Source organism: Canis aureus, chromosome 28 (genome assembly GCF_053574225.1).
Source record: "Canis aureus isolate CA01 chromosome 28, VMU_Caureus_v.1.0, whole genome shotgun sequence".
NCBI classification, from domain to species: domain Eukaryota; kingdom Metazoa; phylum Chordata; class Mammalia; order Carnivora; family Canidae; genus Canis; species Canis aureus.
The window spans coordinates 35,593,429-35,737,607 of NC_135638.1; the positions used below are offsets into that span (position 1 = coordinate 35,593,429).

The window sequence follows — 144,179 nt, forward strand, 5'->3', positions numbered from 1 at the left end:
AATATTTGTCTCTTAATGAGAAAAACATCCACCCACCTTCCTTTCTAATAAACAAGAATTTTGAATACAGAAGACAGGTTTATTTTACCTATGATATCTAATCCCTCAACTATATATATCTTGCCCTATCCTGAAAGTAGACTGACAAACATAATCTCAGGAGCTAATTATTATTTTTGATATCTTTAAAAATACAAAATAATTTTTCTAAAGTATTTTTCAACTAACATATATTTTAATACGAATAGCTAATGTAACCCAAATCTATCTAGAATGACAGCCAAATTGCAATACCAAGGGGAAGGTACTTCTGACAAGAAACAACTTTCAACTACTAGAGATGTTTGAGAGGTAGAAGACAACTAAAGTCAGTCACGATCTAATTACTAATAAATGGGAATCTTCTAGGTAATATTCATATGTGAAGATATTTTTTCCCATCTAAAGTCATGGAAAAACCATTTCTACTACAGAGAAGCAACATTTAAACAAATCATGGAGATTTTGTAGATGGTATTTGTATTAGGGAAGCTTTATCATCTGAATTTCCAGGATTTCATGTCCAAGTCCAAAGTCTGTGTTACGTCAGTGACTTAAACAGCTCATTAACAAATTTAACTCAGTCTCCCTTTCCTCACTTCTTGTCCCAGTCTCCACTCCTACTATATTACCATTAACTACAACAAAGGACCTACAACTATTTAAACTATCCCCCTACCCACCTCCATTCTGGTAACATCAGTTTGTTCTCTATAGTCAAAAGTCTGTTTTTGGTTTTCCTCTCTCTCTTTTATCCCTTTATTCATTTGTTTTGTTTCTTAAATTCCACATATGGATGAAATCATATGGTATTTGTCTTTCTCTAACTAACTTACTTCGCTTAGCATAATACTCTCTAGATCCACCCATGTCATCACAAATGGCAAGGTATCATTCTTTTTGATGGCTGAGTAATATTCCATTATACACATAAACACACACATCTTTTTTAAATTTATTTATAATAAATTTATTTTTTATTGGTGCTCAATTTGCCAACATACAGAATAACACCCAGTGCTCATCCCGTCAAGTGCCCCCCTCAGTGCCCGTCACCCATTCACCCCCACCCCCCGCCCTCCTCCCCTTCCACCACCCCTAGTTCATTTCCCAGAGTTAGGAGTCTTTATGTTCTGTCTCCCTTTCTGATATTTCCCACACATTTCTTCTCCCTTCCTTTATATTCCCTTTCACTATTATTTATATTCCCCAAATGAATGAGAACATACACTGTTTGTCCTTCTCTGACTGAGTTACTTCACTCAGCATAATACCCTCCAGTTCCATCCACGGTGAAGCAAATCACACACCACATCTTTAACCATTCATCAGTCAATGGCTCTTCCCTTGGTTTAGCTATTGTTGATAATGATGTTATAAACACTGGGGTGCAAGTGCCCCTTCAAATCTGTATTTTTGAATTATCTTTTGAATAAATAACTAGCAGTGTAATTGCTGGATCACAGGGTAGTTCTATTTTTAACTTTTTGAGGAACTTCCATACTGTTTTCCAGAGTGGTTGCTCAAGTTTGCATTCCCACCAACAGTCCAAAAGCGTTCCCCTTTCTCCACATCCTTGCCAACACCTATTTTGTGTGTGTGTGTCTTTTAACCGTTCTGATAAGGTATAGGGTTATATCTCATTGTAGTTTGATTTGCATTTCCCTGATGATAAGTGATGCTGATCATCTCTTCATCTATTCATGTCATCTGCCCATTTTTTAATTTTATTATTCATTTTTGGGGTGTTGAGTTTTATATTTTGGATACTAAACCTTTATCAGAGAAGTGCACTTGTTGTGATGAGCACCAGGTGTCATATGGACATGCTGAGTCAATATATTGTATACCCCTGAACCTGATATCATTCTGTTAACTGGACTTTAAATGAAAACTCAGAAGAAGGGTTGCCTGGGTGGCTCAGCAGTTGAGCGTCTGTCTTTGGCTCAAGGCGTGATCCTCGAGTCCCGGGATCGAGTCCCACATTGGGATCCCTGCCTGGAGCCTGCTTCTCCCTCTGCCTGTGTTTCTCATGTGCCTGTGCCTCTCTTTCTGTGTTTCTCATGAATAAATAAATAAAATCTTTAAAAAAAATTAGAGCAAAAAACAAAGGATTTACAAGTCTTTTTATAATTAATTAAAAACTCAAATTTTATTTTGTGTCTAGCATGCCCTCAATGTTTCCCACATCTGTCAGTTTTTAACCTTATTTTTTTCGTGTGATTGATATTTATCTGGCTCACTAGAGTGTAAACTTCAAGAAGTCAGAGACCAAGTCTGTTTTGCCTATCACTGTATTTCCTTACATGACATTTAGTAGGTATGGAATGTATATCTGATAATTTACTATATGAAAGAATGTTTTGAAAAGATTTATATTTACCATGAGGCCTAATTTTATCATTTTCCTTTTCAGCCTCATTCTAAAACCTATACTTTCCAATTCTTAAAAATTTAACAATAATGTAAAAAATGGGGTTAGTATCCAAAACATATAAACAACGGATACAACTTAAGAACAGAAAAACAATCTGATTACAAAATGGAAAGAAGAATAAATAGACTTTTTTTCCTCAAAAAAGAAAATACCAAAATGGCCAACAGGTACATAAAAAGATGCTCAATATCATTAATCATCAGGGAAGCGCAAATCAAGACAAGATCACCTCATACTAGTGAGCATGGCTATCATCAAGAAGACAAGAGATAAATGTTAGTAAGAATATGGAGAAAAGGGAACCTGTGTGCATTACTGGTGAGAATGTTTAGATTGGTAGCACCCCTATGTCAAACAGTATGGAGATTTGTCAAAAAATTAAAAATAGAACTACGATATGACCCAGCAACTCCACTTCTGAGTATGTATCCAAAGGAAATGAAAACAGGATACTGAAGAGATGCACTTCCATGTTTATTGCAGCATTATTCATAGTAGCCAAGACATGGAAACAATCTAAGTGCCCATCAACAGATGAATAGATAAAGATGTGAAATACATGAGAAAGAAGGAAATCCTACCATTTGCAACAACATGGATGGACCTTGAGAATGTTATGCTAAGTGAGATAAGTCAGGCAAAGACAAATACTATATGATATCACTTATATGTGGAATCTAATAAAAGCTAAACTTATAAAAACAGAAAGCAAAATGGTGGTTACCAAGGGGTTAGCAGTGGTAACAGAAGAGATGTTTAAGGTACAAACTTACAACTAGTAGGTAAATAAGACCTAAAGATCTAATATACAGTATTGTGATTATAGGTGACAATATTGTATTATAAACATCAAACTTGCTAAGAGACTAGATCTCAATTATTCCCATTACAAAAAAGAAATATAATTATGTGATGTGATAGAGGTGCACTGATGCATAGTGCATATATTACATACATATTGCATAGCACAATATATAGATAAATCAGTATATGGTACACCTTAAATTTAAAAACATTTAACAATCGTTAACTTTTTAAAGATATTTTTACTAGAATAGACAAATATTCATAGCATATATAGAATATTTCATCTTCAGCATTTTGCTACTCATAAACAAAGTATCTATTTCTAGGAATTTCAGCTAGTATGTTATTTTTAACCAAGTCAAATTTTACTTGAGGTGGCCATCCCAGATTTAGGTGCCATTACTTCCTGACACAGGACTGAGTTTTCCTTCCATGAAAAATTTTAACTAAGCACATGTTTCTCATGAAGTGTGATTTGTCACACTCTTCCACGGAAATATAAAATTGGGCCTGATCCAATGTAGCAAGAATCAAAAGGCTAATTTCTCTTCCCTCTGGTTGATGTGATCGTATTATAAGGTTGTCAGCATGAGACATCTATTTTCTGTTACTATCTGAAAGAAAAGAGAGCACACCCAATTACTAATTTTCAAAAAGCACTTTTTAAAAAGTAACATTATAATTTTTCTCTCAAAATGTTTTTTTAAATGGTCCAGAGACAGTAGTCCACCGAAAGATCACTAGATTCTGATGTAAAGAATTTGTTAGATATCATTTATTATACTTCCCAGAGATAAAGTAATACATTTAAGAGCAAGAAAATGATCAGACTGAGATAGAAACTAAAAATTCAAACCTCGGAGGCCTACAGTATTTTATTCATGCCTCAGTTTCTATATCAGAGAAACAGATTATTTCATTACGTATACTTTAGTGAGAATTTGCTGTTATTCTTAAAAAATTATTCATAAAATATTTTGCACATGATAGTCCAATAAGGTATCATAATTTAATAATTTCTTCTTACTGAGTCATTGTTCTAGAGTGAACATTGAATTCAAGATAAAGAAATAAACACATTTTAATACATATGCATTCTTTTTTTAATATTTATTTATTTATTTGAGAGAGAGCGAGAGCAATCACATGAGCATGAGTGTGGGGTGGGGCAGAGGGGGAAGAAGAGAGAATCTCAAGCAGACTCCCTGCTGAGCACAGAGCCCCTCACCCAGCTGGATCTCATGACACTGAGATCATGACTTGAGCTGAAATCAAGAGTTGGATGCTCAACCAACTGAGCCACCCAGGTACCCTTATATATGTACCCTTATATATTCTTTGTGATATAAAACCAAAGCATAAAAAAGCAAGATAACAACTTAAAAGCAAATTCATGTGCGATAATATACCCTATATTTTAAAAATAACTTGATGTTCTTCCTGGGGTGGCCACAAAGAAGCAATACAGACAAACCAAAAGAAAGGGGGAAAAACTGTTGCTTACTTGCAACTGAAGATTCTAGTAGAGTTTCTTGCTGGTTTTTTGACTCATGGATTTTTTTTCCTCCTGTTGGCTGGGTGTTGCTGACATACCCATCGGGTTTTCTCTGCCAACTGAAATTAAGATTTTAAAAGATGCCATCCTCTCAAAATCATTCGTTTCTTCTCAGAAAATTCACCATATGTTCAGCTATGCAAGTTTAAGTTTTGCTATTGTCTTCATTTCAATGCCTAGTCAAATCTTTTCACTCTGCATTACACAGTTACCAGAAAATGACTTTTTATTCTTAGCAGCCGGCTGAGCATGAATGGTATTCCTATAAAATCTATTCACTGCTTTGTAAATCCAAGCAATAATTTAATACCACAGTATGAATCAAGTAACTTATTCAAGATGTTTTTCTTACAGATTCTAAACAGAAACTCCTTTGATAATCTGGTACTTTGCCTTCCTCAGAAGGGGAAATGGACTAAATCATCACTCAAACATTTTATGTTACCTTACTGAAATACAAAAATCAAAGAAATATACATATACATATAAATGAAGAAAGCATTAGCTATTTTACTGCCTTTTATTTAGAAGCAAGTGTTTTGGTATTTTGTTCAGGAATAGATTTCTCCAGCCTACCTATAATGTTTCCAATTTTACAGCATATGCTCACAAGTGCTATTTGTGTTTAGGATTTCAAAGTATAAGTTGTTTGTGTTTCATTCTTAGAGTTCAGCCATAGTTAGAAATCTCATCAGCAACAAAAAATTATATAGATGTCTGATTCCCCACAGTAAATAATATCAGCTACTTCTTAATACTGTAGTTGCAGTCAATAATTTAAGATGACTCATAAAATATACGTTAGCGTGAGAAGGCATAATGATCTCATCAGTATGTTAACAGAAAACAGCAACACTTAATCATATGGAGTGATGGCACTGACTATACAACACTGATGTCTAAAGAATTGCTCATGATCATATTGCCATATATATCCTTATAAGTATTTGATATTAATTTCAGACAATAATAATCTTTTAAATACCAAACTCTATAAAACGTAAGTTTTCCTATATGGTTTATTTATAAAGCAATGCTTAAGACACTGGAGATGATGTTAATAAAGAGACTTTAAAATGTTTTTTAAAAGATCATAAATAATTAGAAATATATCCACTGAGAGTATATGAAGACTTAAAGAGAAAAGAATAAAAAAAGATTCCTAAATATAATTCAGCATCCATTTTATTACAGTACATTAAGGGACACATAATTAAGGGACTAAATTATTTACAAATAATGTAGAAATCCAGGATTTACAAAAAGAAAATAAACTGTCTCCCAGTCACTGCCATAAGCATAAGAATAAATCAATGCATGACACATGGCTTTGACATTGATGAGGTTACAGCCCAGAGGGAGGACATATAAACAATGACCTCTGGTATATATTGATGAATTCTATAACATACGCATGCACAGGGTGCCTAGCACAGAAAGGACTGCACAACAGAGCCAGCCTAAGCGGTCTGTAAAATGGGAATAAGCATTTCTTATCTCTCTATCCTCCCACACTGGCTTTTCAAGATTTTACCTCATTCTGAAAAATGAATGTCAAATATTTTTATAAACATAATAGTTGTCTTAATAGTAGGAAATTTAGGACCTGGAAGACATTTTCTGGAAAGGTCATCCCAGATGTATCTGTTCTTCTGTAAAGGATATTGCCTATCTTGGCCTTTGAGCCATGTGGGTCACAGCTGGAGGTCCAAAATCTAAACACCAAATGGTCATCCAGTGGATTCACAGCCTACTCTGAATTGGAGTAACTCCTACCAGTGTGCTCTCTTCGTCTCAGTTTCACAATTTAAAAAGGAAAGTGAAAATTTATCAAACAGTATAAAATAAAACCTATGATAAAGGTGAACAGAATTGTCTAGCTGGTACTGAATGATTAATTGGTTCACTTCAGATAGCATCTCATTATATCCAAAAGCTTAGTAGTATCAAGATCAACCAGACAGAAAGGCTATATAACTACAAAAAGTTAACTTGTAAAAAACTTTTGGCTTATTGAATATGGGCTATTTAAAAGGTAAAATAAATTAAAACACAATAGTTATGTGCCATGCTGTTATGGCATATATATTTAAATCCATGAAATCTATTTTATTATCTAAAATATACTTTTGTCATATTTTTCTTTTTTTTTGTCATATTTTTCTACATAAGATCATAATGTACATATTCAGGATCTGATGAACTGGGTATATGACAGTATTTCATTTATATTCTAAAACTCAAATGATCTTAGCAGACTAGTATGAAGTGAAAAATTAATTTTCCAAACATACTTTAATAAAAACTTCCAAAGGACTTGAACCTGAAAGAAATTCCTCTTATTATAGTAAAAATGTAACATCTGACCTATTTTCAGTCCTGGATTATTTTCAGGTTACAGATACCTGAGCCTCATGGTTTGTATAAGAAGGTGACTAATGCCATGAAACTAGGAATTTGAGCAAAAGGAGGCAAACTTTAAGCACAATTTGAGCAAGAGGAGACAAACATTAAGTACAATTTAAGTCTCAGTTATGATATTTATAAAACTTGAATATGCTCACTGTTACCTCAATGCTCTAAAAAAGAGTACAATAAAATTAGTGGAAAGTCACAAGTTATATTGATCCAACATTATTTAAATAATATCAAGCACACTGTATTGTTATTATATGGAATTATAAGAGTGGGCTTATTCTCTGGAACAATGGGAACGAACAGAGCAGAGCTTCCAAATACCCATTGAGAACCTCCTCTATGGGCTCAGTATAATAACTGATCATGTATAACCACATGAAACCAGATCTCACACCTTCTCCTACATACAGGGTTCATAGTACTGTGAATGTAAGATTCATGAATAAGAGAATAAAGAAGTTTAAAGGATTTGCTACACAAGCAATTTCAGCTAAATAGTAGTAGGAACAATGACTTTTATTATAAATTTTTAAGACACTATTAATTAAAACAAATTATAAAGAAACCAAGTCACAGAGAAGTTAAATGATTTGTCCAACATGATTATAAGAGGGAATGAGAAGATTATCTCCTCCAGGAATCTAGCAATTCTATTTAAGTTATAAAAGATATACCATGATGAATTGGAGCAGAAATTAATGAAACTGAAAAGAGGAAAATAGAGAAAATCAATGTACCAGAAACTGATTCTTCAAAAAGATAAATAAAATTAATAAGTCTCTAGTCAAGCTAAGAAAAATAAGATGAAAGGACACAAATTACTAACATTAGAAATGAAAGAGAGGACATCACTACAGATCCTATGGACATTAAAAGGATATAAAGGAATACTATCAACAACTCTACGCTCTCAAATTTGATAACCTAGATAAAAATGGACCAATTCCTTGAAAGACACATTTGCCAAAACTCACACAAAGAAGAAATAGACAAAATGAATAGTCTTAAAAGGAAACTGAATCAACATTAAATAATCTTCTAAAACACACAGTACCTGGCCCAAATGGGTTCCCTGGTGAACTGCACACCAAAAAATTAAGGGATAAATTATACCAATTCTTTACAATCTCTTTCAGAGGATAGAAAAAGAGGGACTATTTCCTAATTCATTCTATGAGGTCAGTATTGCCCCTAATACCAAAAACCAAACAGACATCACAAGAAAAAACTATAGACCAATGATGAACATAGAACAATGATAAACATAGACTCACTGATCCTCAACAAAATATTAGCAAATTGAATCCAACAATCTGTAAAAAGATTAATATAACAAGACCCAGCAGGGTTTACCTCAGGTATGTGAGGCTAGTTCAACATTCAAAGATCAATTAATATAAGGATTGTTAGGTCAGTGAAAATATTCTTTAGATACCATATTTTTTATATTTTTTATTGGAGTTCAATTTGCCTACATATAGTATAACACCCAGTGTTCATCCCGTCAAGTGCCCCCCTCAGTGCCCATCACCCAGTCACCCCAACACCCTACCTACCTCCCCTTCCCCTACCCCTTGTTCATTTCCCAAAGTTAGGAGTCTCTCATGTTCTGTCACCCTCTCTATTTCCCACTCATTTTCTCTCCTTTACCCTTTAATCCCTTTCACTATTTTTCATATTCTCCAAATGAATGAAACTATATAATGTTTGTCCTTCTCCAATTGACTTACTTCACTTTAGATACCATACTGATGGATAAATTGCCATTATACATATGTCCAGACCCACAAAATATGCAATTCTAAGAATGAACCAAAATGTTAACTACAAACTCTGAATAATTATGTGTCAATGTAGGTTCATCAATTGTAAAAATATACCATCCAGTAGGGAATGTTGATGGGGAAGGCTATGCATGTGTGGGGCAGGAGATATATGGGAAATCTCTATACCTTCCCCTTAATTTTTCTGTGAACCTTAAACTGTTTTTTAAAGAAGTCTTTAAAACAATTGTGTTGAAAAAAAATTCACCATGAGGAACTCACTTTCTTTAATAATCATAAACACAAATACTTGTATAGTACTTACTGAGTACTATACTCAGTAAGTATATGAGGCACTATTATAAGTATCTTATATATTATATATTAACTCCTGTAATTCACACACCAGCACTGATTTAAGGAACCCTTCATTCTTATTTTACAGAGAATGGACATTTGATACAAGTGCTATCAGAGCACACAGCTAGCAAGAGGCCTAACCAGGATGTAAATAAGTGGTCTCAACCTATGAGTGAAATACCCTGCTGTACTTTCAAACCTCTAGCTGTTTGGTGGGTAAACCCAGTCAACAAGATTGTGTCATCACATGCAGGGCCTCCATGTGATTGTGAGCCTTGCCAGACCAATCAGTGTGTAAAGAAACTTATATCAAGCTCAGGTGCTTCTAAGGAGGCCAGGGCCATACACTCAGAGGTACGTGCTTGGGGACAAAGGTAACTTCCCCACAGAAAGATCTCTGCTGAAGTCTTCTGAAGTGCAACTTTACTGTGCTCTTCCTACAATCATCTCTTCCCCTATCCAAGTCCCTTTATTTTTTTTTAATTTTTATTTATTTATGATAGTCACACACGAAGAGAGAGAGAGAGAGAGAGAGAGGCAGAGACATAGGCAGAGGGAGAAGCAGGCTCCATGCACCGGGAGCCCGACATGGGATTCGATCCCAGGTCTCCAGGACTGCGCCCTGAGCCAAAGGCAGGCGCCAAACCGCTGTGCCAATCAGAGATCCCCCAAGTCCCTTTATTCATATGGATGCCTAACAATTTCCATTCTACCTTCCTGAAAACTATGAAGAAAAGTTAATGTTGTTTAAAAAAAACAAAAAACAAAACAAAACAAAAAAACCTATGAAGCCGGGCTGCTCTATATCTGTAATGAAATACAAACAACTGAAAACTCTCAACAGTTTTAAGGGATATTTGTTTTTATTCTTGGTATAGGGTAGGCTCAACCCATCATATATAATATTTAGACCAGATTCTAAAAACAATGAAGTGATCTGGGGAACTATTATAAACTTTAAAGTAAATATTCTGCTGTTCTTCACAAAACTCTAAGATAGAGAGTTCTTAACACTTTCTAAGTCATTGTTCCCTTGAAAACTAAAGGTCATGAGCTTCCCACTTCAACTGCACACTTGTGTATATTTGCCCACAATTTACTCAAAATATGTTTACTCAATTTCAAAAGGCTTGCTGATTCACACTAAAAGTTCTTACTGTAATGCAATGCTTTTACTCTCATTTACAGATGACAAAACAGAGATTCAGATGTTAATTAATTTAATTTGAAACATACTACTAGCACATGAAAATAAAACCCAAACATTCCTGACATGTACTCTCATTCATTTTATGCTACACAATTCATTGGTTCAAAAACCTATCCTGAGCCAGGTACTATACTGTATCCAGGGGATATAATGGGAATCAACATTACTGTTTGGTACTCAATGATCAGGAAAGCTTCAACAAATTACACAAGATAACTTCTAACTCAGTTGACAGGAGGGAACTTAGGGGAGTATTTCAAGTCCATGCTAGTCATTAGAAGGCCAATGTTAACAGACAAAGCTTCAAAAATGTTTGGGTTATATTTTCTCAACTTAACATCACATAGAATGTTAAGTGCTTATAGACATCATACAAGACCATAAGAACTCCAAACTTACTGAAAAATCCATTTTGTGGCTTTTTTTCACTGTTATGAGAAATAACAGGACCCAATAATCTATTAGTTTTCTGATCAATATCTGGCTCAAGAGTTTCACATACCTTAAATGGAAAGATGTGGAAGCAAAGTGTCAACACGTTTAGATAGCTCAAAGAAGCCCTACTTTTTGGCAAGACATTTTCATATGTTTGAGTAAGAGAGACCTATTCTTTCTTTCCTCCTGTGTTTCCTTTGCTTTCATACAGAACATTTCATTTCCAACACTTCTGGTCACCAAATGTGTAGGAGCTTTAGCCACAACAAACAGTTCTGCAACACCAGCTGAGTGTCCTAAAATTTAATTCAATTCTGACACTATCTACCTAGAGATAGCATCAGATCCCACAGGTTAAGGACTCAGTTCCAAAAGACCATCTCCCTCTTCAGATGCTAATCCCAAGTCCAGGTAGTTAACTGCACTTCTGATCAATCAGCTATAAATTGAAGATTGCCACAACCCCCTCCTCAAGTTCAGTTAATTTGCTGGAGTGGCTCACAGAACTCAAGAAAACACTTATTTATGTTTGCCAGTTTATTAAAGGATATGACAGGGCACCTGAGTGTCTCAGTGGTTGAACATCTGCCTTTAGCTCAGGTCATGATCCTGGTGTCCCCACAGGGAGTCTGCTTCTCCCTCTACCTAGGTGTCTGCCTCTCTCTGTGTGTCTCTCATGAATAAATAAAATCTTAAAAAAAAAATAAGGGATATGACAAAGCATATCAATAATTGTCAGATGAAAAGATACACAGGGTGAGGTCTAGAAGGGCCCTGAGTGCGGGCACTTCTGTCCCCATTGAGCTGGGTACCTCATCCTCCCAGTATGTAAATGTGTTCCCAAATCCCATACTATGGGGATTTTACAGAGGCTTCCTCACATAGGTATGATCAAATTTTAACTCCACATCCAGCTTCTCTCCTGTCTTTGAAGGCTGTAGAGATGGAGTTAAAAATACCAAGCTTTGAATCATAGCTGGGTCTTTCTGGTGACTAGCTTGCATCCAGGAGCCTTTCAGGGCCCACCCAGAGTCACTGCATTAGGGGGGAAAAAAAAGATGCTTCTTGGTCAACCTGGGTGTCTACAGCAGCAGGGAGAGAGAACTACTAGGCAAAACTTCAGGATCAACTTTTTCCAAGATTCTAAGAATACTAACAGGTAACATATAGAACATACTTCCTCAAGATAACCTGAACCCTGAAAATGTCAGCCAAAGCCACAAAAGGTCAGCTGACTTGCAGTAATGTTCCAAGGATTCTTGCTTGAAAGCCATATCAGCAAGTATCTTCATACATATTATTACCACTTCCTACAAAATGGGTTCTCTGCCTTTAATTCTATTAATTGCTTCTTCCTGCAGAATCCATGAGTGACAGAATCTTACCCCTCACTTGTCCATGTCACTATCCAGGTACTTGAATTCTCATACAATGACAAGATATATAATGAGCCATACATAATGTACTGAGCTAAAATATCACATCAAGCAAAGTGGTGTTGTAGTCATTTTTACAGATTGAAAATAGTCAGTGAGCAGGTACAGAGCTAAGAATTTTAAGTTTCCTTTTAATTTGAAAGTCTGTAGTCCCTTGGAATAAGCCTTTAAGGAGTAGCAATCTCTACAGAGCTGAGGCCTATAGCTTTAGAGTATGTTCGAAAATCGCCAAATGTGCCAATGTGGACAACTGGTAAGAGCAGGGAATAATAAACTTATTTACTTATTTATTCATTCATGAGAGAGAGAGTGAGAGAGAGAATGATCAGAGAAAGCAGCTGAGGGAGAGGGAGAAGCAGACCCTCTGCTGAGTAGGGAGCCTGTCTCAGGGCTCAATCTCAGGACCCTAAGATTGTGACCTGAACTGAAGGCAGACACTTAAATGACATGGGTACATGTATCCCTGAAATAAATAAATCAATCCTTAAAAAAAAAAAAAAAAAAAAAAAAAAAAAAAAAAAAAAAGAAAATCGTCCCATTCATTGTTTTTAAGTGAAAGAGATATTTACAATGAGTATCTAGTATTCACTTGGAACTTACTTCCATAATCTAACAAACAAAAATCCATGAGTATCTTCATGGTTTAATCCAGATGGGAACACTCATTCATCACAGGAATTTGCATCTAACAAGGACAATTTACAAGACCTCATATTGACAAATGATAGCCCAAAGTCAGGGCAAGAGGTAAGAAGTCTATTGTTATTGAAATTGAGGGAACATTTTCACTTCTGGTAATTTATGCTATGAAAAAATTTCAGATCAGTGCAAAAATATGTATGTACATGAATGATCATCCCAACACTGTTTATAATAACAAAAAAACAATAAAATAGCCAACATTAAGGGATTAGTTAAATAATTTGTAGTAAATGCATTAATAAAACTCACTTGAAAATATGATGTAAATCTATGAGAGCTGATGAAAACCATTTAAGTAAAAAAGCATATAAGACTTGTATTTTGTTGTTGCTGTTTTTAATTTTTTGTTGTTGTTGTATTTTTTTTAAAGATTTTATTCATTTATTCATGAGAAATGCAGAAAGGGAGAGACAGAGACCTAGGCAGAGGGAGAAGCAGGCTCCCTGCAGGGAGCCTGATGTGGGACTGGATCCCAGGACTCCAGGATCACACCCTGGGCAGAAGCCAGACGCTAAACCGCTGAGTCACCCAGGCGTCCCTAATATTGTTTTTTATATGTATCTAGGCCTGAAGCCCTATTTTTTTTTGCTAAAAATATACTTTTAGTATACTTAAAGGTGGATAAATATATACAACACACTTTCATAGAAAAAAAATCATGCGGGAATCCCTGGATGGCTCAGCGGTTTAGTGCCTGCCTTCGGCCCACAGTGTGGTCCTGGAGTCCAGGGATCGAGTCCCACATCAGGCTCTCTGCATGGAGCCTCTTTCTCTGCCTATGTCTCTGCTTCTCTCATGAATAATAAAAATCTTTAAAAAAAAGAAAAGAAAAAAATCAAACATTTTTTTTTGTATAATATAAATGATAAAGGGGAAAAAAGTTACATGAACAGATTACAGACATCTATCAATCTAGCAATGGGCGACTTAGTCTCAGCCCTACTGGCTGTAAGCTTTTAAAGTTAATTCACAATCACTGAAGATACTCAATTCTTTTTTCAAACACATTATCAAATAATAAAAGTGAAGTTTAAAAAGACCATAAGAAATAATTTATCTACTTTCCAAAGTGAGATCAGATGATAGAATCCATGTTTGTCAGTGTCTGGCATAAAATAACTGCCTACAAATGTCAGATATTAGTACTGAAACAAGAACTTTCATATACACTTACTTGCTTGATCCCTATCAACTCTACTGGGGAGATAAGGAAGGCATTACTGTTACACCCAGTTATACAGACACAGAAACCAAAGCTCTCTGATGTTAGTTGCTTAACTAACATCATATAGCTAATAAATAGAGAAGAAAACTCAAATCATCTACACTCTAGTAACAGAACTACACTGTAACGCCTGTAAAAGAAGAATGGAAGTGTCCATTGGTACTAATACCTTAGGTTGATAAACACGGCCTTTTATTATTTCTTTTTTATGTATTGCCACAAATTATTTTCTCTCCTACTCTTCTTTTTTTCTAGTTATTGTTATCTCTGCTTTCTCATCTTTTCTCCACTGCTCCTTCCTTTGTATTCTCCTTTCTTCCTGTGCTTTTCCAGCATGGCTGCTGTCCCCTGACAGCTATTTCTCACTGCTTTTTCTTCTACTCCACCCTGTATCTTCCTTTCTCTCAAGTCATCTGTTTCCCTGTAGTGCGCCGGAGACAGATGGCATGCCCATTTTGTTGAGTAGGAGTGCCACTCTGTGCCAGTCTGTGGAAAAACAGAGGGTGGAGGGAGTGGTGGTATGGATGGCAGTAAGATAAGGTGTGCTAGTCCAACAATTTGCAAAATTTTAAATATAGCAACTAAAGGCTGAGTAGGGATTGAGACAGATAGCACAGAGAACAGGGCCAGATATATCATCATGTTAAATCAAGCTCTTATTTAAACTATCTTCAGTAGGAGTATATATATGTAGGACAATGTATATATGAATATATGTAATGATATATATATGTACTATATATATACATATACATATAGTACAGGTAGACTTTGATAAGCAAAGAAAAGTTAAGTAACAGATATATCATCATGTTAAATCAAGCTCTTATTTAAACTATCTTCAGTAGGAGTATATATATGTAGGACAATGTATATATGAATATATGTAATGATATATATATGTACTATATATATACATATACATATAGTACAGGTAGACTTTGATAAGCAAAGAGAAGTTAAGTAAGAGTCAGACTGACTAAGAAAGTCATCTAGATTTTAATTAAGCTAAAGTTCATGGGATTACATCAGGCAAAAATTAGATAGCAAACTAAATTTGCAGATAATTTAAGAACACAATGGAGTTACCTCATTAAGCTTTGTATTCAAGCAAGTACATTCCAAGCTTAAATTGTTTAAATAAAGTCTTAAAATCTTCACTGCAATTTGCTAGAGGATCTGATCTTAAATATGAAAGAAACCAGTTTCAAAATATTCATATTTCTATCCTATGCTTACACTTTTTTTTTCCAAATCCTATTTTTAATTCTAATCCCATCTGTAATGATCTTTTTTCTATCTCACTTTATATTGTGAGCATTAAAAATTAATAGCAATTAAACAAAATATTTCTAATAATCCCACCACACTACATAGGGAGATATCATTAAGTAACAAAATACAAACTTGTAACACACACAGATACAAATGTACAAACTTCAAAACTATCAAGGAGCTTAATATAGTAAAAATTCTATACCTAACATAAACATTCGAAAATTTGAGATAAATGATCTTCATAATCTTTTTCACTGCTTCTTGAATAACAAAAACAACAAAGGCTAGTAGCAGAGATTTGCTAAGTAAAAACATGATGAAATTATCAGACATAAAGGCATCCAAAGCAAACCAAAATGGAAGTATTTCAAAGTAAACATACATTTGATGACTTGTGGATAGAAGAAAACATTCCCATTCTTAGTATAAATAATTGGTTTTGTCTGTCCATCTGGCTGAAGTCCAACAAACAGTCCAGGGCTTTTTATGGATTCCAGGCTTATAGATGCATTTTCCAAGTTCTTCTTAATTTTAAAATGACAGTCAGTATCTCCTATACCCTGTGATCAATATAATATGATTTCATAAATATAAGCAAACACCAAAGGGCAGAATTTAAAACCAGTCACTTCACAAGAATATAATTTTGTTTCATTTTCAAATTTTCATGACAAATACAGAACCTTTTTACATGTATTGTACCATGTGCTTCACTCTGTTCCATAAGATTCAGAAATACAAACCATGTATTTGGCTGAGGCAAGGGTGTATGCCCTGGACAAAAGGCACTGAGTAACAAAGAAGCTTCAACTGAGGAGAGTGAAGTGTATTATTTCATTTCAGAGTTACTAACCTCTGGTGAAAAGAATACTAAAATGTGAAATTTTCCTTTTGAAAAATACTCTTATATAATGAAAAAGAGGGTAATTCTCATTCTAAATCCATTTACATTTAAACATAAACCAATTTTCTGTGCTATTCTGCATTTTTCTGAATTGAGGGTTTTTTTTAAAGATTTATTTATTTATTTATTTGAGAGAGAAAGTGTGTGTGTACAAGAGAGTGGGAGGCAGAGAAAGAGGGAGAAGCTGACTTCCTGGTGACCAGGGAGCCAGACACACAGGGCTCATCTCAGGACCCAGAGATTATGACCTAAGCTGAAGGCAGATGCTTAACTAATTGAGCCACCAAGGCACCCCTCTGAATTGAATTTTTACCGGTAAAAATTTCACATAATTCACATAAATTACTCAAAGACTGTAACAAAACATGCAAGAATTGGTGCCTATGCATAATCTACATACCCTTCAGATCATCAGAACCCTCTCTGCTTTTAAAGGTCTGTATCATCTAATATTAGAAAATAATTCACCTTTTTCACCGTTTAGTGCTTTAAAAAGTTTTCTTATAAGATTGGGTTCTAAAAAATAAGTTTGTGAAAATGAATTAAAATTTTCAATGCAATTTTTTTGTTAAAAGATAGTTACATTCTGATCTCTAACCTCAAATGTGAGCTTCTTTTAGGCGAGAACCGAGTGTCTGTTATCTGTTTCTCTCTCAGAGTATCAATATGAATTTTCTGTTCTTGTTATGGGTAAAAAATAAAACTCTGGCTTTGATTTGTTCATAGCAAAGTAGAGCATATAACCATACAACAACAACAATAATAATAAAATAATAATAATAATAATAATAATAATAATAATAATAAAGGTCAATAGGATAGAGAGGGACTCCTCGGGTTTAGAGAGAAAAAAAGGACTATACTCAGGAGAATCAGGAAGGGCTTCTTGGAAAAGGTGAAGTTAAGTGTTAAATACGAACTAGGCTAAGTAAAGAGGGGTGGGAGGTAAGAAATCTTAAGCACAGGGCAGCATGAACAAAGGGTAAGAGGCAATAAGTAGTATAGTATATATATAAACAAGCTTGATGTTCTTGAGCAACAGAGAGAGGAAGGTGAATCCAGAAAGGTAGTATCAGTTTGCATGCAACATAGAAAGTCTAGTCTTACTTTAGACCATGGGAGCCACTGAAAGATTTTAATCAGAGGAGTGAGAGAGATAGATCTTAAATTATCTTCAGATAATTTTTCATGCCCCTCTAACATTATCTGCCCAGTTACATAATTCTCTGCAATTTTCTAGCCATGATTAATAGAATCTTAATTCTCACCTGTCTCCAAGTGTGCACCCTGGGGCTCCCTTTAATTATTATTTCTTAGAATTTTTATTTTCCAACAGTTTTAGATTGACAGAAAAATTGAGAAGACAGTACAGAGTTCCCCATACATCTCCACCTATTTTTTCTATTAACATATTGCATTATTATGGCATATTTGTTATAATTAATGAACCAATGCTGACATATTATTAACTAATACTTTGATATTTCCTGAATTTTTAGCTAAATCATTTTTTTGTCAAAAACTCAACCAGGATACATTATATATAGTCACCATGTCTCTAGGCTCCTCCTGGTTGTGGAAGTTTCTAATATTCTCCTTGTTTTGATGACCTTGACAGTTTTGAAGAGTACTGGTCAGGTATTTTGTAGGATGCCTCACTATTGGAAATGTCTGATACCTTCCTAATGACCAGATTAGGGGTATGAGATATTGGGAAGAAGGTTACAGAAAAAAGGTGCCATTTCCATCATATCATATCAAGGGTGCATGCTTCCAACATGACTTATCACTGTTGATGTTGACCTTGATCACATGACCAAGGTGGTGTCTGTCAGGTATTTCTACTGCAAAGTCACTATTTTTACCTATTTCCCCTTTCATACTGTACTCTAAAGAACTCACTATGTGCAAACCATACTTACGGGCAGGAGTTATGCTTCACCTCCTTGGAGGCAGAGTATTTTACATAATTTATCTGGAATTCTATACAGGAGATTCATCTCTTTTCCCCCATTTATTTATTCCATGATTTATGTATATTATTATGGGCTCATGAATATTTACTTTCTACTTCAGGTTATATGGGATGCTTGGATGGCTCAGCAGTTAAGCGCCTGCCGTTGGCTCAAGGTGTGATCCTGGGGTCCTGGGATTGAGTCCCACATCGGGCTCTCTGCATGGAGCCTGCTTCTCCTGCCTCTGTCTCTGCCTCTCTCTCTCTCTCTCTGTCTATCTCTAATGAACAAATAAAATCTTTTAAAAAATTGTTTTTATACTTTAGGCTATTAACTCCTACTACTTTATTCTGTTGCTCAAATTGTTTCAAGTTTGGCCACTGAGATCTTTCCGTTATTCCTAAGTGAAATGTCTCATAAATCAATGTCTGTGTGGGTGTGTATGTGTGTTGGCTATTTTGAACACTTTCTTACTTTCTGGAACTACAAGATGCTTCAGGTTAATTCTGCATATTCCCTGCCTCAGTCCTAGAATCAGCCATTTTTCTAAAGGGCCCTGGATCCTTTTATTAGAGAACGTTATTAGAAACAAAGATCTAAGTACCAGATCTTCTTGTTGCTACTGGGGTTTTGTGGTTTCTAGGCCTTCTCATCTAACAGAGAAACAAATATATACATTTATACTAACTTATGAATATGTATACATTGGTAAATATTCCTATATGCAGTCATTCACATTTATATTAAGCTAAACATGAGCTCATACTGATACCTCCAATTCTAATGGATTATAAATGGATCTTTCTAGCTTCTTCCCCCTGCTTATCTGTAAACTCCCACTTCAACAGTGAGAAAATTGGTTCCCGTAATCTTTCATTTGTATAACTGTTCCATTTCAAAACACATTTATAGTAGTATTAGATTAATAACCAAACTCCCAGGGTGAGCAACTTTATCAGTTAGAATTCAGTGCTTATGTGCAGTTCCCATTTGTTTTTAGTTCTACATACTACACTCATTTCCAAAGATTCTTAGCTCAGTAACTTTTCCCCCATCATCTTCATAAAGGTTGTTTTATACATTTGTTTTGTTTTTTGTTTTATACATTTTTAATAGTTAGATTCTTTTGTCATAGACTATATTCTTTTCTGGGACTCCCAAACCTCCTAAATGATTTTTTTAATTTGCACACATTAAGGTTTACTCATTGTGTTATACAGTTGTATGCGTTTTGCTAAATGTATAAAGTATCTACCATTATAGTAGCATACACAGGAATTTTATTGCCTTAAAGATCCCTATGCTTTACATATTCAACCCTTCCACCCTCCCCTCAAGCCCCTCACAACCACTGATCATTTTACTACCTTTATAGCTTTACATTTTCCAAAATGTCATATAATTAGAATCATATGTACTCTTTTCATACTGGCATCTTAAACTTAACAATATGCATATACGTTTCTCAATGTCTTTTCATGGCTTGATAGTTTATTTTTATTACTGAATAATATCCATAGTACAGAAAGCTGGTATAAACATTCATGTGCAGGTTCAATTTTATGAAAGGTAGAAGGCCAGTGTCTAGATTTGTTTTTCATATGGACATCCAATTGTTCCAGCACCATTTATTGAAAAGCCTGTCCTTTCTCCATTGAAATGCCTTTGTTCCTTTATCAAAGATAAATTGACTGTATTTATGTGGGTCTATTGTTGAGCTGTTTATTCTGTTCCATCGATCTATTCTTCAACAATAATACACTGTCTTGAGTACTGCAGGTTTACAGTAAGTCTTGAAGTTGAGTAGTGCCAGTCCTCCAATTTTGTTCTTCTTCAGTATTTTGTTAGCTATTCTAGGTCTTTTGCCTTGCCATATAAACTTTAGAATCAGTTTGTTGATACCTACAAATAGATTACTAGTATTTTGATTGAGCTTTTGTTGAATCTATAGACCAAGCTGGGAAAGACAAACAACACTCAGTCTTCCAATCCATGAATAAGAAATATTTGTCCACTAATTTAAAATCTCCTTTATGGGACATCTGGATGGCTCAGTGGTTGAGCATCTGCCTTTGGCTCAGGGTGTGGTTCTGGAGTCCTGGGATCGAGTCCCACACTGGGCTCCCCTCAAGGAGTCTGCTTCTAAATGTGTGGGAAATATCAGAAAGGGCGACAGAACATAAAGACTCCTAACTCTGGGAAACGAACTAGGGGTGGTGGAAGGGGAGGAGGGCGGGGGGTGGGGGTGAATGGGTGACGGGCACTGAGGGGGACACTTGATGGGATGAGCACTGGGTGTTATTCTGTATGTTGGTAAATTGAACACCAATAAAAAATAAATTTATTATAAAAAAAGGATTCTGCTTCTCCTTCTGCCTATGTCTCTGCCTGTTTCTCATGAATAAATAAATAAAATCTTAAAATAACAACAACAACAATAATAATAATATCTTCTGAGTTTTAATATTTTTTATATTTTTTCATACATAGACCTCATATATATTTTGTTAGATTTACCTTTAAGCATTTATTCTTTTGGTGCTAATGTGACTGATGTTGTGTTTTTAATTTTAATTGTTATTGCTATTATTTAAGAAATCAATTGACTTTGTATATAACCTTGTATATGGCAGGCTTGTCTTATCACATTAGCCAGGACTTCCAACACAGTGTCAAATAGGAATGGTGAAAATTTAGTTTCATAGTTATTTCCCAAACTTGAGACCCATATCACCTCATGCCTGGATCATAACTACAACCACTAAATGAAGCGAGGATATTTGTGGATTATTAAACCAGTAGGTTTTCATTGATAATTGTTAAAGACTCTCCCACCTATTGGATCAATATGCTCATTGTGTCACTGGTAAGTAGAATCCAGCCCAGAACAAATAAATCTTTGCTCAACTCTGAGTTTCCAAATGGAAGAGTTTTAAAAAATTTATACCAAATAAAAAATCAGAAGTTTGCAAAACTAAGTTTCATTGAGAGATAAAATAGTTGCTAAAAGAAATTCCAAAATTGGATTTTATATATCTAGAACCAAGACTGAAGACTGGACACCACAGAGTTTAAATGATGAAGCTACTTGAAAAGGTAGATATCATATGTGACATAGCAGAAATTTTTACTTAACAAGAACAAGAAAAGCCTATCTGGCACTAGAAAAAGGAGCCTGGGATAAATAGGCTAAAGAGAGACTGGATGTCCTTATTCAAACCCCATTTGTGGTTAATTCTTGGTATAGCAAAGAAATAAGGGGCAGCAAAACATTCATATTTAGGGGAGAATCTCAAAAACTGAGGGACTATCTCAGGAAATTTACAAATTTCCCAGTATTCAGTACCAGAGTAACATGGCACCATCCAGAAAATGAATTAGATATGTCTGAGGGAGGAGTTTTAGAGGACACTGATACAGATTATTACCTTATCCATAGCTCACATGAAGATATCAGGGATCCAGAAGTTATCTCATGCCCCAATGAACTTCTCAGTTCAAGTACTGAGAAGACTAATGACGTGGGAGAGGAATGAACTTCGAACAAGTTGGCAACAGGGTTGGAAACCTTGAGACCAAACCAGATAGGTATCTCAAGCCCATGATATTGCCCAAAATGTTCAGACAACAATATGAGCCTCATATAATATATATATTATATAATATTGTGATGTCCAGGATAAACCAAATCAGCAACACTACAGCAGAGAGCAGTATGGGATTGAAGAAGAGTATATGTCCAGTGGCCCTTCTCCCTGACTTTTTTTCTAAAGCTTTGCATCTAGGTACCATCCAAAGATGAAGGAAAAGAGAAAGAAAAAGAAAAGAAAGAAAGAAACTCTGACTTATTATTGAACTATAAAAGAACTAATCTTTGCACTGGACAGAAACCAAGAGATATAATAGCATTATTTTGGCTCAAAAAAATCAATTAACTAAGCTAAGCATACTGGAACTGTTAGAACTACTAATGTACTTTAGAGCAAACTGTGGACTTTTTGAATCAAACTATTTCATATATTCCAATATTAGAAATATTTCATATTTCTCATCGTTATTCCTGTAGACTTTAGGTTCTCCATAAACTAGCCCATCTTTTATATAGAGGCCAGATTTATGAACTTCAATATTACTACCAACCGACCATAAATATCCTATTAAAAATGGATGATATTTTACATTAAAGATCTCAAGCAACTACTCAGGACTCACACAATTGAAAACCCTTTCCCAGATATGTCTCTTTAAACATGATCTTGATACTTAACCTCCATTAACGTCCTTTCACAGTTGTGTAATTATCTGTTTATATTCTTCTTTCCCCATTCTAGATTGCAAGTTCTCTGAGGGCAGGTGGCATGTCTTATTATAGCTACTGTAGCATTAGCAATGGATATATCTTCTGCCTTTCAGTAGGAACTCAACAAATGTTTGTTAATTCTTCAAAAAAAGATTCTTTTTTACCAATTTCTAACCTTGTAATTTGTTCATATAATGTCTTCCCCTCTTTTTTTATAATGAAAAATGGGATTATTTCCTGTAAATTCACCATTCCCAGTGATGGGTTTCAAGATACACTGGCCCAAAATATGGCACATTAGAATACTGAAATTTCAAGCTGAAAGAATCTGTAAAATGGCAGGGGCAGGAAAGATTTTTTGACCTTTCCCCGAAGCAGGTTGTAAGATTCTAATGTGAGGGATGCTCCGGTATACTGATATATACCAGTAGGAAAGGAGCATCCTTATCTCCAAAGATAGAGGGATGCTGAGAGAAACTTAAATAAACAGGCCTTGTGGTTTCCCCAGGTTTACTACACTTAGCTCCTATTTGGTCTTACTTTATTTTTCTACAGCTCTCCCCTCTTCATCAAAAGTAGCACTAAAACATCCTGGCTTAACTATTCCATCCAGTCTTCATTTCCTTTAAAGTGCTCCTGTGTCGTGTACAACTTATATTAAATAAATACGCTTTTCTCATTCATCACTCCTTTGTTATAGGGGTCCCAATTGAGAACTTAGAAAAGAAAGGTATTAGAAAAAGATATTTCTCCTCTCCTATACAGGAAATTTCTCCTCTCATATAAACCTTACCTTGAACTGGATTACTTTCTGTGACTGTAATCTAGATCACTGATTGTACTTATTTGTTCCCTCCAATAGACTGTAAACATCTGAAGAATATCCCTTTTTCAACTCTTCTATTAAATATAATTAGAGAAAAGAATGAAAATTTAATATAACTAAATTTCAAAACGATACATCTTTAGAGATTCTTTTATTCCTTCTTTTCTTCTTTCATTTAAAAATCTGTTTTAGACTCTTAATTAGAAAGAAGAGACTAAGGATTACAGGTTACCAGAGGAGTTACCAGAGAGGACATGGTGGGTGGATGGGTTAAATAGCTGATTGTAATTAAGTCATGCACTTTTCATGATGAGCATCAGGTGATATATGGAATAGTTGAATTGTATACCTGTAACTAATACAACACTGTTTTAACTAAATGGAATGAAAATTAAAATTTTTTTAAAATTTTTAAGAAATTAAAATCTAACTCCAATACAAACTGATTAATGAAATGGAGATGGGAAATAAAAGAAAATATGTGGGTTCTGAATATAAAAGGGCCATGTTGTACATTGTGTGTCTTCCTACATATCAATAACAAATACCATGGGTGCTTGGGTGGTTCAATAGATCTGGTGTCTGCCTTGGGCTCAGGTCATGATCTTAGGGTCCTGGGATTGAGCCCGATCCTGGGCTTAGCTAAGAGCCTGCTTCTCCCTCTGCCTCTCCCCCTGCTCATGCTCTCTCTCTTGCTCTCTCTCTCAAATAAATAAATAAAATCTTAAAAGAAAAAAAATACCAACTGGACAAAGCCATGTTGGAATACTGATGTGTGCTCATACAACTGCAAGTTAAAACATCTAATGCACCTTTCCCTTATCAGAAGGGAAGAAGAAAAGGACACTTCCTACTCATACACCAATGATATTTTAACTTCTTATTCATTATTTGTTGAGCACCTATCAAATGTCAGGCCTAACTGAAGAGTTTGGGATATTTTATTTTATTTAAAGATGTATTTATTCTAGAGAGAGAAAAACCAGCGCACAAGCACTGGGGTGGACGGGGGCGGGGGGATTCTAAAGCTGACTCCCCACTGAGCATGGAGCCTGGCATGGTGCTCCATCTCAGGACCCTAAGATCATGGCCTGAGCCAAAATCAAGAGTCAGCTGCTCAAGCTACCCCAGAACCCCTAGGATACTTTACAAACAAAGCAAATGAGAATCTCTCCCCTATGTTACTCATATTCTAGTAATCAATACACATTCTATTATACACTATACTATTATTAATGATTTTCATCAGCTTTCTCTTTTCCAGGATGACTCTCTCAATAATTTATTCTTATCTTAAAGTCTGTTTACTCCCAAGGAACAGAAAATCTTTGTTGCTGCCTCAAGCCTCTCTGTATATTCTTCAAATCTCTTTCATAAAGACCAAAACTAATGCACAGATTGTGGTTTACAATAAACAGCACACTGTGAGATCATTTTCTAGAAAACTCAAACAAAATAATTTATCTTACAACTTTATTAAAAGTCTCTTCAAAAAATTTTGATTAAGTAAAACAAGATTTCTACCCCCAATTTCCGGTTCTACATGTAAGAAGCTTAGAAGTCACTATAACATCTTAATAAATAAAAAGCTAAACAGATAGAAAAATCAACAGCTCCTTTTAGAATTGTAAGAGAAGTGAGGATACAGGTAAACTGTCTTCCCCCAAGAATGGAAAGACAGGCAAATACAGGACATCACAGCTTACCGGAGCAAAGACCCACAAACAGAAACTAATGCGAGAACAATGCCTTCATATGAAAACTTGAACTATAATTAATGAATTGTTTAACTGAGCCTCAGTGAGGACAAGTTTGAGAGTTAATACTCAAGGGGGTTTCAGGCATAGACAGGTGCCTATACTTTGATGACTGTATCTCCAAGAGCTCAACGAGGGTCCCACAGTGAATATCAGAGAAGAATTTCCTTGTGCTTCTGGCAGGAGGAGGGGAAATGAACCATTTTGAAATATACCATAGCACTTTGTTCTTCTTAACAAGAATTGCCCACAGGAAAAACTAGTTAATTATATATAAAACTTTGGGGTTTATCTGAGCCTAAATGACATGGGGGAAGGGAAATATCCAATTCTAGCCCATTCTACCCATCCCAGAACTGAGAAGCACTGGTGAAGTTCACAGACCAGAGATCATAGGCTCACTAAAAACATGATTTATCATTATTTACATACAACTAAGTTTTTACTGAATTTTATACTTTTCAGTCCACTTATCTAGCTTAGTGTACATAGTCCATCTTATAACTTCCTAAAAATATGAATTATCTTGAACTTTTTAGTTATGTATACGTGTAGACAAGAGGAAAAATTAAATAAATTTGTAATGAGAGAATCTTTCCTAGTTTCTGCAAACTAAACTCTTGCTGATGAATAAGGATCCTGCTAATGTGGGGTATGTCAATGTGTGTATATCTTTCTTTCATACTCTCATCACTTTTTAGCTTGTTTTTCCTACAATTCTTACATTTCGTTTTCCTTCACATTGATTCTTAGTGATGAGTTCCACCCAAGTTTTTCTTCTTTAAATTAACAACTTTTCAACTGTCCCTAGTGAACTGCAATAATGTCTGTTGCAACTTGAATCTTAACTACATCAAAATCTATTAAAGTGATTTCTCCTACAGCATAACAATTTCATAGTAACAGAAACATTTGTTGTTACAGGATGAGCATCACTTGATTTAAAGATGTCTGCCTAGAAATATTTTCAAATATACAATACATTGGAAACATTAATGCTTTTAATCAATTCAATCTTTATCATGAACATTTGTGGAGTAGCTACATGGACTGAGGCACTGTTAGGTTTTTAAGGTATAATCATATTGTCTGACTTACCTTTGAATGCACCTTTATTCTCTTTGGAAATTATAAACATGTCTTACCATACCCTCTAAATATATGCAAAGGTGGGCAGCCCGGGTGGCTTAGCGATTTAGCACCACCTTCAGCCCAGGGCGTGATCCTGGAGTCTGTGGATCGAGTCCCACATCAGGCTCCCTGCATGGAGCCTGCTTCTCCCTCTGCCTGTGTCTCTGCCCCTCTCTCTCTCTCTCTCTCTCTCTCTCTCTCTCTGTCTCTCATGAATAAATAAATATTTTTAAAAATAAAAATAAAATAAATATATGCAAAGGAGAATAACTAAGACCAATATTACCATTCTGTTTTCAAGAGTAATGTAATTCCAGCCTAATGATTTCTGGTCAGATGCAGGGAAAATGAAAAAAATATATGCCTGATTTTTATGTTTTAACACAGTATATTTAGAGCAAAAAATCTAAGTCAGACAATCATGTCAATGATTCACTAAACAAATTATAAAGAAAACACTACAATAAATATCGAGGTAAAGTACAAATAATCAAAGTTCTGTTGGAGGCTCTTCTCTGCAAAAGTACCAAAGTAAAGGCTAAACATCAATGCTGTTTAAATGGTAAATATCATTTAGTGGTAGCCTCAGAGTCCTCCAATCCTCAGTTAATTACATGGGTCTGGTATACACAAAACACAGGAGGAGCCCTATCTGACTTCAGTGTCCTCTGACAGTGTGTGGGGGAGACCACAGCCAAGGGGCCAATCCCAATGAAAAGCTAGAATAGAAACTTTTCAACCCTGGCCAACCTTTTATTAACTACATAAAAGGAGTGACTGATTAGTTCATTTACATGGATCATTTTGGGGTAAGACATGCTATTGTTGTTTTCTTAGCTTATTATTTGTTTTGCTGTATGAGCTTAGGGGTTAAAGGATGTCACTACAAATATAAGAGGGCTAGTCCAGCCTTTGCTACACAATAGATAGTCAAAAATAATAGTTTTTCTCCTGTTTTCTTTGCTGATCTTATTAAAATTATCAGAAAACTCACCTTTGGCAAGAATAGTCGCACATTTTTATAGGCTTTAGCAGTATTTAGGAGTACCTGGCTTTGTGGAAAGACTCTTCAAACTTTCAAATCTTTTAACAATAATTTTCCAAGGCAACAGTTTTTCTAAGAACAAGCTTGGAATTTCTAATAGAAACACCAGAAAGCTGAAGATCTCTACAGAATGTGCAAGCTTTGATTTTAGGAGGCAAGTTAACAAACATAACAGATATGTAAATATGTCATAGGCTAGGAAGACCTCCAAAATCCTACCTTAATTGGAAATTTTTACCAATATTTGGGGGGAGGGTACAGAGGGAGAAGGAGAGAGAATCTTTAGGAGGCCCCATGGCCAGTGCAGAGCTTGATGTGAGGCTCGATCTCAAACCCTGAATCATGACCTGAGCCAAAATCAACACAAACAGGATATTAACTGACTGAGCCACTCAGGTGCGCCAATTTTTACCAATGTTTAAAAAAAAAAAAAAAAACAGGAACAAGATTTCTTCTGCAGCGTTCACGGATTACACACACCTCACCCTTTGTATGTTGGTGGCAGGGGGAGAGGGAGGTGTCTGATGTTAAACACATTGTTAGATCCATGCCCATTTTTTTAAGCACTGAAATATTTCTATTTAAGATGGTAAATAGCTTTGGTCTGAGCTCCTAGTTTCCCCTGGTTCTCTGGCTATTCTAGCATGAGAGACCCTCTAGAAGTCATGGCCCACTACTGGGGTGGGAGGACAGGGACTGAATCGCCACAGAAGAAATGGCACCCTGATAACATGGCCAGCAATGCCTCATCTCCATCACAGATTCCCAAGGATCCTTTACTCTTTTTTCTTCCTCCTCTCCCTTACTAGTCTCTTTTCCATTCACCTCCTGCCTCATACACATGTGTTGTTCTACAGGGGATGACCTAAAAGGAATGTCCTTAACCCTCTGGTCAGTGACATGCAATCAAGATATGGCATGCCAAAAGGCCTACAGAAACTCTGTGTTATGTTATACTCTGAAATGACCTGAATTTCTTCTTTTAATGTTCTAAATATCAAATCCCAAGTAATTATACCTTTATGTTCCTTGACCATTGTCAATCTCAATTAGTTCTACATTTTGGCTATCTCCATCCTCAAACAAACCAAATAATGCCTCTGGGTTTTTTTTTTTTTTCAAATTATCAAATATCTTTAAGAAGTGATACTTGGGTTTGAAACTCAAATACATGATTGACTGCCTCAGGTACAAAGTGCACAGGAAATTCTGAACTAAGTTTTTCATCCCAAGAAGACCATCCTGGAGGGAAAAGAAAGGAGGTTCCTACTGTTGATGCACAATACAGTCTGAGAGGACACAATTTCAGACCCAGTCACTCATCTAACGAGCTGTCAACAAGATGGGTTCTAGGAAAACTGCTGAAGAAAAAAAGTTTGGTTTTGGTTGGGAATGACCTCCCTACTGTGTATATGGACCCTGGTTCCCTCATGGAAGTCAACCAAGCTTTTTGATCTTGGTATCATGAATCCTCCAAAACAGGGGCTTAGAAGGTATACTGATTTAGACTGACTCATTGCTCTGATACTGGCTGGTAGGCTCTGAGACATCCTGCAGCCAGACTCACATTTAGCTGCTTCATCTGAAGAACGAGCGTGTCAGTAGTTTCTCTGGCAGAATACTACTTCTACATATTAATCTATAAGTTTCCTCCCATCTTCCTGTGCTCACCAAATTCTTTCAATTGAATACCAAGAACTTCTTCTATTCCCTTAGCCTAATCATACAGAGATGAGTTACTCATACTACAAACAAGAAGAAAAAATGAAGAAGAAAAGCATGAGTACTTACTGTAGGGCAGAAAGATTCAAGATCCCACTATATACTTGAAGAGAAAATGTGCTCACTTGGAGGAACACGATAAACAGCCCACTGGGAAAGAGATAGAAGATAAAGGGCTCACACAGACTGGAAAAAGAAGATAGAAAGGCCATGAAAATCACCATCCAATTTGAGTATAAGGCAGCATAAAAGAAGATGATTGAGCATTGAGCTTGGCTGATATCTAGAGAAGATACAAATTTCCAACGCTGGCTCATCTTCTCCTTCGAAGTGGCATTTATCTTCACTGCCAAAAACTCTCCCTAGCAACTTCGAGACACACATACCCCAAACATGTGTCATGCAGTGATATACTATTACTCTCAGGAGTTCCAGAAGAGAAAGGCATGTTTACTTTGTGGATGCTGGTGATATGAAGGGAAAGCTACTTCCTGTGACACTCCTCCTATAGGTTGACAAAGCATTAGATGAAACTCTACTCTCAGTTAATCTGGACATAGTAGGGATGTTACCTGTTTCTTATCTTAGTTCACTTACCAGTTTAAAGACCATAAGGATGACACTCTGTTAAGGATGGACTTCTGTGAAATGAGATATAACCCATTTCACAATGCTCTTGTGAGTCAATCAAGAATGCTAATTAAATTTGTGTGTGTGCATGTGCTTTTTACTTTTGAACTCTGAACATCAGTACAGCTCACCAGACACAGAGTTGCCAGTCTGTAGAAAAGACAGGGGCCCAAAGAATGATGAATGGTCTAAGCCTTCCCTCTGCTCACCCCCAGAAGTTCAGGTAAACTTTCCCATATAACCAGATGTCATCCTGGTAAGGAAAAATGGGAGAGGAAGCAGCCCCGAGTTTATCTAAAAGATACAGTCTGAAAAAAAAATAAATAAATAAAATAAATAAAAGATACAGTTTGAAACATTGTTTCAAACAAGAATCGAAGAATAGAGCATTAACAATCTAGTTAAATATGTAATCTTATATGCTCCTCAATCCATAGAAGAATTATGATATTTAAAAGGTGCTATGTTAGTTGCTTTTCATGTCCCATCTTAAGTCAAGATGTTGAAGAAGAAGCCCTAATATTTAGAAACTAAAATTACTTCCTTACTCAAAATATAGGGTTTCCACTGGTAGAAATTCAGGCACCAAAAGCAGCAGTAAGGAAATATTGTTGAGTGGGGTCTTTCTAGTGCCTTGGGTCTCAAAGTGTGGTTTGCAGACCAACATCATCAACAGCTGAAAGCTTATTAGAAGCATATACACAGGTCCCACCATAGTCTATCTGAATTAGAAATCTATGTTATAAGACAATTCCCAGGTGATTTGTGTGTACGTAACATTCCAGAAGTAATGTCTAAAGGGTCAGAATTCCTCTCTAATCGTACCAAGCATAGGGCTGCCCTCCCCACTCTTTAGTAAGTGAAAGGGGACCACCATATATAACATCCAATTTCCAAAATGTTTATAAGTTAAAACTAAAAAACAAAACACTCAGAAAGTGCCATTCTCATATCTATCATTGGCAAATGTCTTAAAACATTTGCTGAGAAAAATACAAGCAGATGCTTACTGTTCCATCACACTGGCCATCCTTAATCCTCAGATACATTCCTGCGTTTTTCACACTTTCGAACATGCAAATACCAGAGCTGATTTTATGCACTTTCCAGTAGGATTTTTCAGACTGGCTTCCCACTCCAGTGCAGCTCCCATCAGGCTGGAGACACAGAGCTTGGCACAGGCTCGTAGCAAGTAGAATCTCGGCACTGTTGAGGAACACACCCTTCAGAACAACCAACAGAACAGAAGGCAGTAAGTAACAAGCTTATGTTTTGCTAAAAGAAGATGGCAGTAGGGTTCATTCTCTTATGGAAGTTGTAGTCATCAGATTCTTATCAGAAACTTGTTGGCTAAAAGTAAGCAAAATAAGGAAGTAATTAATTTAACTGCTGTGCAAAACTAAACAATTAAAGGAGGTTTTCTGGCTGACTCATTATAATTTACATCAATTATTATTTATTGAGAGTGTAAGAGTCACCATCAGATGCTACAGAGATTTTAAAAAGATACAGGGATTCCTGGGTGGCTCAATGGTTGAGCTTCTGCCTTTGGCTCAGGCCATGATCCCAGGGTCCTGGGACTGAGTCCCACATCAGGCTCCCCAGAGGGAGGCTGCTTCTACCTCTGCCTATGTCTCCGCCTCTCTCTGTGTGTCTCTCATGAATAAACAAACAAAATCTTTAAATAAGATAAATAAGATACAAAACACAAATACTTCTTACAAATTTTATAATCAATATAAACAAATAATTAAAATATTAATACAAAGCAGAATAAAAACAGTGTACTACAAGTGTACCTGAATTATGAGATGAACCATATGGATATTAGTTCAATGTATATATGTTGGAATGAATGAATGAGCAGAGTTGTCAAATATAATTAAGGTATATTTAAGTAAAACCCAAGCAATCAATAACTTAAGAAGATGTAAAAAATTCTTGAAAGTTTATTAGAATACACTAACACTGTAGAGAAAAAGATAAAAGGCATAAATATACAAGTTGCAGAAGACAAACACATGGCAAATAAACACTTAAAAAGGTAATTCACATTAGTTTATTACTCTAAAAATTGTCATATGTTTTTAAAGACTGTGCTCGACACTAAGGTTAACAAGGTGGATAATCTCCTAAAGGAATTGGGCAGTAAAAAAATTAAGGAAAAAAAGAGACAAACAAAAAAACAGATGCTTAAATCAGAGAACAAACTTGTACTTGCCAGAGGAGAGGTGGGTAGGAAGATGGGTGAAATAAAGAGAATTAATAGCATACTTATTTTGATGAGCACAAAGCAATGTATAGAATTGTTGAACCATATTGCATACCTGAAACTAATGTAACACTGTATGTCCATTAAACTTCATATTAAAAAAAGAAATGAACTTTACCCACAGAGGTCTGGCTTTTGTCTTCAGCTATTCAAAGGTAATTTCTAAATCTTTAGACTGTCAGGTTTGATAATTTTTTGTTTACTTGATGGCCTTGAGCCAGCCAAAGAGTAAAAATGTGATATAGGGTGGCACCTTTGAGTCACATGGTGTCAGCTGACCCCCTAAGAGGCTGGATACTGAGATCAGCCAAATGGACTCTTTGTACGATTGTATCCCAATAAAGACTGGGCACCAAGGCTCAGGTGAGCTTCCTGGTTGACAATGCTCCATGCATACTGTCACATATCAATGCTGAGAAACTAATGCTGTCCTGACTCTATGGGGAGAAGACAACTAGAATTTGCACCATCTGGTATTTTTTTGGAGTCTGTCCTATGCGTCTCCTCCCTTAGCTGATTTTAACCTGTATCCTTTCTCTGTAATAAACCATAACCATGAGTATGACAACTTTCAGTGAATTCTGTGTTGTTCTACTAAATTATCAAAACATAACAGTGGTCTCAAAGACCCTGGAACTCGGAAGTTTGTGTCAGAAGTGAGGATAACCATGTAAACTGTCCCCTCTAACTTCACAGTTGGTTTAACTTTCACAGGATTAAAATTGGTACATTCTGGAAAGAAAGTTGGCAGTATGTTCCCATAGTCTTAAAGGCTTCATATTCTGACCTTTAGATTCAATTTCAAATCATCTAGCCAAGAAAATGATAAAATATTGGCCAAAGACCTATGTCAAAGCATATTTTACAGTAACATCTATAGAGGTGGACAACCGAAGAGATTAATAATCCAGTGACTGGCTAAATAAATAAAACTATATACATAATCAAATACCTTATGTTTCAATATTATACAACTATTAAAAATTATGTTGTTTTGGGAAAAATAATAATGTAATGAAGTGCTTATTATATAGTGAATATAAAAGTTCTGAAAACAAACTGACTTTGATTTGAATCATGATCCACCATTTACTAGTTAGGCTATACTAGTCAGATTTTTAACTCCTCTGAAAATCTTTCTTCAATGTTTAAAATAAAGATAATATCTGTTAGTATTTTTAGGATGATTAAATACGGTTTGTTTGTTTTTTATTTTTTTGTTTGTTTGTTTTTTAAATATGATTTTGCATGTGATAAAGCTCTCAATAAAGCGCTTGGCACAAAACAGGCAATCTTTTAAATTATGTTATATTATGATTACAATAATACTTTTAAGGTAAATTCAGAAACACTATAAAGAAAGAAACAAAATGATAACACATAGACAACACTCAAATAGTGTAAAAATTCTACTTGTTAGAAAAGTTAAATATATACATAAATATATACATCCCAAATTTAAGAGTCTCTAAATTTTTATTAAGAATTCCCACATTTAGAGTTTTAACTTCCAAATGCAATTGAATATAAGATGTTACTCCCATCAGTTTCAGTGCTGCAAAAGCTAAAACCCTATTGCTTTCCAAAGTTCGGGTAAATAGAATGGCAATAGGCATCAATGCCACCTAGTGGGAAGAGATCTGATTACTCCTAATGACTCAAGAGTCCCTCAATAGAACAAAAGAAAGTAGATATTTAGCAATATACACTTTAATGATTTTCTATCATTTTACCTTGACAAAAACCACAAATTCTTTTGAAAGGTCTGCATAGCCTGCTGATGATTCATCAGCTACTTTGCCATGACGATCAAAAGTAACTATGTGACCAGGAACCAGTGCGGACTCAAGAAGTGCACAGCGGTTAGGCTGATAAAGCACCCGCAGTTCAGTGCAGTCTCCACCACTAGCCTGTCAAGAAAAATAAAAACAAAACAGCTCTGAATTAGCAATAGAAAATAATTAAATTTAGAATGTTTGGGCATTATATGTATGTACAGGTCTACTTCCCTCTATAGAAGCCTTGTATTATCTATCCTATGCTTTTGTAATTTAATTGTTTTGATTCTTCAGCCTGATTTCCAGTGTCTTATTTCAAGAACTCTCTTCTCTTGATTTCTCAGAACCCATGCTAGAGCACTGGGTAACACTAAAAACTTTAGTGGCAGGATAATTTAATAAGTTATTAATATGTATTTTATTCTTGTTTATTTTTCATTTCATTTATATATCCTAACCCACAACTACTTTGTTTTTTTTGTTTTCTTTCTATAAATTTATTTTTTATTAGTGTTCAATTTGCCAACATATAGAATAACACCCAGTGCTCATCCCTTCAAGTGCCCACCTCAGTGCACCACCCCCTGCCCACCTCCCCTTCTACCACCTCTAGTTCGTTTCCCAGAGCTAGGAGTCTTTCATGTTCTGTCTCCCTTTCTGATATTTCCCATTCATTTTTTCTCCTTTCCCCTTTATTCCCTTTCACTATTTTTTATATTCCCCAAATGAATGAGACCATACAATGTTTGTCCTTCTCCGATTGACTTACTTCACTCAGCATAATACCCTCCAGTTCCATCCACGTTGAAGCAAATGGTGGGTATTTGTCATTTCTAATGGCTGAGTAATATTCCATTGTATACACAAACCACATCTTCTTTATCCATTCATCTTTCGATGGACACCGAGGCTCCTTCCACAGTTTGGCTATTGTGGACATTGCTGCTAGAAACATCGGGGTGCAGGTGTCCCGGCATTTCATTGCATCTGTATCTTTGGGGTAAATCCCCAACAGTGCAATTGCTGGGTCGTAGAGCAGGTCTATTTTTAACTCTTTGAGGAACCTCCACACAGTTTTCCAGAGTGGCTGCACCAGTTCACATTCCCACCAACAGTGCAGGAGGGTTCCCTTTTCTCCGCATCCTCTCCAACATTTGTGGTTTCCTGCCTTGTTAATGTTCCCCATTCTCACTGGTGTGAGGTGGTATCTCATTGTGGTTTTGATTTGTATTTCCCTGATGGCAAGTGATGCAGAGCATTTTCTCATGTGCATGTTGGCCATGTCTATGTCTTCCTCTGTGAGATTTCTGTTCATGTCTTTTGCCCATTTCACGATTGGATTGTTTGTTTCTTTGGTGTTGAGTTTAATAAATTCTTTACAGATCTTGGAAACTAGCCCTTTATCTGATATTTCATTTGCAAATATCTTCTCCCATTCTGTAGGTTGTCTTTGAGTTTTGTTGACGGTATCTTTTGCTTTGCAAAAGCTTCTTATCTTGTTGAAGTCCCAATAGTTCATTTTTGCTTTTGTTTCTCTTGCCTTCATGGATGAATCTTGCAAGAAGTTACCTCACAACTACTTTGGACTAAAAGCTGAAATTGACATGCACTACTAGGCTTTACCTCCAAAAAACTAAACAAATCAAGGAGGTTATGCTACAAGGAAACATTCCAGGTTCAAGGTACTATTTGAAATTTTACTCCAATTTCCCCTCATTACCTCGGTATTGTATTTGAGTATTTGTATTTGAGTCTGAAAAGGAAGGACTCATTAATAGCCTTGAATAGCTTGACCCATGATACTAAGGCCACCAAACTCAGCAAAATGCTCTTTTATAAGTATGGCAGGTAAGCAACAGGGCCATTCATCTTCAAGAAGCTATCTGATATTTGATGAGTACATTAGCAGTGACTGGTGTGAACTGAAGCTGAAGCTAAGAGGACTGTTACCAGATATGCTGATACCCCTATACCAGGAGAAATCTTCTGTGTTAACAAGATGAGTCTCATTCTAACATGGAAACTCTCACCAAACCGATAGGCTTGGAAGTAGATTTAATTTTATTTTAGAAAATAAAATAGTGGGACATTTCTCAAGCCCTTGACTTAATTGAATAGATTCCATATCTACTACATTCATATTTATAAGCACTTACTATGACTAGGACCTATAATAACTAAGCAGAATATGCTACAAAGTACAGCACAGGACAACTTGCTAATAAATCCAGAGCAGAGGAGAAAAGACTATGAAGAAAATGTGACTATCAATTACTTAGCCTGTATTTCAGGTCTACAAATTACATAAGGTTTTTTTTCAGTAATTATTATTTTCTTTTAAGTTAAATAACATGCTGAGTCAAATTCACGTAATACTGGGGTGCCTGGGTGACTCAGCTGGTTGAGTGGGCAACTTTTGGGTTGGTTCAAGCCACAATCTCAGGGTCAGGGGATAGTGTGCTTATCCTTACCCCTCTGCTCCCCACTCAGGCTTTCTCTCTCTCTTTCTCTCTCTCTCAAATAAATAAATAAATAAATAAATAAATAAATATATTTTTAAATCATGTAATATTATATAATATTACATGAGGAAGCTGTAGCATGAATGCTAGAATTAGAATGCTTGTATTCAATTCCTGCTTTCAGATTTACTACCTTTGTGACCTTGGGGAACTCAATCTATCTACATGTCAGGTTCTTCTGTTAAATAGGTATAATAGGACTAAATGTTATTAACACATATTAGGCATTTACAACAGTGCATGCAGTCTCATTTTGCAAAATAAAGAGCTGGAATATATATATTTTAAAACAGCTTTATATTTTAAATGCTACTTTTCAAACCTAAACTAAGCAATACAAAGTGTACTCAAGTGAAATTATTATTATTTTTCCCTAATAATATGCTCCCTGAAAGGGCCTTTGAGAAATCAGATCAACTCCTTTTAGATGCTTATGTAATATTTTGAATGATATCAGAAAAGTGGTTTACTTTGTCTTGTCTACATTTCAGTTGCTGAAATTTAGGACCATTTATGCATCAGAATCTCAAATTTAGTGAGACAAAACAGAATAATGAAAATGGTGAAAGTAAAAGCCAAAAGAAATACAATTTGATCTTATAAAAATATATTATATATGGATATAATACTATTAATATATGACAAAAAGGAAAATTACTACATACCATTCCACTGACAGTGCTATTGTCAACAGCAAGAGAAAGATGTCTCATTTCACGACTTTGGAAAATGCATATATTTCCTTTGTTGAAAATAACATCAAAGAGCCCTGGAAAATTAGCAAATAATTCATGCTTTTAAAGTATTTTTTCTTATTCAACTATACATTGAAATCTCTTAATAATACATGTTATAATACAGCTCAGTTAAATGTTTTGAATTAGTCAAAAGGTAGATGCCAATAACCTTTGATTATCTACAAGTTGCTCTGCAATTTGTTGGAATTTCCATGGAAAATCCCTCATGCCTTTCCAAGCTAATCAGTAAGCACCTGAGACAACCCCCCCCCCCAAAAAAAAAACACCTGATGGAACTGATTCCAGGATGATAAATTATCATGGTATAAGAAACCATTTCCATTCTACAAATATTAGGGACTTGAGGTAAAATAACACATTATAATAATGCATTATAAATAAAAGGATTTGAGCATCAGTGACTAATTTATATGATGATTATGTCATCATATATTTGATTGTTTTCAATTTACTTCTACATAACTTTTTACCTTATAATGTATGCTTCTTGAATACATGAATTTTTGTCTACTCTGTATATAGCTATATAACTATACTTAGAGCAGGGCCTAGAACATAGTAACTGCTCAGAAAATATTCTTTAAATAAGCTAATTAGATCCCCATAGCCTATGCAATAAGTACTACACACACACACACACACACACACACACACACACTCACACCCCTATCCTCATTTTGCAAATAAGGAAATCAATTCTCAGAGAGTTAAGGTACTATCCAAAATCCCTGCCTCATCACAGAATGGAAATTGAACCTAGGACTTCAGATCTTACCCTACTGCTCTTTCCATTACCAATAATCCTTCTGTTAGTACTTACAAACAACAGATTTTCAGGAATCCACTCTTGCAACAATAATAAATAAAGACCATTCTTCCTTTTACAAATAGGTGATTCTCAAAAAATAGTGAGTCAAACAAGCCAGATATAAAAGAATACATATTGCATGTTTTATTTTACAGAAAGCACAAAATATAGGCAATACACTGGACTCACCGAAGCACCAATATATAAAAAATATATAAAAGCAAGTATTAACAGATCTAAGGGGAGAAACTGACAGACTACAGTAATAGTAAAGAACTTTAACACTTGACTTATATCAATGGATAGATTTAAATAAAAAACCATTAAGGAAACACTGGCTTTAAACAATAAATTAAACCGATGGGCATAATAGACATATACAGAACATTCTATTCAAAATCAACAGAATACACATTCTTCTTAAGTGTACATGAAAGGGACACCAGAGTGGCTCAGTGGTTGAGCTTCTGCCTTTGGCTTGGGTCATGATCTTGGCATCCTGGGATCGAGTTCCGCATCAGGTTCCCTGCAGGGAGCTTGCTTCTCCCTCTATGTCTCTGCCTCTCTCTCTGTGTGTCTCATGAATAAATAAATAAATCTCAAAAAAAAAGTAAAAAGGTAAAACTAGTTGCAGTAATATTTCTATGTAGCCAAATATATACTTCTGAGTATATATCTAAAGAGTATGAAATCGTTCTCTCAAAGAGGTATCTATACTCATAAGTTCATTCACTTATGTAGCCAGGAAATGGAAAAAATCTAAGTATCCTTCAATGGATGAATGGATAAGGAAATATGATTTAAGATATATGGATATATATGAAAGATTTTCAACCATAAAGAAGAATTGAATTCTGCCATTTGTGACAACATGGACAGACCTTGAGGGCATTATGCTTGCTAAGTGAAGTAAGTCAGAGAAAGTGTAATACTACGTGATCTCACTTACATGTAGAATTTTAATTTTTTTAAACTGACTTAACTACAAAGTACAGACTAACAGTTACTGGAGGGGAGGTGGGCAAGGGGGAGGGTTAAATGGGTGATGGTGTTAAGGAAGGCACTTATGATGAGCACTGGGTATCATATGAAAGTGATGAAACACTAAATTCTACACTGAAACTACTATTACACTGTATTTTAACTAACTGGAATTCAAATAAAGGCTTAAAACTACAAAAAAAGCTGGACTCCTAGAAACAAAGAATAGAATGGAGGTTGCTGTTCAAAGTATACAAACTTCCAGTTATAAGACAAATGAATTCTGAAGCTCAAATTTATAGCACAGTGAATATAATTAACAATATTGTATTATATATTTGGAAGTTGCTAAGAGATTAGATCTTGAATTTTCTTGTAATAACAAAAATTGCAATTACATGAAGTGACAGATGCGTTAACTAACCTTATTATGGTAATAATTGTGCAATATATATTTATCAAATTGTCATGTTGTATACCCAAACTTGGATGTTTTGTCAATTGTCAATTGTCCCGATAAATCTAAAGAGTAAAAAGAATAAAATCAAGTTGCAAAGATTCCCCACTCCCCAAAGTAGACACACCAATCTCTTGGAATGTAAACTCTAAGTGGGCACAGATTTTATGATTTTATGTTTTATTCCTCTAGTATCTCCAGTATTTAAACTAGTACCAGTATTTAAATAAGTGTATGTATATGTGTGTCTCTGTGTGTGACTGCATCTAATGAATCTCTCCTTGAACAGAATTATAATTTCTAAAACAGAAAAAAAAAGGGAAATCTCATTTATATTACAAAGTTAAGAGTTATCCACCATAAGTTTGATATAATAGAAATATTTTTTAAAATATATTTATTCAAGTAACACAAATTAACTCTAATATGAAAAACTGTACCACAAATCCAGTAGATGCCAAAAAAATGTAATAATATTTAACATTCACTTTCAAACCATTTTAATAGGGTTCTTAGTAAACTTAGAAATATGTTACTTTCCTATCACTCTAAAGGAAAAGTATTTAAAAATCAGTAACCACATCATATATAAGGGGGAACCTACTTTCCCCATGACTCTCACACTCTCTTATACCCCATACCATGGAATATAGTGCAACCATTGGATTGGTGCTTTGAAAGGAACTAAGTATTGCAGCTTAGGTGCTTTCTATCCCCAAATGGACCACCTTCACAGAAGGAAGATCCTTTCTGCTGTGCTCATGTGTAAAGGGCAGCCTCCATAGGTGAGCCTGTGGTTGTCCAACACTGTCTATGCTTGGGTAGATAATCTTGTCTCATTTGGGGAGAGTTAGTAAGTCCTTTGAGCTCAGATATAGAGCCAATATCCTCACTTGACCCATCAGTAATAATGTCGATATCTTGATTTCCACTTATCTGTGTTCTCTATCTTATTTTGTAATTGATTCCCTATACAGGAGGAGAAGTGAGTGGTATTATTTATTGACTTCTCTTCAAATACCCAATTCTTAATAAACATTAAAGACAATCCATTAATATTAATCACAAAACGAGAATGCCAATATTACTAACATTATTTTAACTTCTTAAGGATGTTCTTGCCAATGGAAAAGTGCTTGAAATCAAAACAATAAACTTAACTACCATGAATTAGTAAATTTATATCTGCAATGTCTGAAAAAACTCTTTAAATTAATTAGAGTGAAGTAAAGTGATAAGATTCAAAATAAATATATATCTAGACCAGTGCCTAACAAATAGCAGGCACTTATTAAATACTGAATAAATAAAACATAAAAACTGTATATTTCAAAAAAACCTGTACATTTCTACATATATTTGTATGTTATTTATAATGGAAAGGGTATTTATAATAGCAACTAAAACCCTCATAACACTAAAAAGACAATATAGTACCTATGTGAAGAGAGAAAAATTTTTTAATTTATGTATCATGTTCTGAATGAATAAATATAGGAAAAATTCCTAAAGGAAAAATCTGAATACTATGAAGTCATCAATTCTTTCCAAGTTTATATATTTAATGTAATTTTAACAAATTTTCCTTCAGGATTTCTTTTGGAGTGATTAATTTAATTTGAAAGAAAAACCATAAATAGCAATTCTGATAAATATTTTGTGCTATACTTTGCATATTACAACCTCAAGTCACTGGAATTTCAAAGCTCCTCCCACTCTCTGCTCAGGTGCAGCTGTTAGAAGCTACTCAGAAGGAACAGGAACATTGTTCTCTCTCTTCTGATTTTCCTCTTTCACCTTCATTCACCAGGTGAAGTTAGTACATGATTTATTGCTCATGTAAGTTGCCATGGAGGCCCTTCCTCTGTTTGGTCATTGCCATTTCTCTATCTAACCATGCAGGAATTAAAATAGTTGCTCTACTGTCCATTACACTAGATTAGCATCCTTGTAATACCATCAACAGCCTACTGCTACTGGAGAATCCTACCAAGGCAAGGCCTTTTTGCACTGGGCGGCCATTTGGGGTGGCCAGATGGCACCTGTTTACATGTTCTATCTGTGCCTAGTCTAAAATCCCTGAAAACCCAGTAATCTGTGCCTCAGATTCAAGAAAAATTAGGGGCTCAAGTTAATCTCTGACCTTGCTATGGTCCTTCCCTATAATCTAGTACTTTCCAGGTCCCCTGTCTTGCCACCCAACAAACAGCTAGCCTGGAGGAAGACACTAGTATATCACATAGACAAGCAGTCCCTAAGCAGCAGGCAGCCATTAGGTCAGCCAGCCATATTTCCATGAATTCAGTCGGTGAGAACAAAGCAAGCATAGCCGAGTTTAAACAATTTATTAGACCTAGCACAGCAGACAGCAGAAACTGCAGGTTCATACTGGTTTCCCTGGGTCCTGAGTCCCATCAGGGCAATACAGAGTGGGGCTAGATAAATGCTACCACACACACGGTGACTCTGGATCACACCTGAGAACTCCAAGTTTTGGAAAGCCCAAACATTAATAGGGGCTGCTGGCAAACCTGCTCAGTCTTTGCCCACAGAGAGATATTATCTTAATTAGAAAACAAATGTTCTCTGAGAAAAGGAGGGAGATTTTACTCTCCCTGAAGAGATATGTTCTTACCTTGCAGTATCTTCTTATACAGACATTCTTAAAGTAGCTATACATAGCTTTCCACAGGAAAACCAGATCATATAGAAACGTGAGCTGTGATACAAGGAGAAACAGTCTCCTGACAAAATGTTCTCTGCATATACACACCTCCAAACTTCCCAGAGAATGCCACATCTTCCATTTCGGTAGGGAACAGCAAAAAGACAAAGTGCTAGGAAAAGGTGCTAGAACTCTACTCCTCAAAACTTACCCCAGTCCTAATTCTCTTTATAGAAAGATACTTCAAGTCATAGTACATTAGAAAAATGCAAATCAAAACTACGAGATAGTACTTCACATCCTCTAAGAAGGCTATAATGGAAATAACAGAAAATAAAGACCTACATATAATATTTGAAACCACAAAATTCCTAGAAGAAAATATAAGCAATAATTTCTTTGACATCAGCCATAGGAGCATTTTTTAGATATGTCTCCTCAGGCAAAGTAAAGAAAAGCAAAATTAAACTACTGGGACTGCACCAAAATAAAAAGCTTTTGCAGAGCGAAAGAAATCATCAATAAAACAAAAAGGCAACCTTCTGAATGGAAGAAGATATTTACAAATGATATATCTGATAAGGGGTTAATACCCAAAATACAGAACTTCTACAACTTCAAAATAAAAAAAAAATAACCTGATTAAAAATGGGCAGAGGACCTGAAAAGACATTTTTCCACAGAAGATATACAGATGGCCAACACATATAATGAAAAGATGCCCAACATCACTAATCATTAGGAAAATGCAAATTAAAACTATGATAAGATATTACATCTGTCAGAATGGCTAAAATAAAAAACACAAGAAGTAACAACTGTTGGTGAGGATGTAGAGAAAAAAGAACCCTTGTGCATTGCTGGTGGGAATGAAAATTGTGGCAGCTATCCTCTAAATAAGACATAAAATCAGTTGGATTTTTCTCTATGATATAAAACACAAACTTAAGTCTCACTGACCACTGATGATACTGAATTGAATCCAAACTACAATGTATAACTTTAGTTCATAAATTACCAGAACAGCTCAAATTATACCCTGAATGAGTGTACATGCCCGTTCTCTCTTGATTTATTCTGTGATTCTAAGGAAAATTGCCTAGGAGGCACTGGTTGATAATAAAATGTGATATGGGGGCACCTGGATAGCTCAGCCAGTTAAGTGGCTGACTTTGGCTCAGGTCATGAACTCAAGGTCCTGGGAGAGAGCCTGACATGAGGCTCCCTCCTCAGCAGGGAGTCTACTTCGCCCTCTCCCTCTGTCCCTCCCCAGCCCATGTGCTGTCTCTCAAATAAAACCTTTAAATAAATGTGATATGGTACAGGAGATAGGTTTGTGTAGCAGAATGCTCAAAGATGAGAAAAACTGGTCTTCAATCCTTTAAATTCAAGGAGTATGTAACTCTCAACTGCCAATCACCAGAGATGCATTTTCAGCTAAGCCTATGTGGTATATGGTTGTGTGTGATGATGACACTGGTCCTTGACACACCCAAATATGTGTGTGTGTAATACTAAATATCTTTTTCATGTACTTCTTAGCCATTTGTATATCTTCTTTGGATAAATGTCTATTCAGGTTCTTTGTTCATTTTTTAATTAGGTTGTTCATTTTATTGTTGAATTTTAAGAGCTTTTTATATATTCTAGATACTAGATCCTTATCAGACATAGGATTTGCAAGTATTTTCCCCAATTTTGGGGTTACCTTTCCATCTTGATAGTATCCTTTGATGCACAAGAGTTTTTTTTTCACAAGGGTTTTTAATTTGAAGATATCCAACCTATTTTTTCTTTGTTGCCTGTGCTTTTGATATCGTATCTAAAAAACCCACTGACTATTCCAAGGATGTGCAGATTTTCATCTATGTTTTAAGAGTTTTATAGTTTTAGATCCTACTTTGGTCCATTTGAGTTAAATTTTATATATGGTATGAGATAAGTGTCCAGCTCCATTCTTTTGTATTTGGATATCCAGTTGTCCCAGCACCATTTATTGAACAGACTATTCACTTATAACCTCTAGGTCCAGCCTTTCCTCATTAGAAGACAGGGGAAAAGAAAAAAATTTTCCCCACTGAAGGTCTTGGCACCCTTGTCAAAAATCAATTGACCATGGATTACAGGTTTATTTCTATATTGCCAATTATATTTGCATTGTATAATTTTTCTGTATATTATGATGATTTGACATCTTAAGAAATTTTTCTGGCTAGGAGACTTGCCTCATACTGGCCTAAATTCTTAGAGATAGTAAAAGACCCAGACAAAAGCATACCTTTAATGTGCAAACTAACCAATCCAGACCCATACCACTTCTTTCTGGCCCATGTGCCCCAGGAGGCACCACTTCTCTCTCTTAATCATCACAGAGCCAAGTACCAGGCAACTAGAGATCACCTCTACAGTCCAAAACTCACTGATATTATTCAAACTAGCCAATCTTAAACTGTTTACTCTGCCCTGCCTTGCTTTCCTGTATAAATCCTAGTAAAGTTCATGGTCTAAGTGCTCTCTCCCTCCTGTCTTCTGTCTCCTGACCTCCCTAGTGTTTTTCTATGTGGTCCTGCTTGATATATCATGCTTCTTGTCTTTAGGACCCATGAATATAATAAACTTTGTTTTTCTGAGTCTCTCCTGTACCTCCTTTTGTACCTGACTGATCATCTCACAAAAAACACAAAGCTCTATTCCACTGATCTAAATGTCAATATATATGCTAGTACCACACCATTTTGACTACTGTAGCTTTATAGTAATTTGTCAGATCAGGAGATGTAAGTCCTCCAACTTTATTCTTTTTCAATATTGTTTTAGCTATTCAGGGTTCCTTGTAATTCCATATAAAACTTAGGATTCATTTTTCATTTCTGTAGAAAAGGCATTTTGATAGGAATTGAATAAAATCTAAATCATTTTGGGAAGTGCTGTCATCTTATTATTAAGTTTTCAATCCATAAACACAGGATGTCTTTCTACCTAGTTAGGTCTTCTTTAATTTCTTTCAAAAATGTTTTATAGTTTTCGGTATAGAAAAATGGCACTGAATATACAGGACTACCCAGTGCACCAGTACAAAATGCAGAAATCAGCATGCAAGAAAGAAGATGAGGATTCAGATTAGAGACAGGACAGATGCTGCTCTTTCCATTCCTGGCCATTACTTAATGTGAAGAGAAGATGGAATCCATCATAGCATCCAGAGTGAGAAACTATAGAAGCATCTTTCTTGCAGAACAGTGACTGAACTGATATATTAGCGATCCATTGCTATGTAAAATATTATTCCAAAGCTTTTGCAGGTTAAAACAAATGTTTATTACCTTTCAATTTCTGTAGGTCAAAAATTTGGGAGCAATTTATCTGGATAACTCTGGGTCAAGATCTCCCATGAGATTACACTCAAGTTGTTGGTTGGGGCTGTCATCTGAAGGTTCGACTGCGGCTGGAGGATACTCTCCCAAGGTGGATCATTCACATTGGCTGTTGTTAAGAGGCTTCTGTTCCTTTCCAAGCTGGCCTCACTATAGTGCTGCTTGGATATCCTTATGACATGGCAATTAGCTTCCTCCAGAGTCAGTGACCCAAGAAGAGTACCAGGAAAAATCTGTAAGGCCTTTTATGACCTAGTCTCAAAAGTCACACACACTCACTTCAACCATATTCTATTTGTTAGAAGTCTCTTGATCCAGCCTGATAGGATGTTCTTTGAAGGAAGAACAATAGGCTTCACCTCTTAAAGAGGGCAGTGTCACATAATTTGTGAACATATTTTAAAACTCTCACACTGAAGAATGTGACACCTCTTCCATACGCACTAGTATGACATGGCACCAAATAAATAGTTCAAAAACAATACCCAAAAATCCATCTCAAAACCTGGTAGTTTCTTCTTATGCACAGAAGATACACTGCAAGACCTCCAGTGGATGCCTGAACCCACAGATGGTAACAAACCCTATATATACTATGTTTTTTCTATGTATAAATACCTATAAAAAGTTTATGAATTAGACACAGAAAGAGATCAATAACTAGTAATAAAGAAGAACAATTATAATAATATATTCTAATAAAAGTTATCTTAATGTGGTCTCTTCTTTCTCTTTCTCAAAATATGGTACTGTACTCTTCTTCTGGTGATGATATTAGATGATAAAATGCTTATATGATGAAATGAAGTGAGGTGAATGACATAGGCATTGTGATGTAGTGTTAGGCTACTAGCGACCCTCTGAAAATATGTCAGAAGAAGGATCTCTGATTCCACAACACATTTGACTACAAGTAATTGAAACTGTGGACGGTGAAATCAAGAATAAGGGGAAACTGGGATCCCTGGGTGGCGCAGCGGTTTGGCGCCTGCCTTTGGCTCAGGGCGCGATCCTGGAGACCCGGGATCGAATCCCACGTCGGGCTCCCGGTGCATGGAGCCTGCTTCTCTCTCTGCCTGTGTCTCTGCCTCTCTCTCTCTCTCTCTCTCTCTCTCTGTGTGTGTGACTATCGTAAATAAAAAAAAAAAAAAAAAAAGAATAAGGGGAAACTGTGTATCTATTGACCTAGATCCTTAGCAACAATACAGAGGACAATGACACATTAGAAACTGCAGTAATGTATCATACATTTTTTAAATGGATGCTTAATGCTGTCAGAATATAAATCAAATAAACTGAATTTAGATTATGAATATTTATCTTGAAAAACTACTGTAAAATTAGAAAATTTTGAGAATCCATGTTTTATGGTAAATCTTTGAAAATTCTGGAGGATGGTAAGTTTTTGAAAATGGCCCTGACATAAAGTAACTATCAAAGGTTTAGAATTAAAAATTGAGTTGCTTTGGCTGTCTCCTCTTTCTTTTTAGTTCTAAGATCCCACACTAGAGACTAGAAGACCTGTTTATGATTGTTATTATCGATGACATTAACATTATCAGAGTTAGTATAGTATTGTTTTTAATACCTAAGAGCTTATGATCATAAAACGAAGCTCCCTGTGGTATTTCAAAGATCTTTTCATGCTGTGTGGTGTTTTTAGGTCTAGTATTGCCAGTAAATAGGTCAGTAGCTCTCAGAGAAATGAGCATTCAAACTCTCTATGTATGGAAATAGCTAAATTTACAACCAGCTTATAACTAAATAGAGGTATTGTCTCATAGTGATAAAAACAACATTGTTTTGCAGAGTGAAAATTATAAGCAAACAAATCTCAGAGACATGTTCTTAAAATATTTTCCTGAAGAGATGTCCATGGGTCAGCACTGTTCATCACAACACTTTCCAGGCAAGAAAACTGATTTATGAGTGTGAATTTATCGGACACTGAGCATAACATTAGGAAATAATGCTTCAAGTAATTATCACACATAAAAGACCTCCTGCTGCAAAAATGTCAGTTATGCTAAGGAAAATTATTCATATTATCCTGCACTTCCCTTTTAAGGACTGCTCATTCTATTTTATATATTAAAGGACTAGCATATTAAGATGCTAGAAATACTTAAGGGAAAAAGTTTCTCTTTCCGTATCTACCAGTTAGTTTGGTCTCTATTCAGAACTCGTATGTTTAGCTATAGGGTAAGAATTCACTTGTGGCTGTCAAAGCATCAGTTCTTTCCCTGGAATCCTCTGTATGGCTGTCTGGGCTTCCATGTAGCATGAGGGCTGGCTTCCAAGAAGGATTAATCCAAGATATAACAGTAGAAGATACAGATGTTTGTATAAGGAAACAATCTATCATAATAAAGCATAGACACCTCTCTCCACCATCTCCCTCCATCCCTCCTTCCCTTGCTTTCCCTCTTTCTCTCCCACCCTCCCTTCTCTCTCCTCCCTCTCTCCTTCTCTCTCCTCTTTCTTTCTTTCTCTCTTTCTCTCTCTCTCTCTCTCTCTCTCTCTCTCACACACACACACACACACACACACACAGGGGAATAAAGGTAAAGGCTTTTCCTTCCCTTCCCTGGGAGAAGATTTGCTTATATTCCAGAAAAAAGATAAGTGCTCTCTGTCTCTTCTCTTTCTGTATCTGTTTGTCTGTCTGTCTGTCTGTCTGTCTCTCTCTTTCTGTAAAGAAGGATGGGTAATCCTATATAAAACCAGAGTTTCCTGCTTTGGAGATTTCTCCCCGTTCATGCACTCATCCACATATGCAAGTACCATCAGGCCCTTGCCTCAGGATATGGTGGGATTGGGACGTGGGGAACCAAGCAAGATGTTGCTCTGGCTGCTGCATTCGCTGTGGGAAATGAATGGTCTTGGTCTTTGACTGGGCTCTCTTGTTTTTCTGAACACATTTGGAAATACAATCCACTATATCCAGTGAGGAAAAAGAGAACCAGCCCAAGGCAATAGGTTATATAGGGTCATTTTGACTGATCTAAGTAGGTAAATCATCCCAAATGGGAAGCAACAGGTTAAAAAAAAAATTCTAAGGAATACATTAATTTTGGGGGGAAAAAAGTTACTAGGAAGTATTCTTAACTCCTACATGCTTTCATAGAGGAGAAAACTGGATTATTCTTTGGGATCTGTAACATAAGGTAGAGGAGGTTACATTTTTTTTTTAATTTATTTATGAGAGAGACAGAGAAGAGAGAGAGAGACATAGGCAGAGGGAGAAACAGGCTTCCCGCAGGAGCCCGATGTGGGACTTGTTCCCCGATCCCGGGATCACACCCTGAGCTGAAGGCAGAACCTCAACTGCTGAGCCACCCAGGCATCCCAGGCGGTTACATTTTTAAAATGCTTACAGGTTAAATATCTCCAGCACATCTTACAGGCTATTCGAACAAAAGTTTCTAACAAAATACAGCAAGTTACATTCACAGATGTAGCTGACAAATTTTGTTTAAATACTAAATCTGTTTCAAAAAGAGTTAGTGGTTTGGGTTTATAGTCAAAGATCTACCATTATCAGTTTACCCCTTCTTCATGAATTCTTATGGTTATGCCTTCACTGAACATCAAATCTAGATTTTCTTTGCCTAGTTTTTCCTCTATACCTTTATTATGACACTAGCTACATTTAGAATTGCATGTGTTTGTCTTCCTTATTAGCTTGTGACTCTCTGGAATTCAGAATAATGTCTTAGTTACTCCTATGGCCCTCAAATTATTTAACACAACGTTTTAAACAGAATAGGCACTTAATATTTAGTAAAACCAACTTAATGCCTTAAATGGCCAATTCAAGAGCTACAACTGCTGATTTTTATGAACAATTAATGTTAATTGCCTACAGTTTATTCTTCAGTTAATAGCAAATTCAAGTTTTCTCACGGTGTACTGTTCTGTATAATGACAGTGTTGGCCTCGATTTAAAGCCTGTCATCTATTGATTATTTATTTCATTAATGCAGATAGTGAATCATTTAAATGACTTAATATTGGACCATGTGAAAAGAAGAAATAAAACTGCAAATTAAACTAGGTCTAGAAACCGGCCTTCCTCCAGTTCCCAAAACTGCCACAGCACCACTTGCTTGCTAAATAATTTTACCATATTTGTCTGTCTTATCTCCAACTGCATCAACTGTGCCATCTGGATGTAGACGGACAAACCCTCCAGTGACCCTGTTGTAGAACTGAAGAGTATTTCCTTTCATAAACTTCCATCTTTCTGCAGCCCACTAAATACAAAAACAAAACAAAAAACAACAATATAAGAAGACAAATTACCAAGAAACACTGCTTACTAAATTATATACTGATTTGACACACAAAATACTTATTTGAACACTATTTGTACCAAACAATTTAAAACCAAAAGTAAAATCTTACTGTTTCTTTTCTATTAAGTTCTAGCTTCTGCTCTGAAGGTATAAAGGAAAGAGAGAATTATTAATTTCAGCAGAGTCATGCTTTCCTCAATCATCATAATACAGAATTTTCTAAGAAATGTGTATACATGACACTCACTTGCAAAGACGATACTGTTATCCCTGGCATACAGTTCTCTTACAATCTTACCATCATCTTCCCCTTGATCCAGCCATCTGTAGAAAGAAAGGTGTATCAAAAATATTGTGGCTTTATACTTACACTAACCACTAGGAATTATGGAGCCAAGTCAGAAATAATGGATAAGAGGAACTAGAAAAAAATCATAGGTATCTTGTTGGTAAGAGCAGAAAATGGAAAAGGAAATGCTTAAAATGACTAAGAGAGCACAAAGGAGGTAGGAGAAGCTGCTATCAGGTTCCAGATGAAACATGCCTTTCCCTAATCCACAAGTAACCAGGTAGCCTACCCAGGTCATAGATCTTACATCCACTGGACCAATGATGTTAACCTGTTTGTTAGCCATCAACAACAGTTCAAACTACAGTCAGTTATTTCATAAATGGCTATTATTGGTTCCATGAGGAAAGAGACAGGTAAGTGTTGAAAGAAAAAGCAAACTATCAGTACTATCAGAAAAATAACCCAAAACTCAATGTCTAGTGACAGTGGGTTAGCAATGTTATCACCATATAAAAAGCCACATGCAAATTTTATTTTGTACATTTCTTATATTTGAACTTAATTTGGGACCTACTCCAAAAGGAATCAATTTTCTTGCCAGAGACTTTTGTTCTCCTTACTGATATATAAAGAAAAATAATATTTTTAAAATCTTTCTTGGTAAATTAAGGTAGGTTCTACTTACATCATCAAGAATGATGATAAAATAATGTATATCTTTCTAAATAGAAGCACAAGCCCCTAAAATTATTTTTCAAAAAAATTACCCAACAAAGCATCAGTGACAAAGAATAATTGAATAAGCTATCCATTTCTCCAAAATACATGAATTTGGAACCAATATGAAATGAATTTGTTCAACATAAAAGCACACCTACAAACCTGTGACAGAAGAAGTTATATTCATGATTTGTTGTGGGATCCTTGATTACAACATCATCAAGAAACCAGCCATTTCCTAAACACAAATTAAAGAAAGAAAAATGCTGTGTGAATATGTATGGTCCAGGTATTACCTGAAGTTTTGAAAAGAGGTCATAGCTTTCAAATATACATAAAGGCTTTGTGCACCATAAAACTTTAATACATCAAATAAAGCAAAATATGAGAAGTAAGCTATAAGAAGCATTAAAAATATTTTTTATACAGGTACCAAAAGTACAACATGTTTAAGGCTTCATGTTTTATGGTATCTACTTCAACATGATTTTCCAAGCACCTGAAAACAGAACAATTCTGCAATTTCTCTTGATTTCATAAATTGCATTTATATTCCTGGACCTATCTTCCAAAAAATATATATCTAATGAGTTAACAATACTCCTACTTCCAAAACATACACATAAAGTTCATATATGAAGCAAGAATATATTTTGAGAAGCTAGAAAATAAACATTCAGAACCTCTGTCGAAGAACACAGACTGAGCTAGTATACATGAAGACAGTAATCTTTTAAATATTTTATTTTATATTAATTTGCAAACTGGAGCTTGTTAAAATATAATTTAATTTTATTTATAGATAAAATATTTTAACTAGACATACTAGTTTAATCTGTATAAAGACTTAGCACAAAATCTATACTTCTCTAATTAAAAATCCTTCAGTTTATGAGTTAATACCAGCTACAGGATGAAATTCTTGAACAAAGCATACAAGGGTCTTCACTGCCTAGCCTCTGTTTACTTTTTAATTTCATCCCTTATTACATACTCCCATCATGGAACCATGCCAAACTCTTCATAGCTCCCTAGATCAATGATCCTCCAACTTTAGCACGCATCAGAACTACCAAGAGGGATTATAAGAACACATATTGCTGGGCCCCACAATTTCTGATGTAGTAGGCCCAGGATAAGGAACCTAAGTGACTGTCCCAGTTTTTCTGAGAAACGGATTTCCCAAGATGCAGGATTTTCAGTGCTAAAACCAGGACAACTACAGGCAAGCCAGAATGACTGGTCATCCTACAAAAGAAACCAAGAATGGAAATTTTTTTTTAAGATTTTTTATTTGTGTATTCATGACAGAGACAGAGAGAGAGACAGAGAGATAGAGACAGAGACACAGGCAGAGGGAGAAGCAGGCTTCAGGCAGGGAGCCCGACGCGGGACTCGATCCCAGGTCTCCAGGATCACACCCCAGGCTGAAGGCAGCACTAAACCGCTGGGCCACTGGGGCTGCCCCAAGAATGGAATTTTTAATGAGATTTCAGGCAATGCTGATGATCCAGGAGCCACACTTTGAAATCCAAAACCACATTTTGAAAACCACTGCCGGGATCCCTGGGTGGTGCAGCGGTTTGGCGCCTGCCTTTGGCCCAGGGCGTGATCCTGGAGACCCAGGATCGAATCCCACATCAGGCTCCCGGTGCATGGAGCCTGCTTCTCCCTCTGCCTATGTCTCTGCCTCTCTCTCTCTCTCTCTCTCTCTGTGACTATCATAAATAAATAAAAATTTAAAAAAAAAACTTTAAAAAAAAATAAAAAAAAGAAAACCACTGCCATAGATAATAATCATAATTTACACATCATTTCTCTACACATGACATTCCCTATGCCTAAAATGTCATTCCCAAAATGCATTATTTCATTTTTAAATTTTACCAAAAGGCAAAAAATAGGAATAGAATTGTCTCCTTTAAGGAAAATTAAAATGTTACTAAAATTCTGAAATGGGTTTTAAGAGCTACTGAGAGGAGATGTGTGAAATGGCGGAAGAGTAGGGTCCCCAAGTCACCTGTCCCCAACCAAATTAACTAGATAACCTTCAAATAATCCTGAAAATCTTTGAATTCGGCCTGAGATTTAAAGAGAGAACAGCTGGAATGCTACAGTGAGAAGAGTTCACGCGTCTATCAAGGTAGGAAGACAGGGGGGAGGGGGGGGGAGAAATAAAGAAACAGAAGGCATCCAAGGGGGAGAGGTCCCAGGAGGAGCCGGGCTAAGGCCAGCAAGTGGCCACAGGACAGGAAAGCCCCGCCTGGAGAAGCAGGAGCTGCACCAACTTTCTTCCCGGGCGGAAAGGGGCTCGCAGGGAGTTAGTGCAAGACCCCAGGAGGGCGGGGATGCCCTCAGGCTCCCTGGGACACTAACAGTCACCTGCACCCCAGGGAGAGTGCGCCGAGCTCCCTAAATGGCTGCAGCGGGCACCGCTTGACCTAGGAGCAGCTCAGAGCAGCTCAGAGGAGCTCGGGTGGCACGCAGCTGGGAGCGCGAATCCAACAGTGCAGGCCCAGGAGTACAGGGCACCGGGGACACAACCCAGGATCCGACCTCCCCCTGGACAGGAAGAGGCCAGGAGGGCCCAGGACAGGAAGGACGCTCCTGCCCCAAGCTGAGCAGATCAGCAGACCCACACCGGAGCCTCCAGGCCCTGCAGACTGAGAGCTCTGTAGTTACTGCAGGAGCTGACTCCAGGGCTCCAGAGCTGGCCGCTGCCATTGTGGTTGTTCCTCCTGGGGCCTCACGGGTTAAACAACCCCCACTGAGCCCTGCACCAGGCAGGGCGCAGAGCAGCTCCCCCAAGTGCTAATACCTGAAAGTCAGCACAACAGGCCCCTCCCCCAGAAGACCACCTAGATGGACAAGTTCCAGGGGAAGTCAATGGACTTAAAATATAGAGAATCAGAAGATACTCCCCCGTTGTTTTTTTTTAATTTCTGTTTACTTCCCCCGCCCTTTCTTTCTTTCTCTTTTTCTTCTCTCTTTTTCTCTTTTTTTCTTCCTCTTTTCTTTTTTCTTTTCCTCTTTTCTTTTTTCTTCCTCTTTCTTTTTCTTTTTCTCTTTTCCTTATTTCTCTCCTCTCTTTTTCTCTTTTTCCCATACAACTTGTTTTTGGCCACTCTGCACTGAGCAAGATGACTAGAAGGAAAACCTCACCTCAAAAGAAAGAATCAGAAACAGTCCTCTCTCCCACAGAGTTACAAAATCTGGATTACAATTCAATGTCAGAAAGCCAATTCAGAAGCACTATTATACAGCTACTGGTGGCTCTAGAAAAAAGCATAAAGGACTCAAGAGACTTCATGACTGCAGAATTTAGAGCTAATCAGGCAGAAATTAAAAATCAATTGAATGAGATGCAATCCAAACTAGAAGTCCTAACGATGAGGGTTAACGAGGTGGAAGAACGAGTAACATAGAAGACAAGTTGATGGCAAAGAGGGAAACTGAGGAAAAAAGAGACAAACAATTAAAAGACCATGAGGATAGATTAAGGGAAATAAATGACAGCCCGAGGAAGAAAAATGTACGTTTAATTGGGGATCCTGAGGGTGCCAAAAGGGACAGAGATCCAGAATATGAATATGAACAAATCATAGCTGAAAACTTTCCTAATCTGGGAAGGGAAACAGGCATTCAGATCCAGGAAATGGAGAGATCCCCCTCTAAAATCAATAAAAAACGTTCAACACCTCGACATTTAATAGTTAAGCTTGCAAATTCGAAAGATAAAGAGAAGATCCTTAAAGCAGCAAGAGACAAGAAATCCCTGACTTTTCTGGGGAGGAGTATTAGGATAACAGCAGACCTATGCACAGAGACGTGGCAGGCCAGAAAGGGCTGGCAGGATATATTCAGGGTCCTAAATGAGAAAAACATGCAACCAAGAATACTCTATCCAGCAAGACTCTAATTCAGAATGGAAGGAGAGATAAAGAGCTTCCAAGACAGGCAGCAACTAAAAGAATATGTGACCTCCAAACCAGCTCTGCAAGAAATTTTAAGGGGGACTCTTAAAATTTCCCTTTAAGAAGAAGTCCAGAGGAACAATCCACAAAAACAAGGACTGAATAGATATCGTGATGACACTAAACTCGTATCTCTCAATAGTAACTCTAAACTTGAACGGGCATAATGACCCCATCAAAAGGCGCAGGGTTTTAGACTGGATAAAAAATCAGGACCCATCTATTTGCTATCGACAAGAGACTCATTTTAGACAGAAGGACACCTACAGCCTGAAAATAAAAGGTTGGAGAACCATTTACCATTCAAATGGTCCTCAAAAGAAAGCAGGGGTAGCCATCCTCATATCAGATAAACTAAAATTTACCCCGAAGACTGTAGTGAGAGATGAAGAGGAACACTATATCATACTTAAAGGATCTATCCAACAAGAAGACTTAACAATCCTCAATATATATGCCCCGAATGTGGGAGCTGCCAAATATATTAATCAATTAATAACCAAAGTTAAGATATACTTAGATAACAATACACTTATACTTGGTGACTTCAATCTAGCGCTTTCTACACTCGATAGGTCTTCTAAACACAACATCTCCAAAGAAACGAGAGCTTTAAATGATACACTGGACCAGATGGATTTCACTAATATCTACAGAACTTTACATCCAAACTCAACTGAATACACATTCTTCTCAAGTGCACATGGAACTTTCTCCAGAATAGACCACATACTGGGTCACAAATCGGGTCTGAACTGATATCAAAAGATTGGGATCGTCCCCTGCATATTCTCAGACCATAATGCCTTGAAATTAGAACTAAATCACAACAAGAAATTTGGAAGGACCTCAAACACGTGGAGGTTAAGGACCATCCTGCTAAAAGATGAAAGGGTCAACCAGGAAATTAAGGAAGAATTAAAAAGATTCATACAAACTAATGAGAATGAAGATACAACTGTTCAAAATCTTTGGGATACAGCAAAAGCAGTCCTGAGGGGGAAATACATCGCAATACAAGCATCCATCCAAAAACTGGAAAGAACTCAAATACAAAAGCTAACCTTACACATAAAGGAGCTAGAGAAAAAAAGGAGCTAGAGAAAAAACAGCATATAGATCCTACAGCCAGCAGAAGAGAGTTAATAAAGATTCGAGCAGAACTCAATGAAATCGAGACCAGAAGAACCGTGGAACAGATCTACCGAACCAGGAGTTGGTTCTTTGAAAGAATTAATAAGATAGATAAACCATTAGCCAGCCTTATTAAAAAGAAGAGAGAGAAGACTCAAATTAATATCATGACTGAGAAAGGAGAGATCACTACCAACACCAAGGAAATACAAAAGATTCTAAAAACATATTATGAACTGCTATACGCCAATAAATTATGCAATCTAGAAGAAATGGACGCATTCCTGGAAAGCCACAAACTACCAAAACTGGAACAGGAAGAAATAGAAAACCTGAACAGGCCAATAACCAGGGAGGAAATTGAAGCAGTCATCAAAAACCTCCCAAGACACAAAAGTCCAGGGCCAGATGGCTTCCCAGGGGGATTCTATCAAACGTTTAAAGAAGAAACCATACCTATTCTACTAAAGCTGTTTGGAAAGATAGAAAGAGATGGAGTACTTCCAAATTCATTCTATGAGGCCAGCATCACCTTAATTCCAAAACCAAAGACCCCACCAAAAAGGAGAATTACAGACCAATATCCCTGATGAACATGGATGCAAAAATTCTCAACAAGATACTAGCCAATAGGATCCAACAGTACATTAAGAAAATTATTCACCATGACCAAGTAGGATTTATCCCCAGGACACAAGGCTGGTTCAATACTCAAAAAACAGTCAGTGTGATTCATCATATCAGCAAGAGAAAAATCAAGAACCATATGATCCTCTCATTAGATGCAGAGAAAGCATTTGACAAAATACAGCATCCATTCCTAATCAAAACTCTTCAGAGTGTAGGGATAGAGGGAACATTCCTCAACATCTTAAAAGCCATCTATGAAAAGCCCACAGCAAATATCATTCTCAATGGGGAAGCACTAGGAGCCTTTCCCCTAAGATCAGGAACAAGACAGGGATGTCCACTCTCACCACTGCTATTCAACATAGTACTGGAATCCCTAGCCTCAGCAATCAGACAACAAAAAGACATTAAAGGCATTCAAATTGGCAAAGAAGAAGTCAAACTCTCCCTCTTCGCCGATGACATGATACTCTACATAGAAAACCCAAAAGTCTGCACCCCAAGATTGCTAGAACTCATACAGCAATTTGGCAGCGTGGCAGGATACAAAATCAATGCCCAGAAATCAGTGGCATTTCTATACACTAACAATGAGACTGAAGAAAGAGAAATTAAGGAGTCAATCCCATTTACAATTGCACCCAAAAGCATAAGATCCCTAGGAATAAACCTAACCAAAGAGGTAAAGGATCTAAAAACTATAGAACACTTCTGAAAGAAATTGAGGAAGACACAAAGAGATGGAAAAATATTCCATGCTCATGGATTGGCAGGATTAATACCGTGAAAATGTCAATGTTACCCAGGGCAATATACACGTTTAATGCAATCCCTATCAAAATACCATGGACTTTCTTCAGAGAGTTAGAACAAATTATTTTAAGATTTGTGTGGAATCACTAAAGACCCCAAATAGCCAGGAGAATTTTAAAAAAGAAAAACATATCTGAGGGCATCACAATGCCAGATTTTAGGTTGTACTACAAAGCTGTGGTCATCAAGACAGTGTGGTACTGGCACAAAAACAGACACATAGATCAGTGGAACAGAATAGAGAACCCAGAAGTAGACCCTCAACTTTATGGTCAACTAATATTCGATAAAGGAGGAAACACTATCCATTGGAAGAAAGACAGTCTCTTCAATAAATGGAGCTGGGAAGACTGGACATGCACATGCAGAAGAACGAAACTAGACCACTCTCTTTCACCATACACAAAGATAAACTCAAAATGGATGAAAGATCTAAATGTGAGACAAGATTCCATCAAAATCCTAGAGGAGGACACAGGCAACATCCTTTTTGAACTCGGCTACAGTAACTTCTTGCAAGATACATCCACAAAGGGAAAAGAAACAAAAGCAAAAATGAACTATTGGGACTTCATCAAGATAAGAAGGTTTTGCACAGCAAAGGATACAGTCAACAAAACTAAAAGACAACCTACAGAATGGGAGAAGATATTTGCAAATGACGTATCAGATAAAGGGCTAGTTTCCAAGATCTATAAAGAACTTATTAAACTGAACACCAAAGAAACAAACAATCCAATCATGAAATGGGCAACAGACATGAACAGAAATCTCACAGAGGAAGACATAGACATGGCCAACAAAATGTGGTCTATATATACAATGGAATATTCTCAGACATCAGAAAGGATGAATACCTACCATTTGCTTTGACATGGATGGAACTGGAGGATATTATACTGAGTGAAATAAGTCAATCAGAGAAAGGCAATCATCATATGGTTTCACTCATATGTGGAATATAAGAAATAGTGAAAGGGGGGATCCCTGGGTGGCGCAGCGGTTTGGTGCCTGCCTTTGGCCCAGGGCGTGATCCTGGAGACCCGGGATCGAATCCCACATCAGGCTCCCGGTGCATGGAGCCTGATTCTCCCTCTGCCTGTGTCTCTGCCTCTCTCTCTCTCTGTGACTATCATAAAAAATAAATAAATATAAAAAAAAGAAATAGTGAAAGGGACTATAAGGGATAGGAGGGAAACTGAGTGGGGAACAACAGGAAGACAAACTATGAGAAACTCCTAACTCTGGGAAACACACAAAGGGTTGCAGAAGGGGAGTTGGGTGGCGGGTAACTGGGTGACGGGCACTAAGGAGGGCACTTGATGGGATGAGCAGTGGGTGTTATACTATATGTTGCCAAATTGAACTTTAAAAATAAAATAAATAGGTTAAATTTTAAATATTATATTTCTTTGTATAATACTAAAGATTTATTTTTTGGCCATTTTTCCAAGTTCTTTATATGACTGGTGATTTTTTTAAGGTATCCTAGATATCTTGGATATAATTTTATGAGACTCTGAGTCCTAATTAATCTTTTTAGCAGCAGTACCTCCTGTTGGTGTGTAGCATAAGCTGTGTGTGTGTGTGTGTGTGTGTGCTCACACGCATTCAACTTCTGACACCATTCAGGTGGAAATGGGGCATTGACTCCCTGTAGACAACCGGACAGCTCACCCCCTCCTCCTGCCCACTGATACCTTCCTACAAAAATAAGTAAGGCATACTCACTGCCTCACTGCCTCTGAGGAGAGTAATATCCCTGGTGTGACCCTCTGTTCCCATAAGGAGGGGGAGAGCGGAGTTGAGTCACATCCTTTACTGCTGTGGGGTAGGGACCGAAACTCAGCTCCACACTGGGCCCCAAGGAAGGGAGAGGGAGTCTGAAGAGTACTAACTAGTCCCAATTCCACTACCTCACTATGCCTTGTTGGTGTTACCCATGAGTAGAAGCTCAGGTCACTGGGCTTCACTGATGGGGAAGAGGAAATCAAGTGTCAACTACTCCATATTGTCCTGCCTCAACCCACCTCATGATGCTAGATAGGGGGTGGACACTGAGCCCCCACTAGAACTCATTAACACCAGGGATGGGAGTTAGTAGAGTGCTGACTAGCTAGCCCCAGCTTGCTCTGCTTTTTCCTATTTGCAAATGACATGAATGTCTATAGATAAAATTCCAAACAATCTACAAAAAATAATAATAAATTCCAGAACTATAAAGTGAGTTGAATAAGGTTTTGGATACAAATCACCATACAAAATCAATCACATTTCTACATACTAACAATGAACATATGGAAACTCAAATTTAGACCACAATGTCACTTAAAATCACTCTGGAGATTATTTAGATACAAACTTAACAAAACATGTCCAGAATCTGTGTGCTGAAAATTTTAAAATGCTGAGTAAAGAAATCAAATAATGCTTAAACAAATGATGAGCCATATCCATACTATATTCATGGATTAGAAATCCCAACATAGTAAAGGCATCAATTCTCAAGAAATTAATCTCTAGGTTTGATGTAATTCCCATCAAAATCCCAGAAAGTTTTACTGTAGATATGGACAAGCTTTTCTAAAAGTTAATTAGAAAAGGACAAGCCTTTAAAAATATTAAAATAGAAAGGAGGCAAGATGGTGGAAGAGTAGGGGTCCTTGTTTCATCTGGTCTATCATATTTAGCAAGACAACTTTCAAACCATCCTGAATACCTGTGAATTCAACCTGAGATATAAAGAAAGAATAGCTGGAACACTACAGAGAGAAAAGTGATCACTTCTTACAAGGTTGGAGTCCGAGAAGAGAAGTGGAGGGGATATATTGGAAGATAGACGGCAGGAGGGAGGGAGTCTTCGTAAGCTGGCTACAGGATAGCGATACCGTGTACAATCAGTACCTTTAGAAATCTGCTCCTGACAGAGTCTTCCCTGCCTGAAAAGCACTCAGTGGTGAAATAGGGCAGAATCTCAGGATGAGCAGTGAAGTGTCAATATTCCCAGAGACACAGAAAGAATAGGGGCACCCAGGAGAAAGCTCAACTTATGACACAAACTGTGGTCAGATTGGGGGACCAATGCTGTCCTAGGTCCCAGTAAAGGACTGGAATGCAGCAACTCTCCCTGGGCACCTAGGAGAGAGTGGGTGCACACTTGGGAGTGGGTGAAAGCCCAGGGCCCAGGCAGCAGCCTGAAGTGGGCTATCTTCCATTCCCTCTGGGAGAGGCAGAGCCGGTGAGCAGACAAGATGGCAAAAGTTCTCCCACCACCTGGTACCCTTCAAATTGTACAAATCAGTATCCCCCCGCCTGTCCCCCAGGAAATCTGAGCCAGTGTGCACTGAGAGACTGCAGTTCAGTACACACTGGGAGCTCTTGGCTCTGGGGCTGGAGACCGGGCTACCATTTTTTTTTCTTTTACTCCTTTCACCCTGGAGAGATTCAGCCTCCAGGGAAAAAAGGCCTCACAGAGCAAACAGCTTACACTGAGCCCAGCCACCCAGCAATAGGCAGGGCATCTCTGTCCAGGCACAGACACCTGAGAATCAGCACATTGGGCCCCTTCCCCAGAAGACCAGCTGGAAGAACAGGGGAACAGCAAGTTTATTGACCAAGCAGCAGTGGATAGCTCCATTACTGAGGGATAATAGTATACAGAACTCGAGGTTTTTTTTCCTTATGATTTATCTTTCAGGTGAAAAATTTCCAATATTCTTTCTTTTTATCCTGCCTTAACTACAATATTTTATCAATTCTTCATATTTAAGTTGTTTTCCTTTTTGACTTTTATATTTTTACAATTGCATGTCATAGATATATTCTTCATTTTTGGCTTCAACATACTGAATTTTTGTGGATATATAAGTTTCGGGGTCTTTTGGTCTTTGCTTTATAATTTTGGAATTTAGTACCTTCTAACATATGGCCCAAAATACATACTCAGAACCAATTTGGAGCACCATGTTGGTCCACTCTGTGAGATTATATTCTCCTTTCCTTCCCATTCTGCCCCCTTCTTTTGTCGTCTTGTTTTTGTTTTTTGTTGCTGTTGTCTCTCTATATGTTTTCCTTCTTTATATCAATTGGAACTTAGCACCTTCTAACATAAAGACCAAAATACACTCATTACCAAGAGGATCACCATCTTGGTTCTATATTCTTTCTCCCCCACAACATCCCCCCCCACACCTTTTTTTAAATTTTTACTATTTTTTATTTGTTTTTTCACTTTAGTGGTCTTTTTCTTTTATGTCATGGTTGATATTTTTTACTCTGTTTACTCATACAGCCATTCTGCACTGGACAAAATGACTAAAAGGAAAAATTCACCACAAAAGAACCAGAAATAATACTCTGTGCCACAGATCTAATGGATATGGATTTAAATAAAATGTCAGAGATAGAAATCAGGATTACAATTATAAAATTACTGGTGGCTCTTGAGTAAAGCCCTTTATGTATATACTCTATAGAGATTCTCTTATTGCAGAATTGAGATCTAGGCAGGCAGAAATTAAAAATACTTTAACTGAGATGCAGTCTAAACTGGATGCTCTAACAGCTAGGGTTAATGAGGCAGAAGAGAGATTGAGTGATATAGAGGACAAGTTGATGGAAAGGAAGAAAGTTGAAGGAAAGAGAGAAAAACAACTAAGAGCCTCCAAGGAGAGACTCCGGGAATTAAGCGATAGTTTGAGAAAATAATATTTGTCTTATTGGGATTCCAGAGGGTGTGGAGAGAGAACCAGAAAAAAAAGAATGTTTGAACAAATCATAGCTGAGAACTTCTCTAATTTCGGGAAGGAAACAAGCATGCATACTCAAGAGATAGAAAGGACCCCCCTCAAAATCAACAAAACTAATCAACACCCCAACGTATAATAGTGAAGCTTGCAAATTTCAGAGATAAAGAGAAAATCCTAAAAGCAGCTTGAGACAAGAGATTTCTAATTTATACGGGGAGAAATATCAGATTAACAGCAGACCTATCCACAGAGATCTGGCAGGCCAGAAAGGGCTGGCATGATATATTCAGGGTACTAAATGAGAAAAACATGCAGCCAAGAATACTTTAACCAGCAAGGCTGTTATTCATAACAGAAGGAGAAATAAAGATCTTCCAGGATAGGCAGAAACTGAAAGAATATGTGACCACCAAACAAGCTCTGCAAGAAATATTAACAAGTACCCTATAAGTGAAGAGAGAGCTGTATTGCGTATACAGCCCAGAAACAGGAACCGTATACGCAATACTATGACATTAAATTTGTATCTTTCAATAGTCTGAATGTGAATGGGCTAAATGATCCAATCAAAAGACACAGGGTATCAGACTGGATAAAGAACAAGCAAGACCCATCTATGTGCTGTCTACAAGAGACTCATTTTAGACCTAAAGACACCTTCAAGCTGAGAATGAGGGGGTGGAGAACCATTTACCATGCAAATGGTCCTCAAAAGAAAGCTGAGTGGCAATCCTCATATCAGATAAATTAGATTTTAAACCAAAGAGATGGAGACACTATATCATACTTAATGGGTCTATCCAACAAGAACACCTAACAATTATGAATATCTATGTCCCTAATGTGGAAGCATCCAATTATGTCAATCAATTAATAACTAAAATAGAGAGACACATAGATAATAATACATTAATAGTAGCAGACTTCAACATGGCACTCTTAGCAAAGGACAACTTTTCTAAACAAAAGATCACCAAACAAGGGCTTTGAGTGACACACTGGATGAAATGGATTTCACAGATATATACAGAACAGTCCATCCTAATGCAACAGAATACACATTCCTTCTCCATAACAGACCACATACTGAGTGACAAATGGAGTCTCAGCTGATACCAAAATATTGGGATTATTTCTTGCATATTTACAAACCACAATGCTTTGAAACTAGAATTCAAAAAAAAAAGAAAAAAGAAACTAGAATTCAATCACAAGAAGAAATTTGGAAGGAACTCAAACACATGGAGGTTAAAGAGCATCCTGCTAAAAGATGAATGGGTCAACCAGGAAATTAGAGAAGAATTTAAAATATTCATGGAAACTAACGAAAATGAAAGCACAACTGTACAAAATCTTTGGGATACATCAAAGGCAGTCTTAAGAGAGAAATACACCTCAATACAAGCCTCCTTCAAAAAACTGGAAAAATCTCAAATACACAAGCTAACCTTACACCTAAAGGAACTGGAGAAAGAACAGCAAACAAAGCCTAAAGCAAGCAGAGGAAGAGAAACAGAGATTAGAGCAGAACTCAATGAAATAGAGACCAGAAGAACTGTAGAACAGATAAAGGAAACCAGGACCTGGTTCTTTGAAAGAATTAATAAGATAGATAAACCCCTATCCAGACTTATTAAAAAGAAAACAGACTTAAATTAATAAAATCATAAATGAAAGAGGAGAGATCACAATCAGTACCAAGGAAATACAAATTATTTTAAAAATGAATTATGAGGAATTATATGCCAACAAATTAGACAATCTGGAAGAAATGAATGCATTCCTCAAAACCTACAATTTACCAAAACTGAAATAGGAATAAATAGAAAACCTGAACAGACTAACAGCCAGAGAGGAAATTGAAGCAGTTATCAAAAACCTCCCAAGAAACAAAAGTCCATGGCCAGATCCCTTCCAAGGGTAATTCTACCAAGCATTTAAAGAAGAAATAATAATTATTCTACTAAAGCTGTTTCAAAGGTTAGGAACGTAAGGAATACTTCCAAATTCATTCTATGAGGCCAGCATTACCTTGATCCCAAAACCAAAGATTCCACCAGAAAGGAGAAATACATAACAATATCCCTGATGAACATGGATGAAAAATTCTCAACAAGATACTAGCCAATAGGACCCAACAGTATGTTAAGAGGATTATTCACTACATTCAAGTGGGATTTATCCCTGGGATGCAAGGGTGATTCAATATTTGTAAAATAATCAATGTGACAGATCACATCAATAAAAGAAAAGACAAGAACCATATGATCATCTCAATAAATGCAGAGAAAGCATTTGACAAAATACACCATCCATTCTTGATCAAAATTCTTCAGAGTGTAGGGATAGTGGGAACATTCCTCAATATCTTAAAAGCCATCTATGAGAATCCCACAAAGAATATCATTCTCAATGGGGAAAAACTACATGCTTTTCCCTGAAGGTCAGGAACATGACAGGGATGTCCACTCTCACCACTTTCATTCAACATAGTACTAGAATACCTAGCCTGAGCAATCAGACAACCTAAAGAAATAAAAGGCATTCAAATTGGCAAAGAAGTCAAACTCTCCCTCTTAGCCGATGACAGGATATTGTACATACAAAACACAAAAGACCCTACCCCAGGTTTGCTAGAGCTCATACAGTAATTCAGCCAATTGGCAGGATACAAAATCAATGCCCAGAAATCAGTGGCATTTCTATACACTAACAATGAGACTGAAGAAAGAGAAATTAAGGAATCAATCCCATTTGCAATTGCACCCAAAGGCATAAGACACCTAGGAATAAACCTAACCAAAAGGTAATGGATCTATACCCTGAACACTACAGAATACTTCTGAAAGAAACTGAGGAAGACACAAAGAAATGGAAAAACATCCCATGCTCACAGATTGGAAAAATAAATGCTGTGAAAATATCTATGCTACCCAGGGCAATTTACACGTTCAATGCAATCCCTATCAAAATACCATGGACTTTCTTCAGAGTTGGAACAAATAATCCTAAGATCTGTATGGAACCAGAAAAGACCCTGAAGAGCCAGAGGAATATTGAAAAAGAAAATCAAAGCTGGGGGCATCACAATGCCTGACTTCAAGCTATATTACAGAGCTGTGATCAAGTCAGTATGGTACTGGCACAAAAACAGACACATAGATCAATGAAACAGAGTAGAGAACCCAGAAATGGACCTTCAATTCTTTGTTCAACTCATCTTTGACAAAGCAGGAAAGAATATCCACTGGAAAAGGCACAGTCTCTTCAATAAATGGTATTAGGAAAACTGGACAGCCACATGCAGAAGAATGAAACTGGACCATTCTCTTACACTACACAGAGATAAAACTAAAAATGGGAGGAGGAGCAAGATGGCGGAAGAGTAGGGTCTTCAAATCACCTGTCTCCACCAAACTACCTAGAAAACCTTCAAATTATCCTGAAAATCTATGAATTCGGCCTGAGATTTAAAGAGAGACCAGCTGGAATGCAACAGTGAGAAGAGTTCGCGCTTCTATCCAGGTAGGAAGACGGGGAAAAAGAAATAAAGAAACAAAGGCCTCCAAGGGGGAGGGGCCCCGCGAGGAGCCGGGCTGAGGCCGGGGCGAGTGTCCCCAGGACAGGAGAGCCCCGTCCCGGAGGAGCAGGAGCTGCACCGACCTTCCCGGGGGAAAGGGGCTCGCGGGGAGTTGGAGCAGGACCCAGGAGGGAGGGGATGCCCTCGGGCTCCCCAGGGGAGTAACAGCAACTGCGCGCCCAGGAGAGTGCGCCGAGCTCCCTAAGGGCTGCAGCGCGCACGGCGGGACCCGGCGGGACCCGGAGCAGCCAGGAGGGGCTCGGGCGGCGGCTCCGCGGAGGGGGCTGCGCGGCCCCGGGAGCAGCTCAGGGGGGCTCGGGCAGAGGAAGAGGCTCCGTGCGGAGGGGCCTGCGCGGTTCCAGGAGCAGCTCGGAGGGGCTCGGGCGGCGGCTCCGCGGAGGGGGCTGCGCGGCCCCGGGAGCGCGAATCCACCAGCGCAGGCTCCGGAGCACAGGGCGCCGGGACAGAGCCCAGGATCCCGCCTCCCCCGGGACAGGCAGAGGCCGGGAGGGCCCAGGACAGCGAGGACGCCCCTGCCCCGAGCTGAGCAGATCAGCGGCCCCGCCCGGAGCCTCCAGGCCCTGCAGACGGAGTTCCTGCCGGAGCTGAATCCAGGTTTCCAGAGCTGCCCCGCCACTGGGGCTGTTCCTCCTGCGGCCTCACGGGGTAAACAACCCCCACTGAGCCCTGCACCAGGCAGGGGCACAGCAGCTCCCCCAATGCTAACACCTGAAAATCAGCACAACAGGCCCCTCCCCCAGAACACCAGCTAGACTGACAACTTCCAGGAGAAGCCAAGGGACTTAAAGTACACAGAATCAGAAGATACTCCCCTGTGGTTCTTTTTTTTTTTTTTTTTTTTTTGCTTTTTTGTTTTGTTTCCTCCCCCACCCCCCCTTTTTTTCTCCTTTCTTTTTCTTTCTCTTTTTCTTCTTTTTTTTTCTTTCGTTTTTTTTTCTCTTCCCTTTTTTTCTCTTTCTCTTTTCTTTCCTTCTTTCTCTCCTCTCTTTTTCTCTTTTTCCCAATACAACTTGCCTTTGGCCACTCTGCACTGAGCAAAATGACTAGAAGGAAAACCTCACCTCAAAAGAAAGAATCAGAAACAGTCCTCTCTCCCACAGAGTTACAAAATCTGGATTACAATTCAATGTCAGAAAGCCAATTCAGAAGCACTATTATACAGCTACTGGTGGCTCTAGAAAAAAGTATAAAGGACTCAAGAGACTTCATGACTGCAGAATTTAGAGCTAATCAGGCAGAAATTAAAAATCAATTGAATGAGATGCAATCCAAACTAGAAGTCCTAACGACGAGGGTTAACGAGGTGGAAGAACGAGTGAGTGACATAGAAGACAAGTTGATAGCAAAGAGGGAAACTGAGGAAAAAAGAGACAAACAATTAAAAGACCATGAGGATAGATTAAGGGAAATAAACGACAGCCTGAGGAAGAAAAACGTACGTTTAATTGGGGTTCCCAAGGGCGCCGAAAGGGACAGAGGGCCAGAATATGTATTTGAACAAATTCTAGCTGAAAACCTTCCTAATCTGGGAAGGGAAACAGGCATTCAGATCCAGGAAATAGAGAGATCCCCCCCTAAAATCAATAAAAACCGTTCAACACCTCGACATTTAATTGTGAAGCTTGCAAATTCCAAAGATAAAGAGAAGATCCTTAAAGCAGCAAGAGACAAGAAATCCCTGACTTTTATGGGGAGGAGTATTAGGGTAACAGCAGACCTCTCCACAGAGACCTGGCAGGCCAGAAAGGGCTGGCAGGATATATTCAGGGTCCTAAATGAGAAGAACATGCAACCAAGAATACTTTATCCAGCAAGGCTCTCATTCAAAATGGAAGGAGAGATAAAGAGCTTCCAAGACAGGCAGCAACTAAAAGAATATGTGACCTCCAAACCAGCTCTGCAAGAAATTTTAAGGGGGCCTCTTAAAATTCCCCTTTAAGAAGAAGTTCAGTGGAACAGTCCACAAAAACAAAGACTGAATAGATATCATGATGACACTAAACTCATATCTCTCAATAGTAACTCTGAATGTGAACGGGCTTAATGACCCCATCAAAAGGCGCAGGGTTTCAGACTGGATAAAAAAGCAGGACCCATCTATTTGCTGTCTATAAGAGACTCATTTTAGACAGAAGGACACCTACAGCCTGAAAATAAAAGGTTGGAGAACCATTTACCATTCGAATGGTCCTCAAAAGAAAGCAGGGGTAGCCATCCTTATATCAGATAAACTAAAATTTACCCCAAAGACTGTAGTGAGAGATGAAGAGGGACACTATATCATACTTAAAGGATCTATTCAACAAGAGGACTTAACAATCCTCAATATATATGCTCCGAATGTGGGAGCTGCCAAATATATAAATCAATTATTAACCAAAGTGAAGAAATACTTAGATAATAATACACTTATACTTGGTGACTTCAATCTAGCTCTTTCTATACTCGATAGGTCTTCTAAGCACAACATCTCCAAAGAAACGAGAGCTTTAAATGATACACTGGACCAGATGGATTTCACAGATATCTACAGAACTTTACATCCAAACTCAACTGAATACACATTCTTCTCAAGCGCACATGGAACTTTCTCCAGAATAGACCACATATTGGGACACAAATCGGGTCTGAACCGATACCAAAAGATTGGGATTGTCCCCTGCATATTCTCGGACCATAATGCCTTGAAATTAGAACTAAATCACAACAAGAAGTTTGGAAGGACCTCAAACACGTGGAGGTTAAGGACCATCCTGCTAAAAGATAAAAGGGTCAACCAGGAAATTAAGGAAGAATTAGAAAGATTCATGGAAACTAATGAGAATGAAGATACAACCGTTCAAAATCTTTGGGATGCAGCAAAAGCAGTCCTAAGGGGGAAATACATCGCAATACAAGCATCCATTCAAAAACTGGAAAGAACTCAAATACAAAAGCTAACCTTACACATAAAGGAGCTAGAGAAAAAACAGCAAATAGATCCTACACCCAAGAGAAGAAGGGAGTTAATAAAGATTCGAGCAGAACTCAACGAAATCGAGACCAGAAGAACTGTGGAACAGATCAACAGAACCAGGAGTTGGTTCTTTGAAAGAATTAATAAGATAGATAAACCATTAGCCAGCCTTATTAAAAAGAAGAGAGAGAAGACTCAAATTCATAAAATCATGAATGAGAAAGGAGAGATCACTACCAACACCAAGGAAATACAAACGATTTTAAAAACATATTATGAACAGCTATACGCCAATAAATTATGCAATCTAGAAGAAATGGACGCATTCCTGGAAAGCCACAAACTACCAAAACTGGAACAGGAAGAAATAGAAAACCTGAACAGGCCAATAACCAGGGAGGAAATTGAAGCAGTCATCAAAAACCTCCCAAGACACAAGAGTCCAGGGCCAGATGGCTTCCCAGGGGAATTTTATCAAACGTTTAAAGAAGAAATCATACCTATTCTCCTAAAGCTGTTTGGAAAGATAGAAAGAGATGGAGTACTTCCAAATTCGTTCTATGAAGCCAGCATCACCTTAATTCCAAAGCCAGACAAAGACCCCACCAAAAAGGAGAATTACAGACCAATATCCCTGATGAACATGGATGCAAAAATTCTCAACAAGATACTGGCCAATAGGATCCAACAGTACATTAAGAAAATTATTCACCGTGACCAAGTAGGATTTATCCCTGGGACACAAGGCTGGTTCAACACCCGTAAAACAATCAATGTGATTCATCATATCAGCAAGAGAAAAACCAAGAACCATATGATCCTCTCATTGGATGCAGAGAAAGCATTTGACAAAATACAGCATCCATTCCTGATCAAAACTCTTCAGAGTGTAGGGATAGAGGGAACATTCCTCGACATCTTAAAAGCCATCTATGAAAAGCCCACAGCAAATATCATTCTCAGTGGGGAAGCACTAGGAGCCTTTCCCCTAAGATCAGGAACAAGACAGGGATGTCCACTCTCACCACTGCTGTTCAACATAGTACTGGAAGTCCTAGCCTCAGCAATCAGACAACAAAAAGACATTAAAGGCATTCAAATTGGCAAAGAAGAAGTCAAACTCTCCCTCTTCGCCGATGACATGATACTCTACATAGAAACCCCAAAAGTCTCCACCCCAAGATTGCTAGAACTCATACAGCAATTCGGTAGCGTGGCAGGATACAAAATCAATGCCCAGAAGTCGGTGGCATTTCTATACACTAACAATGAGACTGAAGAAAGAGAAATTAAGGAGTCAATCCCATTTACAATTGCACCCAAAAGCATAAGATACCTAGGAATAAACCTCACCAACGAGGTAAAGGATCTATACACTCAAAACTATAGAACACTTCTGAAAGAAATTGAGGAAGACACAAAGAGATGGAAAAATATTCCATGCTCATGGATTGGCAGAATTAATATTGTGAAAATGTCAATGTTACCCAGGGCAATATACCCGTTTAATGCAATCCCTATCAAAATACCATGGACTTTCTTCAGAGAGTTAGAACAAATTATTTTAAGATTTGTGTGGAATCAGAAAAGACCCCGAATAGCCAGGGGAATTTTAAAAAAGAAAACCATATCTGGGGGCATCACAATGCCAGATTTCAGGTTGTACTACAAAGCTGTGGTCATCAAGACAGTGTGATACTGGCACAAAAACAGACACATAGATCAGTGGAACAGAATAGAGAATCCAGAAGTGGACCCTGAACTTTATGGGCAACTAATATTCGATAAAGGAGGAAAGACTATCCATTGGAAGAAAGACAGTCTCTTCAATAAATGGTGCTGGGAAAATTGGACATCCACATGCAGAAGAATGAAACTAGACCACTCTCTTTCACCATACACCAAGATAAACTCAAAATGGATGAAAGATCTAAATGTGAGACAAGATTCCATCAAAATCCTAGAGAAGAACACAGGCAACACCCTTTTTGAACTCGGCCATAGTAACTTCTTGCAAGATACATCCACGAAGGCAAAAGAAACAAAAGCAAAAATGAACTATTGGGACTTCATCAAGATAAGAAGCTTTTGCACAGCAAAGGATACAGTCAACAAAACTCAAAGACAACCTACAGAATGGGAGAAGATATTTGCAAATGACATATCAGATAAAGGGCTAGTTTCCAAGATCTATAAAGAACTTATTAAACTCAACACCAAAGAAACAAACAATCCAATCATGAAATGGGCAAAAGACATGAACAGAAATCTCACAGAGGAAGACATAGACATGGCCAACATGCATATGAGAAAATGTTCTGCATCACTTGCCATCAGGGAAATACAAATCAAAACTACAATGAGATACCACCTCACACCAGTGAGAATGGGGAAAATTAACAAGGCAGGAAACAACAAATGTTGGAGAGGATGCGGAGAAAAGGGAACCCTCTTACACTGTTGGTGGGAATGTGAACTGGTGCAGCCACTCTGGAAAACTGTGTGGAGGTTCCTCAAACAGTTAAAAATATACCTGCCCTACGACCCAGCAATTGCACTGTTGGGGATTTACCCCAAAGATACAAATGCAATGAAACGCCGGGACACCTGCACCCCGATGTTTCTAGCAGCAATGGCCACGATAGCCAAACTGTGGAAGGAGCCTCGGTGTCCAACGAAAGATGAATGGATAAAGAAGATGTGGTTTATGTATACAATGGAATATTACTCAGCTATTAGAAATGACAAATACCCACCATTTGCTTCAACGTGGATGGAACTGGAGGGTATTATGCTGAGTGAAGTAAGTCAGTCGGAGAAGGACAAACATTATATGTTCTCATTCATTTGGGGAATATAAATAATAGTGAAAGGGAATATAAGGGAAGGGAGAAGAAATGTGTGGGAAATATCAGAAAGGGAGACAGAACGTAAAGACTGCTAACTCTGGGAAACGAACTAGGGGTGGTAGAAGGGGAGGAGGGCGGGGGGTGGGAGTGAATGGGTGACGGGCACTGGGTGTTATTCTGTATGTTAGTAAATTGAACACCAATAAAAAATAAATTAAAAAAAAAAAAAAAACTAAAAATGGTTGAAAGATTTAAATGTGAGACAAGAATCCATCCAAATCCTAGAGGAGAACACAGGCAACACCCTTTTTGAACTTGGCCAAAGCAACTTCTTGTCAAACACATCTATGAAGGCAAGTGAAACAGAAACAAAAATGAACTACTGGGACTTCATCAAGATAAAAAGGTTCTGCACAGCAAAGGAAATGGTCAACAAAACTGAAAGACAACCTACAGAATGGGAGAAGATATTTGCAAATGACATATCAGATAAAGGCCTAGTATCCAAGATCTATAAAGAACTTACCAAACTCAAAACCCAAGAAACAAACATTCCAGTCATAAAATAGGCATAAGACATGAACAGATATTTCTCTGAAGAAGACCTACACAAGGCCAATAAGCACATGAAAAAAAGTGCTCCACATCACTTGCCATCAGGGAAATACAAATCAAAATCACAATGAGATACCACCTCACACCAGTGAGAATGGCTAAAATTAACAAGACAGGAAACAACAAATGTTGGAGAGGATTTGGAGAAAGGGGAACCCTCTCACACTGTTGGTGGGAATGAAAGCTGGTGTAGCCACTCTGGAAAACAGTATGGAGGTTCCTCCAGAAGTTATGACCCAGAAATTGCACTACTGGGTATTTACCCTAAAGATACAGATGTAGTAAAACGCCGGTACACCCGCACCCTAGTGTTCATAGCTGCAATGTCCACAAGAGCCAAATGTGCAAGAAGCCACAATGTACTTCGACAGATGTATGGTTAAAGATGCAGTGTGTGTGTGTGTGTGTGTGTGTGTGTGTGTATATATATATATATATATATATATATATATATATATATATATATATATAATGGAATATTCCCACACATCAGAAAGGATGAAAACCTACCATTTACTTTGACTTGGATGGAACTGGTAGGTGGTATGTTGACTGAAATAAGTCAGGCAGAGAAAGACAACTATCATATGGTTTCACTTATATGTGGAATATAAGAAATAGTGAAAGGGACCATAAGGGAAAGGAGGGAAACTGAGTGGGAGGAAAAATTAGAGAGGAAAACAAACCATGAGAGACTCCTAACTCTGGGAAACAAATGGTTGCAGAAGGGGAGGTGGGTGGGGGGAATGGGGTAACTGGGTGACGGGCACTAAGGAGGGCACAAGAAGAAATGAGCACTGTTATACTATATATTGGCAAATTGAATTTAAATAAAATATTAATAATTAATTAAAATAGGAATCAGTGTACCTGATATTAAGGTCTATTAAATAGCTCTAAAGACAGTGTGATACTGGCAAAATAGACACATAGCTCAATGGAACAGAATAGAGAATCCAGAAATAATCCCATATCAATATGCCTACCTGCTTTAAGACAAAGTTATAAAAACAATTCAGTGGAGGTAGGTTAGGCTTTCCAACAATTGGTGTTGGAGTGATTAGACATTCATAAGTAAAAATAAATTAATTTCAACCTATAGCTCATACTTTATACAAAATCTCAAATCACAAAATTATATGTGAAATGTAAAATTATAAAACTTCTTAGAAAGTTAGAAAAAAAATTGTGATCTAGGATTAGCCAGAGTCCAACTTCACCCCAAAACTACAATCCATAAAAAAAAAAAAAGAAAAATGGATAAACTGGATCTCATCAAGACTAAAAATTTGTTCTGCAAATGACCTTAGTAAGAGGGTGGAATGACAAGCTACAAACTAAGGAAAAATATTTGCAAACCACATATCCAACAAAGGACTGGTATCTACAACCTATTTTTAAAAACTCTTAAAGTTTAACACTAAAAAAATCCATTACAAAATACACAACATAATTTTGCCAAAGAGCACATAAAAATACGTTCAACATTATCTTTATAAATACAAATTAAAAATGATAAATCACTACACACCCAACAGGATGGCCAAAAAAAAAAAAGGCAGCAAAACACCAAATACAGGGGATCCCTGGGTTGCTCAGCAGTTTAGCGCCTGCCTTTGGCCCAGGGTGCGATCCTGGAGTTCCGGAATCGAATCCCGCATCGGGCTCCCGGCACGGAGCCTGTCCTGTGTCTCTGCCTCTCTGCCTCTCTCTCTCTCTCTCTCTCTCTGTCTATCATAAATAAATAAATCTTAAAAAAAACACCAAATGCAGACAAGGATGCTGCAAAAATGGATCACATATGTTGCTGGTGAGAATATAGAATAGTATTGGCACTGTGAAAAAGTTTGGCTATTTCTTAAAAAATTAAACATACAATTCTATATGACCCAATCAATTGCATTCTTGGCAACTGATCACAGAGAAATGAATACTTATGTTCACATAAAAATCTGTACAGGGATGCCTGGGTGGCTCAGTGGTTGAGCATCTGCCTTTGGCTTAGGGCGTGATCCCGGGGTCCCAGGATGGAGTCCTACATCCAGCTTCCTGCATGGAGCCTGCTTCTCCCTCTGCCTGTGTCTCTGCCTCTGTGTGTGTGTGTGTGTGTCTCATGAATAAATAAATAAAATATTTAAAAATCTGTACAAATGTGTACATGGAAGTTTTATTCATCATAGCCCAAAATTATAAGTGAAGAGTTATACATTCTTCAATAAGTGAATAGTTAAACAAACTGAGGGAAGTCCATTCCATGGAACACTACTCAGCAATAAAAAAAAAACAAAGTGCTGACATATACAACTTGAATGAATCACTAGGAAATACAGAGTTAAAAAGCCAATCCCAATTGAGTGTATAATGTATGATTTCATCAATATAACTGTATTGAAATAAGAACTAATAGGTATGTGGTACAGATTAATGGTTGCTAGGAGTTAAGAATTAGGAATTTGAGGAAGAAATAGGGGAAGGAAGTAGATGTGGCTATAACAAGGAGACATGACAGATCACTGGAGCGATGGTTCTCTTCTTCTGTCTTGACAGTGTCAATATCAATAGCCTCATAATGATGCTGTACTATGCGTTTGCAAGATGCCACCATTGAGGAACTGGGTGAAGGATACAGAGAATTCCTCTGTGTTATTTTGTATAGTTGCATGTCAATCTATAATTACCTGAAAATAAAAAGCTTAACCACAATGATATATCACCTTACATGAGTGAGAATGGCCAAAATAAAAAACACCACTGTTGGTAAGGATGTGGACAAAAAGGAACCTTTGTACACTGCTAATGAGAATGTAAATTGGTACAGCCACTATGAAAAACAGTATAGAGGGTCCTTTAAAAATTAAAAGTAGAAATACCATATGACCCAGTAATTCCACTACTAGTATTTACCAAAAGAAAATGAAAACACCAATTTAAAAATGTTTACTGCAACATTATTTAACATAGCCAAGATACAGAAGTAGACATCAGCCAACAAATGGATAAGGAAGATGTGGTATGTTTGTGTAAATACACACACATAGGAATATTACACAGCCATAAAGAAGTATGCAACTGTGCCATTTGAGACAACATGGATAGACCTGGAGGCTATTATGCTAAGTAAAATAAGTCAGACTGAGAAAAACCAATATAGTAAACAAACAAAAAGATTAATCAGACCTATACATACAGAGAATAAACTAGTGGTTGCCAGAAGGGAGGGGAGCAGAGAGTTGGGCAAAATGAGTGAAGAGGAGAGTGAAGTACAGGTTTCCAGCTACGGAGTGAATACATCCCAGGAATAAAAGGCACAGCATAAGGAATACAGTAAATGATATTATTATAGTGATGTAATGGGACAGATGGTAGCTAATACCTCTGGTGAACATAAATCACAATATAAACTTGTCAAGTCACTATGTTGTACACCTGAAATTAACGTAACAATTTTGTGTCAACTATACTTAAATTAAAAATATAGCTTTTTTTTTTAAATTTTTAGTTCTGAATAATACAAATTTATTTTAGGTCATTTTGAATCGCTTTTTTAACATTCATGATCATTTTTCTATTAAATACACTTAAAATCTAGTTCAGGTCTTATTCTGTCACTTATTTATCTGTCTGCCTATTATTGTGACATCCACTAAAATATATTTAAAAATTGTCAACTTTGGGACGCCTGGGTGGCTCAGAGGTTAAGCGTCTGCCTTCAGCTCAAGGCATGATTCCAGGATCCGGGACTGAGTCCCACATCGGGCTCCTAGCAGGGAGCCTGCTTTTCCCTCTGCCTGTGTCTCTGCCTCTCTCATGAATAAATAAATAAGATCTTTAAAATAAATAAAAAATAAAATAAAAATTGTCATCTTTAATGCATTTTAATGCTAAATCTTCCTTGTGAATCTTTTTCAAAATGCTAGTCTTATTCTTTTAATTTTTCCAGATTAGTAACATTAAAATTTTAACAGATTAAAAAATAATTTACATACATAAGTTCACCTGTTTAAATGGGTTCAGTGGTTTGTAACTTATCTATAGTTGTACAACCACAACTCAAATTCAGTACAATTACATTATCCCCAAAAGAAACTTTGTACTCATTCACTGTTACTGCCAACCATCACCCCCCCTCCTCTCTCGTCGACTTAGGCAACCACTAATCTTTCTTGTTTTGATAGATTTGCCTATTGTGCTGATTTCACACAAACGGAATCATATAATATGTGGTCTTTTGTGACTAGCTTATTTCAGTTAGGAATAGAAAAAGGAAGTCAGCTAAGAACTTACTTTAGGTTAATTATACTACCCAGTATTTCAGATTTTATCTACTCTGAGCCTATGATAACTTTTGATCAAAATTAGTAGGTATATCTGTATTATTACCCCCTTCTTTCCTCAACTCTCTTATTTACTCACTTGTGATGCTCCACTTGATTTGGGAGTAAGCAATAGTCTTTCTGTAAGAAGCCACTGAAGCAGATTCCATTGCAGTCTGAGATCTTCCATAGACTCAATCTCACAGCATATTGTTTTTGACTAACCAAATAGACAGATCTGGTGCACTTTGGTTCGTCAAAATTCTAAAGTCCTTTTACTGCCAACACATCACAGACACAGCCAGCTAGGACCTGAACTAAGTATGTGGAAACACAAAACCTTCACCTCTCTCACCAAAAACAAAAAAACAAAACAAAAAAACCCAAAAACAAACAAAACAAAAACACCCCACACACAAAATGCTATTGGAGTACCACCACCAATAAATGGATTACACAGATCATTGGTAAACAATTTGTTAAGGAATAAATAGGTTCACTTAATCTGAAACAGGCACATGACCTATAATTTGAACTTTCTTGGCTAGAACTTCCTATTACCTTTCAGTATGGCTTTCAGACAAGGCCAGTCTAATAAGTCAGATGGACATGTGCTTTGTATTGTTGATGCTAATTATTACACATATTGTTAATATTTATTTTTTGCTGCCACTCTGAGATCTTTCATATCTTATGTTTTCTATATAAGAAAATCAGATTCAAGTTACTGTATATTGACTTAATTTCTAGTCACTCTATAAATTCTATTTTTCATTTTCTTTTTTTCAATTGATATTCCTTGTGATTTAATAGACATTTCTGTCGCTTGCAAGCAATAATTTTGTCTTCTCCTTTCCAAAATTATAAAAATTGTTTTAGGAAACATATTATAATGCTTTCCAGAGAATTACTATATTCATAATGAGGAAGTCTTTGTTGTATTTCAAATTTTAATGAATTTCATTGCTTATTAAGTAGTTGTCTTGAGTAACATTATTTTAAAATATTTTTTCTGGGGATCCCTGGCTGGCGCAGCGGTTTGGCGCCTGCCTTTGGCCCAGGGCGCGATCCTGGAGACCCGGGATCGAATCCCACATCGGGCTCCCGGTGCATGGAGCCTGCTTCTCCTTCTGCCTATGTCTCTGCCTCTCTCTCTCTCTGTGTGTGACTATCATAAATAAATAAATAAATTTAAAAAAATAAATAAATAAAATATTTTTTCTGTTACAAATTTTCAAAGAACTTTTAATAATAATATTATTGGACTGTTAACCATTTTTCTACTTCAACTTTCTGAGGTGATATATTTTAACAGATTTTCTAATACTAAACTATCCTTCAATTTCTTGGTATGAACCCTACTTAGCTGTTATATACTATTCCTTTATTATGTCTTGATTCATTTTGTACACATTTAGCTTAGGATATCTGTGCATATATTTATCAGGCTAATTTACAACTGTTCTTGGGGACAATACAAACACTAATGGGACACATGATATGAAACTGCAAAAACCCTCAGGATTGTCAATTTTATTAGAATATCTGGAGGAAAGGGAAATGAGAAATTTAACTATCAAATTAAAATACTGTCTTAGTCTGACTGGACTGCATATAACAAAATAGCACAAACTTGCCAGCTTATAAACAACAGAAATTCATTTCTCATAGTTCTGGAAGCTGGGTAGTCCAAGATCAAGATACCAGCATAATCACCTGGTGAGGGCTCTCTTCATGGTTTATAGCCAGCACCTTCTTGCTGTGTCCTCACAAGGCGAAAGGCACTAGGGTTCTCTCTCTGGAGCCACTTCTATAAAAGCATTCCTCAAGGTTCTACTTTCCACAGGCCCCACCTACTAATACCATTGCATAGAGCCTTAAGATTTCAACATATTAATTTGGGAGGGACACAAACATTCAGACTATACCAAATGTGGAAAAATTATCAATAGTTGCTTGCATTTTCATTATAAAACACGAATATGGTAAAAAAGATAATTCCTTTAGAATAGGTCCTCTGAGGTTTGTTGGCATTCTTATTCATACTAGGATCATGATAAAAGACAATACAAGAAGCACTAAATCATAGTTCTCTATTTTGTACATTTTCAAGTTTCAGTATCATTAAGTCTATTTAGAAGTTTCCAATTCAATAACTGGAACATTTCATATAGCACTGAAAATGTCTGCTACGTGGATACTTTAGAGAAAGCGCTGATAAATCCAAATAGAAATAGAGCTTTTGGGGATCCCTGGGTGGCGCAGCGGTTTAGCGCCTGCCTTTGGCCCAGGGCGTGATCCTGGAGACCCGGGATCAAATCCCACGTCGGGCTCCCGGTGCATGGAGCCTGCTTCTGTCTCTGCCTCTCTCTCTCTCTCTCTCTCTCTCTCTGTGACTATCATAAATAAATAAATAAAAATTTAAAAAAATTAAAAAAAAAGAGATAGAGCTTTTGGAAAGAGAGTAGGCATCTAACAAAATTTATTATTGATTACTGTTATTTCCTACTTTATCTTTGATCAATATTGAGTCAAATTTACCTTCTTGAGTCATTCATAATTTCTTACGCTAAATTTCTTTGAATTTGTCTTAATCATCCAATTAATCGAGAGCTTAAATTTATTTATCCAAAACTATATATAGTAGTCTCAAAACTTTTATCTGATATGTATTTGTATTATATTCACTGTATCTCATCTGGCATTTATTTTCTTCTCATTTTTATTGGATTTTTCAATGTTGGTTTACTATGTAAGGGTTTATACTTTTTCCTTAGGAATCCATTCATATAAGTGACATCAATTCTTTTTTTTATTGTCAGTCTTTGATTTCTGTTTTTGTCATTTTCTCTCATTTTTCCCAATCTATATTTCTGACATAACTTATTTTTTCCCAACTTTATTGAGATATAATTGACATACAATATTGTATAAGTTTAAGGCATATAATATATACCTATTGGTTTGAAAAATGTATATATTGCTATATAAGTACCAAAATAAGGTTGGTTAACACATCCTTCATATCACATAATTTTTGCTGTTGTTGTTATGGTGAGAATATTTACAATTTGTCTCATAGAAACTTTCAATTATATAATATGGTATTATTAACTAGAGTTACCACGCTACACATTAAATCCCCAGAACTTACTTATTCCTTTTATAACTGGAAAGTTTGTACCCTTTGATCAATATCTCCTCTTTTCCCCCCACCACCAGCCCCCAGTGACTACCGATCTATGGTTTCTAGGAATTCAGCTTTTTTATATTCCACATATAAGTTAGATCATACAGTATTTGTCTTTGTCTTTTTTCACTCAGCTTAATGTCCTCCAAGTTCATTCACATTGTTACAAATGGAAGGATCTTCTCTTTTGGAGCAGAATAATATTCATTCTATACAAAGACCACAATTCTTTACCTATTCATCTACTGATGGACACATAGGTGGTATCAACATATTAGCTACTGTGAACAATGCTGCAATGAATATGGAATTGCATCCAGATTTATGAGATAGTCAATTAATTTCCTTTGTATATATATGCAGAAGTGGGATTGTAGGATCATATGGTAGCTCTATTTTCATTTTGTGAGGAATTTCTATACTGCTCTCCACAGTACCTTACCAATTTACATTCTCATAAGAGTGCATAAATGTTCCCTATACATCCCTTCCAGCATTTGTTATCTCTTGTCTTTTTGATGACAGCCACTCTAACAGGTGTAAGGAAATATCTCAGTGTGGTTTTGATTTGCATTACCTTGATGATTACTGATCTTGAGTACCTTTTTATATACCTGTTAGCCATCTGGATAATTTCTCTGGAAAAATGTCTTTTCAGATCCTCTGCCCATTTTTTAACTGCATTGTTTGAGGTTTTTGGTTTTTTGTTTTGGTCATTAAGTTGTACAAGTTCTTTTTTTTTAAAGATTTCATTTATTTATTCATGGGTGACACAGAGAGAGGAGCAGAGACATAGGCAGAGGGAGAAGCAGGTTCCATGCAAGAAGCCCGACACGGGACACAATCCTGGGACTCTGAGATCCTGCCCTGAGCCAAAGGCAGACGCTCAACCACTGAGCCACCCAGGTGTCCCCAAGTTCCTTATATGTTTTGGATATTAACCATGTATCAGATATATGATTTACAAATTTTTTCCACACTATAGGTTGCCTTTTCACTTTTTTGATAATTTCCTTTGCTGTGCAGAAGCTTTTTAGTTTGATGTGGTCCTACTTGTTTATTTTTGTTTTGGATGCCTCTGCTTTTGGGGTAAAATCCAAAAAATCTTTGCCAAGAATGATGTCAAGAAGCTTACCACCTATGTTTTCTGCTAGGAATTTTATAGTTTCAGGTCTTACATTTAAGTCTTTAATACATTTTGAGTTAATTTTTGTGTGGGGGGTATAACATAGTGGTACAGTTTTATTCTTTTGCATGTGGCTATCCACTTTTCCCAACACCATTTATTGAAGAGACTATCCAATATGCAAATTAGTTGGCCATATAAGTGTGGGTCTATTGCTGGACTCTATCCTGCTTCATTTATGTCAACATCATAATTTTTTGATTACTATCGTTTTGTATTATTAGTTTAAAATCAGGAAGTGTGATGTTCACCTGGTTCTTTATTTTCTCTCAAGATTACCTTGGCTATTCAGGGTCCTTCATGGATCCCTACAAATTTTAGGATTCTTTGTTCTATTTTCATTAAAAATGCCATTGGAATTTTCATAGATATTGCACTGAATCTGTAGATTGCTTTGAATAGTATGGACATTTTTGTTTTGTTTTGTTTTTACATGTGTAAACTTTATTAACATTATGCATTCTCTGATGATTTGTAAGGCTTAAATGTTTACTGAAGCTTTGCCACACTCTTTACATTTATAAGATTTCTCTCCAATATGCATTTCCTTTTTTTTATTTCAATTATTTTATTTTTTAATATATTTATTTTTTATTGGTGTTCAATTTGTCAACATACAGAATAACACCCAGTGCTCATCCCTTCAAGTGCCCACCTCAGTGCCCGCCACCCAGTCACCCCCACCCCCTCCCTCCTCCCCTTCTACCACCCCTAGTTCGTTTCCCAGAGTTAGGAGTCTTCCATGTTCTGTCTCCCTTTCTGATATTTCCCACTCATTTTTTCTCCCTTCCCCTTTATTCCCTTTCACTATTTTTTATATTCCCCAAATGAACGAGACCATATAATGTTTGTCCTTCTCCGATTGACTTATTTCACTCAGCATAATACCCTCCGGTTCCATCCACGTCGAAGCAAATGGTGGGTATTTGTCATTTCTAATGTCTGAGTAATATTCCATTGTATACATAAACCACATCTTCTTTATCCATTCATCTTTCGATGGATTTCTGAGGATCCTTCCACTAGCCAAGATAATACAACAGGACATTAAGAAGATTATCCACCATAACCAAGTAGGATTTATCCCCAGGATGCAAAGCTGGTTCAACACTAGTATGGACATTTTGACAATATTAATTCTTCCACTCCATGAGCATAAAATATCTTCCCATTTATTTGTGTCTTCTTCAATTTCTTTTATCAATGTCTTAACGATTTTCATTGCATAGGTCTTTGACCTCCTTGGTTAAATTAATTCCTGGGTATTTTATTTTTTTTGATGCAAATGTAAATGGGATTGTTTTCTTAATTTCTCTTTCTGGAAGTTTATTCTTGGTATACAGAAATGCAAAAGAATTTTATATATGGATTTTATATCCTGCAACTTCACGGAATTTATTAATTCTAACAATTTTTTGGGTGGAGTCTGTAAGAGTTCCTATATAAAGCACTATGTCATCTGCAAATAGTGACAGTTTTATTTCTTCCTCTCCAATTTGGATGCCTTTTATTTATGTTCTTGACTAACTGATCTGGCTGGCACTTCCTACATTACTTGAATAAAAATGGTGAAAGTGGGCTTTTAGGGTATCTCTACTAATTTAATAAAGTATTAACTGGTAGATCTTCACATTAACTGAAAATACTTTCTATACTAAGCATTATAGGCATACTTCATTTTATTGTGCTTCACCTTTAATATGTTTCACAGATACTACATTTTTTTTTTACAAATTAAAGTAAACCCCCACTGTTGAAATCTGCTCAGAAAAAAAGATTCCTTTCAAAATATTACTGCAATATATTACACTCCTGTAAAATGTACAATATAATATACCTGGTCACTCAAGAGCCCTGATGGAGAAGTACAATGAGATTAAGGTTGTTTTCATGCAAGCTAATACAACATCCATTCTGCAGGCCATGGATCAAGGAGTAATTTCAACTTCTAAGTGTTGTTATTTTAAAAATACATGTCATAAGGCTATAGCTTCCATAGTTAGTGATTCATCTGAAAATCTGGGCAAAGTAAACTGGAAATATGGAAAGGAGTCACCATTCTAGATACCATTAAGAACATTTGCAATTCATGGAAAAAGGGCAAAACATCAACATTCACAGCAACTTTGAAGAAGTTGATTCCTCATAGATGACTTTGAGGGGTTTGAAACTTCAGTGTACAGAGTAACTGCAGATGTGGTGGAAACTGCAAGAGAACTAGGATTAGAAGGGGAGCCTGAAGATGTGACTAAATTGCTGCAATCTCATGAAAAAATTTAACGGATAAGGCATTACTTCTTGTGGAGGAACAAAGCAAGTGGTTTCTTGCGATGGAATCTACTCCCCAGATATTCTGAAGACTGTTGAAATGACAACAAAGGATTTAGAATATGACATAAAATTAGTTGATAAAGCAGCAACAGGATTTGAACGGATTGGATTCACTTTTGAAAGAAGTTCTACTGTGGGTAAAATACTATCTGAGAGCATTGCGTCCTACAGAGAAATCATTGGTGAAATAGTCAACTTACGTGGTAAACTTCATTTTTTTTTTAATTGCCATAGCCGCCCCAGCCTTCAGCAAACGCTACCCTGATCAGTCAGCAGCCATCAACAATGAGGCAAGACCCTCCGCCAGCAAAAAGATTACAACTTACTGAAAGCTCAGATGATGCCTAGTATTTTTTTAACAATAAAGCATTTTTTAATTAAGGTACCTACATTTTTTAGACATAATGCTATCATACCCTTAAAATACTAGTTTGGTTTAAACATAATTTTTATATGCACTGGGAAATCAAAAATTCATTTGACTCACTTTATTGCAATATCTACTTTATTAAAGTGGTCTAGAGATTGAAATATCTCCAAAACACACCTGAATTTCCAACCAAAAAATTCACGGATACATTTTTTATAATTCTGCAACTTCCTCAAAAATATTGTATCATCTCCATTAAACAGAGATTATTAAGTTAGAAAAGCAAATCTACTACCACATACCCAAAGGAATGTAATATGATTTCAAAATGCTTTGTGGTAAGTTAAGTCTCACATATAAAGAGGAAGCAGTTTGTAAACATGCAATACACATATTTATACAGTATATAGTCTTAACAGAAGGGGGAATTATATTCACCTAATGTAGGGTACTTAAACAAATATGTCTTTGTTTTTGTACATTACCCCCCCCTCAAAATTTTTTCCTGTGTTAAAATCTCTGCTACAAAATGCTACCACGTTTCTGAAATTTTTTATCATTTTTGATCAAATAATATCCTGTTTATTCTATAGAGTCTCCCTCTGAGATGTTATCAAAAGGACTGGAAGTTAAGAGAAATTGAGACCACTTGATTACAAGTAAATTTTAACCTTGGTTATTAAAAGAAACAGTAATTTACCCAGTTACCCAACAAGTGTTGCCAAACTTCTCAGCAACACAGCAACATAGATCTGCTAGAATTTCTTCAATAACTTCAATATTCTTCATCTCTTAAAAAAATACTGTTATTTTTAACTTATGTCCATTTTATAATTCAAGAAGCAATAACATGCTAAGAATACTTTCTGAAATAATCTCAAACTACTTCACTATTACAAATTTTTCTTTCAGAAAGTGTTATTTCAGATCTCCTCAAAGAATCATGATTTGTTTAATCATTATTTGTTTGGTTAAAAAACTAACCAAACAATAACAACTACAGCTTAATCACCTTTTTGGTCAGGTACCTGGTAGATAGTGAAGTTCTACTTCCCTACAGATTTAGCACCATTGTATAAAGCCAAATATCCAAGGTGGTGGAAGAGAAGTGGACATATGGAGGAGACATTTTTCCACTCCTAAAACAAGGAGTATAAGTTGCATGTGGCAAAGATTCAATGAATGCTGGCTGAATGAACCCAAGGGAAGTAGCACTATGAGGTAAAGAAGTAAATGCTGGCTACCTCCACCCTCTTCCTTTTTAACCAGTTGGTAAACACAACCTGCTTGCCCTGTCCATTTCCATTACCACCAACTCCTAAAAGTGTTCTTAAATATCTGCCGATTTTAAAAATAAAGAGGGGGAAAGGAGTTAAAGAAGGAAAGATTATAAAAGGAATTTTTAGTTTCCTTCTTAAAATATACTTAGGGAAGATGTGGAAATGAAAGAAAATAGATTAATTTTACAACATATTGAATTGATATTTAAAATGTAATTTGGGCAGCCCAGGTGGCTCAGTGGTTTAGCGCTGCCTTGAGCCCAGGGCCTGATCCTGGAGACCCAGGATCGAGTCCCATGTCAGGCTCCCTGCATAAAGCCAGCTTCTCCCTCTGCCTGTGTCTCTGCCTCTCCCTCTCTCTCTCTCTCTCTCTCTCTCTCTCTCTGTCTCTCATGAATAAATAAAATCTTAAAAAAATAATAAAAATAAAAAATAAAATGTAATTTAAAAATTCTAATGACTATCTATTGATAATTTACTGTCAAATGTAGACTGCTTTGCCATTTTTTTAAGGTTTTATTCTTAAGTAATCTCTATACCAGTGCAGGGCTCGAACTCACAACTTCAAGATCAAGAGTCACATGATCTATTTAGGCAGCCAGGTGCCCTCTGTTTTGCCATTCATAAACAACTTCACATAATCCTCACAATAACTGTATGAGGTATTCATCTCATTTTACAGAATATGAACTGACGGGATGAGCACTGGGTGTTGTCTGTATGTTGGCAAATTGAACACGAATAAAAAATAAATTTATTATTTAAAAAAAGAATATGAACTGAAACTCAGAGAGTTTAAGTGATTTGCTCAAGATCAAAAAGTCAACAAGTGACAGGATCTGAATTCAAATTTGTGTTGCTGGCTAAGATTCTAGTATTCTCTTCATGTCATTGCAATGATATATCATTTACTGAGATTCTATTTAGATAAACTAGGAAAATCAGAATTTGGAGGAAAAAAGACAGGACTTTCAACTAGAATCAGGAAGCAGAATGTCGTCCCTAACTTAGTTAGGATTTAAAATCATCTTGTTATCTCTTGGCAGACTAAAGGGCAGGCATTCTTAGTCATCCTTGTATTTACTACAGAAAGTACTCAGTAGAGCACTTTCTACATAGTAGATCCACCAAAAATACTTACAAAATTGAATTAGTTGGCATGTAAGTGTTAGCTTGCATATATAAACATGTTTTATCAATGCTGTACTAGAGCATATAGTCTAATACACCCACCTGAGAGTCATCTGACTTAGGAGCATAATGCTATTTAACATAGTATTTACTATGGATTAGAGCCCAGACTATAGAATTAGCCATCAACTGACAGAAAATAAACTGCAAAATATTTGAGTCTGGTCAAAATATAAACAAATTACATCCAAGAGAGAAGACAACATCACAGGTATGTTTTTACTGTATTAGGGCATTGGCCATATTTTTAATTTATCAATCTCACTCTTCATTTTTTTTGTTTTCACTTATTAGAAGAATATATTTTTCAGTTTCATGTAACTTCCTTTGAACCAGCTTTCTTAACTTGCTAATTCATTAATTATTTAAACACATTTTCAGTATATATTGGTAAGAAAACTTGGTTCCTAACACTTTGATAATTATGCATTGATACTTTTTAGTGAAAGAGTTTATCCTCTTGTTTGATGCTTTTTAGTTTCTTATCCTTTTTGTGGTATGTACACTTTAGTGCTCTTTTGTTGAGGAATTTTGCTTATCTCATGGTTTGTTTTACACAGTAGCAGAAAATGAACTTATTGGGAAGATGTAGGTCATCTCACTGAACAAATTGGAAAACTAAGGAAGAAGCATAAAAAAAATAGCAGCAGAAAACACAGCTGAGAAGTTGCTGCCAAGACAGTTTCCTTAACATGCCACTGTTGGCACTACTGCTAGTACTTCATGGAGTGTAACTGCCAGCAGATACTGCTGCTATCTCCACAAGTAGCATGTTAGAATGCTGCCACATGCCATAGCATATAAATCCCAAATTCATCCAATTTTTATACATCACTGACTCTAGCATTCTAGGCAGAGCATCTACTTGGATAAGACTACGTCTTAAGTTACCTAAAATTATTATCTAAATTTGTACAGGGTTTTATGTTAGAGTGGAATCAAACCTTGAATATCTACTTACGTAAGTCCCTTACCTGGGCCAATCCCATCATGACCTACGACAATCTTATACAAATCCCCAAGGTGCACAGCTTCTAGAGTGAAGGTGTCAGTCTATAACAAATCAAAAGAGTATAGTTAGATCTGACTATGAGTCTGATTTCTAACAAGATTACATATTAAAATACACTAAAAATTAATTGTGAAAAGAATCAGGGTCATTCAATAAATCTAAAAAAAGAATGTAAAGGTGGAACAATGTTAATTTGTAGAACATAATAATATTTCTAATATACTGCACTCCTTTTTGTTGCCAATATGTCATTATGAAAATATAAATTTGGGGATTCTATGAATATATATTTCAAATGATAATAACTAAATAATAATTATAAGATATACTAAAATTTTTCATTCCTTTGAATACAATCAACTCTTATCTGCCTTAGGATGAAATTTTTTAAGCAATGTTTATGGGCCATTGACAAATATAACATTTCTAAAGAAATTTTAAGATACTGATGCAAAAATTACTGTAAATCTATAACATGTATGTGAAGTCCAAATGTGCTGCTACAATAAAAATTATTCATGTTTGTGCTCTAAAGGTTTATGTATTCAGAACATGGATAAAAGTAAAGAGCACAGAATTCTTTTGATAAAATTTAGATAATGATATGGGTTAAAACACAAGAAAAATATATGATGTAGCATATCAATTGAAAAATTATCCAAAAACAAAAAATAACATTTTCATTTATGTACTTACACATTTTTAAATATTTTTAAATATTTTATTTTTATTTTATCCTTAGTAGTCACTCAGTGAGAAAATAATTCATTCCATAAAAAAGAAGAGTGAGGCACAGAAGCAGGATCAGATCAGTTCCTCTGATATACCCTAATACTACTTTTCTTTGCAACCACTCTGCCCCTATATAAGTGAACTATAAAGAACATAAATAACAGATAAAGCCATTTACATTCATTTACAAAAAAAAATATTATCTGTGTCTGGTACAGATTAATGGATAACATTGTCCTCCCTTTTTTTTTTAAGATTTTATTTATTTATTCATGAGAAACACACACGGGAGGCGGACAGAGACACAGGCAGAGGGAGAAGCAGGCTCCATGCAGGGAGCCCAGTGAGGGACTCGATCCCAGGACTCCAGGACCACACTCTGGGCCGAAGGCGGGCGCTAAACTGCTGAGCCACTCAGGCGTCCCCATTGTTTCCCTTTATGAAACACATCTGCTAAAAAAAGGAGGGCTTTCTGTGCAAACAAAATAATAGCTGAGAAAATTATGAGTTATGTTTATTATCACTGATATAGAGAATGCTAAGAAAAAGAAAGGAAACATATAATGAAAATATCCTGATATACTCACTTAAAAATTATTTGGGTCATCAAAAAAAATTGAGAAAATTAAAATATAATGAGCCTTTTATGCTTTACTAAGTTAAACATAATATTAGCAATAATAAAAATAATGTTACACATTCAGTTTCCACATTTGGCAATAAAGTTGTTATATACAGTCAACGTTACTTAACAATATAAAAGTAGATTAAAATAAACAAAAAAATATATATAAAGGTAGATTTAAAAATCAGACAATAGAGAATGACTTCAGAAAGATGGTGGACTAAGGAAAACCAAGCCCTCACTCCCCAATGGAGATACCATTTTAACAATACTATATGGGCCAGAATATTTCTCTGCAAATTCTGGACACCAGATGAGAAGTTGCAGTACCTAGTCCAATGTATAATAAAAAAGGAACTCCATCAAAAGAGGTAGGGAAGTGTGTGACTTTTTGCATGCCCTACTTTGCATAGTGCATTGTAATGGGAAGGAAACCTTCCATACCCTGGATCCTCTCTTGGGACAAAAGCAAAAGAGTAGACAATGCATACAAAAATTCTGACTTCTCTGGGAGCTGCCCAAAAAATTGATTTCTCTCTCACTTAATTCAAGTACTAGTGGCAGCAGAGTTTGGAAGCCAATGAAAACAGAGGAGAATACTGCAGCAAGTCAGAGCTACAGAGATCATAAAGGAAGGCATGGGATGGAGTACAAGGACATATACACACAGGATAAGAAACAGGAGCAAGTCACTTAGGGAAATTAACACAGTTAAAAGCACATATACAAGCCCAGAGAAGATACATAATCAAAAAAAGTATGAGAGGCCCTAAGAACTCTAACCAGGTTCACTGGTGAGAGTTTTCCCATCACAATGAAGTCCTTTTAAGAGTATGCAAGATAGCTATTTTTTCAAATGCCAAATTTCAATAAAGGGTCACAAGACATATAAAGAGGAAACCATAGCCCAATCAAGGGAACAAAAGAAATTACAGAAACCAACCCTAAAGAAATTAAGGTCCCTGAACTTTCTGAGAAATAAATTAAGACTGTCTTAAATATGTTCAGTAAGCTAAAAAATAACACAGAAAATCAATTGAACAAAATCAGGAAACTGATGAACAAACAACCAAAAATAACAAACTCATGAACAAAATGATAATATCTACAAAAGACAAATAAGAAAGCATCAAATACACTGTATGTTAACTAACAAAATTTAAATTTTAAAAATGTACCCCCACAAATAGAAATTCTGGAGTTCATACATATAATAACTGAATCCACAAATTCATTAAACAATTTGGATAACTGACTTGATCAGGCAGAAGGAAAAGAGCAACCTTGAAGACAGATCATTTGAAACCATCAAAATGGGGAAAAAAAGGAAAAACAATGAAGAAAAGTGAAAACATCTTAAATAGGATTACCACATGATCTAACAATTCCACTTCTGGATATTTATCTGAAGAAAATGAAAACACCAATTCAAAAAGATACATGCAACCCTATGTTCATTACAGCATTATTTACAGTGGCCAAGATATGAAAGCAACCTAAGTGTCCACTGATAGATGACTAGATAAAGAAAATGCTATATATATATATATATATATATATATATATATATATATATATAATATATATACATACACACACACACACACACACACCTACACACACACATATATTACACACACATAATGGAATAATAGTGAGCCATAAAAAGATTAAAATCTTGTCATTTGCAACAACATTAATACAACTAGAGTGTATTATGCAAAATGAAATAAGTCAGACAGAGAAAGACAACTATGATAATGATTTATCTTATTTGTAGAACCTAAAAAACAAAACAAATGAACATACAAAACAGACTCATGGATACTGGAAACAAACTAGTAGTTACCAAAGGGTAAGGGATTGGGGTGCGGAGGTGAAATATTTGAAGAGGATTAAGAGGTACAAACTCCCAGTTATGAAATAAGTCAGTCATTGAAATGTAATGTATAGCTTAGGGAATATAATCAATAATATAATAACTTTGTATAGTGACAGATTTATCATGGGGATTATTTCATAATGTATAAAAATATTGAGTCTCATTATATATACCTGAAATTAATAGGATACTGTATAGTAATTATACTACAATTTAAAAAATTATTGCTTAAATAAATAAAAGCAGGCAAAATAAATGGAAAGACATTATATGTTCATGGATTGGTAGATTTAATTTTGTCAGTTGTCAATACTACCAAAGCAATCTACAGATTCAACACAATCCCTATCAAAATCCCAATGGCAATTCATAGAATTGTCAAATCATTATGTTGCACACCAGAAGCTGTTATAACACTATATTTCAACTATTCTTCAATTAAAAAATTTATTTTTTCAAAATCCAAATGGTATTTTTGCATAAATAGAAAAATGCAACCTATAATTCACATGGAATTTTAAGGGATGCTGAACAGTAAAACAACTTTTAAAAAAGAAGAACAAACTTAGAGATTTCACACTTACTAATCTCAATACACATTGCAAAGCTATAATAATTAAAGCATAGTACTAACATAAAGACAGAGATATATACAAACAGCATAGAACAGGGAGTCCAGAAATAAACCCATATATATGTATGGTCAAATTATCTTTGACAAGGGTGTCAAAGACACTTAATGGAGAAAAGAATATTTCTTCAATATACTATTGATGAATCTAGATATCCACATGCAAAAGTATGGAGTTGGATCCTTACTTTATAGCATATACAAAAATTAACTCAAAATGGATTAAAAATCTAAACAGAATAATCCAAACTAAAAACTCCTAGAAAAAAAAAAAAAAACAGAGAGAAAGCTTGGGAACACTGGATTTGGCAATGATTTTTTGGATATGACACCAAAAGCAGAGAAAAAGAAAAAGGCTAAATAGACAAAGGAGACTGTATCAATTAAAGCTTTTGAGCATCAAAGGATACAATTAAGAGAATGAAAAGGAAACTTCCAGAATGGAAGAAAATATTTACAAATCGTATCTGTAATAAGAGATTAATATTCAGAGTACATAAAGAACTCCCACAACTCAACAAGAAATAAGCAAATGTCTAAATTTTAAAACAGCAAAAGACTTGAATAAATATTTCTCTAAAGATGATACACAAATGGCCAACAATTGAGATGTGAAAATAGCATTTAACAATAGAGAGATCCAAATCAAACCATGATGAGATATCACATCACATCCATTAAGATGGTTACTATAAAAATTTTTTTTAATTTAAAAACAGGGACTCCTGGGTGGCTCAGAAGTTGAGCATCTGCCTTCGGTTCAGGATGTGATCCCCGAGTGCTGGGATTGAGTCTCACCCACATCGGGCTCCTGTGGGGAGCCTGCTTTTCCCTCTGCCTGTGTCTCTGCTTCTCTCTATGTATTTCTCATGAATAAATAAATAAATAAAATCTTTTAAAAATAAAAAATAAAAACAAATAAAAATTTAAAAACAGAAAATAAGTGTTGGCAAGGAAGTAAAGAAATTAGAACCCTTGTACATTGTTGGTGAGACTGCAAAATGGCCCATTTGCTAATGAAAACACTATACCAATTCTTCAAAAAAAAAATAAAAATAGAAGTTTCATATGATCCAGCAGTCCTATTTCTAAGCATATATTCAGAAGAATTGGATGAAGGGTACTGAAGAGATATCTGCACATCTATTATATTATTCACAATAGGCAAGAGTTTGAAACAACTAAAATTTCTATCAGTGGATGAATGGATTAAAAAATGTGGTATGGGCCCTGGGATATATCAGTCAATTAAGCATCTGCCCTCAGCTCAGGTCATGATCTCAGGATCCTGGGATCGAGCCCCACATCAGGATTCCTGCTTAGCAAGGAGCCCTCTTCCTCTTTCCCCACTTATGCTCTCTCTCTCCCTCTCTCTCAAATAAATAAACTCTCCTGAAAAAAATGTGATACAGATGTACAATAAAATATTATCCAGCCTTAAAAGGTAAGGAAATTTTATCATACCATACAGCATGAATGAATCTTGAGGACATTATGCTAATGGAATAAGCCAGTCATGAAGACAATTATTGTAGGATTCCAATATATGAGATATCTGAAATTTATAGTAATAGAAAGCAGAATGGTGACTGACAAGGGCTGAGGGGAGGGGAAATAAGGAGTTCTTTAATGAGTACAGAGTTTTCGTTTTGCAAAATGAAATATTTCTGGATATCTACTACACAACAATGCGAATATATTTAACACTAGTAAACTTAAAAACAGTTATGATTTTAGTAAAATTTTATTTATTTTTTACCATAACTAAAAAAAAATCAGACAAAGGACTTTGTCACTTACTTGTCCTCTTAAAAAATTGAAGGAGTTCTTCGATCGAAATAGTTGTCTGGATCCTGAATCTCCCTTTTCCCCATAGACAGAAATGTAGACACTGGCTATTGTTCCAGCATTCCAAAGCATACCTGTTGCCACATGTACTTCATATAGTGTTACTGACAACAGAAGAAAAATAAGTTTTATATGCTAAGAATTATTCATATGATAGGAAAATTACTTACATCTGATCAAGAGTTCCAGTTTCAGTTAAAATGCAGTAACACACTCTACCCAGTCTCTTTCACTGAATACAGCTATGAAATCTTGATAAAATCCGTGGAACAGCTATTAGAAATGTTGAAGGTAAACTGTACCGGGGGATTGGGAAAAAAAAAAAAAAAAGACCAGAATTTGATATACCAAAAGCGGCAGTGAGCTTATCATTTTTTATCCTCTAGTATCTCCCACTGTGAACTCAGTTCACCAGAAACCTGGCAAGAGGCATTGAAGCTCAGAGACAGGGAGCTCAGGAGAGCCATCTTGCTCAGGCTTACAAAGCAGGAAAGAAAATTCCTAACACACAAACATTACAGATATTCTACTTTTTTGTTGTTATCTCCATTCTCTCACATCCCAGTGCCTAGGCACAGAAGCAAACAGGAACCAACACTCTGAGGGGGAACTTTTGCCTCTGTTCACAGGATCTAGACTTTAGTAGGGTGGAGTCAATCTCAATTGCTTTCTTTGCTCTCTCTCTGTTCTACCTGCTTAGCCCTGGACATAGAAATACTAAAGAAATACACAGTAAAACAGGTAAACTAGAGCACCAGTTAACTAGTCAAAAGACCAAAAACAGGAGCCAGGGAATTAGAAAGTATCAAAGAGGTTCATAGAGGGAAGAAAAGCAAACAAAACACTCTTTATTAACTCCTGAGCTCATACCTAACCTAAAGATGCATGAATACCAAAACCTTTGAAATCTAAACTAACAAACCTCTACCTAGGCCCCAGATTCACCAATGAATGGTATATAGGTGAGACAGATCTGAATAGTGCTGCAAAGTCTTTTTAAAACTAAACGGACATTGGAACCACAGCCCACAGATGACAAGTGGAATTTGTGGCCTGAAACTAACCACTGGTCAACTGTCTATTAAAACAAAAATATAGGGACACCTGGGTGGCTCAGCGGTTGAGCATCTGCCTTCAGCTCAGGGCATGATCCCGGGATCCAGGATCGAATCCCATGTTGGGCTCCTTGTGGGGAACTTCTCCCTCTGTCTATGTCTCTGCCTCTCTTTCTGTGCCACTCATAAATAAATAAAATCCTTTAAAAAATAAAAAAAATGAAAAATAAAACAAAAATATAACATTCTCCATAGGATTTAAATAACATCCGGTGTCTCAAATAATAATATATAAAATATCCAGGATATAATTCAAAATTATTGAAGAAGCAGGAAAATTTTAAATCATCTGGGAAATGACAATGAAGAAGAAATATCAACTTCAAAATGACAGCCAAGTATTAGTTATCTGACAAAACCTTTCCAGCAACTATGATAAGAATGCTACTATATAATATAAACAATCATGAACACTCTCAAAACTAATAGAAATATAGAAAGTATCAACAAATTAAAACTTAATGAAGAACCAGATGGAAATCAAAGACTTCAACAAACACCATAAGCATATTTTAAAACTTACTGAATAGTGTCAAGAGAATGAGAACAGAAAACATCATTAGTAAACTTGAAGATAGAGTAAATAGAAATTATCCAACTTAACAAAAGAGGAAAAAAATTTTAATAATAAATACACAAACAAACAGCCTCAGAGACCTCTGGAACAATAAAAAGAAATCTGATACTCCTGTCATACAGTAGATGAAGGAGAGGGGAAGAGTATGAAGCTGAAAAAAAACATGCGGCACAATAAAAGGAACAATTTAAATCTCAAAAACAAAAACAACCATAAAGAAATGGAGATCTATGAATTAGCTGACAATGAATTCAAATACTCAAAGATAAAAAAAAATGAGCCAAAAGAGAATACAAAGTTACAACTAAATAAGATCAAGAAAACTAGATACAAAACGAGACTCTCGAAAAAGAAGTACCTATGAAGAACCAAACAGAAATTCTGGAGCTGATGAACACGTTAGCCAAACTGAAAAATTTCTTAAGCACATTTAATAAGTATACTTGACCAGCAGAAGAATTAGTGAACTTGAAGACAAACATGTGATTTTAAATAACCTAGTCAGAGGAACAAAAAGAACATGTCGTGGCCTTTAAAAAGAAAGAAATTTTGTTACATAGCACAACACAGATGAACCACAAAAACATTATACTAAGTGACATAACCCAATTATAAAAGGGTAAATACTATATGATTCTACTCATGATTCTAAAGTAGTCAAAACCATTGAAAATAAAAAGTAGAAAGTTGATTGTCAAATGCTGAGTGAATGAAGGAGAAGGAATGGGTACAGACTTTCAGCTCTGGTTCCAGTTCCAAACATAAGAAGCTTCAGAGACAGTACTCCATCATAACAAGCAAAAAACAAAACAGACTGAAAAATCGACAACTCTTCTTGAATCCCTAAGAGATGAGGACACAAGGCAAACTACAGGCCCCAAAATTGGAGAGACAGATGGGTAAACAATGAGTCACAGCTTATGGTAGCAGGGACTCATGAATAGAAAGTACCATGGAGGAATGCCTGGGTGGCTCAGTCAGTTAAGTGTCCCACTCTAGGTTTCAGCTCAGGTCATGATCTCGCAGTGGGGATGGAGCGCATTGAGCTCTATGTTCAGTGCAGTCTGCTTCAGATTTTTTCTCTCTACCCTTTTGCCCCTCCCTGCTTGTGCTCTAAAATAAATTTTTAAAATCTTTAAAAAAGAAAGAGAGAGAGAGAGAGACAAACAGCCATGGGAATCATTTCTGACATAGAAAATTCTGAACTGTAATTAACAAATTGGTGGAGGTTCACCACAATCTGAGAGTTAAAAACACCAGGGGGAGTTCTTAATCATAGGATTTTTCAATCATAGAGGAGTCCCCCGTGCTTTTGTGAGTTTTGCCTTGAAGAACTCACCTAGGTTCTCACAGTATATATGGGAGAAAAAAAAATGTTTAAGATTGTATTTATTTATTTGACAGAAGGAGAGAGAACACAAGCAGGGGGAGTTGCAGGCAGAGGGAGAAGGAGAGGCATGCTCTCCACTGAGCAGAGAGCCCAATGGGGTTCTCAATCCTAGAACCTGATTATGACCTGAGCCGAAGACAGACAATTGATTGAGCCATCCAGGCACCCCTGGGAGAAAATTTTCTTCCTACTTCTGGCAGAGGAAGGGCAAAGGGAAGCATTTTAAAATACACCAGAGCACTATGTTCTTCTTAATAAGGCCAGCCCTCAGGAGAAATAAATTAACCAGATCCTAACCTGCTAGGGTATTAATGGAGCCTAACTCACCTCAGGGAAGGGAAATACTCAACTCTAAGCAACTCTAGCCATCCTGTCCCCACCTAAGGGGGAATGAAAGAAACTGAGAAATACTTGTGAAGTTCAAGTCTAGAGGCACAGAATCACTTAAAGACTGAAGCCTAATTATAGGACTCCAAAACCCTTTCCTCTTGCCACACCTCACCACTGTGTTACTCAAGGCCTATTGAGTGTATTTCCTTTTATCTGGTACATCATGTCCAGCTATTAAGAAAAAAATTACAAGGCTTACTAAAAGGCAAATAAAAAACAAATTGAAGAGAAAGAGCAAGCATCAGAAGCAGACATGGCAGGGCAGTAGAAATTATCAGACTGGAAATTTAAAATAACTATGATTAATATGCTAAAGACTCTAATAGATTACATAGATAACATGCAAGAATAAACGGACAATGTAAGCAGAAAGATGGGATTCTTAAGAAAGAATCAAAAATTGAGAAAATTTGTTGCCAGTATATTTGCCTTACAGGAATTGTTAAAAGAAGTTCTTAAAAGGGAAGGAAAATAATATAGGTTAGAAATTCAGATCTATAAAAAGAAAGGAAGAGCACTGAAGAAACAATAAGATAAAACAAAAACTTTTATTTTTCTATTCTTGATTCATTTAATACAAGTTTACTTAAAATAATAATAGCATCAATGCATTTAATTATGTTTATGAGTCATACATATTATAAGTTTATGTGTTCTTATATGTAAAAAATAAAGCAATGATGCAAGAGACAGAAGAATTATTTTGTTATTATAAGGTACTCATACTACCCATAAAGAGGTATAATGTTATTTGAAAGTGGGCTTTGATTGGTTGTAAAATGTATACTTGAAACTGTAGAGCAACCACCAAATAAAGTTGTTTTTTTTTTTTTAAGTATAACTGATAGGCTGAGAGATGAGAGAAAATGGAATGATATTAACAATTGAATGTTCCATTAAAATCACAAAAACAGAATAGGAGTGAAAGTCAGAAACAAGAACAAAGAATAAAAGAAACAAATAGAAAGCAGTAGCAAATATGGTCTATATTAATCCAATTATATCAACAATCACTTTGAATATGAATGGCCTATATGAACCAATTAGGGGCAGCCTGGGTGGCTCAGCAGTTTAGCGCCACCTTTGGCCCAGGTCATGGTCCTGAAGACCTGGGATCAAGTCCCATGTCAGGCACCCTGCATGGAGCCTGCTTCTCCCTCTGCCTGTGTCTCTACCTCTCTTTCTCTCTGTGTGTGTCTCTCATGAATAAATAAATGAAATTTAAAATAAATAAATAAATGAACCAATTAAAAAATTGTCAGAGTGTATTAAAAAATAAGACCCAACTGTATGTTATCTGTAAGAAATCTACTTTTAATATAAAGATACATAAAGATTAAAAGTAAATGGATAGAGAAAAATATACCGTGTTAAACTAACCAAAAGAAAGCAGGAGTAGCTATATCAATTTCAGCCAGAGCATGTATCAAAGCAAGGAAAGATATCTGGGATAAAGAAGGGCATTATATAATGATAAAAAAGGTCAGTTCTCCAAGAAGACATGATAATACTTCATGTGTACATGCCTAATAACAGAGCATCAAACTATGTGAGGCAAAAAAACCTGATAGAATTGCAGGGAAAAGTAGATGAATCCACTGTCACAGTTGGGAGATTTCAACATCCCTCTCAGAAATGGGACAGATCAAGCAGGCTGAACATCAATAAGGACATAAGTGAACTCAATAACACTGTTGATCAACTATTTATAATTCACATCTATAGATTACTTCATCTAACAATAGTAGAATGCACACTCTTCCCATACTCACATGGAAGGTTCACCCAGATAAATCACAGTCTGGGCCATAAAACAAACCTTAACAGATTTAAAAGAATAGAAGTCATACAACATCTTCTCTCAGACTATAGTGGAATTAAACTAGACATCAGTAACAGAAATAGAACTGAAAAATTCCATAATACACGGGGATCAAATAACACAGTTCTAAATAACACAGGTCAAAGAAGTTATCTGAAGCAAAATTTTAAAACATTTTGAACTTAATTAAAATAAAAATACAATTTATCAAAAATCGTGGGATGGAGCAAAAGAAATGCTGAGGGATTTATAATGCTGAATGCATACATTAGAAAAGAAAAAACGTCTAAAATCAATCACCTAAGTTTCCACCCTAGGAAACTAGAAAAAGAAGAGCAAATTAAATCCAAAGTAGAAAAGAAGAAATAAGACTTAAAACAGAAATCAATGAAATTTAAAATAAGAAATCAAGAGAGGAAAATCAATGAAACTAAAAGTTAGTTCTTTGAAAGGACTGATAAATTCAAGAAGCCTCTAGCCAGGCTAAGAAAAAAAAGAGAGAGGAAATTAAAGAGGGACTGTCACTATAGATCCAATGAGAAATTAAAACTATACTAAAGGAATTCTATGAACTTTATATTCACAAATTCAATGACCTAGGTAAAGAGGACCAATTCCCTGAACCAGAGAATCTGCCAAAATTCATACAAGAAGAAATCAAATTTCAGTTTTGAAAGATGAAAAAAGTCCAGGTTTACTGCACAACAATGTGAGTATACTTAACACTCCTGAAATGTACACTTAAAAATGTTCTTTTAAGACAATTTTGTTATGTTTGTTACCACAATTAAAAATCCAAATTAAAAACACTTCACACAGCCTGAGAAAGTCTATTTTCTCTAGTTGTTCTGGTTATTTTAGCAACCCTTGTCCACTGCAGGAAAATAATTCCATAATTATAAAACATGTTTTTTCAGGTACATATGATAGTATACGGTTAAAGGCAAATACTTTTAGACTTTCTTTTACCTTAAATGACAATGCCTTGGGTGGTTCTTAATTTCAACTCAGGTCATGATCTCAGAGTTGTGAGACTGAGCCCCAAGTCAGGCTCCATACTGGGCACAGAGCCTGCTGAAGAGTCTCTCTCTCCCTCTGCCTCTTCCCATCTCCTCCCTCTCTCTTTCCCTTTCTTGAAAAAAAAAAAAAAAGAGAGAGAGAGAGAGAGAGAAATACTGCTCTAATTCTTTATGGACTCAAAAGTACTCAATATAGCAAAAAAGACACTAATTGAGCCTTTCCTTATTTATACCACCTAGAACTGATATCTCTACCTCTAGAGAAAGAAAGCTGCTGCTTGTCTCTAATGACATCATTTCATATATAGCATCAATCTTTGTTAGAAAAATAGTATGGCTAAGATCAGTTATCATTTGTTATATCTACTAATGAGAAAGGCTTACCAAGTTTATTAACAGCACATTAGAGGGTACAGATATCACAAAGATAATATATAAGAGGTTTCTCTAAGTCATGTGAAAAAACTGGGGGAAAATGTTTATTGATAAATCTTAAATACCAAGTACTACAAACAAAGCAAGGAAAATCAATATGGATTTGAAGAATATGCCTCCTTTGAACAGAATTTTACAGTTAAAACAAGACAAAAATTAAAAAATGACCCCTACATCCTGACTAGCAGTGGATAGGAATTGGGCACCTGGCCAATGTTTCATTCTGGATGAAGCAAATACGCTGATAAGGAAAAATGTTAAGAATACTTATAAAGCGTGATAAAAATGCTTCTGAATGGTGAGAACAATGGTCATACAAGCCTTCACTTTTCAGCAAACGTAACTATTCATATATTTTCAAAAAAACTTTTAACTTCAGAAAAATTAACAGAGTTTATTACACCTTAGTTAAAAACCACAATAGAATCATCAGTCTTTGCAAATGTTTTACATTCCCTAAAAAAGTTACACAAGTTATTATGTGCCTAAGCCTAATGTTAGATTATATGACATTGTGGAACTCTTCTTAATCTTCACATATTTATTTTCTTTTTTTTTTTTTTTTTTTTTTAATTTTTTATTTATTTATGATAGTCACACAGAGAGAGAGAGAGAGGCAGAGACACAGGCAGAGGGAGAAGCAGGCTCCATGCACCGGGAGCCCGACGTGGGATTCGATCCCGGGTCTCCAGGATCGCGCCCTGGGCCAAAGGCAGGCGCCAAACCGCTGCGCCACCCAGGGATCCCTTTATTTTCATTTATTGCTTTAGAAAACTAAGATAGCACATTTTGGGTAGGAAATATTCTGGATAAAAGAAAAATATATTTTTGTAAGTTTTTTTTAATTTTTTAAAATTACCTATTTAATAATTCTTACATACTATCTTTCTGTTCTCTTCCAAAACAGAAGTCAGCAGACTTAAGAGCAAACAGCTCTTACAGAATCACCCTGAATTATGCAGTACACAATGACTCTCTAATCCTGAGCAAAGCCTATTTCTCAGCCATATTTATATAAGGCTTTTGGTCAAATGCTTAAAAAGTCATTGAGTAGTTGTTTCCATTTCCTGATCAAGCAGAAAAATTTTTTCAAAACTAAGGTAGAACCTGGTAGGGAAAGCATACACTGACTTGTATTTCTTAGCCTTGGAATAACTTCTTCATTCAGTACTCAATTGTCTCATGACCTTCTAAAAATTAATTTTCTTGTCTTGATTAAGAGGCATTTCAAGGGTGTCTGGGTGGCTCAATGGGTTAAGTGCCTCCTTCAGCTCAGGTCATGATCTCAGGGTCCTGGGATGGAGCCCAATATCCACCTCTCTGCTCAGTGGGGAGCCTACTTCTCCTTCTGCTTCTGCCCCCTTGTGCTCTCTTTCAAATAAATAAATAAATAAAATCTTAAAAAAAAAAAAAAAGAAAGAAAGAAACATTTCATTCCACCTCCCTGCAAGATTAATTGTGGACAAAAACATATTCCTGAATGCCAGTACATGAAACAACAAAATATTTAAATGCAGCTTGCACACCAGCAGAGGCAATTGGTAAGAAATGAGCAGTTACTTAATCTTTATTTGTTCATTTATTCATTTACTCAACATGTATTTATCAAGTTCCCTGTCCTAAAGCATTTAAGCAAACAAGTTTTATTTGTGCTGCCTAGAATTGGATCTTCCCTACCTGGAAGCAAGGGTTGTCCTTCATTTAAAACAGGAAATTCTCGACAGATTTCTCCATCCTCTTGATCTTTTGCCAACCATCGTTGAACAGGTATATAAAACTTGCTTCGAGAATTCATGTTCCACAATTGTATCTATATAGCAACAGTATTTATTGTAAAAAATATAAGAATACTTCATCAAAGAATCAAGTAAGTTTTCATCCAAGCCTGACACTTAGCTCATAGAAGATCACATTACTTCTTTTTATTGTCAAAAAAGTTGTTGAATACTTGAAAGAAAAGGGCTAATTTCTTCTTTTATTGCCATCTCAAGTACAACGGCTTTTCTTTTCCTTATTTTGAAATTTTTCAAATTTCTCTATATTGAAATGCTAAGAATACCAATTTCCCCCCAAATTTTCTAAGGGTTTATATTTTTCTATTTAGAAAGAGATTTATAATTTTTCAAAAATCCATTATTTTCCTGTTCCAATCCCTTAGTAAATATATTTCTTATTTCAAAATGATTTTATAAAATGTTAGCCTAGATCTCATGCACTACAGATTCAATCTGATATAGTTTCCTCTGTGAGTCCTCAGCAATGAATGAAATTTAAGCAATAATTCTTTATTTGGGTACCTATTATGCCATATTATATCTATTCCACATATCCTGGAGTTAAACAAAGAGTTAATAAATTCTGTTAGGATCAGATGAATATCAAAAATCATCAGAAAGGGGCAGCCCGGGTTGCTCAGCGGTTTAGCACCTGCCTGCGGCCCAGGGCATGATCCTGGAGACTGGGATCGAGTCCCACGTTGGGCTCCCTGCATGGAGCCTGCCTCCTCCTCTGCCTGTGTCTCTGCCTCTCTCTCTCTCTCTCTCTCTCTCTCTCCGTGTGTGTGTGTATGTCTCTCATGAATAAATAAATAAAATCTTTTTTAAAAAATCAGAAAGTAGAAACTATGATTCCTGATTCTAAAACCTAGTCTTTCATGAGTAGGGTACTATTAGGGTACTATTATTGTTTTAAAAGCTTCAGTGAGTGTTATTTTATCTGTTAAATTAATTGTATAGTCTTCAAAATACCTTAATCAGAGATTTTCTATTTTAATGTGTTTAAAAAATGAGATTGTTACAAAGATAGAATTTTGATCCCTAAACTTACTAATTCTGTGGATCTTGGTAAGGCCCAGAAATTTGCATTCATAAATTCATATAACATGTGATTTTGGTACAATCATACATTTAGGAAGGCTTCCTGAGAACCACACAGAATTATCACTGGTTTGCAAGGCTGCTGGCATCGCTATTTGATTTGGTTATTTTTTTTTTTTTTTTATTTATGATAGTCACAGAGAGAGAGAGAGAGAGAGAGAGAGAGAGGCAGAGACATAGGCAGAGGGAGAAGCAGGCTCCATGCACCGGGAGCCCGACGTGGGATTCGATCCCGGGTCTCCAGGATCGCGCCCTGGGCCAAAGGCAGGCGCCAAACCGCTGCGCCACCCAGGGATCCCCTGATTTGGTTATTTTAAATAAAGCCTAAGGCAAATTACTTGAGAAATACAAAATAAACCACCATTTGAAATTTTTTATTTTGCAATATCCTTAACTAAACTTGAAAGAAATCAAGATTCAAGTCCTAAAGGTAATGTGATTATTTTATGGACTGTGGAAATGTTCTATCATTTTTCCTGTAGTGGACTAGATGTTTTAATTCAAATCACTTCAAGTTATAGGCACAAGTTGGCTTTTTTTTTTATTTTAAATTTCAAACTTCTAAACTATACTATAAGAATTGAACAGAAAATACCCAGCCCATTATCTAGCAACTGAATTTGGCAAAATTAGTAAATTATGTAAGTGCTTTATCTACCCAGAATAAAACTTTGAATCAACAACATCTCTCTTCTTCACTGGTACTCAAAAGACAGGGGAATTAAAACTCAGGCAAACAAGTTGCCATGCAGTAAGAATAACTGTCATAGAAAGACAACCGGAATGTTCAGCCTGATTTTCTTATCTTTCCTCTGCAATATTATAAAATCCTTTCAGATCACTTAACCACTGTTTCAACATCCCAGCTGAATATATATATATATATATATATATATATATATATATATATATAATGAATATAGTATTGCTTATTGGTTATCAATCAAATGAGATGGCAGGAGGATTAATGATAATCTTCATAAATTAGCTTAGCTTACTAAGAGAAAAAAGAGATGTTTTTATTATATATGATCACTTAAGTATCAATATGAATATCATACTTCAAAAACTCTATATAACATAAAAGAAAATTATTTCATATAGAAGCCAGGCACTAATTTTGAATTTGAAGTCTAACTTCTACATTCATATTTTCATAAAGTGAGTTTCATTTTTTCATTTTCCTTCAGGATTTTTTGTGACTTTAATGCAAAGAAAATGGCATTATCAATAATTATATATATCTGCTTATAGAACAAAAGTATTTAAGGGATTTCTCATTTTCCACAAATTTTTCATTAATTTTCTCACATGTTACAAAATTGTAGAACAAGCCTGCCAAGAATATCAGGAGTTTGACTGGATGTTCTCTGCATTTTGAGAACTTGCTTACCTAAATTCATTTATTTTGCAATGACAAAAGATGGAAATACAACATATACAAAAATAGATAACAAGATTTTTGATTTTCAATGTTGAAGATCTCCATTTGTTGGCAATTATGGTAATAAGTATAACTTTTAATTCTGAATAATCTAGAAAATCTAAGCCTTTTTTGCTACTAAAAGTATGCAGGTGGCATGATTTGCTTAGCATGAATGGACCAAATTTGAGAGTCTATCATGTTATTATTTTACCAATACAAAGGGTCTACTTTTACAACCCTTCCAAAAACAGATAACATTCATCTAGTCACCTTTTCATCAATACTGCAACCATATCAAGAAGCAACATAATTGTCAAAACACTAAGCTGTACACCTGAAACTAATGTAACACTGTGTTTCAACTGTACTTCAATAAAAATAATGATAAAATAATGGTTAATATTAAAATAAAAAGAAGTAATGAGAGTTTATCCAGGGTCCCAAGTACTTCCTTTTCTTTGCAAAAAGTATTATTTAGTTGAGGTGCTTTCTTCAATAAATTAGGAACAAATTATTAATAAGAGTACATGATACTTTGTTTTGTGAAATATACTAAAAAGAGCAAGGTTTAACTCCAGCAATTCACAATACATGTGAAATGCCTCTTTGAGGTTTGATTCCTGAACAGAATTTGCAGTGGGTTTTGCAAAGGATGGGAGTGTTGATATGTCTTTACCTCTTTACAATGCCAGGAAGGGGAGGGGCCAGAGTTAGTATGACCAATACGAATCTTAAAGAGTGCTCCAATATCTCCAACCATGATCTAGAAAAGAACCAAGAAAATGTCTTTCCTTGTAATTCCATAAAATCCATTTTTAAAAAGCTCATATTAGGACATTTTATATCAACATGGGGGCTAATCCTTCAAGAAATATAATAATTATAAACATGCATATACCTCATGACAAAGTACTGAAACATATGAAACAAAAATTCGCAAAATTGAATAGAGAAATAGTCTATAATAAGAGTTGGAAATTTCAATTTCAATACGCCACTCTGAATGACATGTAGAATAACTAGACAGAAGATCAATAAGGAAATTAAGGACTTGAACAGTATTATAGACCAACTAGATCTAACAGATATTTATAGAACATTACACTCAACAACAGTAGAATATTATTCTCTCAAGAGTGCATGGAACATTCTACAGGGCAGACTGTATGTTATACCACAAAAAAAGTTCTGAAAATTAAATAAGACTGAAATCATACAGAATAGTTTCAACTACAATGGAATAAAACTAGCAATCACTACAAGAAGGAAAAATAGAAAATCCACAACTATGTGTAACTTAAGCAACATACTCTTAAGCAACCAATGAGTCAAAGAAATTTCAAGAGAAATTAAAAAATAACTTGAGATGAATAAAAAAATATGGGGAAGAAAGTGAAAGCAGAGCTCAGAGGGAAATTTTAGCTATAATTCCTTAAAGCTTGTACTTAAAGAAGGAAATCATTTCAGATGGGTGCCCATCAGCTAAATTGGCAAGCTTACTGTGAGGAAAAAACTTCTTTGGAGATTTTAATCTAATAAATCCAGAGACACTAAGCAAAAAGAAGGAAAAGAAGGGAGGGTAGGGAAGGAGAAGGAGAGAGAAGAAAAGGGAGAGAGGGAAGGAAAAAGGAGATGGGAAGAGAAAACAGATGGGGAGAGGAGAAAGAAGAAGAAGATCTCAAATAAAATAATATAGCTGTACAACATAAGGAAGGAAAAGAAAAAGAAGAACAAACTAAATACAAAGCTAACAGAAGAAAGGAAATAATACATATTAGAATGGAGATAAAATAGAAAATAAAATCAATGAAACCAAAAGCTGATTCTTCAAAAACAACACCAAAACTGAATAACATTTAGCTATCCTAAAGAAAAAAGAATACTCAAATTGCTAAAATCAGAAATGAAAAGAGACATTACCACTAACCTTACAGAAGAAAAAAGGATTATAGAAAAAAAAGCCATGAATAATTGTAGGGCAAAAAATTAGATAACCTGTATGAAATGGACGACTCTTAGAAACAGACAACTTATCAAACTGACTGGGAAAAACAAATTCTGAATAGGCCTATAAAAAGTAAAGAGATTGAAGAAGTAATAAAAAATCTCCCAATTATTTTTTTAATTGGCCTTTTTTTAGGCCTTAAGAATAGATGTTTCACAAAAAAAAAAAAGGAATAGATGTTTCACTGGTAAATTCTATCAAATACTTTTTCATCATTAATATACAATGCTCTTTTTTATTAAGGTATAATTGAAATATAACATTATATTAGATTCAAGTATATGATGTGGTATTTGTGTAGCCTATGAAACAGTCACCACAATAAGTCTAGTTATCATCTGTCACCATGCAGTTTTGAAATGTTTTTCCTGTGATGGGAACTTTTAAGATTTACTCTCTTAGCAACTTTCAAATGTGCCATACAACATTACCGACTACAATAATGCCATAATATTACATCTCTGTTATTTATTACTGGAAGTTTCTATATCTTCACCCATTTTGCCTGAACCTCAACCCCCGCCCCTCTGGCAACTACCAATCTGTTCTGGGTATCTATTAATTTTGCTTTGTTTCCTTATGTATTTTTTTAGATCCTGCTTATAAGTGAAATCAAGTGGTATTTGTCTTTCTCTGACTTTTCATCATTTAGAATAATAGTCTTAAGGTACACTTATGTGGCCACAAGTAGCAAGATCTCATTCTTTTTCATGACTGAGTAGTTTCTATTGTATATTTATACCACATCTTTATACATTAATTCATTAATGGACACTTAGATTATTTCCATATCTTGGCTATTGTAAGTAATGCTGCAATGAACATTGGAGCACATATATCTTTTTGAAATAGTATTTTCACTTTCTTTAGATAAGTACCCAGAAATGGAATTGCTGGATCATATTGTATTTCTGTTTTTAATTTTTTGAGATTGTACCAATTTACATTACCACCAACAGTGCACAAGGTTGTCTTTGCTTCCACTTCCTTGCCAACACTTATTATTTCTTATCTTTTTGATAATAGCTATTCTAAGAGGTGGGAGGTGATATCTCATGGTTTTGATTTGCATTTCCCTCATGATTAGTGATGTTAAGCATCTTTACATGGGCGTATTGGATATCTATATATCTTCTTTGGGAAAATGTGTATTCAGATCCTCTACCCATTTTTAACCAGATTATTTCTCTTTTTGATATTGAGTTGAATGAGTTCATTATATATATATATATATATATATATATATTATATATTATATATTTTGGATATTAACACTTTCTTAGATATATGACATATATGGAAATATCTTCTCCTATCCAGTAGGTTGCCTTTTCATTTTATTGATGATATCCTTCATTGTACAGAAGATTTTAGCTTGACATACTACCACTTTTTTTTACTTTTGCCCTTGCCTTAGGTGTCAGATTCAAAAAAACCATCACCAAGACTAATGTCCTAGTACTTGGTTGTCTCTTGGACCTTTGTGACTGTGTAAGCAGCTTGACTTATTCTTTACAGGTCCCAATTGAGGACATTGTCCGAAGACCTGAAAGTGCTCCAAAGGGAGGGATCTTAATCAGCACCTACTTTCAGACTGATTGGAAACCGGACCCTCAAGGAGAAGCCTTTAAAGTATGTAAATAGAGATGAAATCAAGATAGCAGAGTAGGAAGATACTGAGCTCACCTCCCTGGTCACACCAAAACAACTCTCTCTCTCTCACACTCTGAGATGAGCTGAAGACTAGGATAATAGCTCTCCCACAACCAAATACATAAAGAAAAAGCCACATCATGATGTATAGAAGTGGCAGAGACACAGTCTAGTCAACTCACATCCCCACTGGGGACCCACATATGGGAGGGATACTACCAATATGGAAGTCATCCCTGAGGAATGAGAAGATAAAGCCCCATATCAGGCACTGCTGCCCTCAAGACCAGGAAAACAAGACCCTGTAGTATTCAGTTTTGAAAATCAATAGGGCTTAACTCAGAAGAAGCTAGAGGGCTATAGGAAACCAATACTCTGCTCTTAAAATTCTTTTTTTTTATTAAAGATTTTATTTATTTATTCATGAGAGACAGAGAGAGAGAGAGAGAGAGAGAGAGGGAGAGACACAGGCAGAGAAAGAAGCAGGCTCCATGCAGGGAGCCCGATGTGGGACTCGATCCCAGGTCTCCAGGATCACACCCTGGGCTGAAGGCCATGTTAAACTGCTGAGCCACCCAGGCTGCCCTGCTCTTAAAATTCTGATGCATAATCTCACTTGCTCCAAGATCCAGCACAAAGCCAGAAGTTTGAAAAGCACCTGGGCCATAAGTAAAAGATATTTATTGACTAATTTTAGGGCCTGTATCACAGAGGTAGGGATCTGTAGGAATATTCTCCGGCAATAGCAGCACTGATTGGTGCTATTTCTTTTTATATTTCTTCTACCTAGTATCTTCATACCTGAAGGGCACTATTTCTGACACTCTCCATCTACGTTTATAGCACTTCTTGCCCTCCCTGGCATTCTCCTACAGATCCACCCAACTCAAAATGTAAACCTTAGCAGACATCCCTCCAAGGGGGCTTCTTCCCCAGCACACCTGACAGGTAGCCTCAGCTAGGATCAGAATACCCACAAAGAGGACCTCACTTATCAGCATGCCCACAGCAGATGTTGCCAGGCCTCTCAGCCACCCATGCCAAAGGCCAGACACCAGTATGTCCACAGGAGTCATGTCCCAACCATTTAGAAGGGTACTCATAGTACATGCAGGAGATACCCCTGGAGAACCTACTTCTGGTGACCAGGGAGTATTCCACTTCTCAGCCCCACAGGACACCTCCTATATAAGGCTGCTCCTTCAAGGCCAGGAGACAAAGCTGATCTACCTAATATATAGAAAACCAGACACAGGCAAAATGAGGAGACAGAGGAATATGTTACAAAAGAAATAAGATAAAACCTCGGAAAAGGAGCTAAACAAAATGGAGATAAGCAATCTACTGGATAAAGAGTTCTATGTAATGGTGATAAAGATGCTCACTGAACTGAGGAGAAAAATGGGTGAACACAGTGAAAATTTCAATATGACAGAAAATATAGAAAGGAACCAATCAGAGCTAAAGAATACGATTACTGAATTGAAAAATGCACTAGAGGAAATCAAAAGCAGATTGATGATGCAGAAGAACAAATCAGTGATCTGAAAGACAGGGTAGTAGAAATCACTCAGACTAAATAATAAAGAAAAGAATTTTTAAAAGATGAAGATAAAAAAATAAAAATAAAAATAAAAGATGAAGATATTTTAAGGGACCTTGGAGAAAACATCAAGTATACTAACATTTAGAATACAGATGTCTCAGAAAGAGAGAGAAAGATGGGCAAAAGACTTATTTGAAGAAATAACAGCTGAAACTTTCCTAATCTGAGGAAGGAAACAGACACACCAAGATCCAGGAAATACAGGGAGCCCCAAGATGAACCCAAAGAGGTCCATAACAAGATGCATAATACTTAAAATGTCAAAAATTAAAGATAGAGAATCTTAAAAGCAGCAAGAGAAAAGAAACACTAGTTACATAATAAGGAAACCTCCATAAGACTATAAGCTGAATTTTTACCAGAAACATTCTAGACAAGAAGAGAATGGATTGATATATTCAAAGTGCTGAAAAGAAAAACCCTACACTCAAGAATACTCTACCTGGCAAGGTTATCATTCAGAATTGAAAGAGAGATAGAAGTTTCTCAGATAAACAAAAGGTAAGGGAGTTCTTTACCACTAAACCAGTCTTGTCAGATTTAAAGGGATCTCTAAGCAGAAAAGAAAAGCAAACATATGGTAAAGGTACTAGATCAAGCACTTATAAAGCCATTATAAAGGTTAAAAGACAAAAGTAGTAAAAATCAATTATATATATCCACAGCTATAATCTATAATAACTAGTGAGGGAGCAGGGAGAATGTAGTGCTTTAAGAAAATGTTTGAACTTATATGAATACAACTTAAAATAGACTACTATATACCTAGAATGCTACATATAAACTTCATGGTAACTACAAACCAAAAACCCATTAATAGACACACAAAAGATAAATAGAAAGGAATCTAAATACAGCACTAAAGAAACCATCATATCACAAAGAAAAGAGAGAAAGAAAAGAAGAAAGGAACAGAGAAGAATTACAAAACAACCAGAAAACAATAGGCAAAATTACAGTAAGTACACACCTATCGGTAATTACTTTAAATGTAAGTAGACTTAATGTTCCAATCAACAGACCCTGTTGTTGGGTAACCAACAACATTTTTTCCAAACTTGAATAATACTTAAATTTGTATGGAACCACAAAAGACCATAAATATCCAAAGCAATCTTGAGAAAGAGAACAAAGCTGGAGGTATCTCAATCCCAGATTTAATATTAAATCGTTTATTGATTACACATGATAATGGACGATACACAAGCTTTAATCCCATCTATAATTTTATCTGATACCATAATTCAATTTAGATATATTGCATAGGATGTGCCAACAATCATAATAACCAAATAAACTCCAGGACTTTGCTTGGGTGACCTTTTTAACAGTGAACTCCAGGTCACAACACATTAACTGTCAGTTCAACCATACCAAGGTTTGTGGAGACAATGGCTTCTGTGCCCAAGCAGGTTGCAAATAAATTTCGAATGGAACCTGGCATCACCCTGAAGGAATTCTAACTTCACACTGTTGGGGTAGTTTACCAAGATGGCTTCAGAGTAGACTAACTTTACACAGCACATTTAAAAAAAGACACATTTATTCAGCGTCATGATCAGACATTTAGCAATCAACAGCATGGGTGCAAGAAAAAATCTCCATTAAAACCCTTTGTTGGAATGCTTTACACTTTCCACAGAACAGAAACTAAAATAACCTGTTATACAATTAGTCACAAATACAGTCCTCGAGTTTTTTGCCCATACACATGAGTATTGTCTAAAACATGTCTTCTTTGTAGCAGCTAGGTCCTGCCACCACTGTGCTTGGCTGAGTTCACAAATCTGTTGTAACCTGTAGCTTCCCTGTCACTTCTCTGGCTCTCCTCTCCTGCTAAGTTTTGTTTCCTGGCAGTAATTAAAACCTTCTGCCACTGCCATAGCTGCTGCTGCTGCTGGAACCGCCATAGCCACCTTGGTTTCGTGGTTTGGCAAAGTATTGGCCTCCACCACCATAGGGGCCAGAGCTTCTTCCTCCAAAATTTCCTCCTTTCATGGGTCCAAAATTTGAGGACTGATTGTTGTAATTGCCAAAATCGTTATAGCTTCTGCCACCTCCAAAGTTGCTTCCATCATTACCAAATCCATTATAGCCATCCCCACTGCCACCATATCCACCACCACCTCGACTGCCACCAAAGCCACCTCGACCACTGAAGTTCCCTCCACGACCAAAGTTGTCATTCCCACCAAAACCACCTCCACGACCACCACCAAAGTTTCCAGAACTACTTGGGCCTCTTTGGCTGGATGAAGCTCTAGCCATCTCTTGCTCCGATAGGGCTTTCCTTACTTCACAGTTGTGGCCATTCACAGTATGGTATTTTTGAATGACAATCTTGTCTACAGAGCCATGGTCGTCAAAGGTCACAAAAGCAAAACCTCTCTTTTTGCCACTGCCTCAGTCAGTCATGGTCTCAATCACTTCAATTTTCCCATACTGTTCAAAATAATCCCTTAGATGATGTTCTTCAGTGTCTTCTTTAATGCCACCAACAAAAATCTTTTTCACAGTTAAGTGGGCACCGGGTCTTTGAGAATCTTCTCGGGAGACAGCTCTCTTTGGTTCCACGACTCTTCCATCCACTTTGTGCGGCCCAGCGTTCATGGCCGTGTCACCTCCTCCAGGTGGCGTATGTGTGGAACCCAAAGCCTCTGGAGTGCTTGGTGTTGGGGGTCTCTCAGCCCATAAGCTCCCCCATTGCTCAAAATGGCTCCTCAGACTCTCATCAGTTGTTTCGAAGCTCAAACCTCCAAGGATGAGCTTCCGCAGCTGCTCGGGCTCTTTGGGAGACTCTGACTTAGACATGACAGTGGTTGGTGGGAGGGGAGACTTTAATAATGCTTACTCGGTGGAGGCCAAGGGCAGAAAAAAGGCCCCAGATTCTTTTTTAAGATTTTATTTATTTATTCATGAGACACAGAGAGAGAGAGAGACACAGGCAGAGGAAGAAGCAGGCTCCACGCAGGGAGCCCAATGTGGGACTGGATACCAGGGCCCCAGGATCACGCCTTGGGCCGTGGCAGGTGCTATCCCGCTGAGCCACCCAGGGATCCCCTCAATCCTGGATTTTAAGGCAAACTACAAATCTACAGTAATCAAAACAGTGTGGTACTGGCACAAAAATAGACACGCAGATCAACAGAACAGGAAAGAGAGCCCAGAAAAAAATTGAGAATTTTACTTCAATTAATCTATGAAAAAGAAGGCAAGAATATGAGGAAAGACAGTCTCTTCAACAAATGGTATATGAAACTTGACCACTTTCTTTCACCATACACAGAAATGAACTCAAAATGGATTAGAAAGCTAAATGTGAGACCTAAAACCATAAAACTCCTCAAAGAAAATACAGGGAGTAATTCCTTTGACATCAGCCATAGGAAAATTTTTCTAGATATGTCTTCTCAGACAAGGGAAACAAATGCAAAAATAAAATATTGGAACTATACCATAATATAAAGCTTCTGCAGAGCAAAGAAAACTATCAACAAAACAAAAAGGCAGTCTCCTAAATGGGAGAAGATATTTACAAATAATGTAACCAATAATATGTTAATATTCAAAATATATAAAGAATATATACAACTCAACACCAAAAAAAATAACAATAATAATCTTGTTTAAAAATGGTCAGAAGACCTGAATAGATATTTTTCCAAAGAAGACATAATGATGACCAATATACAAATAACAAAATGCTCAACATCACTAATCATCAGGGAAATGCAAATTAAAATCACATTGAGAGAGATCCCTGGATGGCTCAGCACTTTAGCGCCTGCCTTCACGCCCAGGGCATGATCTTGGAGACCCAGGATCGAGTCCCACATCGGGCTCCCTGCATGGAGCCTGCCTCTCTCTCTGCCTATATCTCTGCCTATGTCTCTGCATCTCTCTCTGTGTGTCTCTCATGAATAAATTTAAAAAATATCTTTTAAAAATCACAATGAGATATCATTTTACACCTGTCAGAATGGCTAAAATCAACACAAATGACAAGTGTTGACAAGGATAAGAAGAAAAACTCTCAGGCACTGTTGATAATGTAAATTGGGGCAGTCATAATGGTAAACAATATGGAAGTTCCTCAAAAATTAAAAACAGAGGGGCTCCTGGGTGGCTCAGTCAGTTAAGTGTCTGCCTTTGAATAAGGTCTGCATCTCAGGGTCCTGGAATTGAGGACTACATCAGGATCTCTGTTCAGTTGGGAGTCTGCTTCTCCCACTCACTCTCCCTTTCATGCACACTCTCTCTCAAATAAATAAAATCATTTAAAAAATTAAAGATAAAATTATCATAAAATATAGCAATTCTACTACTGGGTATTTACCCAAAAAATGTCAAAACACTAATTTGAAAAGACATATACAAAAAAAAAAAAGGAAAAAAAAGGAAAAGATATATGCACCCCTACATTTACTGCAGCATCATTTACAATAGCCAAGACATGGAAGTTGCCCAAGTTTCCATTGATAGATGAATGGATAAAAAAGAGGTTGTACAGACGGAGGAGTAAAGGTGGCAGAGTAGGAGAAGGACCCTGAGTTTGGCTCACTGCTTCAGGAATCAACATCCAACTATTTTGAACAACTAGAAATAGGATCTGAGGATTAAGAAAACAACCTGTACAGTTGGAAGGAGAAAGCATGGCAGAGGTGAGGTTCAGAGCTGTAAATATGGGGAGAGGAAATCCATAGGCCACAAAGGGGAGAGAACCTTTTTCATGGAGCAAAGTCAGGGAGAGGGAGAGAACACAGCAGGTAGGGATCACACAATAAGCCTCAGTGAGGAGATCCCCCGGGTCACACTGGAAGAGAGCGCTCCCCTTCCCAGAGTACATTTGCAAGAACATATTTTGCCTCTCCATGGACAAAAAGCCAGCTGGGAGCCACTGAGCAGTGCTCAACAGCAGGGACAGAGGTGTGCACAGAAGGCAGATAACCTTGTAGCAGCTTTTCACTGTGAGCCACAATAGGCGTAAACCACCATGTGAAAGCCAAATGGCTGCTTTTCTGGGACAGAACTAAGTAGAAAACAGAGACACATGTGGATTGCAGATAAACTGGCCCCTGCTTTTAGCTGTCTGCCACAATAGATCTAAGCCTCTGTGATACTCCTTTTCTGGGCCAGACAGAGTCAGAGACTGAGTCGTGCACAGATGGCAGAACCTGGTTGCAGCTTTTTGCTATGCATCACAATAAATTCTAACCTTCTTGCATGTACTATGCAACTGCTTTTCTGGGACAGGCAGTGCTGGACACAGCATGAGGCTCTCCTCCAGGGAAGGGGAGTGAGTCTACATTTTGCCAGGCCCTTTAAAACTTGGGAGTTTTTAAGCCCAGCCACAGGTCAGAGATAATACAGAATATCTGTAGTGCCAGATGCTCCAATGGCTCAAGAACACACAGGGTGATGAAAGCCCAGGACACAGGAGACTTCACTTTTCTGAGTGGGCCTCCTGAACAGTGGTGACCAGGAGTTCCCCTAACCAGGAATAAGAGGGTAGGGTGACATCATATTCTTCCCTCCCCATTGTCCATCCCCCTACGCACCAAAACAGGACTTCAGAGAGAAATACAGTGCCTCCAGGGGAGGCTGCCCCCTACACCTGGCAGGAATATCATAACAAAGACAAATCAGTTTGTGAGCTAGCCTAGTAGGCCTCTCCCTCAGAAGACCAACACAGAACCTCCCTACATGTATTCAGTCTACTGGTTTTTTTTTTAAGATTTTATTTATTTACTCATGAGAGACACAGAGAGAGGCAGAGACACAGACAGGGAGCCTGTGCCTGGCAGGGAGCCCGATGCAGGACTCTATCCCCGGACTCTATCCCCGGACTTCTTTCTTTTTCACACCCTAAGCTGAAGGCTAACACTCAACCACTGAGCCACCCAGGTATCCCAAGTCTCCTGATTAAAGAGTACCCCCAAAACATCAGTTTCTGGTGGAAATAGGACCAGATTTGCTTCTTTTTTTCCTTTATTTTTTTAAATTTTTTATTTTTCTTTTTTTTAACTTTTTTATCCTTTATTTTATAAATACATATATATGTCTTAAGCTTATAATTTTTTTGTTAATTTGTTGGTTGCTTTTTTGGATCAGGCTTATTTCTTTTCTATTTTTTCTTCTTACTTTACTCTTTTTTCCTTCTTATTTTTGGAATTAGGCTTACAGTTTTTTGTTCATCTGTTTCTTTGCATTTTTGTTCTCTCTCCTTTTCTGTGGGCTGAATCAGACTTTTTATTTCTTTTCCAAGCTTAACTTAACAAACTATTCAAAGCACACTTAAAGGTTTAAACACTCCACCACTACAAGAAGGAATTCTTTAGAGGACTGACCAGTGGGAAAGATGAGCCAAAACCCAACAGCAGAGTGTACACAGCATAGACCAGAAACACTTCCTGAAGTTTTTTTGTTGTTCTTGTTGCAATTGTTACTTTTGCTGTTGTTGTTTTTTCTTTTTCTTTCTTCTTTTTTTTTCTGGACAAAATGACAAGACAGAGAAATTCACCCCAAAAGAAAGAACAAGAGGTAGTACCCACAGCCAAGAATTTAGTCAAAATGGATATAAATCAGATTTCTAGAATTTAAAACAACAATTATAAACATGCCACTGGGTTAAAAAAAAAAAAAAAAAACATAGAACACACTAGAGAATCCCTTACTTTAGAGATAAAAGAACTAAAATCCAGTCAGGCCAAAATTAAAAATGTTATAACTGAGATGCAGTCCCATGTGGAGGCCATAAAAATGAGGATGAATAAAGCAGAAGAGTGAATCAGTGATACAGAAGATAAAATTATGGTAAATAATGAAGCTGAAAAGAAGAGGGAAAGAAAACTATTAGATCATGAAGGCAGACTTAGGGAACTCAGCAGTACCATAAAGTAAAATAATATCCATTATTATTAGAGCCCCAGAAGAGAAAGCAGAAAAAGGGTGAGAAGGTTTAGTTGAACAAATCATAACTGAGAATTCCCTAATATAGGGAAAGAAATAGGCATTCAAATCCAAGAGGCACAGAGAACTTCCTCAAAATCAATCCAAAAAAAAAAGCACATATTATTGTGAAGCTTGCAAATTTCAAAGATCAGGAGAAAATCCTGAAAGCAGCTTGAGAAGATAGGTCCTTAACCTACAAGAGTAGACACATAAGGCTGACAGCAGACCTGTCCACAGAGACCTGGCAGGCCGGAAAGGACTGGCATGATATATTCAACATGCTAAATGAGAAAAATGTACAGTCAAGCATACTTTATCCAGCAAGGCTGTCATTCAGAATAGAAGGAGAGATAAAGAGTTTCTGAGACAAAAATTAAAGAAATTCATGAACACTAACCCAGCCCTGCAAGAAATATTAAAGGGGAACCTTCCAGCAGAGAGAGAGGCCAAAAGTAACAAAGACTAGAAAGAAACAATCTGCAGGAATAGTGACTTTATAGATAATACAACGGCACTAAATTAATATTTTTCTATAATTAGAGTCTATTTACATTCAACTGAATGTATGTAAATGGACTCAATGCTCCAATCAAAAGACATAGGCTATCAGAATGAACAACAAAAAAAGATGCATCAAATATGCTACTTATAAGAGACTCATTTTAGACCCTCCAGATTTAAAGTGAGTGGGTGGAGAACCATTTATCATGCTAAGAGACAACATTCTTATGTCAGACAAACTTGATTCTAAACCAAAAAATGTAATAAGAGATGAAGAAGGACACTATATTGTAATAAAAGGGATCTATCCAACAAGAAGATCTATCAATTGTAAATATTTCTGGCCCTAACTTTGGAGCAGCCAAATGTATAAAGAAATTAATTACAAAATTAAAGAAACTCATTGATAATACAATAATAGAGGAGATTATAACATCCCACTCAAAGCAATAGACAGATCATCTAAGCAGAAGATCAACAAGGAAACAAGAGCTTTGAATGACACACTGGACCAGAAAGACTTCACATGGAACATTCTCTAGAACAGATCACATACTGGGTCGCAAATCAGGACTCAACCCATACAAAAAGACTGAGACCATACCATGCATATTTTCAGACCACAATGCTCTGATATTTGAAGTTAATCACAAAGAATTTTGGAAAGACTACAAATAAATGGAGGTTAAAGAATATCCTACTAAAGAATAAATGGGTCAACCACGGGAAATTAAAGAATAATTTTTAAAATACATAGAAGCAAATGAAACTGAAAACATGACAGTTCAAAACCTTTGGGATGCAGCAAAAGCAGTCCTACAAGGGAAGTACACAGCAAAACAGGGTTTCCTCAAGAAACAAGAAAAGTCTGAAATACACAAACTAACCTTTCACCTAAAGGAGCTAGAGAAAAAACAGCAAATAGACCCTAAAGCCAGCAGAAGAGAAATAATTAAAATTAGAGCAGACATCAATGATACAGAAGTCAAAAAAAAAAAAAAAAAAAGAAAGATTATCCAAATTAGGAGCTGCTTCTTCGAAGGAATTAAAAAGATAAACCCCTAGCCAGACTCATCAAAACAAAAAGAGAAAGGACCCAAATAAAATTATGAATGACAGGGATCACAATCAACACCAATGAAATACAATTATAAGAGAATATTATGAGTAATTATATGCCAACAAATTAGGCATATACTCTTTCTGGAAGAAATGGATAAATTCCTAGAAACAGATAAACTACCAAAACATACAGGAAAAAAAAACAAAATAGACCCATAATCAGCAAAGAAATTGAATCAGTAATCAAAAATCTTCCAACAAACAAGAGTCCAGGCCTAGGTGGCTTCCCAAGGGAATTCTACCAAACATTTAAAGAATAATTAATACCTATTCTTCTGAAACTGTTCCAAGAAACAGAAGTGGAAGGAAAACTTCCAAACTCATTCTATGAGATCAGCATTACCTTGACCACAAAACCAAAGACCCCTCTAAAAAAAAAGAATTACAGACCAATATCCCTGATGAACATGGATGCAAAAGTCCTCAACAAGATACTAGCTAATAGGATCTAACAGTACACTAAAAGAATTATTCATCATGACCAAGTAGGAATTATTCCTGGGATCCTGGGCTGGTTCTACATCTGCAAATTAATCAATTTGATACATCATATTAGTAAAAGAAAGGATATGACATATGATCCTCTCAATAGATAACAGAAGAAGCATTTGACAAAATACAATATCCTTCCTTATAAAAACTCTCCACAACATAAGGATTGAGGGAACATACCTCAACACCATAAAAGCATATATATGAAAGACCCACAGCGAACATCATCTGCAACAGGGAAAAACTTAGAGCTTTTCCCCTAAGGTCAGGAATACAACAGGGATGTCCACTCTCATCACTATTGTTCAACATAATACTGGAAGTCCCAGCTTCAACAATCAAACAACAATACATACATACATACATACATACATAAATAAATAAATGGCAGCCAAATTTGCCTAGAAGTCAAACTTTCACTGTTACTAGACAACACAAAACTGGAAAGACTCCACTAAAAACTTGCTAGAACTGACACAGGAATTCAGCAAAGTTGAAGGATATAAAATCAACACATAGAAGTCTGTTGCATTTCTATACACCAGCAGAAGAAAGAGAAATCAAGGAATCAATCCCAGTTCCCACTGTACCAAAAAGCATAAGATACCTAGGAATAAACCTAATCAAAGAGGTAAAATATCTGTACATTGAAAAATATACAACATTGATGAAAGAAACTAAGGAAGACACAAAAAGATGGAAAAACATTCCATGCTCATGAACTGGAAGGAAAAATATTCTTAAAATATCTACACTACCCAAAGCAATCGATACATTCAATGCAATCCCTGTCAAAATACTACCAGCATTTTTCAGAGTTGGAACAAACAATTCTAGAATTTGTATGGAACCAGAAAAGCCCCCAAATAGCTAAAGCAACGTTGAAAAAGAAAACCAAAGCTGGAGGCATCACAATTCTGGACTTCAAGCTGTATTACAGAACTGTAATCATCAAGACAGTATGGTACTAGCACAAGAATAGATACATGGATCAATGTAACAGAAATGGACTCTCAAATCTATAATCAACTAATCTTTGACAAAGCAGCAAAGAATATACCATGGAAAAAAGAGTTTCTTCAACAAATGCTGTTGGGAAAATTAGCCATGTGCAAAAAAAAAATGAAACCAGACTACACAAAAATACAAAAAAATACACACAAAAATACACAAAAATACACTCAGTACACAAAATACACAAAAATAAATTCAAAATGGATGAAACCTAAATGTGAAAACAGGAATCCGTCATAACCTTAGAGAATACAGGCAGCAACCTCTCTGACCTTGGCCACAGCTACTTCTCGCAAGACATGTCTTCAGAGGCAAGGGAAACAAATGTGAAAATGAACTATTGGGACTTCATCAGGATAAAAAGCTTCTGCACAGCAAAGGCAGCAATCAACAAAATTAAAAGGCAACCTATGGAATGGGAGAAGATATTTGCAAATGACGTGTTAGATAAAGGGCTAGTATCCAAAATCCATAAAGCACTTATCAAACTCAACACCTAAAAAACAAATAATCTAGTCAAGAAATAGGCAAAAGACATGAAAACAGACATTTCTAACAAAGAAGACATACAAATGGCCAACAGACACATGAAAAAAATGCTCCACATCACTTGCCATCAAGGAAATACAAATCCAAACCACAATGAGATACCAATTCACACCAGTCAGTATGGCTAAAATTAACAAGTCAGGAAACAACAAATTTGGGGGAGGATGCAAGAAAGGGGGACCCTCTTACACTGTTGGTGGGAATGCAAGCTGGTACAGCCACTCTGGAACAGTACGTTTCCTCAAGAAGTTAAAAATAGAGCTACCCTACAACCAGCAATTCCACTACTACGTATTTACCCCATAGATACAAATGTGATTATCCAAAGGGGTACATGCACCCCAAATGTTTATAGCAGCATGGTCCACAATAGTCAAACTATGGAAAGAGCCCAGATGCCCATCCACAGATGAATGGATAAAGAAGTTGTGGTATATACACACAATGCAATATTACTCAGCTATCAGAAAGGATGAATACTTACCATTTACATCAACAAGGATGAAACTGGAGGGTATTATGCTGAGCAAAATAAGTCAATCAGAGAAAGACAATTATCATATGGTTTCACTCGTATGTGGAATATAAGAAACAGTACAGAAGATCATAAATGAAGGGAGGGAAAACTGAATGAGAAGTCATGAGAGGGAGACAAACCATGGAGACTCTTAACTGCAGGAAACAAACTGAGGTTTGCTGGAAGGGATATGGGTGAGGGGATGGGGTGATGTGATGAGCACTGGGTATTATACACAATTGATGAATTACTGAACCCTACATCTGAAACTAATGATGTACTATATGTTGGGTAATTGAATTTAAATAAAAAACAGACAAAGATAAATTCTGAACTGAAAAAAAAAGAAAAAACAAAAAAGAACTTATCAAACTCAACACCCAAAAAATAACAAATCCAGTCAAGAAACAGGCAGAAGACATGAACAGACATTTCTCCAAAGAAGACATACAAGCGACCAAGAGACACTTTTGAGAAAATGCTCAACATCACTCAGCATCAGAGAAATATGAATCAAAATCACAATAAGATACCAACTCAACACCAGTCAGAATGGTAAAAATTAACAACTCAGGAAACAACAGATGTAGGGAAGGATGCAGAGAAAGAGGAACCCTCGTATGCTGTTCATGGGAATGCAAACTGGGGCAGCCACTCTGGAAAACAGTATGGAGGTTCCTCAAAAAGTTAAAAATAGAACTACTCTACAACCCAGAAATTGCACTGCTAGGTATTTATCCCAAAGGACACAAAGACAGTGATTTGAAGGGGCATATGCATCCCAATGTTTATAGCAACAATGTCCACAATTGCCAAAATATGGAAAGAGCCCAGATGTCCATCCACAGATGAATGGATAAAGATGTGGTATATATATACAAAATGGGAGTATTAATCATCAAAAAGAATGAAACTTGCCATTTGCAATGACATTGATAGAACTAGAGGGCATTATGCTAAGTGAAATGAGTCAGTCAGAGAAAAACTAATACCATATGATTTCACTCATGTGTGGAATTTAAGAAACAAAATAGATGAACACCCGGGAAGGGAAAGAAAAATAAAATATAAAATAAAATAAGATACAATACAATGCAATACAATAAAATCAGAGAGGGAGGCAAAGCATAAGAGACTCTTAAGTATATGGAACAAACTGAGGATTGTTGGAGGGGATGTGGGTAGGGGATGGGGTAATTGAGTGATGGGCATTAAGGAGGGCATTTGATGTAATGAGCACGGGGTGTTATATGCAACTGATGAATCACTAAATTCTACCCCTGAAACTAATAATACACTATATGTTAACTAAATTGAACTTAAACTGAAAAAAAAATTTTTAATTAAAACTCTTATTAGGCAGCCCCAGTGGCCCAGCAGTTTAGCTCCACCTTCAGCCCGGGGTGTGATCCTGGAGACCCGGGATCAAGTCCCACGTCAGGCTCCCTGTGTGGAGTCGGCTTCTCCCTCTGCCTGTGACTCTGCCTCTCTATGTGTCTGTCATGAATAAATAAATAAAATCTTTTTTTTTTAAGATTTATTTATTTATTGGTGGGGGGGGGGGGTGGGCAGAGACACAGACAGAGGGAGAAGCAGGCTCCACGCAGGAAGCCCAACATGGGACTCGATCCTAGGTCTCCAGGATCACGCCCTGGGCTGCAGGCGGCGCTAAACCACTGCACCACCGGGGCTGCCCTAAATAAATAAAATCTTAAAAAAAAAAAAAAAACAACTCTTATCAATCAAAGGATACTATTAAAAGAATGATAAGACAACCTAAAATATAAGAGAAAATATTTGCAAATCCTATTTTTGATGAGGGTCTAGTATTCAGAATATATAAAGAACTCTCACAACTCAACAGAAGAAAAACCACCTAATTAAAAATGGGTTAAGGATTTGAATAGATATGTTTCCAATGATACACAAATACCATACAAGTACATAAAGTGATACTCAACATAATTAATTACAAAATTTACAAAAATGTAAATCAAAATGACAATGTGATCTCACTTCACACCCACCCATGAGGTTTAACTAGAATTTTTCTAATCAACAATAACAAATGTTGGTGAGAATGTGGAGAATGAAACACTCTATTTTGCTGGTGGAAATGTAAAATAATAGAGCCACTGTGGAAAAGAGTTTAGCTCAAAACATTCAACACATAATTACTATATGACCCAGAATTTCCACTTTTAAGTATATACTCAAAAGAAATGAAAACAGGTGCTCAATCAAAAATTACTATGAACATAAATGTTCATAGTAGCATTATTCACAATAGCCAAAGGGTAGACACAACCCAAAAGCCCATCAACAGATGAATGCATAAACAAAATATGGTATTTCCATAAAATTAAATATTATTCAGCCATATAAAGGAAAAAAGTACTAATACATGCTGTAATATTGATGAACATTGAAAATATGATGCTAAACGAAAGAAGACAGACACAAAAGGCCATATATGATTCTATTTATATGAAATATTGAGAATAGGCAAATTCTTAAAATCAGAAAGTAGATAAGAGGTTGCTAGGGGCTGGGGAAAAGGGAATGAAGAGACTGCATAATGAAGTTTCCTTTTGGGGTAACTAAAATGTTCTGGAACTAGATAGTGGTTGAACAACATTGTGAATATACTACAGGCAACCGAATGACAAGCTTTTGAATGATTAAAATAGCAAATTTTATTTTCTGGATTTCACCACAATAAAAAAGAAAATATCTGTGCAACAAAACTATATAGAAAAGGAAAGAAAACAAAAGAACCTAAGAACACAAGAAACTAATTCATCAGAATGAATGAAAACTATGATCAAAATCAACAAGTTACTAAACTTAAAGAAGCCATCACCTCTATAAACAAGATGTAAATGTATCAATCCTAAGTCTCATAAAGAAAGAGCAAGACAACAGAAAGAGCTGAAATGTATGTAGCAGCACTCAGAAAGAAGCATGGAACTAGGAAAATGGTTTCCTGTAGGGAAAAAAAAAAACGGGAATGAAGAGTTAAAGGTGTTCCTTTGTTACTTCAGAATTCAGAATAATTTAACCCAATACACCATGTGAAGGTAAAACTTGATTTAAAAGTACAAATGAAAAAAAATAAAATAAAATAAATAAAAGTACAAATGAAATAATAGCAGAACAACAACAAAAACAACTTAGACTCTTTTGGTATAGTCACTTCTAAAAATATTTCTTACACATGCAAAATAATGACAAAGTCTTCAATTTTTACTTTTAGTGCCCATCAACACAAGAGTTTCTTTAAATATTAACTCATATAGAAAGTACGAAATGGATAGTTCAAACTAAAGTATTATTTTGGTTCCAAGTAACTCAACCTCTCCTGTGACATATGTGGACTGAATACACAGACTGTAGTAAACCAAACACCCAGGATCACGTGGAAGTATCATATAAAGATATGAGATAATTTAAGGGTACTCTTTCTTGATTGTGATTTTATGCTCTATTTCTACCTGGTCCCAAACAATCCCTCTATTTTTCTGATCATTCATTCAACAGATATTATTGAATACCTATAAAGTACAAACTCATTTCAAGTCTTTCTTTTGGTTGCTAATTTTTCTGACTTTCTTTAGTTCAACAACTTGTCTGATACTGGTCTCCCCTGCTACCTCTGTTTCTCCCTAATCTTGATCTCAATGTGTCTAGTCATGACCTAACAATTGATTACAACTTCTTTGCTCTCCTTTATTTGATAATTGTATTTTTTCCTTTGTGACTTTGACTTTGAGCATTATCTGTTAGAGCCACAGCCAGAAAGGTGTAAGCCCTTGCTCCTGACAGCCACAAGTATAGAAACAATAAATGTTGTCCATCTAGTATTTCTCTCCAGTTATTGTCTCTTATTGTATTGAAGTTTAACTTGTGTATAATCTGAATGAACAAAAACTGCCATGAATTACTTTGATTGATCTTCTATAGGACAAATGGCATTATAACACAAAGCACCAATTTGATATATTGCATTCACTCCAAAGTACCAACTAGCTGTATCACTTATATTAACAGGTTTTACTCCATTTTATTACTTACAGTAAATATGTCTTCATGGCCATCCTGAAATTGAGCTCCATCTGTTCCATAAAGATATATAGGAAGTGAACTTCTATGTTGTCCATACAGTATAATATAAATCTGTGAGCTGGTCCCTGAGTTTGGCAAGTCACTGGTGATTATGGAAACTTTCCAGTTACCACCTATAGAAGCACAAATAACACACAGCATTAAAGCAACTTCTAAAAATAGAAGACTCAGAAAAGCAGATCTTCATAAAGCCAGGAGAGTTCAGAACAGACATAACTTACTCTTCTCCATCTCCTTTGGAAAAGTACTATAACACAAGGTTTAGACTTGGTTTTTAAAATACTCAACAAAATTGTTATCTCCTACAATGTAACTATCAGAATATTTCCTAGATCTTTAATAATAAAGTTAGAGAGATACAATTATCCTCTTATACTTGGTGATGCATGGACTCCAACGGTTACTATATAACTTAAGTTCCCTGTGTATTTCAGATATTGTTAGCTCTGACATGTAGTATGTGCATTCAGAATTATACATTTTAAGATCTTCTGAGTTTAGATTTGTATTTTCCAAAGTAGAAAGTTATGTAATAATTTATATAATCATAAAAACTGGAATCAGATAAGTTAAAAGGAATTTGAGAAGTCATCTGGCAATTTCTTCACTTAGGGTTTTAAGTATCCCTAATTAATAGATGAAATAACTGAGTTCCACAAATGTTAAATAAATTTTGTATCCCAGCAACAAATAAACACAGTGCTAGAAAATATCTGGCTCATAGTGAATATAACTGAGCACACTAACAGTGTATGATTTTATTCCTAGGATTTCAATTTAATTTTGTTAGGTTTCTTTGGAAAAAACATCCAGAGTTAATCAATAAGAAAACTGAAATAATGAAAAATTAGGGAATGCACTCAAGATTATATAAAAGAAGTGAGAATATGAGGCAATAAAATTCAGAACTATGGATTTAAATTACATTCTACTTTTTAAACTGTGATTTTCTCTCTCCCATACTTTAAAACTAAAGTTTATTTCCCATCTTGATCATTCAAATAGTAATCAAATTTTAAATTTAAGTTTTATTTGTATGACACAATGAATATACGTTAAATTAACCCATGTGTTTAAAAATCTACTTTGAAACATGAAATTCTACTTTATTTTTCTAACACATGGCAAAAAGCCAAGTTAGGCTACCAAATCATCTAGAAAGTCAGTTAATAAATAAAAACCTCATTTTTAAAAACTGAAAGAGGATAATAGGCTATCTTTAATAATGCAAAAGTAGTTAAACTGCAATTATAAACTACAGAACTGGGAAAATTCTAGCTGTTTTCCATAGAATAACTAGTATGTCAATACTTGCTTAAATAAAATGAAATAAAGCTCTTCAGCTTCTACTCTCTTAGAAAAGTAGCAAATGAGTTCAGAAGAGAATCAATACTTGCTAAATGTACAAGGACCAAATCAATAGGGAAAGAAATTGCATTTTCTAACAACTAAGATGGAAAAGGATAAAAAGGATAAAAAGGAATAGAAATAAAAAAGAAAATAATGAAATATGATGTCAGTTTACCACAGATCTTCACACCTCTTTAAATCATTAAAACCTTAACTTTGGAAGGGGGATGTTGCAAAAGCTAGAGCAGAATGTAAAGATTATGAACCAAGATACATCTTTAAGTTTATAACTTATACTTTAATCAATCAATAGCCAACAAGTCAATAGCCAACAAGCCAACAAGTCATTGAGTCATTACTAGGTATCTGGTGTCATGGGGAGGAGATGGAAAACATAAAATGATGTCTTTGTCTTTTGTCAGTTAATAACCTATATGAGGTACTAAGGCCAACAAACAAAAAGGGAAAAAATCAGAACATTCTTAACGTAAGATTTTGGAAAAAAGAAACCAGATCACAGGAAAACTAACAAAACAAATATGAAAAATAACGTTTTAATTAAAGAAAAATAACTGGCAAAAAAAAAAAAAGCAGAAATTAAACAAAGAAGGTACAAAAACTCACACTGTAATCTATGTAAAGTAGAAGCCAAGAGAAGAGTGAGACAGATTTTAGGAATGTGTAGGGCACCTAACCCAACTTGCTTAGCAACTTTATAGGAAAAGAAGGTGAAGAGATAAAATCCTAAAAACCATCTTAATCTTCATATCCCATTAGACCCCAATTTGAAAAAAAAAAAATAGGTTGAAGGGATAAATAAATGGACTAGAGAAAAACAGGATGCAGGGAATGGACAAACAGCTTGATTAAAGACTCAAATACTACATTAGATACAAAACTATTTGAATAGCCGTATAATATTCTAAAAAATAATAAACTTATGGTTAATTTCTTTTCACAAAGAACTACGAGCCCAGATGGGGAATTTTCTACCAAAACTTAAAAAAAAAAAAAAAAAGATACCAATCTTACACAAACCCTTTGAAATAGTTCCCAACTCATCATGTGAGATAAGCATCACTTTGATACCAAAAACAAAGGCGTAATTGGAAAACTACAGAGCAATAACCCTCATGAATGTAAATGAAAATATTCTCAACAAAATATTAGGAAATCAAGTCAACCACAACCTACAAATTTATCCCAGGAACTCAAAGCTCTTTAACATTTGGAAATCAATCAATGTAATTCATCATATTAACAAAATAGGAGAACATGTATCTGGCCACCTCAATAGACCAAAAAAAGCATTTGGCAAAACTATATACCCATTAATGAGACAAACTTTATTGAAAGTGACAGAAATGAGAAACATTATTGAAAACTGGAATGAAGGATATTCTTGTTATGAAAATAGCGGAGAACTAGGCAGAATTATGCTCTATTATTCAGGAGTACAAACAGAACTTGTAATGATGAACCTGGAAATTTAGCTGAGAAGATCTTCAATCAAAATGTAGAAGGTGTGCCCTGGGTTTCTCCTTGCTGCTTATGGTAAAATTCAAGAGGAAAGAGATAAATTGAGGCAGGAATTGTTAAGCAAAAAGGATTCAGCACCTAATAATCTGAAAAATTCTCAACCTATCTAGATATCATGTTCTGGTAACAGAGCCAAGGATGTGGCAGGAAAACTGTTTGCTAAAGCTATCAGGCATGTGATTTATGGATCCAATCAGCTATCTCAGCAGAAGCCAGGAGTAAAAATTAGCTATCCAGGAAGACTCTATAGAGTACTCTTATACCTTATGATGTGAATTCCCATAACATCCACAGAAGACCAACAAGGTTTTCAAGAATTTTATTACAGCAGATGAAATGGACAGAGCTGGAATGAAATAAAGAATGACTCTAAGTGCCTAAGTGGGTGGAGTAACTGCCCTGGGGCAAGGCTACCATCCTGGGGGCCAAGATGGGGTTACTTCCCTAGTAGGGCCCAGCGAAGAACAAGAACAACGCTGTAAACCACAGAGAATTATTCTCAGGCCTTAAAATCTAATGGAATTTGTCCTACTGGATTTCAGACTTGCTTGTGACAAATGACCCCTTTTTTCCTACTAATTTCTCCCTTTTGGAATGGAAATGTCTGTCTATACCTGTCCCACTGTATTTTAGATTACTTCCTTTCTAGTTTCACAGGTCTGTGGATGGAGAGTTAATTTTGGCCCAGAATGGATTATACCCATTGTCTCACCCACACCTAATTTAAATGAAATCAAAGATGAAATTTCAAACTTTTTGAGATGATTACATTTTGGGAATATTTTGTACTTAAAGTTGATACTGGAATGGTTAATACTTTAGTGAATGTTGGAGTGTGGTAAGTGTATTTCCCACATGTGAAGGACATGAATTTTCCAGGATCAGAGGAGAACTGTTTTGAGTTTGAACTGTGTCCCCAAAAAGATATGGTCAAGTCCTTATGCCTGGTATCTATGAATGTGACCTTATTTGTAAACAGAGTCATTGCAGATATAACTAAGGTGAAGTCACACTTGAGTAGGGTAGGCTTAGTTAATTATGACTGGTGTTTTTATAAAAAGAGGTAAAGAGACAGAAACAGAGGGAAGAACGCCAGGCAAAGATTGAAAATGTCTAGTTACAAATAAAAGAATGTCAACGACTGCCTTCAACCACCAAAAACTAAGAATAGGCAAGGAAGATTCTTTCCCTAGAGCTGTCAGAGAAAGCATGACACTGCCAATATCTTGATTTGACTTCTAGCCTCCAGAACTGTGAAAGAATAAATTCCTATTTTTTTCAAGACACGCTATCATAATTTGTTAAAATACCCCTAGGAAACTAACACAAAAAGTGATCACACAAGCAAATTGTGTTACATAAATAAATACAACTCAGCAATTAAAAGGCACAAACTACAGGCACAAAAATTTGAGTTAATATCAAGCTTCATGCTGATCAAAATCCTAATCACAAAAGAGTATACACTATATGATACCACAAAAGAACTTCTGAGACAAACTTAGTTGCAGTAACAAAAAGCAAATGAATTCTTTCCTAGGGTCAGGAGTGGTGGAATTATCAGCAAAGAGTATGAAAATACTACCTGGAATGATATAATGATTTTATAACTTGATTAAAGTGGTAGTTATACAGGCAAGCTTAACTGTCAAAACTAATAACTACAAACCTAAAATGTGTGCATTTTGTTTATGTAAATACCTCAATACAATTAATTGTTTCAAACATCAAATAAAAACTTATAAAAGCCATAATTAAACTGATAAAGTTGGGGGGGGAAGCCACACAGATAAAAAAGAACTAATTTATTTAATTTGCAAATACCTCAATCAATAAAACAAAGTTAGCCAATAATTTCACAATAGAAAAATGGACAATATGAATAACCAATCCATTAAAACACACACACACACACACACACACACACGTAACAAAGAAACAGATATGCTCATCCTCCCTTAAAGACAGGCAAATCAAAACAAGACATTATTTTTCACCTATCAGATTGGCAAAAATCTTTAGTTTTAGAATATCTAGTGCTGTGAGAGTGGGCCTTCTCATACTGTTTGGCATCAGTGTACTTTCCCAAAACCCTTTGTGAAGAGCAATTTGGCAGTATCTATGAAAATTTACAACACATGCCCTTTCATCTAAGAGTTTCATTGCTACAATGCTATACAAATATACTCACAAAGATGCCAAACTGTGTACTTAGGACATTCTTCAAAATTCCTAAAAAAGTGAAGATTTGGACATAACCATATACTTTTTTAATACACAATTCAAAATCACAAAATAGCCACACTGAAATGCTACATAATGTAATTATTTTAAAAGAATAACTAAAGCAAAATATGGTACAATTTGAATAGTATAATCTCAATTTTATAAATAAAAACAATATCCATAGGTATCCATAAATATACATGGTGACATATGCATTTAAAATTTAGGGGGAGGGATGCCTGGGTGGCTTAGTGGTTGAGCATCTGCCTTTGGCTCAGATCATGATCCCGGGTCCTGATATCAAGTCCCACATCAGGCTCCCAGGGAGCCTGCTTTTCCCTCTGCCCTCTCTGTAGGTCTCTCATGAATAAATAAACACAATCTTTAAAAACAATAATTTAGGGGAAAATTTGAAAACCTCTTTGAGTAGAGTTTAGAAGCTGGACCTGGAGAAAAGTTAACTTTTCATTTTGTATTTGCCTATACTATTTTATTTTTATCATGTACTATATCACTGTCAGCTTTTTAAATGGGAAAATATGTAAAAGGAAAAAACAGAACTTTAAATGATGAATTGCATACTATACATGAAGAGCTCTTCAATATCAAAATATAGGGAAAATCTGTCTAAATTCTTCAGAAACAAAATAATGTTTTCTGTGGTTATAAAAATTCTCTCTAGAATTATTCTATTTCCAGAGTTCCTTATAATCACTTCCTAATTGTTCTTCCCGGTAAACTATAAGGAACTCACAGACCAAAAATTATCTAAATAACCTACAAGCAATGCCAAACAGGAAGGGCAGAACCATTCCTAGAAGTCAGTAGGTTGGAAATTTAAGTGCCACAATAAATTATGTACCTCTGACCACAGAAAAGCATGATTTTTCAATTAATTTGAATAGCATCATTGTGAGGAATAGAAAGTAGTAGAAGGAGATTTTTGAGGGCACATAACTATCTTGAGATCTACACTTTGAAACTCAGTTTTATTATTCAAAAAATGAAAATTATATACTCACATGATCTTTATGACAATTATTTCAGATAACATTTGTTTTGTTTTGTTTTAAAGATTGTACTTATTTATTCATGAGAGACACAGAGAGAGAGAGAGAGAGAGAGAGAGGGGCAGACATAGGTAGAGGGAGAAGTAGGCTCCATGCAAGGAGCCCAATGTGGGACTCGATCCCAGGACTCCAGGATCACGCCCTGAGCCAAAGGCAGACATTTAATTGCTGAGCCACCCATGCATCCCTCAAATAACATTTGTTAAGCCCATGGGTACAGTGTCTGCTATAAAAGAGTCATTTAATAAAGGAAAGTTACTATCATTGTAATTGTCATTGAATTACCTTTTAGAGATTAAAAATAAAATCTTTAAAAACAAAAGGCAATAATAAAAAGAAAATTGAGAAAGAATTAGACTAATAACTCGCTTAAGTATGTAAAATACTGTTATCAGCTTTGTAAACTCAAAGACTAAAATGTTTACATAAATGAAAATTAATATCCTACAGTACAAAATTAGAGATGTAGTGCCTGTTCCTGTCTACACACTTGAATGATTGCAATTCATGTATGCAGCAATAAAAAGAAACATAAAGGAAAGGGGATCATGCTTCAGGACATAGGTAGCCACTGGATGAGAGCAGTGTCTAGAAGGAAACTTATTGTGGTGGGTGTTAGCCAAATATAAATCACAAATACTTGGAATTAGACTATTGGAAATCTTATTCAAAGCAAGGCAACAAGAAAAGAGTGTTTAATCTCAACTACTATAGTTTGAAGAAGATTATGTGAAATCAGAAGTAGCCACAAAATTACTCCTGAGTAGTAAGAGTTATAGAAAAGAAAAGAACTGTTTTTTCAATCACGACAGAAAAGCCTTTCTTTCTGTTTTCTGCCTCCTAAAGTAGCAAAATAGCAATCTGAAAGTCCAAGACAATAACAGACTGCCTTACAAATGGGCAGGGTCAATGTGTATGGTTCTCTATGCATTAAGCTGGCTGAACTCTTGCATTTTCTATGGTCTCTATTTTTGCCAAGGACTATAAAAGCCAAGACTACTTCACTGGCTGTGTGTTCAGCAATGAGAGAAAATTACAAGCTTAGGCACCCAGGGCCATGGTCTCCAGCTATCAGTCGAACAGAATTTGAAGAAGAAGGAAACAAAAGAATGTTTACTAACCAAAGCCATTTTCAAAGTCAACAAAGTTGGAAAAATTTACACCATCTGGTTCCAAGACTTACTATGAAGCTATAGTAATCAAGACAGTATGTTTGGGCATATAAAGAGACATACAGACCAATGAAATAAGAGAATATAGAAATACTCCCACATATAATGGTTAACTGATTTTCAACAAAAGACTATCCTTTTCAATCCAAAGTATTTCAATAGAAAGGGGAATCTTTTAAACAAAGGGTGATGGGATACTTGGATAGCCATATGAAACAAAATAAGCCTCATCCTTTACCTCCTACCATATGCAAAAAAAAAAAAAAAAAAAAAAATTTAAGTGAGTCAAATAAACCCAACATAAGAATTAAAACTATAAAACTCTTAAAATAGGAGAAAATCTTGTGACAGGGCTAGGCAGGATTTATTAAATAGAAGTTGAAAGATGTTTATAAACCACAAAAAAATAAATTGAACTTTACCAAAATTTAGAACTTTTGCTCGCTGAAAGTCTAACCATTTAAAAAAAAAGAAGAAGAAAAGGCAAGCTATAGACTGGGAGAAAATATATGTAAAACATGTATCTGAATAAGTTGCACCCAGAATACATGAAGAACTCTTACCACCCTATGACTACAAACACCCAACTGAAAATAAGATTTGAAAACACACTGTACCACAAAAGACAGATGAATGGCAAACACCTATACTCATTACAGAAATGCAAATTAAAACCACAAAGAGACATCACTAAACACACACTAAAATGACCAAAATTTAAAGGACTGATATTACCAAGTACAAATACAGAGCAACTGTCATTCTCATACACAGCTAATGGGGATGTGAAAAGTTACAGCCACTTCTGAAAAGAGTTGGCAACTTCTCATAAAGTTAAACATACAACCTAGCAATTTTGCTCTTAGGTATTTACCTAGGAGAAATTTTTTAAATGCCCTATTAAAGGGCTTGTATATGAATGTTTATATAACTTATGTCATAATAGAAATAGAAATAATACAAATATTATTTGTATTATTATAATAATGTAAATATTATTTTATTAATATTTATTATTTTATTATTATAAAATTATTATTTTATTATTATTTTATTATTATTTTATTAATGTAAATATTATTTGCTAGAAACTAGAAATAATACAAATATCCTTTTACTGGTGAACGGATAAACAAACCATGGTATATCCATATAATGAATGGAATGCCACTCACAATGAAGAAAAACAAACTGCTGGTTCAGGTAACAGCATTAACAAATCTCAAAAGCATTTTGCTAGGTGATAGAAGCACCCATCAAAAATTACATTCCATATACCATTAACATGAAAGTCTAGAAAAAAAAAACTGTAGTTACAGAAAATATATCAGTGATGTCCAAAAGACTGGCAAAGGGGGGACGAGATGGACTGCAAAAAGGCATGAGAAAATGTTTTGGGGTGATGGACATGTTCTATATCTAGATCGTAATAACAGTAATATGACTATATATTTGTCAAAACCATTAAAATATACACTTGAAACTGGCTTTTTTTTAAAGTAAATTATATCTGAATAAGGCTTTTCTTAAAAAAGAGAAACAAGGAAAATAGAAAAGACAATTAAGGGATTAATTCAGATGACATTCATAGTGGGAATTCTAAAATGAAAAGAAAAAAACACATTTATAAAACAAATTTCCAGAACTGAAGAATATGGGTACTGAATGCTTAGTATAACAAATGAAAAATATACTTACACCAATGTGCATCTTTGTGAAATTTCAGAATACCAGAATAAATAAAAGGTCCTAAAAGCTTTTGGGAAAGAGAATCATATATAGAAGCAGAAATGAGAATGGCTTAGTACTTTTCACATTGGGTTGGAAGACAAAGACAAATGAACAAAGCTTTCAAAACCTTATTTCTAACCTACGATGACTAACTTTTGTCAGTTAAGCACGAGAATAAAAAAAAAAAAAAGTAGCTTCATATATTTAAGATCCCCTAAATTTTACCTCCCATGCATCCTTCCTGATTAACTACCAGAGAATTTGTTCTATCAAAACCAATGCCTAAAGGGTAGAATGTGGATTTCAAAAAAATACAACATTCAATATAGAGAGGGAAATAAGATTCCCAGGATGCTGTTGAAGAAAAGCTCCAGGATGACAGGTGTGCAGAAAAGCCTGAAGAGCAAACATTCCACTTTGGATGAAAAGGGGTGGAGTAGGGTAGCAAGAGACTTTATGAAGAATGCCTCCAAGATAACTAATATAACCAAGGGAAAAATATTGGTCCAATAGAGGAACACATCTATGCTGACAGAGATTTACAGCCATGGGGATTGGTTTGGTAATAAATGAGTGATAATTTTTAACTTCAAGGAAAACAAAAAGTAGTCAAGAAAGGAAATGTCAAAATACACAAAGCAGCTCAATTTAGGAACAATATTTATACGGTAATTAAATAAAACCTCTGAATAGTGATTTTTAAAAGTTATAAATAATATCGGGAGGAACAGGGACAGAAGTAGAAGGTGGGAGGTGGAGAAGTTCAATAAGCAAAATCTGAAATTGAAAAAAAAAGTTTTAGAAATAAATAGAAGTTCTAAAAGTTTTAAAGGTGGATGCCTCTGTGGAGTGGGAATTCGTTATGTAAAGGGTAAGAAAGTGGTCTACCATTCTTTATTTTGAGCCTTCTATTTCTACCTGATTTTTCAAAACTAGTTACACATGTATAACTTTAATAAAAAAATCAAAATACGAGGGAAAGTATTTACCATCCAAAGAAGTAGAACTTCTGAGCTGGATAACCTGCCATAGCAGGCCCAAGGTCTGGTTTTAGCTCTTAATGCCCTACAGAAACTAGTGGACCCGCTGTCTGCAGGTATCTGCCAATTAGGCAGTCACCAAGGATCCCATTCCTATCTCATTCAAGACCCAAGGGTTAAGTCAGTATGAAGATGTTCCATATCATGCCACTTCCTTCATACCATTTAGACATTTTATATTAACCCATTTTAGACCAGGTCAAAGTCTATATTATAATTCTACTAGGTGGACTGCCAAACAAGCTGTATCAGAGTAACTCCAGAGTAACCTTTTGAAGAAACAGAGTGAATCAGCCTGAATTCATATCGTACTATACTACTATACCATACCTCCTGGAAGGGTAAAAAGGGGGCATAAGTTCTATGAAACATAGTACAGAGCTCAGTATGGACAGTGGTATATAATAATGAATGAATGGGAAGTAAGTAAGCAAAGCCATGAAATAACAAATCTAGAGAGCTCTCTGTTGGTCCAAGTCTTTCTTCACATAATAAATTAATTTTTTGAGAGAGAATTCCCACTAATAGTTTCTTAAAGATTTTATTTATTCATGACAGATAGAGAGAGAGAGAGCAAGGCAGAGACACAGGCAGAGGGAGAAGAAGGCTCCATGCAAGGAGCCCGACGTGGGACTCGACCCCAGGGTCCCCAGGATCACACCCTGGGATGAAGGCAGTGCCAAACCGCTGAGCCACCGGGGCTGCCCCTAATATTCTTATATTTAGATGGGAGTCTCAAAGTATTCCCAGTATCATATAAATGAGGTGGAATTATTCTTTTGGATTTTCTACACCACATTTATAAGAAAAGTGGGATATTTTTTGCAATAAGTGTGTGTGCACATATATATTTTCATTTATCTGAATATAAATTAAGAATTTAATGTCATTTATTTCATACTAACCATTATCAGTCCTAATATAATAAATTCCTGTGACATGCAAGTCATGTTTCTCCATGAATCTCACATCCTATTTTAATTTATATTGACTCACCGTTCCCTTTAAACACTGTTATTTGGGTGATAGTCTTGAGATTCCAGGTATTCATCAATATTACTCTTACAGGAGAGAGACATCACCAAGATGGTAGAGTAGGAGACCCAGTCTCCATCCCCCCATGAAGATCAACAATTAGACAGCTATCCAAAGACAAAAACAGCTCTGGGAGAGCTCAGAAGTCCATTTAAGAAATTTTAGCAACAGAGTGAACAAAACACCCGAAAACAACCACACAAAAAGGAAAATATAGCTTTATTTGGCCTCTAGCTCTGTACTTGTACTCCAATAGCCCGACTCTCTTCACCAGTCTCTACTGCCATGTATCTGCCCATAGCAAGATCTTGGGGCCATATCAGTGCACATTAACTGCCAAGGTCCCCACAGCTACCGATAGGCCCAGACTTAGCCCTATTTCTAGTCTCTGGCCTACACCATCAGGCTCACCTCTGGCTAGCCCAGCCAGCTGTGGCCCTGAATGCTGATGCTCATCACTGATCTCCATGCCATCTGCATGCCTCTGGGAAGACCCTGTAGCCACAAGGGTGCACACCAATGACCCCACTGATGGTTGCAGGCCTGATTCCAACCCAATTTCCTGTTACTGGCCCACACCACTGGGCTCACTTACAGTAAGCCACTCAGCTATGCATGCTCTCAGCCTGACTCTTGACATGGGCCTCCACTGCTATACAGCCACAGTAGTGCATGCCAACAGCCAGAGTCCACCCAGCTGCTTGATAAAATAAATAAATAAAAAATTTTAAAGCATATTTTTAAAAGTCATTAACAATAATGGCTTTTTAAAAAATAGCTAAAATGAGATCATTGAGGAAGATAAAAAAATTAGGAGGATAATAAGCTCACTTTGTCACACAGATAAACTGAGAACAGCTACATCTATACAGCACACTATGAAAACGATCTGAAGACTGGCAAAAAAAACTTTCCAGTTAATTGTAGAGAGAAGGCCATATCAAAAAGGTAAGAGGGGCACAGACAGACTTGGGTTCTAAACCCCTGGCAAGACCATCTACAAACAGAAGGGGCACCCCAAGCACAGACAAGCAAAAAGATCAGACCCCACACTAGGCATCTTGCACACGGGACCTACACTGGGAAGACGAGTATCCATAACATCTGGCTATGAAAACCAATGGGGCTTCACTTCAGGAGCTTTAAAAATCAGCAGGGCTTAACTCCGGTAACTCTAAAAATTAGTAAACTTAATGCCACAAGAACTGGAGGGCAATAAGAAACTGAGTCCCCACTTTTAAAGGGCCAGCCTAATAAAAAATCAGCCTGAGAGACAGCAAAGCAGCAGCAGTTTGAAAATCACATGGGGTATATGTGAAGATTTATTGACTAATCTTAGAACATGAACTGGAGGGGTACGGATTTTCAGGAGACTTCTCCAGGACCAAAAGTACTACCAGATGCCATTTCTCCTCCGTCTAGATAGCCAGATGTTTGTAGGAGTCAATGCTAACACTCTCCATCTACTTTGCTAGCACCACATGCCCTACCCTAGTGTTCCCTTGTGGACCTGCTCCATCCAACCTACTTGCCTCAGGAAACATCTGTTCAAAGCAGGTCCTGCCCAACCACACTGTGCAAGCAACCCTAGCAGGAACCAGCAAAATGATTCCTGCCTTGGGGAGGGGATAGATAACTCCAGATACCAGTGAGCCTGTAGTTCTCAAAGCCCATCCTCCTAGCTGGCTGCCAAGGGAGCAAGCCTTGTCCTTTGGTGCACCTGCAGCTGAGGTGGAAAGGCAGATTGCAGATAGTTTGTCTGACCACTGGCCCCATCCACCAACGAGCTCACAGTGACTTCAGGCAAGTCTCTCAATAGCACAGGGACCAAACTCTTTTCAGGACACCTAGAGTGAGCAAAGTGGTCAATGCCACTGGCTAGGTTGAAGGCAATAGTGGCTCAGCCACAATAGTAGCATACATGCAGCCCACACAGAACACCTGGAGTGCCTGATTCTAGAGACCAGGAGGGATTGTGCTACAGGACACCTCCAGTAGTGGCCTCCTTAAGGCCACTACTCTCAAGACCAGGGGATTCTACTTAATACATAGAAACAGAAAGCTAGAGAGATCCCTGGGTGGCTCAGCGGTTTGGCACCTGCCTTCGGCCCAGGGCATGATCCTGGTATCCTGGGATCGAGTCCCACATCAGGCTTCCTGCATGGAGCCTGCTTCTCCCCTATCTGTCTCTGACTCTCTCTGTGTGTGTGTGTGTCTCTCATGAATAAATAAATAAAATCTTTAAAAAGAAAAAGAAACAGAGAGCTAGACAATGAGGAAACAAAGAAATATGGCACAAATGAAAGAACAAGACAAAATCACAGCAAAAGAGCTAATGAAACAAAGATATGCAATATGGTTAACAAAAAATTCAAAGTAAATTTGTAAAAATACTCCCTGGACTTGGGAAAACAGTGGATGATCTCAGTGAGGACTTCAACAATGAGATAGAAAACATTTAAAAGAACCAGTCAGATCTGAAGAGTTTTAATAACTGAAATTTAAAAATATACTAGACAGAACCAACAGCAGATTAGTGGATACAAAAAGACAAATTAGCAATCTGGAAGACAAGTTGATAAAAAGCAACCAAACTGGGGGTTCCTGCGTGGCTCAGCAGTTTGGCGCCTGCCTTTGGCCCAGGGCGCGATCCTGGGGTCCCGGGATCAAGTCCCATGTTGGGTTCCTGGCATGGAGCCTGCTTATCCCTCTGCCTGTGTCTCTGCCTCTCTCTCTCTCTCTCTTTCCCCCTATGTCTATCATAAATAAATAAATAATATTTTAAAAAGCAACCAAACTGAACAGCAAAAAGAAAAAAGTAATAAAAAATTAGAATGGGTTAAAACAGATCAGTGATATTATCAAGCCTAACATTCACATTATTGGAATCCCAGAAGGAGAGGAGAGAAAGGGACAGAAGATTTTTTTTGAAAAAATAGTGCTAAAAACTTCCCTAATCTAGGTAAGGAAACAGTCATCCAGATCCAGGAAGCACAGAAAGCCCCCGAAGAAGGTGAACCAAAGGAGGGCAACACCAAGATACATATTAATAAAATGGCAGAAAGTAATGATACAGAATTTTTTTTTCAAAAACCTGAAGGAAATTTGAATGATACAGAATTTTTAAAGCAACAAGAAAAAAGAAAGCCATTACATACAAAAGAAACACCATATGCTATCAGCTGATTTTTTCAGCAGAAACTTTGCAAGCCAGAAGAAAGTGGCATGATGTATCTAAAGTGCTAAAAGGAAGAAACCTATAACCAAAAATACTCTACCTGGCAAGGTTGCCATTCAGAATAGGAGGCAAGATCCTACACAAACAAAAGTTAACGGAGTCCCTCACCATTAAACCAGCTTTACAAGAATGTTAAAGAGCATTTTTCAATGGAAAGAAAAGGCCATAACTAGAAGTAAGAAAATTATGAAAGGAAAAAATTTTATAGGTAAAAGCAAACATTAGTAAGGTAGTAAATTAATCAGTTATAAAACCAGAACCAGTTATCCAACCAGAAGGTTAAAATATAAAAGTAGTATAATCAGTATGTCTATAAAAATCAGTCAAGGGACACATGAAGTAAAAAGATATAAAATACAACATCAACTTAATACAGACTGCTATATGCATAAAATATTATATATGAACCTTATAAAAGTCAAGGGACACATGAAATAAAAAGATATAAAATACAACATCAGCTTAATACAGACTGCTATATGCATAAAATATTATATATGAACCCAACAATAATCACAAATCAAAATCTGTAATAGATACACAAAAAAGAAAGCCAAGCACAACAATGTATACCATCAAACCACAGGGAAGACAGCAGGAAAATAAGAAGGGAACAAAGGAGAATTACAAAAATAATCACAAAACAAAAATGGCAATATGTACATACCCATCAATAATTACTTTAGATATAAATGGACTAAATGCTCATCAAAAGATATAGTGTGACTGAATGGATGAAAAACCAAGACTCATTTAATACACTGCCTACAAGAGACTCACTTCAAACCTAAAGACACATACAGAACAGAAGTGATGAGACAGAAAAACATATATTCTGCAAACGTAAGCAAAAAAAAAAAGAAAGCTGGAGGAGCGATGCTTATTAGGCAAAATAAACTTGAAAACAAAGACTGTAGCAAGAGACAAAGATAGTACTACATAATGATAAAGAAATCAATCAAACAAGAGGATATAACAATTGTGAATATCTATGCACCCAACACAGGAACATCTAACTACATAAAGCAAAATTAACAGACATCAAAAGAGAAATTGACAATAATACAATCATAGTGGGGAACTTTAACACCCCACTTACCTCAGTAGATAGATTATCCAGACAGAAATTCAACAAACATTGGCTTTGAATGACACATTACACCAGATTAACTAAAAAATATATACCAAACATTGCATCCAAAAACAGGAGAATACACATTCTTTTCAAGTGTACACAGACCATTCTCCAGGATAAATAACATGTTAGGCCACAAAACAAGTCCCAATACATTTAGGAAGACTAAAATCATATCAAGCATCTATTCTAACCACAACAGTATGAAACGAAATCAATTACAGAAAAAAATCTGGAAAAAAAAAAAAAACACACAGAAGCTAAACAACATGCAACTAAACAATGAATGAATCAACCACCAAATTAAAGAGGAAACAAAAAAATAAGTGGAAACAAATGAAAATGAAAACATGATCCAAAAATCTTTTGGACAAAGCAAAAGCAGTTCTAAGAGAAAAATTTAGGGATCCCTGGGTGGCGCAGCGGTTTGGCGCCTGCCTTTGGCCCAGGGCGCGATCCTGGAGACCCGGGATCGAATCCCACGTCGGGCTCCCGGTGCATGGAGCCTGCTTCTCCCTCTGCCTGTGTCTCTGCCTCATTCTCTCTCTCTCTCTCTGTGACTATCACAAATAAATAAAAATTAAAAAAAATATTAAAAAAAAAAATAAGAGAAAAATTTATAGTGATGCAAGGTTATCTCAAGAAACAAGAAAATTGTCAAATAATAACCTAATCTTACATCTCAAGGAGCTAGAAAAAGAATAAACAAAGCCAAATCTAGTAGAAAGAAGGAAATCATAAGATTAATGCATAAATTACTTAAACAGAAACTAATAAAATAATAGGAAAAAAATCAATGAAGCCAAGAGCTAGTTCTTTAAAAAGGTAAGGATAACTGATAAACTTTACTCAGATTCATCATAAAAACAAAGCAAGAAAGAGAAGACTCAAAATTTAAAAATGGAGAAATAACAACCAACACCACAGAAATACAAAAGGATGATGAGACTATTATGAAAATTTATATCTTAATGAATTGGGCAACATAGAAGGATGAATTCCTAGAAACATCATAAAACTAAATCAGGGAGAATTTGAAAATTTAAAGAGACTGGTCATTAGTAATGAATCAGTAATCAAAAATCTCCCTACAAAAAAAAAAAAAAAAAATTTCCCTACAAACAAAAGTCCTGGACTGAAGGGTTTCACAGGCAAATTCTACCAAACATTTAAAGAATATCTATATTTCTCTATTCCAAAAGATAGGAAAAGGAAAACTTCCAAATTTGTCCTATGAGGCTATCATTACCCTGATATCAAAACCAGACAAAAGCACTACAAAAAAAAACAAAACTAAAGCAAAAACAAAACTACAGGCCAGTATCCCTGAGAAACATGTATGCAAAATCCTCAATAAAATATTAGCAAACCAAATTCAACAATACATTTGAAAACACTATTTGCCCAATCAAGTGTGATTTATTCCAGGGAGAAAAGCCTGGTTCAATATTCGTAAGTCAATGTGATACATCACATTAACAAGAAGGATAAAAGTCATATGATTATCTCAAAAGATTCAGAAAAAGCATTTGGCAAAATGCAACATCCATTCATAATTTTTTTTAAAAAAGAAAACTCTCAACAAAGTGGGTTTAGAGAGAACATACCCCAACATAATAAAGACCATATAGACAAACCCAGAGCTAACATCATAATCAATGGTGAAAAATGAAATTCTTTCCCCTAAGATCAAGAATAAGACAAAAACACCCACTCTAACCATTCTTATTCAACATAGCACTGAAGTCCTAGCTGCAGCAATCAGACAAGAAAAATAAATATATAAACGAAAGGTATCCAGATTGGTAAATAAGAAGTAAAACTATCAATACTTGCAGATGACATACTATATTTAGAAAGCCTTAGTCTCCAACAAAAAACTATTAGAACTGATGAATTCATTAAAGTTGCAAGATACAAGATAATATACAGAAATCAGCTGCATTTCTATACACTAGTAACAAATAATAGAAAGAAAAATTTTAAAAAAACAAATCTCATTTACTATTGCACCAAAAAGAACAAAATACCTAGGAGCTGAAAGACCTATTCTCTGAAAACTACAAAACACTGATCAAACAAATGAAAAGAAAGCACAAACGGAAAGATATTCCATGTTGATGGATTGGAATAATTAACATCCTTAAAATCTCTATGCTTCTAAGAACAATCTATGGGTTTAATGAAATCCCTATCAAAATACCAACATTTTTCACAGAACTAGAACAAATAATACTAAAATTTGTATGGAACCACAAAAGACATTGGCAACAGCACAGCCATCCAGGAGCTGTTCAAGCGCATCTCAGAGCAGTTCACGGCCATGTTCCGGCACAAGGCCTTCCTACACTGGTACACGGGTGAGGGCATGGACGAGATGGAGTTCACAGAGGCCGAAAGCAACATGAATGACCTGGTGTCTGAGTACCAGCAGTACCAGGATGCCACGGCAGAGGAGGAGGGGGGGTTCGAGGAGGAGGTGGAGGAGGAGGTGGCCTAGAGCTGATACCTGGTAAAGCGCGTGGAAGCTGTGTGAACTCTGTATTCGCTCACAACCTGTTCTCTGACAGCCGTGTCTCTGTGTGCACTTGCTCTTTTTCCTGTCTGGACGTCACATGCTGTACAGATGCCACCATTAAAGCACTTTCATAGTGGAAAAAAAAAAAAAAAAAAAGCCAAAGTAATCTTAAGAAAGAGGAACAAAGTTGGAGGTATCTCAATTCCAGATTTCAAGATACACTCACTACAAAAGCTAAAGTAATCAAAACAGCATGATACTGACACAAAAACAGACACATAAATCAATGGAACAGAAAAGTCCAGAAATAAAACCACACCTATATGATCTATTAATCCACAGCAAAGGTGGCAAAAATATGCCATAGGAATAGGACAAATAAATAAATAAATATTTTTTTTAAAAGGAATAGGACAGTCTTTTTAATAAATGATGTTGAAAAACTGGAAAGCTGCATGCAAAAAATGAAAACTGATCACTTTCTCATACCACACAAAAACTAAAAAATGAATTAAGGACCTAAATATGAGACCTAAAAAAACACAAATTACTTAAAAAAAAAAAAAAAAAAAAAGGCAGTCAGGGTACCTGGGTGGCTCAGTCAGTTAATTGTCTGCTTTCAGCTCAGGTCATGATCTCAGGGTTCTAGAAACAAGCCCCATGCTTCTCTCTCTCCCTCTGCTACTCCTACTTGGTGCATTCACGCTTTCTGTCTCTCTCCCTTTCTCTGTCAAATACACTTTTTTTTTTAAAAAAAAAAGGGCAGTCATTTCTTTGACATTGCTGTTAGCAACATTTTTCTAGACATGTCTCCCCAGGCAAAGGAAACAAACACAAAAATAAACTATTGGGACAACACCAAAGGTAAAAACTTTTGCATAGCAAAGAGAACTGTCAACATGCCAAAAAAAGGAACACAGTGAACGGGAGAAGATACTTGCAAGTAATATATCTAATGAGGGGTTAATATCCAAAATATATAAATAACTAATAATATAACTCAACACCAAAAAAAAATAATCTGATTACAAATGGGCAGAGGATCTTAATAGACATTTTTCCAAAGAAGACATATAGATGGCCAACAAATACTTGAAAAGATTCACAACATCACTGATCATCAGGGAAATGCAAATTAAAACCACAATGAGGGATACCTGGCTGGCTTAGTCAGTAGACCAGGCAACTCTTGACCTCCGGGTTTTAGGTTCAAATCCAATGTTGGGTGTAGAGATTACTTAAAAAAAAAAAAAAATCCTTTGAAAAACACACACAATAAAATACCACCTGATGCTTGTCAGAATGGCTAGTACCAGGAAGACAAGAAATTAGGGCACCTGGATGGCCCAGCTGGTTAAGTGTCTACCTTCAGCTCAGGTCATTATCTCAGGGGTTCTGGGATATCAGTCCTGCATTGGGCTTTCTGCTCAGCAGGGAGTTTGCTTCTTCCTTGCCCTCTGCCCTTCTCTCACTGCTCATGCTCTATCTATTGCTTTCTCTCAGATAAATATATAAAATCATTTTTAAAAAAAGATAAGAAATAACAAGTGTTGGCAAGGATGTGAAGTAAAGGGATAGGAGAGATGTAAATTGGTACAGCCACTGTGGAAAACATTATGGAAGCTCCTCAAAAAATTAAAAATAAAAATACCATATAACCCAGTAATTCCACCAAAGAAAACAAAAACGTTAATTCAAAAAGATATATTTACTATGTTAATCACAACATTATTTACAATAGTCAAGATATGGAAGCATTCAAATTCCAT

The 144,179-nt window shown here is 36.1% G+C and overlaps 1 protein-coding gene and 1 pseudogene across 1 annotated transcript; both read right to left on the reverse strand.

The window, feature by feature from the left end:
* Nucleotides 1-1,141: 1,141 nt before the first annotated feature.
* On the reverse strand, nt 1,142-115,568 carry LOC144300640 (uncharacterized). The gene is made up of 15 exons (XM_077876927.1): nt 115,433-115,568; nt 104,498-104,584; nt 101,197-101,329; nt 92,724-92,875; nt 87,016-87,094; nt 51,023-51,098; nt 50,096-50,172; nt 49,958-49,989; nt 49,677-49,806; nt 37,173-37,276; nt 33,941-34,117; nt 30,946-31,158; nt 16,048-16,225; nt 4,788-4,897; nt 1,142-3,897 (listed from the first exon to the last, which is right to left on the reverse strand). Exons 2-14 carry the CDS (start codon nt 104,579-104,581, stop codon nt 4,803-4,805), a joined length of 1,530 nt encoding a protein of 509 aa, XP_077733053.1. The 5' UTR covers nt 104,582-104,584; nt 115,433-115,568; the 3' UTR covers nt 1,142-3,897; nt 4,788-4,802.
* Nucleotides 110,242-111,930, reverse strand: LOC144300247 (heterogeneous nuclear ribonucleoprotein A1-like; annotated as a pseudogene).
* Nucleotides 115,569-144,179: the final 28,611 nt, after the last annotated feature.

Bases quoted from the DNA above. Each gene is read 5' to 3' on its own strand.
- LOC144300640 (XM_077876927.1), bottom strand. From the start codon at position 104,581: ATGGTTGGAGATATTGGAGCACTCTTTAAGATTCGTATTGGTCATACT. The intron at 87,095-92,723 runs GTAAGTGACAAA...GATTTGTTATAG, and splicing joins TCAATTTTTTAAGAGGACAA to ACTGACACCTTCACTCTAGA. The intron at 16,226-30,945 runs GTAAGCATCTGC...TATTGATCACAG, and splicing joins ATGGCCAGTGTGATGGAACA to GGTATAGGAGATACTGACTG.